Source organism: Oncorhynchus clarkii, chromosome 16 (genome assembly GCF_045791955.1).
Source record: "Oncorhynchus clarkii lewisi isolate Uvic-CL-2024 chromosome 16, UVic_Ocla_1.0, whole genome shotgun sequence".
In the NCBI taxonomy this organism is placed as follows: Eukaryota; Metazoa; Chordata; class Actinopteri; order Salmoniformes; family Salmonidae; genus Oncorhynchus; species Oncorhynchus clarkii.
The window spans coordinates 2,658,108-2,801,672 of NC_092162.1; the positions used below are offsets into that span (position 1 = coordinate 2,658,108).

Consider the following 143,565-nt stretch of genomic DNA (forward strand, 5'->3'; position numbering starts at 1 on the left):
GCTGAAGATCAGTCTCCTGTAAAACTGCCAGGCAGGTCTAATGTAGGGAGGGAGTGGCTGAAGATCAGTCTCCTGAAGTGTCTCAAATTGCACACTATTTCCTATTTAGTGCACTATATTTTTGCAATGGCCAATAGGACACAATATAGGGAATAGGGTGCTATTCAGTACGCAGGCTTGGTGAGAGTAGCTGGTTGTGCTGGTTCAAATCAAATCAAATTTTATTTGTCACATACACATGGTTAGCAGATGTTAATGCGAGTGTAGCGAAATGCTTGTGCTTCTAGTTCCGACAATGCAGTAATAACCAACAAGTAATCTAACTAACAATTCCAAAACTACTGTCTTGTACACAGTGTAAGGGGATAAAGAATATGTACATAAGGATATATGAATGAGTGATGGTACAGAGCAGCATAGGCAAGATACAGTAGATGGTATCGAGTACAGTATGTACAAATGAGATGAGTATGTAAACAAAGTGGCATAGTTTAAAGTGGCTAGTGATACATGTATTACATAAGGATACAGTCGATGATATAGAGTACAGTATATACGTATGCATATGAGATGAATAATGTAGGGTAAGTAACATTATATAAGGTAGCATTGTTTAAAGTGGCTAGTGATATATTTACATCATTTCCCATCAATTCCCATTATTAAAGTGGCTGGAGTTGAGTCAGTGTCAGTGTGTTGGCAGCAGCCACTCAATGTTAGTGGTGGCTGTTTAACAGTCTGATGGCCTTGAGATAGAAGCTGGTCCATCCTGGGACTAGTACTGCCTGGACAAAAGGCTCTGTCTTGGTACCCGGATGGGAGTGTGAAGGATCATGCAGAGCTGGTGGACAACTGGTGCTCTGGAGTGAAGGGAAACAATCTGTGCCATGGTGAGACATTCCACCACCTAAAGGCTGTGCTTGGAAACCAGATGATGTGTTCTGTTTCTCTCCCTCTCAACTATTTGTTCATTTTGCATGCAGTGTTACAGAGTAGTGAACTACACCGTAGTTCAACTAGTAATTTATTAGCTACTGTAGCTTGGTGGTAGTTCAACTGAACTCAAATCTTCGTCGTGTTTTCAGTAGTTCATTCCCGTTTTCGTCTAATAGGCTACATTGCACATTCTTTTTAACATCTGACTCCAAAGTGAAGAGAGTCTGACATTTCAGATTCATAACGAAGTAGTTTGAGGTTAACTGCTTTTTTTTCAAAGTAACTTCAGTTAGATAAACTATATTCTGAAGGACGGCTTTACTATAGCTTGACTTCCCCCAGTGTAAAGTCATTGGTAGCTTTGGTCAACTAATATATTCAGAGGATCTTCCCTCAACACTGCTTGTATATGTGTTTTTGTTTCCATCTGAACTGCCACATCTGCTCCTGCCACACCCTCTAGTGCTCATCCGGTGTCTCCTTGACCTGCCCCCTCTCCCCCAGTGCTCTCTCTCTCCTTTCTCTCTAGCTCCCCCCTCTCTCTCTATCCTCTCTCTCTCTCTCTCTCTAGCTCCCCCCTCTCTCTCTATCCTCTCTCTCTCTCTCTCTCTCTCTAGCTCTCTAGCTCCCCCCTCTCTCTCTCATCTCTCTCTAGCTCCCCCCTCTCTCTCTCTCATCTCTCTCTCTCTAGCTCCCCCCTCTCTCTCTCTAGCTCCCCCTCTCTCTCTCTCTCTCTCTAGCTCCCCCCTCTCTCTCTATCCTCTCTCTCTCTAGCTCCCCCCTCTCTCTCTATCCTCTCTCTCTCTCTAGCTCCCCCCTCTCTCTCTATCCCCTCTCTCCACTCTCTCTAGCTCCCCCTCTCTCTCTCTCTCTCTAGCTCCCCCCTCTCTCTCTCTCTAGCTCCCCCCCTCTCTCTCTCTAGCTCCCCCTGTCTCTCTCTCTCTCTAGCTCCCCCCTCTCTCTCTATCCTCTCTCTCTCTAGCTCCCCCCTCTCTCTCTATCCCCTCTCTCCACTCTCTCTAGCTCCCCTCTCTCTCTCTCTCTCTCTAGCTCCCCCCTCTCTCTCTCTCTAGCTCCCCCCTCTCTCTCTCTAGCTCCCCCTGTCTCTCTCTCTCTCTCTAGCTCCCCTCTCTCTCTAGCTCCCCCTCTCTCTCTCTAACTCTCTCTCTCTCCCTCTCTCTCTAGCTCTCTCTCCCTCTCTCTCTCCCTCTCTCTCTAGCTCTCTCTCGCGTGTGTGGGTGGAGATAGTTGTGCTGGAGTCAGAGCAGATCCCTACCAGCTGCAACCTGTTCCATAATCAAGACCTCTGCAGATACTCAGTCTTGACACTTCCACACTGCCAGATCATAATCTCTGCCCAGTCAGTCCATTGATCTAGCCGTTTGTTCCTGTTGTGCCTGTGGTCTTTTACCTGATGCTGTTTTCCTCTCTGCTACAGTTCTACCCGCTCTGACTCTGGTCCCTGTCTCCAGTCCGACTTCTAATCAGTCCTGCTACTCTGTCCTGGATTCCCCACTCTACCCTTACCCTGCGCCCACATACCTCTCGCTCCAGCCTCAGTCTCAGCACCTGGTTTCCAGCAACCCGCCTGAGCTTCTCCTGGCCTGTACTCAACCCCCTCCCCCGTGTTAAAATAAATACCTTGGTTATCTCATCCCAGTGTCCTCGTCTGAGTCTGCTCATTTCCCATGTTCTGCTCCGCGTGACATGAGCATTCCCTGGCCCTCCTCTCTTCTTTTAAGGGTGCATTCCAAACAGCACTATATAACCTATATAGTGCACTATTGACCAGGGCTCATAAGTAGTGCACTATATAGGGAACAGGGCACCATTTGGAACGCAGGCTAAATTATATTGCCTACGTATGGTTAGCGAGGTAACTTTGGTCAACTCTGAGTTCAAATCAGGATAACCGGTCATACGAAAGTGTCTCACCTTTCAGCCAGGTACGTTTCTATGGCAACGAATCGTTCAGAACTAACCTGCTCCGGGACAGGCTAACTCGGGCCTAACTCCACTTACCCTGACTGAAATGGCTGAGCTGCGAGTTGAGGACCAATTAAATCAGATTCCCTCCATCTCGCAATGATTGCATCATCGTCCCTTTCATTTGAGGAAGTGGACTAATAACATTTTATTAATCAAATGTTTTTAAAATAGTCATATTAAAATACCCATCATATTATTCATTAAGTAATAACAGGATGCATTTGAAAGTTCACACACAGTAAAACTTTCAAATTCTTTATACAATTATTTTATTGATAGGTGGGGAAAAATATGTTTGTGCATTGATAAGCACATCAAAGTCAACAAGAGCAGCTACTTCCTGTGGGCCAAACATTGGTAAGAAAGAGCAGCTACTTCCTGTGGGCCAAACATCGGTAAGTCAGGAAGTTCTGTCCCAGTTCTACTCATGTTTATTTCTCAAAGTCAGGATTTTTGCCACAAAAACAAAAGTGAAAACCCTGGATACCTCCCAAATAGTCCTATCCACATCGACGGGACCGCAGTGGAGAAGGTGGGAAGCTTCAAGTTCCTCGTCGTACATATCTTCGACAAACTAAGATGGTCCACCCACACCGACCGACACTGTGGTGGAGAAGGCACAACAGCGCCTCTTCAACCTCAGGAGGCTGAAGTTGTCACACCCTGACCTTAGAGAGCTTTTTATGTCTCTAGTTTGGTTTGGTCAGGGTGTGATTTGGGTGGGTATTCTATGTTCTTTTTTCTATGTTTTGTATTTCTTTGTTTTGGCCCGGTATGGTTCTCAATCAGGGACAGCTGACTATCGTTGTCTCTGATTGGGAACCATACTTAGGTAGCTTTTCCCACCTATGTTTTGTGGGTAGTTGTTTTCTGTTTAGTGTTCTGCAACTGACAGGACTGTTTCGGTTTTGTTTTGCACTTTGCTATTTTTGTACTAGTGTTCAGTTGTTAATAAAAATCATTAACACTTACCACGCTGCTCTTTGGTCAGATCCTTCATCAGACGACACCCGTTACAGAAGTAATTTGGCTTGGCACCTAAAACCCTGACAAACTTTTATAGATGCACAATTGAGAGCATCCTGTTGGGCTGTATCAACGCCTGGTACAGCAACTGCACCGCCCTCAACCGCAGGGCTCTCCAGAGGGTGGTGCGGTCTGCTCAACGCATCACCGGGGGAAAACTACCTGCCCTCCAGAACACCTACAGCACCCGATATCACAGGAAGATCAACAAGATAATCAAGGACAACAACCACCCGAGCCATTGCCTGTTCACCCCACTATCATCCAGAAGGCAAGGTCAGTACAGGTTCTTCAACGCTGGGACCGAGAGATTGAAAAACAGCTTCTATCTCAAGGCCATCAGACTGTAAAATTCTGTTAAATAGCCATCACTAGCACATTAAAGGCAGCTGCCCTATATACTGTACATACACTTGGAATGACTGGCCACTTTAATAATGGAACACTAGTCACTTTAATAATGTTTACATATTTTGCATTACTCATCTCATATGTATATACTGTATTCTATCCTATTCTACTGGTTCTTAGTATCTGCCACTCTAACATTGCTCGCCCAGATATTCTTAATTCCATTACTTTAGATTTGTGTGTATTGTTAGATATTACTGTACTGTTACAGCTAGAAAAATAAGCATTTCACTACACCCACAATAACATCTGATAAACACATGTATGTGATAAATAAAATTGGATTTCATTTGATGTAGTATAATGAAAGAGAGTGAGGACTGTGGAGGATCGAACACATGTTAGGAAAGTCAGGCTGGACTTGGAATAGAATAGAATGTAACTTTATTGTTGATCCCTTGAAGACAACTCATTTGAGGTTTGGAACCAAGGGGACCAGACTAGTGCACTCCTCTGTAATGTAATGTTTTAATCGTAGCAGCTTGACAGTGTGGACTGCAGAGGGCAGGTTAGGTCAGTAAGGCTGGTTGGTTTCTGGGTTACTTTCCCTGAATGGGATTCTATGAAGGGGATTATGGGGACCAATCCAGGGCAACCTAGGGGTGGGAAACTAAAGGATTGATTCAAAACGCTGGACCTGGACTCCATCAGAACAGCACAGCTGCCCAGGAATAAAGTGAGTTATAACGGAGAGACAGGATGGTTGTCGTTTAGAGGATAACACATCTGCTTGCCTGCCTGTCTGTCTGCCTTTTTTGTCTACCTGCCCGTTTGTCTCTCTGCCTGCCCCGTTTGTCTCTCTGCCTGCCCCGTTTGTCTCTCTGCCTGCCCCGTTTGTCTCTCTGCCTGCCCCGTTTGTCTCTCTGCCTGCCCCGTTTGTCTCTCTGCCTGCCCCGTTTGTCTCTCTGCCTGCCCCGTTTGTCTCTCTGCCTGCCCCGTTTGCCTCTCTGCCTGCCTGTTTGCCTCTCTGCTTTTCTGTCTGCTGCTACTCACTTGCCTGGAGAATATGAATTAGATGTATTATGTCCCAGCTAAAACACTGTTATTTTCCCACTGTACCATGCTATGCGACGTTAACATGGTATGACAGTGGTATATGGACGGGAGAGATGGTAACATGCTATAACAGTGGTATACAGTGAATTGTTCAGGTAATCAATAAGGGGAAAATGTTTAAAGTTCATTTAATCAACATCCTCACAGCGCTAAGTATTCTGGATTGTAATGGGTCAGTGATATTGGCTAGCCTTTGAGCTAGTCTGGAATGTAATGGGTGAGTGCTTTTGGCTAGCCTTTGGGCTAGTCTGGATAGTAATGGGTCAATGGTATTGGCTAGCCTTTGGGCTAGTCTGGATAGTAATGGGTCAATGGTATTGGCTAGCCTTTGGGCTAGTCTGGATAGTAATGGGTCAATGGTATTGGCTAGCCTTTGACCCATTTCTATCCAGACTAGCTCAATGGTATTGGCTAGCCATTGAGCAAGTCTGGATTGCAATGGGTCAATGGTATTGGCTAGCCTTTGAGCTAGTCTCTCTTGTCAGACTCATAGAGAGACTGATCCCATTTAGAGAAGCTGGAAGAATTAGAGAGAGACTGGCCCCATTTAGAGAAGCTAGTATATTTGGAGAGAGTCTGACCCCGTTTAGAGAAGCTGGTAGAGGCAGAGAGAGACTGACCCCATTTAGAGAAGCTGGTATAGGTAGAGAGAGACTGACCACTGTTAGAGAAGCTGGTAGAGGTAGAGAGAGACTGACCACTGTTAGAGAAGCTGGTAGAGGTAGAGAGAGACTGACCACTGTTAGAGAAGCTGGTAGAGGTAAAGAGAGACTGACCACTGTTAGAGAAGCTGGTAGAGGTAGAGAGAGACTGACCCCATTTTGAGAAGCTGGTAGAGGTAGAGAGAGACTGACCTCTGTTAGAGAAGCTGGTAGAGAGAGACTGACCACTGTTAGAGAAGCTGGTAGAGAGAGACTGACCACTGTTAGAGAAGCTGGTAGAGAGAGACTGACCACATTTTGAGAAGCTGGTAGAGGTAGAGAGAGTCTGACCTCTGTTAGAGAAGCTGGTAGAGAGAGACTGACCACTGTTAGAGAAGCTGGTAGAGATAGACGACGGTTCCTGTCATTTTGTCCTGTGAATGCATCCCAAATGGCACCCTATATAGTGCACTCCACTATGCCTATATTTTACCTCTATGGGGAATAGCGTGACATTTGGGATGCAAATTTTGTTTGGCAGACTGTTGAAATTCTTACAAATTCCATCCATTCTACTTATCCAGACAGAGAATGATGTTAATATAGCAGAAGGGACTTTGTGAAACTTACTCCTCAGCCTGAAATGTCTCCACTTAGGCTGTCGAGTCCAATCCTTTTCAGTACCGCAACTGGCTAGAATGTTTTAGCAGGGCGGTCTCCTGTGTTTGTGAGGCAGAGGTCCCGGGATCTAGTCTTACTGTGAGCTGGAGAGGGAGGAAGTGGAATGACTAAGCAAGCACTGTGTTGTCAGCTACATTAGCACTGTGTTGTCGGCTACATTAGCACTGTGTTGTCGGCTACATTAGCACTGTGTTGTCGGCTACATTAGCACTGTGTTGTCGGCTACATTAGCACTGTGTTGTCGGCTACATTAGCACTGTGTTGTCGGCTACATTAGCACTGTGTTGTCGGCTACATTAGCACTTTGTTGTCGGCTACATTAGCACTGTGTTGTCGGCTACATTAGCACTGTGTTGTCGGCTACATTAGCACTGTGTTGTCGGCTACATTAGCACTGTGTTGTCGGCTACATTAGCACTGTGTTGTCGGCTACATTAGCACTGTGTTGTCGGCTACATTAGCACTTTGTTGTCGGCTACATTAGCACTGTGTTGTCGGCTACATTAGCACTGTGTTGTCGGCTACATTAGCACTGTGTTGTCGGCTACATTAGCACTGTGTTGTCGGCTACATTAGCACTGTGTTGTCGGCTACATTAGCACTGTGTTGTCAGCTACATTAGCACTGTGTTGTCAGCTTCATTAGCACTGTGTTGTCAGCTACATTAGCACAGTGTTGTCAGCTACATTAGCACTGTGTTGTCAGCTACATTAGCACTGTGTTGTCGGCTACATTAGCACTGTGTTGTCGGCTACATTAGCACTGTGTTGTCAGCTACATTAGCACTGTGTTGTCAGCTTCATTAGCACTGTGTTGTCGGCTACATTAGCACAGTGTTGTCGGCTACATTAGCACTGTGTTGTCGGCTACATTAGCACTGTGTTGTCGGCTACATTAGCACTGTGTTGTCAGCTACATTAGCACTGTTTTCACAACACGCATAAAGCTTTCTGGATAGAAAGTGACACCCGCCATTAAGGGCTCTTGTACTCCAGTCACTGTGTGAGTCCCCAAATGGCACCGTATTCCCAAAAATGAATGTAGAAAGTGCAGACTGGCCCTTTAATAAAGCTACACTTCCACAGTGATTTATATCACTCCAAACTTATCTATACACTACCAATAGTTTGGACACACCTACTCATTCATGGTTATTCTTTATTTTGTTACTATGTTCTACATTGTAGAATAATAGTGAAGACATCAAAACTTTGAAATAGCGCATATGGAATCATGTAGTAACCAAAACAGTGTTAAACAAATCAAAATGTATTTTATATTTGAGGTTCTTCAAATAGCCACTTTTTGCCTTGTTGACAGCTTTGCACACTCTTGGCATTCTCTCAACCAGCTTCACCTGGAATGCTTTTCCAACTGTCTTGAAGGAGTTCCCTTATATATGCTGAGCACTTGTTGGCTGCTGTTCTTTCACTCTGCGATCCTACTCATCCCAAACCATCTCAATTTGTTTGAGGTCGGGGGATTGTGGAGGCCAGGTCATCTGATGCAGCACTCCATCACTCTCCTTCTTGGTCATATAGCCCTTACACAGCCTGGAGGTGTTTTGAGTTATTGTCCTATTGATAAACAAATTATAGTCCCACTACGCCAAAACCAGATGTGATGGCGTATCGCTGCAGTATGCTGTGGTAACCATGCTGGTTAAGTGTGCCTTGAATTCTAAATAAATCAGACACAGTGTCACTAGTAAAGTTCCCCCACACCATAACACCACCTCCTCCATGCTTTACGGTGGGAAATACACATGAGGAGATCATCCGTTCACCCACACTGCATCTCACAAAGACACAAAAAATCTCAAATTTGGACTCCAGATCAAAGGATAAATTTACACCTAATGTCCATTGCTCGTGTTTCCTGGCCAAAGCAAGTCTCTTGTTATTGGTATCCTTTAGTTGTGGTTTCTTTGCAGCAATTCGACCACGAAGGCCCCATTCACACAGTCTCCTCTGAACAGATGATGTTCAGATGCGTCTGTTACTTGACCTCTGTGAAGCATTTATTTGGGCTGCAATTTCTGAGGTGCAGTTAACTCTAATGAACTTATCCTCTGCAGCAGAGGTAACTCTGGGTCTTCCTTTCCTGTGGCGGTCCTCATGAGAGCCAGTTTCATCATAGCGCTTGATGGTTTTTGCGACTGCACTCGAAGAAACTTTCAGTTCTTAAAATTTTACGGATTGCCTGACCTTCATGTCTTAAAGTAATGATGGACTGTCATTTCTCTTTGCTTATTTGAGCTGTTCTTGCCATAATATGGTCTTGGTCTTTTAGTAAATAGGGCTGTCTTCTGTATACCCCCTTACCTTGTCACAACACAACTGATTGACTCAAACGCATTAAGAAGGAAAGAAATTCCACAAATTAACTTTTAAGAATGCACACCTGTTAATTGAAATGCATTCCACGTGACTACCTCATGAAGCTGGTTGAGAGAATGCCAAGAGTGTGCAAAGCTGTCATCAAGGCAAAGGGTGGCTATTTGATGAATCTTAAGTATAAAATATATTTTTATTTGTTTAACACTTTTTTAGGTTACTACATGATTCCACATGTGTCATTTCATAGTTTTGATGTCTTCACAATTATTCTACAATGTAGAAAATAGTAAAAATAAAGAAAAACCCTTGAATGAGTAGGTGTGTCCAATATTGTGACTGATACTGTATGACATCACTCTCGCCCCCCCCCCCCCCCCCCCCCCCCCCAATGAACACATTCACAGTGTCCTGCATACACCGTCTTCATTCTGATTCGTCCCAGTTACAGACAAGAACTCAACATGACATGAGTCAACAGACACACACAGAGGAAGGATCTGGAGATATTGTGGTGTTTCAGTTCAGCAGAAAGAGGACTGGGGTGGTGCTGCTCCTCTGGGAAGGAGTTGGGCAGGCTGGTTAACCCTGAGATAGGGAGATAGATCTGCCTCACTGCCTGTGACCCTCGTTAACCCTGACACACTGAAGGAGGTGACAAACACATCTGTGTTATTTTCCTGCTGTAAAAAGGAAGAAATTCTTAATTTTTAGGACCTTGTCGGCACTGAGACGAAGGCAGAGCTCTGACCCAGAATGCAGTGTTGGGACAACCTGATCAACACCCTGAGCTGTGTGATATTCCTGATGGGAGTGAGCCACCTGGTGCGTCTGCCCCAGGCCCCCTACGGACGCTACCTGGACTTGGGGCTGTCCTCCTCCTCCTCCATGCCCAGGATGATGCCTGCTAGGCTGGCCTGGTTCCTCCAGGAGTTCCCCTCTCTCCTGGTACCCCTGATGATGATGATGACTACCACACCCAACCACACGGGGTCCAGCCTGGGGACCAGCCTGCTACTGGGGACCTTTTGTCTGCACTACTTCCAGAGGTACCATAGTGCAAGCCCTGTACTGTACTAACCCTGTACTGTACTGTACTAACCCTGTACTGTACTGTACTAACCCTGTACTGTACTAACCCTGTACTGTACTAACCCTGTACTGCACTAACCCTAACCCTGTACTGTACTGTACTAACCCTAACCCTGTACTGTACTGTACTAACCCTAACCCTGTACTGTACTAACCCTAACCCTGTACTGTACTAACCCTAACCCTGTACTGTACTAACCCTAACCCTGTACTGTACTAACCCTGTACTGTACTAACCCTAACCCTGTACTGTACTAACCCTGTACTGTACTTGTACTAACCCTGTACTGTACTGTACTAACACTAACCCTGTACTGTACTAACCCTGTACTGTACTGTACTAACCCTAACCCTGTACTGTACTAACCCTAACCCTGTACTGTACTAACCCTAACCCTGTACTGTACTAACCCTAACCCTGTACTGTACTAACCCTGTACTGTACTAACCCTAACCCTGTACTGTACTAACCCGGTACAGTACTGTACTAACCCTAACCCTGTACTGTACTAACCCTGTACTGTACTAACCCTGTACTGTACTGTACTAACCCTAACCCTGTACTGTACTAACCCTGTACTGTACTAACCCTAACCCTGTACTGTCCTGTACTAACCCTAACCCTGTACTGTACTAACCCTGTACTGTACTAACCCTAACACTGTACTGTACTTACCCTATACCTAACCCCTAACCCTAATGCCTAACCCTTAACCCCTAACCCTAATGCCTAAACCTAACCCTAATGCCTAACCTCTAACCCCTACCCCCTAACCCTAATGCCTAACCCCTAACCCCTAACTTTAAATTAAGACATCTGCTGACCCAGATGTCTTATTAGACCTGGCTTCAGAAATCTGTTCTAAATCAGTCTATAGACTTGGATGGTTATAATGTTTATCGATGTGACCAACAAAGTAAGGGGGGGAAGTATAACCATCTATATTAAAGACAGATATGTGGTTACTGAGGTCTTTATCTAAACCAAAACAGTTTGATTTTTTAGCATTGAAGCTGCAATTATCGAAAGCTGTGAACTCAGATTTCCATCTGCAAAAGTAGAATCCCTGGATTCTCTGGCTGAACTGATGCGTTGTTGGGAGAAAAATGAAATGGTCCTTATGGGCGATTTAAACTGGGATTGGTTATCTCCAAACTCCGAGGACATAAGAGGACTGTGCAATATACTACATTTTATTCAAATTATAAATGCAAGTCACGAGACTCAATCCAAAAGACATCTCTAAGTCAACACTTAGAGATGTGTAGGTAGGTAAGTAAAGAAATAAAACAACAGTAGAAAGCCTTGCTACTCTTTTTTTCAAATGTGGCTGGAGTCTTTGACAATTTTTAGGGCCTTCCTCTGACACCGCCTGGTGTAGAGGTCCTGGATGGCAGGCAGCTTTGCCCCAGTGATGTACTGGGCCGTACGCACTACCCTCTGAAGTGCCTTGCGGTCGGAGGCCGAGCAATTGCCGTACCAGGCAGTGATGCAACCGGTCAGGATGCTCTCGATGTTGCAGCTGTAGAACCTTTTGATGATCTCAGGACCCATGCCAAATCTTTTTAGTTTCCTGAGAGGGAATAGGCTTTGTTGTGCCCTCTTCACGACTGTCTTGGTGTGTTTGGATCAATCTAGTTTGTTGGTGATGTGGACACCAAGGAATTTGTAGCTCTCAACCTGCTCCACTACAGCCCCGTCGATGAGAATGGGGACGTGCTCGGTGCTCCTTTTCCTGTAGTCCACAATCATCTCCTTAGTCTTGGTTACATTGAGGGATAGGTTGTAATTCTGGCACCACCCGGCCAGGTCTCTAACCTCCTCCCTATAGGCTGTCTCGTCATTGTCGGTGATCAGGCCTACCACTGTTGTGTCGTCCGCAAACTTAATAATGGTGTTGGAGTTGTGCCTGGCCATGCAGTCGTGGGTGAACAGGGAGTACAGGAGGGGACTGAGTACGCACCCCTGGGGAGCTCCAGTGTTGAGTATCAGTGTGGCAGATGTGTTGCTACCTACCCTCACCACCTGGGGGTGGCCTGTCAGGAAGTCCAGGATCCAGTTGCAGAGGGAGGTGTTTAGTCCCAGGTTCCTTAGCTTAGTGATGAGCTTCGTGGGCACTATGGTGTTGAATGCTGAGCTGTAGTCAATGAACAGCATTTTCACATAGGTGTTCCTTTTGTCCAGGTGAGAAAGGGCAGTGTGGAGTGCAATAGAGATTTCATCAACTGTGGATCTGTTTGGGCGGTATGCAAATTGGAGTAGGTCTAGGGTTTCTGGGATACTGGTGTTGATGTGAGCCATTACCAGCCTTTCAAAGCACTTCATGGCTACAGACGTGAGTGCTACGGGTCTGTAGTCATTTAGGCAGGTTGCCTTTGTGTTCTTGGTCTGCTTGAAGCATGTTGGTATTACAGACTCAATCAGGGACATGTTGAAAATGTCAGTGAAGACACCTGCCAGTTGGTCGCACATGCCCGGAGCACACGTCCTGGTAATCCGTCTGGCCCAGCGGCCTTGAGAATGTTGACCTATTTAAAGGTCTTACGTCGGCTACGGAGAGAGCGTGATCACACAGTCGTCCGGAACAGCTGATGCTCTCATGCATGCCTCAGTGTTGCTTGCCTCGAAGCGAGCATAGAAGTGATTTAGCTCGTCTGGTAGGCTCGTGTCATTGGGCAGCTTGCGGCTGTGCTTCCCTTTGCAGTCTGTAATAGTTTGCAAGCCCTGACACATCCGACGAGCGTCGGTGCCGGTGTAGTATGATTCAATCTTTGCCTGTTTGATGGTTCGTCGCAGGGCATAGCGGGATTTCTTGTAAGTTTCCGGGTTAGAGTCCCGCACATTGAAAGCGGCAGCTCTACCCTTTAGCTCAGTGCGAATGTTGCCTGTAATCCATGGCTTCTGGTTGGGGTATGTACGTACAGTCACTGTACGGATGACGTCCTCAATGCACTTATTGATAAAGCCAGTGACTGATGTGGTGTGTTCCTCAATGTCATCGGAAGAATCCCGGTTCCAGTCTGTGATAGCAAAACAGTCCTGTAGTTTAGCATCTGCTTCATCTGACAATTTCTTTATAGACCGAGTCACAATGTTGATTTTAGACTGGTCTCTAATCTATTCATCATGTTGATGATAGACTGGTCTCTAATCTATTCATCATGCTGAGATGATAGACAGGTCTCTTATCTATTCATGACAAATCAAGATGGCGGCAGGGCAGTTTCGCTGAGCATGTTGTGTCACACTGTTTGTTTAAATGTTCCAAGTTTTTATTACTTAGCAAAACCGTTATAGGTTGCGAAAGTTGTCATTAAATATCAGGTCAAATCTAAAATCCTACAGGATCAAAGCGTTAAATTCGCTAGTAAACCAAGCAGTGACATCTGCTGGTTTCTACACAAGGAGATAGAGCAGGTGTGGTGCCCTGCATGAAAGCCGAGAGATGATACATTTGCGCTGTGTCTAACGGTCTAGACACGTTGGGCCGACTAGCTTTGGATACTCCTCAACGGTCAGGTTTTTCAAACTGTGTTTCGCCATTCTACCGGAGACTTCTGACTCCTCTCCCGCCTTCTTGTGCTGTGTGATGGAAGCCGGAGGTCGGTATCTGCTCTGTGACATAACGTCTAGCCCAGGATACCACTGCTGTGTGGACCTGCTACCTGTTGATTGGCCGGTCTACTGGCCCCGCTGCAGCCTACTGCGAGGCGACTGGGTGCATTGGCCAGAACCACACACTGGGCGACATCCCTGTCAGTACATTCCTGCAGCGGCTGTTGAACGCGCTGAACGTTGTCACTACAATGCTTGGCCACACACTTGGTTTCTAACTCTACTAGACCTGTAGGCTACATGGGCACTCTACAACACTCAGACAAAAGTTGACATTGTGTTTAGTGAGTCCGCCAGATCAGAGGCTCAAGGGATGGCCATGTGTTGTCTTGATAAGTGTGTGACTGCTAAATTTTTATGGAGTTTAACGTTTCAAAAGACTGACTCGGTACATTTTAATTTTGTTTTATTTTTATTTTTGTGAATTGTTGAATTCAGTGGTTAAAATTGGTATTTTTGTACAAATGGTTTTAATTGCTGTCTACATGGGTTATGGCTCATTGCGTAGTCTAAACAATAAAAAAACAATCTCATCTCCTAACTCAGATACCGCTAAACCCTACTTGGACTGACCGTATAGATATTATCATCTTTCAGAGGGATCTGATTGTGTAACCATTTGACTCCTACTGTGACAGGCTCATAAAACCTTCTCATATTCAGGGTTTGGTCCGGCTAAAAACTGTGTTGTATCAGATGACTGTAGTTTTGGATTATTTTAAATCATCTAAGTGCAGAAAGATTTTTTAGGAAGAAACAAATCAAGGTCTTTTATTATTCTGCTGCTTTTGATGTCAGGAAACATTCACCCAAACCCAGGCCCATTGGCTATGGATCAGGAAACGTTCACCCAGGCCCAGGCCCATTGGCTATGGATCAGGAAACATTCACCCAAATCCAGGCCCATTGGCTATGGATCAGCAAACATTCACCCAGGCCAAGGCCCATTGGCTATGTATCAGGAAACATTCACCCAAACCCAGGCCCATTGGCTATGGATCTGCAAACATTCACCCAGGCCAAGGCCCATTGGCTATGTATCAGGAAACATTCACCCAAACCCAGGCCCATTGGCTATGGATCAGGAAACATTCACCCAAACCCAGGCCCATTGGCTATGGATCAGGAAACGTTCACCCAGGCCCAGGCCCATTGGCTATGGATCAGGAAACATTCACCCAAACCCAGGCCCATTGGCTATGGATCAGGAAACATTCACCCAGGCCAAGGCCCATTGGCTATGGATCAGGAAACGTTCACCCAAACCTCAGGAAACATTCACCCAGGCCCAGGCCCATTGGCTATGGATCAGGAAACATTCACCCAAACCCAGGCCCATTGGCTATGGATCAGGAAACATTCACCCAAATTCAGGCCCATTGGCTATGGATCAGGAAACATTCACCCAGGCCCATTGGCTATGGATCAGGAAACGTTCACCCAGGCCCAGGCCCATTGGCTATGGATCAGGAAACATTCACCCAAATTCAGGCCCATTGGCTATGGATCAGGAAACATTCACCCAGGCCCATTGGCTATGGATCAGGAAACGTTCACCCAGGCCCATTGGCTATGGATCAGGAAACGTTCACCCAGGCCCAGGCCCATTGGCTATGGATCAGGAAACATTCACCCAAACCCAGGCCCATTGGCTATGGATCAGGAAACATTCACCCAAACCCAGGCCCATTGGCTATGGATCAGGAAACATTCACCCAAACCCAGGCCCATTGGCTATGGATCAGGAAACATTCACCCAGGCCAAGGCCCATTGGCTATGGATCAGGAAACATTCACCCAAACCTCAGGAAACGTTCACCCAGGCCCAGGCCCATTGGCTATGGATCAGGAAACATTCACCCAAACCTCAGGAAACATTCACCTAAACCCAGGCCCATTGGCTATGGATCAGGAAACATTCACCCAGGCCCATTGGCTATAGATCAGGAAACATTCACCCAGGCCCATTGGCTATGGATCAGGAAACGTTCACCCAGGCCCAGGCCCATTGGCTATGGATCAGGAAACATTCACCCAAATCCAGGCCCATTGGCTATGGATCAGGAAACATTCACCCAAACCCAGGCCCATTGGCTATGGATCAGGAAACATTCACCCAAATCCAGGCCCATTGGCTATGGATCAGCAAACATTCACCCAGGCCAAGGCCCATTGGCTATGTATCAGGAAACATTCACCCAGGCCCAGGCCCATTGGCTATGGATCAGGAAACATTCACCCAAACCCAGGCCCATTGGCTATGGATCAGGAAACATTCACCCAAACCCAGGCCCATTGGCTATGGATCAGGAAACATTCACCCAAACCTCAGGAAACGTTCACCCAGGCCCAGGCCCATTGGCTATGGATCAGGAAACATTCACCCAAACCTCAGGAAACATTCACCTAAACCCAGGCCTATTGGCTATGGATCAGGAAACATTCACCCAAACCCAGGCCCATTGGCTATAGATCAGGAAACGTTCACCCAAACCCAGGCCCATTGGCTATGGATCAGGAAACATTCACCCAGGCCCAGGCCCATTGGCTATAGATCAGGAAACATTCATTCAAACCCAGGCCCATTGGCTATGTATCAGGAAACATTCACCCAGGCCCAGGCCCATTGGCTATAGATCAGGAAACATTAATTCAAACCCAGGCCCATTGGCTATGGATCAGGAAACATTCACCCAAACCCAGGCCCATTGGCTATGGATCAGGAAACATTCACCCAGGCCCATTGGCTATGGATCAGGAAACATTAATTCAAACCCAGTCCCATTGGCTATGGATGAACTTCCCACTCCAAGTGATTTTAAAACTAGATCAGGGTTGGGACTGATGCATATTAATGTGAGGAGTTTGGTGCTGAAATTGGACATGATAAAAGTCTGGGTTCACACTGCTGACCCAGATGTCTTATTACTGTCCGAGACCTGGCTTAAGAAATCTGTTCTAAATCAGTCTATAGACTTGGATGGTTATAATGTTTATCGATGTGACCAACAAAGTAAGGGGGGGAAGTATAACCATCTATATTAAAGACAGATATGTGGTTACTGAGGTCTTTATCTAAACCAAAACAGTTTGATTTTTTAGCATTGAAGCTGCAATTATCGAAAGCTGTGAACTCAGATTTCCATCTGCAAAAGTAGAATCCCTGGATTCTCTGGCTGAACTGATGCGTTGTTGGGAGAAAAATGAAATGGTCCTTATGGGCGATTTAAACTGGGATTGGTTATCTCCAAACTCCGAGGACATAAGAGGACTGTGCAATATACTACATTTTATTCAAATTAAACACTTATTGGTGTTATTCTAACAAACAGTCAAACAATCAAATCAATCTGCATACAAAGTCGGCCGTTGGTATTTTCCCTAATGAGCATTGTGCAGTTGCTTCTATTAGAGACATCAACATTCACAAAGTGCCCTCTTGGTTCATAGACAAATCACATTTTTAGGCAGTTCTGTGAGCAGGCATTCCTGCATGAACTTTATGCATCTAACTGGGATAGGATTCCACTTATTCCATATATCGAAGACACTCCCATTTTCATTCTATGTTTTCTACCCTCTGTGATAAACACGCCCCTCTCAAAAAGTACCGGGTAAGGAGGTAGAGACACTTCCTGGTTGACAGAGAAAATGATCTGATTGGCTCCAGAAATACACAGTGGGCCAAAGTCAGAAAGGGATAACTCAGACTGAACGGGAGTTATTCAGGGCACTGAGAAATAAAGTGCACTTTGTTAATACGGAAATGTAAATCTAGCTTCTATTACGACTCTGCCAAGGCAAACCTCAATAACAATAACACAAAGTCCTCTGGTCTTCCGCTGAAATTGCCCTCAAATTCAATGGATGTGACTGACAAGAATCAAATCAAATGTATTTATATAGCCCTTCGTACATCAGCTGATATCTCAAAGTGCTGTACAGAAACCCAGCCTAAAACCCCAAACAGCAAGCAATGCAGGTGTAGAAGCACGGTGGCTAGGAAAAACTCCCTAGAAAGGCCAAAACCTAGGAAGAAACCTAGAGAGGAACCAGGCTATGTGGGGTGGCCAGTCCTCTTCTGGCTGTGCCGGGTGGAGATTATAACAGAACATGGCCAAGATGTTCAAATGTTCATAAATGCTTGACATTGTTAATGAGGATTTTGCCCTCAAATTCAATGGATGTGACTGACAAGAATAAACTGCTTGACATTGTTATTGAGGATTTTGCTAAAGCTGGGCATTTGTTTGACAATCATGTTGATCCAGTTAAAAACAACAGAATCACTACTAAAGAGACTGTAGTGTAGCAGGTTGAGAGCTTTAAGTTCCTTGGCGTCCACATCACCAACAAACTAGAATGGTCCAAGCACATCAAGACAGTCGTGAAGAGGGCACGACAAAACCTATTCCCCCTCAGGAGACTGAAAAGATTTGGCATGGGTCCTGAGATCCTCAAAAGGTTTTACAGCTGCACCATCGAGAGCATCCTGCCTGACTGGTTGCATCACCGCCTGGTATGGCAATTGCTGGCCTCCGACTGCAAGGCACTACACAGGGTAGTGCGAACTGCCCAGTACATCACCGGGCCCAAGCTTCCTGCCATCCAAGACCTCTATACCAGGTGGTGTCAGAGGAAGGCCCTAAAAGTTGTCGAGGACTCCAGCCACCCTGGGCATAGACTGTTCTTTCTGCTACCGCACGGCAAGCGATACCTGAGCGCCAAGTCCAGGTCCAAGAGGCTTCTAAACAGCTTCTACCCCCAAGCCATAAGGCTCCTGAACAGCTAACCAAATGGCTACCCAGACTATTGCCCCCCCCCAACCCCAGAACACTGCTGCTACTCTCTGTTATTATCTGTGCATAGTCACTTTAATAACTCTACCTACATGTACATATTACCTCAATTACCTCGACACCGGTGCCCCTGTATATAGCCTCCACATTGACTCTGTACCGTAGCACCCTGTATATAGCCACCATGTTGACTCTGTAACGGAACCCCCTGTATATAGTCTCCACATTGACTCTGTACCGGTACCCCCTGTATATAGTCTCCACATTGACTCTGTACCGGTACCCCCTGTATAAAGCCTCCAAATTGACTCTGTACCGGTACCCCCTGTATAGTCTCCACATTGACTCTGTGCCGGTACCCCCTGTTTATAGCCTCCACATTGACTCTGTACCGTAATACCCTGTATATAGCCTCCACATTGACTCTGTACCGTAATACCCTGTATATAGCCTCCACATTGACTCTGTACCGTAACACCCTGTATATAGCCTCCACATTGACTCTGTACCGGTACCCCCTGTATATAGCCTCCACATTGACTCTGTACCGTAACACCCTGTATATAGTCTCCACATTGACTCTGTACCGGTACCCCCTGTATATAGCCTCCACATTGACTCTGTACCGGTACCCCCTGTATATAGCCTCCACATTGACTCTGTACCGTAATACCCAGTATATAGCCCCGGTATTGTTATTTACTGCTGCTCGTTATTTATCTGTTATTATATAGGGCTTGTAAGTAAGCATTTCACTGTACGGTCTACTACACCTGTTGTATTCAGCATTTCACTGTAAGGTCTACTACACCTGTTGTATTCAGCATTTCACTGTAAGGTCTACTACACCTGTTGTATTCAGCATTTCACTGTGAGGTCTACTGCACCTGTTGTATTCAGCATTTCACTGTAAGGTCTACTACACCTGTTGTATTCAGCATTTCACTGTGAGGTCTACTACACCTGTTGTATTCAGCATTTCACTGTAAGGTCTACTACACCTGTTGTATTCAGCATTTCACTGTGAGGTCTACTACACCTGTTGTATTCAGCATTCAGTTATCTCTACTCCCTCTGTACTGGGTTCTCTACTCCTCCCTCTGTACTGGGTTCTCTACTACTCCCTCTGTACTGGGTTCTCTACTCCTCCCTCTGTACTGGGTTCTCTACTACTCTCACCACTCCTCCCTCTGTACTGGGTTCTCTACTCCTCCCTCTGTACTGGGTTCTCTACTACTCTCACTACTCCTCCCTCTGTACTGGGTTCTCTACTACTCTCACGACTCCTCCCTCTGTACTGGGTTCTCTACTCCTCCCTCTATACTGGGTTCTCTACTCCTCTCACCACTCCTCCCTCTGTACTGGGTTCTCTACTCCTCCCTCTGTACTGGGTTCTCTACTACTCTCACCACTCCTCCCTCTGTACTGGGTTCTCTACTCCTCCCTCTGTACTGGGTTCTCTACTCCTCCCTCTGTACTGGGTTCTCTACTACTCCCTCTGTACTGGGTTCTCTACTACTCTCACTACTCCTCCCTCTGTACTGGGTTCTCTACTCCTCCCTCTGTACTGGGTTCTCTACTCCTCCCTCTGTACTGGGTTCTCTACTACTCCCTCTGTACTGGGTTCTCTACTACTCCCTCTGTACTGGGTTCTCTACTCCTCCCTCTGTACTGGGTTCTCTACTCCTCCCTCTGTACTGGGTTCTCTACTCCTCCGTCTGTACTGGGTTCTCTACTACTCTCACCACTCCTCCATCTGTACTGGGTTCTCTACTCCTCCCTCTGTACTGGGTTCTCTACTCCTCCCTCTGTACTGGGTTCTCTACTCCTCCCTCTGTACTGGGTTCTCTACTCCTCCCTCTGTACTGGGTTCTCTACTACTCCCTCTGTACTGGGTTCTCTACTCCTCCCTCTGTACTGGGTTCTCTACTCCTCCCTCTGTACTGGGTTCTCTACTACTCTCACTACTACTCCCTCTGTACTGGGTTCTCTACTCCTCCCTCTGTACTGGGTTCTCTACTACTCCATCTGTACTGGGTTCTCTACTACTCTCACTACTCCTCCCTCTGTACTGGGTTCTCTACTACTCTCACCACTACTCCCTCTGTATTGGGTTCTCTACTACTCTCACTACTCCTCCCTCTGTACTGGGTTCTCTACTCCTCCCTCTGTACTGGGTTCTCTACTGCTCTCACTACTCCTCCCTCTGTACTGGGTTCTCTACTACTCTCACTACTCCTCCCTCTGTACTGGGTTCTCTACTACTCCATCTGTACTGGGTTCTCTACTACTCTCACTACTCCTCCCTCTGTACTGGGTTCTCTACTACTCTCACCACTACTCCCTCTGTATTGGGTTCTCTACTACTCTCACTACTCCTCCCTCTGTACTGGGTTCTCTACTCCTCCCTCTGTACTGGGTTCTCTACTGCTCTCACTACTCCTCCCTCTGTACTGGGTTCTCTACTACTCTCACTACTCCTCCCTCTGTACTGGGTTCTCTACTACTCTCACTACTCCTCCCTCTGTACTGGGTTCTCTACTACTCTCACTACTCCTCCCTCTGTACTGGGTTCTCTACTACTCTCACTACTCCTCCCTCTGTACTGGGTTCTCTACTACTCTCACTACTCCTCCCTCTGTACTGGGTTCTCTACTCCTCCCTCTGTACTGGGTTCTCTACTCCTCCCTCTGTACTGGGTTCTCTACTCCTCCCTCTGTACTGGGTTCTCTACTACTCCATCTGTACTGGGTTCTCTACTACTCTCACTACTCCTCCCTCTGTACTGGGTTCTCTACTACTCTCACTACTCCTCCCTCTGTACTGGGTTCTCTACTACTCTCACTACTCCTCCCTCTGTACTGGGTTCTCTACTACTCTCACCACTCCTCCCTCTGTACTGGGTTCTCTACTACTCTCACTACTACTCCCTCTGTACTGGGTTCTCTACTACTCTCACTACTGCTCCCTCTGTACTGGGTTCTCTACTACTCTCACCACTCCTCCCTCTGTACTGGGTTCTCTACTACTCTCACTACTGCTCCCTCTGTACTGGGTTCTCTACTACTCTCACCACTCCTCCCTCTGTACTGGGTTCTCTACTACTCTCACTACTCCTCCCTCTGTACTGGGTTCTCTACTACTCTCACTACTCCTCCCTCTGTACTGGGTTCTCTACTACTCTCACTACTCCTCCCTCTGTACTGGGTTCTCTACTACTCTCACTACTCCTCCCTCTGTACTGGGTTCTCTACTACTCCCTCTGTACTGGGTTCTCTACTACTCTCACTACTCCTCCCTCTGTACTGGGTTCTCTACTACTCTCACTACTCCTCCCTCTGTACTGGGTTCTCTACTACTCTCACTACTCCTCCCTCTGTACTGGGTTCTCTACTCCTCCCTCTGTACTGGGTTCTCTACTCCTCCCTCTGTACTGGGTTCTCTACTCCTCCCTCTGTACTGGGTTCTCTACTCCTCCCTCTGTACTGGGTTCTCTACTCCTCCCTCTGTACTGGGTTCTCTACTCCTCCCTCTGTACTGGGTTCTCTACTCCTCCCTCTGTACTGGGTTCTCTACTCCTCCCTCTGTACTGGGTTCTCTACTCCTCTCACTACTGCTCCCTCTGTACTGGGTTCTCTACTACTCTCACTACTCCTCTCTCTGTACTGGGTTCTCTACTACTCTCACCACTACTCCCTCTGTACTGGGTTCTCTACTCCTCCCTCTGTACTGGGTTCTCTACTCCTCCCTCTGTACTGGGTTCTCTACTACTCTCACCACTCCTCCCTCTGTACTGGGTTCTCTACTCCTCCCTCTGTACTGGGTTCTCTACTCCTCCCTCTGTACTGGGTTCTCTACTCCTCCCTCTGTACTGGGTTCTCTACTACTCCCTCTGTACTGGGTTCTCTACTACTCCCTCTGTACTGGGTTCTCTACTCCTCCCTCTGTACTGGGTTCTCTACTACTCCCTCTGTACTGGGTTCTCTACTCCTCCCTCTGTACTGGGTTCTCTACTGCTCCCTCTGTACTGGGTTCTCTACTCCTCCCTCTGTACTGGGTTCTCTACTACTCTCACTACTCCTCCCTCTGTACTGGGTTCTCTACTACTCTCACTACTACTCCCTCTGTACTGGGTTCTCTACTCCTCTCACCACTCCTCCCTCTGTACTGGGTTCTCTACTCCTCCCTCTGTACTGGGTTCTCTACTCCTCCCTCTGTACTGGGTTCTCTACTACTCCCTCTGTACTGGGTTCTCTACTACTCTCACTACTCCTCCCTCTGTACTGGGTTCTCTACTACTCTCACCACTCCTCCCTCTGTACTGGGTTCTCTACTACTCCCTCTGTACTGGGTTCTCTACTACTCTCTCTACTACTCCCTCTGTACTGGGTTCTCTACTACTCTCACTACTACTCCCTCTGTACTGGGTTCTCTACTCCTCCCTCTGTACTGGGTTCTCTACTACTCTCACTACTCCTCCCTCTGTACTGGGTTCTCTACTACTCTCACTACTCCTCCCTCTGTACTGGGTTCTCTACTACTCTCACTACTGCTCCCTCTGTACTGGGTTCTCTACTCCTCCCTCTGTACTGGGTTCTCTACTGCTCCCTCTGTACTGGGTTCTCTACTACTCCCTTTGTACTGGGTTCTCTACTCCTCCCTCTGTACTGGGTTCTCTACTACTCTCACCACTCCTCCCTCTGTACTGGGTTCTCTACTACTGCATTGATAATAGACAGCGAGTAGCTTGGGAGGGGTGGGGTGGGTGTCAATGTAAATAGTCCGGGTGGTCATTTGATGAAATGTTCAGCAGTCTTATAGCTTTGGGGTAGAAGGTTGTTAAGGAGCCTCTAGCATAGCAACCAGAACAAGCTTAATCATGCTGCCGGTTCAAATATTTGGTGTGATGTAATTTGAAACTTGAATGTTGTTGTGTATGACTGGATAAATTCCTGCAAGTGATGGATTAAAGAAAACGTTAGTGTTGCTACATCAATAGCATGTACTGTGGAGTTTTAAATTACTGCACCACTGAGTAGCCTGTTTCCAGATCGGTTAGACAGCACAAATAGACCTGGTACCTCTAGGAGACGTGGTTCACAAATGGTCTGATATCAAACTCTTGGTTCAGACCTCTAGGAGACGTGGTTCACAAACGGTCTGATATCAAACTCTTGGTTCAGACCTCTAGGAGACGTGGTTCACAAACGGTCTGATATCAAACTCTTGGTTCAGACCTCTAGGAGACGTGGTTCACAAATGGTCTGATATCAAACTCTTGGTTAAGACCTCTAGGAGACGTGGTTCACAAATGGTCTGATATCAAACTCCTGGTTCAGACCTCTAGGAGACGTGGTTCACAAATGGTCTGATATCAAACTCTTGGTTCAGACCTCTAGGAGACGTGGTTCACAAATGGTCTGATATCAAACTCTTGGTTCAGACCTCTAGGAGACGTGGTTCACAAATGGTCTGATATCAAACTCTTGGTTCAGACCTCTAGGAGACGTGGTTCACAAACGGGGAATCCAATACAATTCTCTTCTCAATAATAGATTAGCAGTATATTCTCCTCTCCCCTATGAGTCTTAACATGTTCGATACCAATGTGTCTCAGAGAGCTGATGCTGTGACGAGCCTCCATGAAATGCTCAGCCACAGGGTCCTGATCCTGGGTCCTCACTACCTGGGATTCGATCTTATGTAGCAAAATGTGAATCTCTGTTATTTACATCGGATAAAAGTAGACTTAATATTGTTACTCCAGTGTTCTGCGCTATCCTTGTTTTCAGAGGGCGTTTTGTTTTTCCTACACAGCATAGATCACAAATACATTTGATCAGGTAAACTCAGCAACAAAAAAAAGGAACGTCCTCTCACTGTCAACTGCGTTTATTTTCAGCAAACTTAAGATGTGTAAATATTTGTATGAACACAACAAGATTCAACAACTGAGACATAAACTGAACTGAAGTGAACTGAACAAGTTCCACAGACATGTGACTAACAGAAATGGAATAATGAGTCCCTGAACAAAGGGGTTGGTCAAAATCAAAAGTAACAGTCAGTATCTGGTGTGGCCACCAGCTGCATTAAGTACTGCAGTGCATCTCCTCCTCATGGACTGCACCAGGTTTGCCAGTTCTTGATGTGAGATGTTACCCCACTCTTCCACCAAGGCACCTGCATGTTCCCTGACATTTCTGGGGGGAATGGACCTAGCCCTCACCCTCCGATCCAACAGGTCCCAGACGTGCTCAATGGGATTGAGATCCGGGCTCTTGTGTGATGTTCCGATGTACCGATCCTGTGCAGGTGCTGTTACACGTGGTCTGCCACTGCGAGGACGATCTGCTGCACTTCCTGGCTCCCTGTAGCGCTGTCTTAGATATCTCAAAGTATGTACATTGCAATTTATTGCCCCAGCCAACATCTGCAGTCCTCATGCCTCCTTGCAGCATGCCTAAGGCACATTCATGCAGATGAGCAGGGACCCTGGACATCTTTCTTTTGGTGTTTTTCAGAGTCAGTAGAAAGTCCTCTTTAGTGTCCTAAGTTTTCATAACTGTGACCTTAATTGCCTACCGTCTGTAAGCTGTTAGTGTCTTAACGTCCGTTCCACAGGTGCATGTTCATTAAATGTTTATGGTTCATTGAACAAGCATGGGAAACAGTGTTTAAACCCTTTTACAATGAAGATCTGTGAAGTTATTTGGATTTTTACTAATTATCTTTGAAAGACAGGGTACTGAAAAAGGCACGTTTCTTTTTTCACTGAGTTTAAATCTATTTTTTTGTGGAACATGTATTGATGCCCTTGATCTTAATGGCCTTGCCCGTAATCGGGTGATTGAACATTGTGCATTTGTTGGTGAAGTTACACTGGGTACATTGGCCACATCTATAGTTACCGTCCGGCACGTTGTCTAGGAAGGTGCTACGTGGCACTGTTGGAAGATCAGACCTCCCCACCATGTGACTGATGTTGGGGGCGTGTCTAAGGACTACCCTCTGGGATTCTTTAAACGTCTTCTCCAATTGTGAATCAGTTATCAAGATGTTCCAGTGTTTTTAATGATGTGGTCAAACTGTTTACCAAGTGGGGAGGACTGAAGGAAGCGTTGAACGTGGCGGTCAGGAGGGCGGGGAGGTTTGGGTGAGGCTGTTATCCTGGGTCATATTTTTATAACATGCTGACCAAACCGGATACGCGCGAGCGCACGCCATCGAGCGCACGCCATCGAGCGCACGCCATCGAGCACACGCCATCTAGCACACGCCATCGAGCGCACGTTGATTTTGTTCACCCACACCATAACCGATCAGGACACGCAGGTTGAAATATCGAGGGTTGGGGCAGAGAGACAAGGAGAGGGAGGAGGGCATACGTCTTATCATAAAATGGAGTCCTGAGAGAAAGCAAGAACAAGATGGTTGTCAGTGGTGCAGTATTATCATAAGGAGACGAATACTTGGAAAATGGAGGAGTGGAGGGAAAAGAGAGGGAGGTCTAAGAGAGAGAGCGAGAGAGAGAAGAAGAGGATGAGCTTGAGTCGGATAAAGATGGACAAAAGGGAGATGGTTTGTTAAAGGAGAACGGTAGAAAGTGTAAGCAGAGGGAGCTGAAGACAGGAGGGTGAAGTCTCGGAGGTGGTAGGTGTGGTGAAGTTATCGGAGACCGAGGTATGAACAGAGGATCAGGAAAAAGATGAGTCTGTGACAGTAGGAGTGAAGTTTATGGAAAAAGTGGACTCTTGCCTTTTGGCTGATCTATTTGTGGTTTCAGGGTGGGTGAATAAAATAGTTGAGTCATGTGGAATCGGTAACAAGAAGTGGTCTAGTGATAATTGTTTGTTTTTCTGTTGGTTAGGGGGAGAATGCGCTCAGAGTAAAACGAATGGGGGCAAGAAAAGTGAATTGTTACCCTCTCTAGAAAAGGGCAGTAAATTTTAAAAGTTGACCATCTGAGGGGAACGATTCCCGATGTGTGTGATGCTCGTCGTTTGATGCGACGAGGGTGGGGGGAAACGGAATAGTCGTTGTCTGTCCTTTTGAGTTTTGAAGTTGAGTCTTTACCCGACAAAGTTTAAGTTAGGCTACATAAGTTATCCTGTATGAGTTTATGTTCCCGAATAAAGTTAACATATTACAGGTGCCAAGCTTATGGACATGTGGCCACGGTGTGTAGGAGAGATGGTCCGAGGTGTGAGAAAAGTACAGAAGGGCATTTAGACAAAGGAATGTGTAGTATTGGGGAACGTACTGGTATGTATTAATTGTAGGGGTGCCCATGGAGCTGGGGATCAGAAATGTCCCGTGCGAGAGAGCTCCAGGGTTACAGTAGGAGTAGGAGTTGTCACATGCCAAGGCAGTGAAGAAAGTAGAGGGAGATGGGTTAAGGGTTAAGGGCTTGTAAGTAAGCATTTCACGGTAAAGTCAACACCTGTTGTATTCCGCGCATGAGATAAATACAATATGATTTGGTACTCAGGTCTAGCACTACCCCCCAACACATACAAGAAACAGATGAAATGTTTCCCTTCCATTCTATCCATGTGGTGACTCAACAGTATCAACAACTGCACATTGATCATTAAAGTACAAGTGACTTTAACTATTATTACATGCCATTTTAATATACGATTTTATCCAAAGCAAACACGGTCACTCGTGCATTCATTTCACATATGACGGGTCCCAGGAATCAAACTCACTATCCTGCCGTTTCAAGCGTCATGCTCCACCAACGGAGCCAGGACCTTAACACATGACGTCACTGTGACAACAAAAACGTGTAAACTTGTGGAATGCATTATGTACTGCTTATGAATGCATTATGTACTGCTTATGAATGCATTATGTATGGGTTATGAATGCATTATGTACTGCTTATGAATGCATTATGTATGGGTTATGAATGCATTATGTACTGCTTATGAATGCATTATGTACTGCTTATGAATGCATTATGTACTGCTTATGAATGCATTATGTACTGCTTATGAATGCATTATGTATGGGTTATGAATGCATTATGTACTGCTTATGAATGCATTATGTATGGGTTATGAATGCATTATGTACTGCTTATGAATGCATTATGTACTGCTTATGGATGCATTATGTACTGCTTATGAATGCATTATGTACTGCTTATGGATGCATTATGTACTGCTTATGGATGCATTATGTACTGCTTATGAATGCATTATGTACTGCTTATGAATGCATTATGTACTGCTTATGAATGCATTATGTATGGGTTATGAATGCATTATGTACTGCTTATGAATGCATTATGTATGGGTTATGAATGCATTATGTATGGGTTATGAATGCATTATGTACTGCTTATGAATGCATTATGTACTGCTTATGAATGCATTATGTACTGCTTATGAATGCATTATGTACTGCTTATGAATGCATTATGTATGGGTTATGAATGCATTATGTATGGGTTATGAATGCATTATGTATGGGTTGTGAATGCATTATGTACTGCTTATGAATGCATTATGTATGGGTTATGAATGCATTATGTACTGCTTATGAATGCATTATGTATGGGTTATGAATGCATTATGTACTGCTTATGAATGAATTGTGTATGGGTTATGAATGCATTATGTACTGCTTATGAATGCATTATGTATGGGTTATGAATGCATTATGTACTGCTTATGAATGCATTATGTATGGGTTATGAATGCATTATGTACTGCTTATGAATGCATTATGTATGGGTTATGAATGCATTATGTATGGGTTATGAATGCATTATGTACTGCTTATGAATGCATTATGTACTGCTTATGAATGCATTATGTACTGCTTATGAATGCATTATGTACTGCTTATGAATGCATTATGTACTGCTTATGAATGCATTATGTATGGGTTATGAATGCATTATGTACTGCTTATGAATGCATTATGTATGGGTTATGAATGCATTATGTACTGCTTATGAATGCATTATGTATGGGTTATGAATGTTTCACGTAGCCCTTACGTAGGTATTCTCTTCTGTTCCTCTATCATGGACAGGACATTTGTGTACTCCTAACCATGCACTGTACACTGAGTGTCCAAAACATTAGGAACACCTTCCTGATATTGAGTTACACCCCCGTTTGCCCTCAAAACAGACTCAATTTGTCAGCGTATGGACACCACAGGGATGCTGGCCCATGTTTAGTCCAATGCTTCCCACAGTTGTGTCAAGTTGGCTGAATGTCCTTTGGGTGGTGTCCCATTCTTGATACACACAGGCTAAAAAACATCAGAGTTGCAGTTCTTGACACACTCTAACCGTTATGCCTGGCACCTACTAACGTTCAAAGGCACTATTGTCTTGCCCATTTACCCACGGAATGACACAAATACACAATCCATGTCTCAGTCGTCTCAAGACCTAAAAATCCTTCTTTAACACGTCTCCTCCCCTTCATCTACATCTGATTGAAGTGGATTTAACAGGTGACATCAATAAGGGATCATAGCTTTCACCTGGATTCACCTGGTCAGTCTATGATTTGGAAAGAGCATGTGTTCCTAATGGTTTGTACACTCAGTGTAGTTCCTAACCTGTCATTCAGTGTACTTTCTACCCTGTCATTCAGTGTACTTTCTACCCTGTCATTCAGTGTACTTTCTACCCTGTCATTCAGTGTACTTTCTACCCTGTCATTCAGTGTACTTTCTACCCTGTCATTCAGTGTACTTTCTACCCTGTCATTCAGTGTACTTTCTACCCTGTCATTCAGTGTACTTTCTACCCTGTCACTCAGTGTACTTTCTACCCTGTCACTCAGTGTACTTTCTACCCTGTCACTCAGTGTACTTTCTACCCTGTCATTCAGTGTACTTTCTAACCTGTCGTGTAACTCTTTTCACTCCTTCTTTTCCCCTCCCATGCTGCCAGGACGTTTGTGTACTCGGTGCTGATGCGAGGACGACCGTTCCCCCTCCGTGTGATGATAGAGGCGGGGGTGTTCTGCAGTCTGAACGGGTTCACACAGAGTCACTACCTGGTCCACTGTGCCCACTACCACCCCACATGGACCTCTGACACACGCTTCCTCATTGGTACAAACATTTATGAGAGCAAGAGATAAACCTGAGTTTACTAATCGATCAAGATGTTGTTGTTGTTTTTATCAACACTTAAAAGTCTTGTTTTTTGTAGTTGTTTGTTATAGAGAACAATGTTTTCACACTACAATGATTCTCCTTAAAAAAAGGGATGAGAACTTAAATAGATAGTTCACCCAAATTACATGCTTTGGTTTATTTTGCCTGGCGCTGTTTCCACATGCTAATGTTTTACCAGTCGTGACACAAATCCCATTCAAGTCATGGGGGGGGGGGGGGGGGGGGGGCAGCATCATGTCCAAATCATCCAAAAGTATCTCAAATTGATTGAGAAGTTTAACAAAGTCCCTTATAGATGATTTGAATATGATGCATGAAAAATGCTAATATCGTTCCCATGGCATGAATGGGATTTGTGTCACGAACGGTAAAACGTTAGCATGTGGAATCAGCGGCAGGCAAACTAAACCAAAGCATGGATATGCAGCCATACCTTGGCCATAGACCGCTGACAGGGTAAGGAAATCATTGGGTCATTTTGGTGAGCCCATCCCTTAAATTGATGGACTTGGTCCAAACTTGCAGATATTTGACAAATTCCTCACTGCATCTTTCTACCATTTGATTCAAAAACCAAGTGTTTTTTTTCCCAGGTTCAACCCTGTTTCTCCTGGGAATGGCTATCAACGTCCACAGTGACTATCTTCTACGAAACCTGAGACAGCCAGGAGAAGTCGTCTACAAGATCCCTAAAGGTATACAGTGGCTTGCGAAAGTATTCATCCCCCTTGACATTTTTTCCTGTTTTGTTGCCTTACAACTTGGAATTAAAATAGATTTTTTTAGGGGGGGTTTGTGTCGTTTGATTTAGACAACATGCCTACCACTTTGAAGATGCAAACAAGAAATAAAACTAAAAAACGTAACTATTCACCCCCCAAGGTCAATACTTTGTAGAGCCCCCTTTGCTGCAATTACAGCTGCAAGCCTCTTGGGGTATATCTCTATAAGCTTGGCACATCTAGTCACTTTGATTTTTGCCCATTCTTCAAGGCAAAACTGATCCAGCTCCTTCAAGTTGGATGGGTTCCGCTGGTGTACAGCAATCTATAAGTCATACCACAGATTCTCAATTGGATTGAGGTCTGGGCTTTGACTAGGCCATTCCAAGACATTTAAATGTTTCCCCTTAAACCACACGAGTGTTGCTTTAGCAGTATGCCTAGGGTCATTGTCCTGCTGGAAGGTGAACCTCCGTCCCAGTATCAAATCTCTGGAAGACTGAAACAGGTTTCCCTCAAGAATGTCCCTGTATTTAGCACCATCCATCATTCTTTCAATTCTGACCAGTTTGCCAGTCCCTGCCAATGAAAAACATCCCCACAGCTGGGGTTCTCGGGATTATGAGAGGTGTTGGGTTTGTGCCAGACAGTGTTTTCCTTGATGGCCAAAAAGCTACATTTTAGTCTCATCTGACCAGAGTACCTTCTTCCATATGTTTGGGGAGTCTCCCACATGCCTTTTGGCGAATACCAAACATGTTTGCTAATTTATTTCTTTAAGCAATGTCAATGCTCTGTGGAGTGTACGGCTTAATGTGGTCCCATGGACAGATACTCCAATCTCCTCTGTGGTGCTTTGCAGCTACTTCAGGGTTATCTTTGGTCTCTTTGTTGCCTCTCTGATTAATGCCCTCCTTGCCTGGTCCGTGAGTTTTGTTGGGCAGCCCTCTCCTGGTAGGTTTGTTGTGGTGCCATATTCTTTCCATTTTCTTTATAATGGATGTAATGGTGCTCTGTGGGATGTTCAAAGTTTCTGATATTTTTTTATAACTCAACCCTTATCTGTACTTCTCCACAACTTTGTCCCTGACCTGTTTGGAGAGCTCCTTGGTCTTCATGGTGCCACTTGCTTGGTGGTGCTTTTTGCTTAGTGGTGTTGCAGACTCTGGGGCCTTTCAGAACAGATGTATATATAATGAGATCATGTGTCAGATCATGTGACACTTAGATTGCACACAGGCGGACTTTATTTAACTAATTATGTGACTTCTGGAGGTAATTGGTGTCACCAGATCTTATTTATGGGCTTCATAGCAAAGGGGGTGAATACACATGCACAACTTTCCGTTTTAAATTTTCTATAATTTTTTTAAAACTTCACTTCACCAATTTGGACTATTTTGTGTCTGTCCATTACATGACCCCCCCCCCCCCCCCCCCCCCCCAAATCCATTTAAATCACAGTTTGTAATGCAACAAAATAGGAAAAACGCAGAGGGGGATGAATACTTTCGCACGGCACTGAGATCAAGTGTGATGATGCACGCAGAATTTCTTAAGCCTGGCGTCGGATCTTTTTGTACTGTCTTGCCAACTCCTCTGGTTATTCTCACTCAGAAAGAATTCAAGAACTATAAACGCCAATGGTCCAATGATCTAGAATGTGGCCGTGTGGACATTTAGATCTTTTTGTACTGTCTTGCCAACTCCTCTGGTTATTCTCACTCAGAAAGAATTCTCAGAAAGAATTCAAGAACTATAAACGCCAATGGTTCAGTGATCTAGAATGTGGCCGTGTGGACATTTAGATTCTGATAATTGCCTTATACAGTACAAAAGGGTATGGGTCCAGACTACTAGCTTTAGTACCTCTAGTGACTTTGAACCCTATTGTAATATCTAAAAACCCAAACTACTACTTGGTTACACTATAATGACAAAGTGTCATGTCTTCCCACTAAAGTTATTCAGTGTATACTGAACAAAAATATAAACGCAACATGTCCCAGTGTGTAATGAGCTGAAATAAAAGATCCCAGAAATGTTCCATAGGCACAAAAAGCTTATCACTCTCAAATATTGTGCGCAAATTTGTTTCCATCCCTGTTAGTGAGCATTTCTCCTTTGCCAAGATAATTAATCCATCCACCTGACAGATGTGGCATATCAAGAATCTGATTAAATTTAAAATGGTTAAAAATAGTTTTTTTTATAATGAGGTTTTCCAGCTTCTGAATCTTGCGGGTAAATGCTGCTAATAGATAGTTTCAAATAGACCTGGCTGGTGCATCGCTATCCCCAGCTATCCCCCAGCTATCCCTAGCTATCCATAGCTATCCCCAGCTATTCCTATCTATCCCCAGCTATTCCTATCTATCCCCAGCTATTCCTATCTATCCCCAGCTATTCCTAGCTATCCCCAGCTATCCCCAGCTATTCCTAGCTATCCCCAGCTATCCCCAGCTATTCCTAGCTATCCCCAGCTATTCCTAGCTATCCCCAGCTATCCCCAGCTATCCCCAGCTATTCCTAGCTATCCCCAGCTATTCCTAGCTATCCCCAGCTATCCCCAGCTATCCCTAGCTAACAGGGAAGACATCAGCACGGACCATAGGAGTTTAAAAAAAACACCACAAAAGGCAAAACCCAATTTGGGATTATTTTTGAGGACATTGCTGGACAAAAAGCAAATGTATTTTGGTGTCAGAAGATGGCAGCATGTGTGGAACAGAGATAACAGGGGAAAACCCCTACCAACCTCAAAGTTAATCTGAACAGAACCCACAAACAATTTCAGAATAACGTGATGGTGAGACGGACGTTATTTAATTGTTGTCAGGATTTGACTCCTGGTATCATAGGGTAGCCTAGTGGTTAGAGCGTTGGACTAGTAACCGGAAGGTTGCAAGTTCAAACCCCCGAGCTGACAAGGTACAAATCTGTCGTTCTGCCCCTGAACAATGCAGTTAACCCACTGTTCCTAGGCCATCATTGAAAATAAGAATTTGTTCTTAACTGACTTGCCTAGTTAAATAAAGGTAAAATAAAAAATATAAAAAAATATATGAACACACGTAAGATGTGGAAAATGTTTAGAATTACAGGAAATGAGCTTTAAAACCTGCAAACAAGAAGGGTGTGAACAGGTTGGGGTTTGTTACTACGGCAATACATGACAACATCCATCCAGACCTTTGCCAACTTGGACATGTATGTGACCACACCATCTCAAATAGTACTGCAGTACCCCTGCTATAGGTCTACAACACATTAATAAATAGTACTGAAATACCCCTGCTATAGGTCTACAACACATTAATAAATAGTACTGAAATACCCCTGCTATAGGTCTACAACACATTAATAAATAGTACTGAAATACCCCTGCTATAGGTCTACAACACATTAATAAATAGTACTGAAATACCCCTGCTATAGGTCTACAACACATTAATAAATAGTACTGAAATACCCCTGCTATAGGTCTACAACACATTAATAAATAGTACTGAAATACCCCTGCTATAGGTCTACAACACATTAATAAATAGTACTGCAGTACCCCTGCTATAGGTCTACAACACATTAATAAATAGTACTGAAATACCCCTGCTATAGGTCTACAACACATTAATAAATAGTACTGAAATACCCCTGCTATAGGTCTACAACACATTAATAAATAGTACTGAAATACCCCTGCTATAGGTCTACAACACATTAATAAATAGTACTGAAATACCCCTGCTATAGGTCTACAACACATTAATAAATAGTACTGAAATACCCCTGCTATAGGTCTACAACACATTAATAAATAGTACTGAAATACCCCTGCTATAGGTCTACACCACATTAATAAATAGTACTGAAATACCCCTGCTATAGGTCTACAACACATTAATAAATAGTACTGCAGTACCCCTGCTATAGGTCTACAACACATTAATAAATAGTACTGAAATACCCCTGCTATAGGTATACAACACATTAATAAATAGTACTGAAATACCCCTGCTATAGGTCTACAACACATTAATAAATAGTACTGGAGTACCCCTGCTATAGGTCTACAACACATTAATAAATAGTACTGAAATACCCCTGCTATAGGTCTACAACACATTAATAAATAGTACTGAAATACATCAGACCACTTGACCGTTTCCTCATTTTGTTACGTTACAGCCTGATGAAATTACATTTTTCCCTCTAATTAATCTACACACAATACCTGTCACGTGTCATCATATGGATGGGACCAAGGCGCAGCGTGATAAGCATACATTCTTCTTTTAATGAAGGAAAAACCACGAAACAAAACGAACGTGCCACTATCTAACACGAGTGAAGACAGGCAACTGCACATAGACAGTAACCCACAAAACCAACATGGAAAAATGGCAATCAAAATAGGATCCCCAATCAGAGACAACGATAAACAGCTGTCTCTGATTGGGAACCAATTCAGGACACCATTGGACATGATTTGGAAAGGCACACACCTGTTTATATAAGATCCCACAGTTGACAGTGCATGTCTGAGCAAAAACCAAAACCATGAGGTCGAAGGAATTTTCCGTAGAGCTCAGAGACAGGATTGTGTCGAGGCACAGATCTGGGGAAGGGAACCAAAGAATATCTGCAACATTGAAGGTCCCCGAGGACACAGTGGCCTCCGTCATTCTTAGATGGAAGAAGTTTGGAACCACCAAGACTCTTCCTAGAGCTGGCCGCCCGGCCAAACTGAGCAATTGGAGGAGAAGGGCCTTGGTCAGGGAGGTGACCAAGAACCCAATGGCCATTCTGACAGAGTTCCAGAGTTCCTCTGTGGAGATTGGAGAACCTTCCAGAAGAACAACCATCTCTGCAGCACTCTACCAATCAGGCCTTTATGGTAGAGTTGCCAGATGGAACCATCTCCTCAGTAAAAGGCACATGACAGCCCACTTGGAGTTTATCAAAAGGCACCTAAGGAACTCTCAGACCATGAGAAACAAGATTCCCACTCTGATGAAACCAAGATAGCACCATTTGGCCTGAATGCCATAAGTCACGTCTGGAGGAAACCTTGCACCATCCCTACGGTGAAGCATGGTGTTGGCAGCATCATGCTGTGGGGAGGTTTCTCAGTGGCAGGGATTGGGAGACTAGTCAGGATCGAGGGAAAGATGAATGGAGCGAAGTACAGAGAGATCCTTGATAAAAACCTGCTCCAGAGTGCTCAGGACCTGACTGGGGCGAATGTTCACCTTCCAACAGGACAACGATCCTAAGCACACAGCCAAGACAACGCAGGAGTGGCTTCGGGACAAGTCTCTGAATGTTCTTGATTGACCCAGCCAGAGCCCAGACTTGAACACGATCGAACATCTCTGGAGAGACCTGAAAATAGCTGTGTAGCGACGCTCCCCATCCAATCTGACAGAGCTTGAGAGGATCTGCAGAGAAGAATGGGAGAAACTCCCCAAATACAGGTGTTTCAAACTTGTAGCGTCATACCCAAGAAGACTCCAGGCTATAATCGCTGCCAAAGGTGCTTCAACAATGGACTGAGTAAATGGTCTGAATACAGTATGATATCTGTTTTTTATTTGTAGATTGATGAGAGGAAAAAAGCTGTAACATAACAAAATGTGGAAAAAGGGGTCTGAATACCATCCTAATGAACTGCAGCTGTCTCCAACCCATGCATGAGGCTACTTATTGTACCAAACACTAAAACGATTAAATTAAGTCTGAAAACTAACTGAAACTAAATAAAACAAGAAAATCCAGTCTGAAAACTAACTACAGGAGTATGTTTCAGTGTGTCTTCTCTGCCAGGTGGTCTGTTTAGTATGTGTCCTCTCCTCCAGGTGGTCTGTTTCAGTGTGTGTCCTCTCCTCCAGGTGTTCTGTTTCTTCATGTGTCCTCTCCCCCAGGTGGTCTGTTTCAGTATGTGTCTTCTCTCCCAGGAGGTCTGTTTCAGTGTGTCCTCTCCTCCAGGAGGTCTGTTTCAGTATGTGTCCTCTCTCCCAGGTGGTCTGTTTCAGTATGTGTCCTCTCCCCCAGGTGGTCTGTTTCAGTATGTGTCCTCTCCTCCAGGTGGTCTGTTTCAGTATGTGTCCTCTCCCAGGTGGTCTGTTTCAGTATGTGTCCTCTCCTCCAGGTGGTCTGTTTCAGTATGTGTCCACTCCCAGGTGGTCTGTTTCAGTATGTGTCCTCTCCCAGGTGGTCTGTTTCAGTATGTGTCCTCTCCCCCAGGTGGTCTGTTTCAGTATGTGTCCTCTCCCATTTGTTCTGTTTCAGTATGTGTCCTCTCCCCCAGTTGGTCTGTTTCAGTATGTGTCCTCTCCCCCAGGTGGTCTGTTTCAGTATGTGTCCTCTCCCCCAGGTGGTCTGTTTCAGTATGTGTCCTCTCCCCCAGGTGGTCTGTTTCAGTATGTGTCCTCTCTCCCAGGTGGTCTGTTTCAGTATGTGTCCTCTCTCCCAGGTGGTCTGTTTCAGTATGTGTCCTCTCCCCCAGGTGGTCTGTTTCAGTATGTGTCATCTCCCACACCCCAGGTGGTCTGTTTCCGTATGTATCCTCTCTCCCAGGTGGTCTGTTTCAGTATGTGTCCTCTCCCCCAGGTGGTCTGTTTCAGTATGTGTCCTCTCTCCCAGGAGGTCTGTTTCAGTATGTGTCCTCTCCCAGGAGGTCTGTTTCAGTATGTGTCCTCTCTCCCAGGAGGTCTGTTTCAGTATGTGTCCTCTCCTCCAGGTGGTCTGTTTCAGCATGTGTCCTCTCTCCCAGGAGGTCTGTTTCAGTATGTGTCCTCTCTCCCAGGTGGTCTGTTTCAGTATGTGTCCTCTCCCCCAGGTGGTCTGTTTCAGTATGTGTCCTCTCCCCGAGGTGGTCTGTTTCAGTATGTGTCCTCTCCCCCAGGTGGTATGTTTCAGTATGTGTCCTCTCCCCCAGGTGGTCTGTTTCAGTATGTGTCCTCTCCCCCAGGTGGTCTGTTTCAGTATGTGTCCTCTCTCCCAGGTGGTCTGTTTCAGAATGTGTCCTCTCCCCCAGGTGGTCTGTTTCAGTATGTGTCCTCTCCCCCAGGTGGTCTGTTTCAGTATGTGTCATCTCCCACACCACAGGTGGTCTGTTTCAGTATGTGTCCTAACCCCCAGGTGGTCTGTTTCAGTATGTGTCATCTCCCACACAACAGGTGGTCTGTTTCAGTATGTGTCCTAACCCCCAGGTGGTCTGTTTCAGTATGTGTTCTCTGCCAACCCACAGGTGGTCTGTTTCAGTATGTGTCCTCTCCCAGGTGGTCTGTTTCAGTATGTGTCCTCTCCCCCAGGTGGTCTGTTTCAGTATGTGTCCTCTCCCCCAGGTGGTCTGTTTCAGTATGTGTCCTCTCCCAGGTGGTCTGTTTCAGTATGTGTCCTCTCCCCCAGGTGGTCTGTTTCAGTATGTGTCCTCTCCCCCAGGTGGTCTGTTTCAGTATGTGTCCTCTCCCCCAGGTGGTCTGTTTCAGTATGTGTCCTCTCCCAGGTGGTCTGTTTCAGTATGTGTCCTCTCCCCCAGGTGGTCTGTTTCAGTATGTGTCCTCTCCCCCAGGGGGTCTGTTTCAGTATGTGTCCTCTCCTTCAGGTGGTCTGTTTCAGTTTGTCCTCTCCAACAGGTGGTCTGTTTCAGTATGTGTCCTCTCCCCCAGGTGGCATGTTTCAGTATGTGTCCTCTCCCCCAGGTGGTATGTTTCAGTATGTGTTCTCTGCCAACCCACAGGTGGTCTGTTTCAGTATGTGTCCTCTCCCAGGTGGTCTGTTTCAGTATGTGTCCTCTCCCCCATGTGGTCTGTTTCAGTATGTGTCCTCTCTCCCAGGTGGTCTGTTTCAGTATGTGTCCTCTCTCCCAGGTGGTCTGTTTCAGTATGTGTCCTCTCTCCCAGGTGGTCTGTTTCAGTATGTATCCTCTCTCCCAGGTGGTCTGTTTCAGTATGTGTCCTCTCTCCCAGGTGGTCTGTTTCAGTATGTGTCCTCTCCCCCAGGTGGTCTGTTTCAGTATGTGTCCTCTCCTCCAGGTGGTCTGTTTCAGTATGTATCCTCTCTCCCAGGTGGTCTGTTTCAGTATATGTCCTCTCCCCCAGGTGGTCTGTTTCAGTATGTGTCCTTTCTCCCAGGAGGTCTGTTTCAGTATGTTTCCTCTCCCCCAGGAGGTCTGTTTCAGTATGTGTCCTCTCCCCCAGGGGGTCTGTTTCAGTATGTGTCCTCTCCCAGGTGGTCTGTTTCAGTATGTGTCCTAACCCCCAGGTGGTCTGTTTCAGTATGTGTCCACTCCCAGGTGGTCTGTTTCAGTGTGTCCTCTCCTTCAGGTGGTCTGTTTCAGTATGTATCCTCTCTACCAGGTGGTCTGTTTCAGTATATGTCCTCTCCCCCAGGTGGTCTGTTTCAGCATGTGTCCTCTCTCCCAGGAGGTCTGTTTCAGTATGTTTCCTCTCCCCCAGGAGATCTGTTTCAGTATGTGTCCTCTCCCCCAGGGGGTCTGTTTCAGTATGTGTCCTCCCCCCCACCACAGGTGGTCTGTTTCAGTATGTGTCCTCTCCCACACCACAGGTGGTCTGTTTCAGTATGTGTCCTCTCCCACACCACAGGTGGTCTGTTTCAGTATGTGTCCTCTCTCCCAGGAGGTCTGTTTCAGTATGTGTTCTCTCCCCCAGGGGGTCTGTTTCAGTATGTGTCCTCTCCTTCAGGTGGTCTGTTTCAGTGTGTCCTCTCCCCGAGGTGGTCTGTTTCAGTATGTGTCCTCTCCCCCAGGTGGTATGTTTCAGTATGTGTCCTCTCCCCCAGGTGGTCTGTTTCAGTATGTGTCCTAACCCCCAGGTGGTCTGTTTCAGTATGTGTCCTCTCTCCCAGGTGGTCTGTTTCAGTATGTGTCCTCTCCCCCAGGTGGTCTGTTTCAGTATGTGTCATCTCCCACACCACAGGTGGTCTGTTTCAGTATGTGTCCTCTCCCACACCACAGGTGGTCTGTTTCAGTATGTGTCATCTCCCACACCACAGGTGGTCTGTTTCAGTATGTGTCCTCTCCCCCAGGTGGTCTGTTTCAGTATGTTTCCTCTCTCCCAGGTGGTCTGTTTCAGTATGTGTTCTCTGCCAACCCACAGGTGGTCTGTTTCAGTATGTGTCCTCTCCCACACCACAGGTGGTCTGTTTCAGTATGTGTCATCTCCCACACCACAGGTGGTCTGTTTCAGTATGTGTCCTCTCCCCCAGGTGGTCTGTTTCAGTATGTTTCCTCTCTCCCAGGTGGTCTGTTTCAGTATGTGTTCTCTGCCAACCCACAGGTGGTCTGTTTCAGTATGTGTCCTCTCCCAGGTGGTCTGTTTCAGTATGTGTCCTCTCCCCCAGGTGGTCTGTTTCAGTATGTGTCCTCTCCCGCAGGTGGTCTGTTTCAGTATGTGTCCTCTCCCAGGTGGTCTGTTTCAGTATGTGTCCTCTCCCCCAGGTCGTATGTGTCCTCTCCTTCAGGTGGTCTGTTTCAGTTTGTCCTCTCCAACAGGTGGTCTGTTTCAGTATGTGTCCTCTCCCCCAGGTGGTCTGTTTCAGTATGTTTCTCTCTCCCAGGTGGTCTGTTTCAGTATGTGTTCTCTGGTCTGTTTCAGTATGTGTCCTCTCCCAGGTGGTCTGTTTCAGTATGTGTAGGTGGTCTGTTTCAGTATGTGTCCTCTCCAGGTGGTCTGTTTCAGTATGTGTCCTCTCCCAGGTGGTCTGTTTCAGTATGTGTCCTCTCCCCCAGGTCGTCTGTTTCAGTATGTGTCCTCTCCCCCAGGTGGTCTGTTTCAGTATGTGTCCTCTCCCCCAGGTGGTCTGTTTCAGTATGTGTCCTCTCCCAGGTGGTCTGTTTCAGTATGTTTCCTCTCCCCCAGGTGGTCTGTTTCAGTATGTTTCCTCTCCCCCAGGAGGTCTGTTTCAGTATGTGTCCTCTCCCCCAGGGGGTCTGTTTCAGTATGTGTCCTCTCCCCCAGGTGGTCTGTTTCAGTATGTGTCCTCTCCCCCAGGTGGTCTGTTTCAGTATGTGTCCTCTCCCAGGTGGTCTGTTTCAGTATGTTTCCTCTCCCCCAGGTGGTCTGTTTCAGTATGTTTCCTCTCCCCCAGGAGGTCTGTTTCAGTATGTGTCCTCTCCCCCAGGGGGTCTGTTTCAGTATGTGTCCTCTCCTTCAGGTGGTCTGTTTCAGTTTGTCCTCTCCAACAGGTGGTCTGTTTCAGTATGTGTCCTCTCCCCCAGGTGGCATGTTTCAGTATGTGTCCTCTCCCCCAGGTGGTCTGTTTCAGTATGTGTCCTCTCCCCCAGGTGGTCTGTTTCAGTATGTGTCCTCTCCCCCAGGTGGTCTGTTTCAGTATGTGTCCTCTCTCCCAGGAGGTCTGTTTCAGTATGTGTCCTCTCCCAGGTGGTCTGTTTCAGTATATGTCCTCTCCCCCAGGTGGTCTGTTTCCGTATGTATCCTCTCTCCCAGGTGGTCTGTTTCAGTATGTGTCCTCTCCCCACAGGTGGTCTGTTTCAGTATGTATCCTCTCTCCCAGGTGGTCTGTTTCCGTATGTATCCTCTCTCCCAGGTGGTCTGTTTCAGTATGTGTCCTCTCCTCCAGGTGGTCTGTTTCAGTATGTATCCTCTCTCCCAGGTGGTCTGTTTCAGTATATGTCCTCTCCCCCAGGTGGTCTGTTTCAGCATGTGTCCTCTCTCCCAGGAGGTCTGTTTCAGTATGTTTCCTCTCCCCCAGGAGATCTGTTTCAGTATGTGTCCTCTCCCCAAGGGGGTCTGTTTCAGTATGTGTCCTCCCCCCCACCACAGGTGGTCTGTTTCAGTATGTGTCCTCTCCCACACCATAGGTGGTCTGTTTCAGTATGTGTCCTCTCCCCCAGGTGGTCTGTTTCAGTGTGTGTTCTCTTCTCCAGGTGGTCTGTTACAGTGTGTGTCCTCTCCCAGCCCACAGGTGGTCTGTTTCAGTATGTGTCTTCTCTCCCAGGTGGTCTGTTTCAGTATGTGTCCTCTCCCCCAGGTGGTCTGTTTCAGTATGTGTCCTCTCCCCCAGGTGGTCTGTTTCACTATGTGTCCTCTCCCCCAGGTGGTCTGTTTCAGTATGTGTCCTCTCCCAGGTGGTCTGTTTCAGTATATGTCCTCTCCCCCAGGTGGTCTGTTTCAGTATGTGTCCTCTCCCCAAGGGGGTCTGTTTCAGTATGTGTCCTCCCCCCCCACCACAGGTGGTCTGTGTCAGTATGTGTCCTCTCCCACACCACAGGTGGTCTGTTTCAGTATGTGTCCTATGTGTCCTCCCCCCCCACCACAGGTGGTCTGTGTCAGTATGTGTCCTCTCCCACACCACAGGTGGTCTGTTTCAGTATGTGTCCTCTCCCACACCACAGGTGGTCTGTTTCAGTATGTGTCATCTCCCACACCACAGGTGGTCTGTTTCAGTATGTGTCCTCTCCCCCAGGTGGTCTGTTTCAGTATGTTTCCTCTCTCCCAGGTGGTCTGTTTCAGTATGTGTTCTCTGCCAACCCACAGGTGGTCTGTTTCAGTATGTGTCCTCTCCCAGGTGGTCTGTTTCAGTATGTGTCCTCTCCCCCAGGTGGTCTGTTTCAGTATGTGTCCTCTCCCCCAGGTGGTCTGTTTCAGTATGTGTCCTCTCCCAGGTGGTCTGTTTCAGTATGTGTCCTCTCCCCCAGGTCGTCTGTTTCAGTATGTGTCCTCTCCCCCAGGTGGTCTGTTTCAGTATGTGTCCTCTCCCCCAGGTGGTCTGTTTCAGTATGTGTCCTCTCCCAGGTGGTCTGTTTCAGTATGTATCCTCTCCCCCAGGAGGTCTGTTTCAGTATGTGTCCTCTCCCCCAGGGGGTCTGTTTCAGTATGTGTCCTCTCCTTCAGGTGGTCTGTTTCAGTTTGTCCTCTCCAACAGGTGGTCTGTTTCAGTATGTGTCCTCTCCCCCAGGTGGCATGTTTCAGTATGTGTCCTCTCCCCCAGGTGGTCTGTTTCAGTATGTGTCCTCTCCCCCAGGTGGTCTGTTTCAGTATGTGTCCTCTCCCCCAGGTGGTCTGTTTCAGTATGTGTCCTCTCTCCCAGGAGGTCTGTTTCAGTATGTGTCCTCTCCCAGGTGGTCTGTTTCAGTATATGTCCTCTCCCCCAGGTGGTCTGTTTCCGTATGTATCCTCTCTCCCAGGTGGTCTGTTTCAGTATGTGTCCTCTCCCCCAGGTGGTCTGTTTCAGTATGTATCCTCTCTCCCAGGTGGTCTGTTTCCGTATGTATCCTCTCTCCCAGGTGGTCTGTTTCAGTATGTGTCCTCTCCTCCAGGTGGTCTGTTTCAGTATGTATCCTCTCTCCCAGGTGGTCTGTTTCAGTATATGTCCTCTCCCCCAGGTGGTCTGTTTCAGCATGTGTCCTCTCTCCCAGGAGGTCTGTTTCAGTATGTTTCCTCTCCCCCAGGAGATCTGTTTCAGTATGTGTCCTCTCCCCAAGGGGGTCTGTTTCAGTATGTGTCCTCCCCCCCACCACAGGTGGTCTGTTTCAGTATGTGTCCTCTCCCACACCATAGGTGGTCTGTTTCAGTATGTGTCCTCTCCCCCAGGTGGTCTGTTTCAGTGTGTGTTCTCTTCTCCAGGTGGTCTGTTACAGTGTGTGTCCTCTCCCAGCCCACAGGTGGTCTGTTTCAGTATGTGTCTTCTCTCCCAGGTGGTCTGTTTCAGTATGTGTCCTCTCCCCCAGGTGGTCTGTTTCAGTATGTGTCCTCTCCCCCAGGTGGTCTGTTTCACTATGTGTCCTCTCCCCCAGGTGGTCTGTTTCAGTATGTGTCCTCTCCCAGGTGGTCTGTTTCAGTATATGTCCTCTCCCCCAGGTGGTCTGTTTCAGTATGTGTCCTCTCCCCAAGGGGGTCTGTTTCAGTATGTGTCCCCCCCCCCCCACCACAGGTGGTCTGTGTCAGTATGTGTCCTCTCCCACACCACAGGTGGTCTGTTTCAGTATGTGTCCTCTCCCACACCACAGGTGGTCTGTTTCAGTATGTGTCCTCTCCCCCAGGGGGTCTGTTTCAGTATGTGTCCTCTCCTTCAGGTGGTCTGTTTCAGTGTGTCCTCTCCCCGAGGTGGTCTGTTTCAGTATGTGTCCTCTCCCCCAGGTGGTATGTTTCAGTATGTGTCCTCTCCCCCAGGTGGTCTGTTTCAGTATGTGTCCTCTCCCTCAGGTGGTCTGTTTCAGTGTGTCCTCTCCCCCAGGCGGTCTGTTTCAGTGTGTCCTCTCCCCCAGGCGGTCTGTTTCAGTATGTGTCCTCTCCTTCAGGTGGTCTGTTTCAGTTTGTCCTCTCCAACAGGTGGTCTGTTTCAGTATGTGTCCTCTCCCCCAGGTGGCATGTTTCAGTATGTGTCCTCTCCCCCAGGTGGTCTGTTTCAGTATGTGTCCTCTCCCCCAGGTGGTCTGTTTCAGTATGTGTCCTCTCCCCCAGGTGGTCTGTTTCAGTATGTGTCCTCTCTCCCAGGAGGTCTGTTTCAGTATGTGTCCTCTCCCAGGTGGTCTGTTTCAGTATATGTCCTCTCCCCCAGGTGGTCTGTTTCCGTATGTATCCTCTCTCCCAGGTGGTCTGTTTCAGTATGTGTCCTCTCCCCCAGGTGGTCTGTTTCAGTATGTATCCTCTCTCCCAGGTGGTCTGTTTCCGTATGTATCCTCTCTCCCAGGTGGTCTGTTTCAGTATGTGTCCTCTCTCCCAGGAGGTCTGTTTCAGTATGTGTCCTCTCCTCCAGGTGGTCTGTTTCAGTATGTATCCTCTCTCCCAGGTGGTCTGTTTCAGTATATGTCCTCTCCCCCAGGTGGTCTGTTTTAGCATGTGTCCTCTCTCCCAGGAGGTCTGTTTCAGTATGTTTCCTCTCCCCCAGGAGATCTGTTTCAGTATGTGTCCTCCCCCCCACCACAGGTGGTCTGTTTCAGTATGTGTCCTCTCCCACACCATAGGTGGTCTGTTTCAGTATGTGTCCTCTCCCCCAGGTGGTCTGTTTCAGTGTGTGTTCTCTTCTCCAGGTGGTCTGTTACAGTGTGTGTCCTCTCCCAGCCCACAGGTGGTCTGTTTCAGTATGTGTCTTCTCTCCCAGGTGGTCTGTTTCAGTATGTGTCCTCTCCCCAAGGGGGTCTGTTTCAGTATGTGTCCTCCCCCCCACCACAGGTGGTCTGTTTCAGTATGTGTCCTCTCCCACACCATAGGTGGTCTGTTTCAGTATGTGTCCTCTCCCCCAGGTGGTCTGTTTCAGTATGTATCCTCTCCCCCAGGTGGTCTGTTTCAGTATGTTTCCTCTCCCCCAGGAGGTCTGTTTCAGTATGTGTCCTCTCCCCCAGGGGGTCTGTTTCAGTATGTGTCCTCTCCTTCAGGTGGTCTGTTTCAGTTTGTCCTCTCCAACAGGTGGTCTGTTTCAGTATGTGTCCTCTCCCCCAGGTGGCATGTTTCAGTATGTGTCCTCTCCCCCAGGTGGTCTGTTTCAGTATGTGTCCTCTCCCCCAGGTGGTCTGTTTCAGTATGTGTCCTCTCCCCCAGGTGGTCTGTTTCAGTATGTGTCCTCTCTCCCAGGAGGTCTGTTTCAGTATGTGTCCTCTCCCAGGTGGTCTGTTTCAGTATATGTCCTCTCCCCCAGGTGGTCTGTTTCCGTATGTATCCTCTCTCCCAGGTGGTCTGTTTCAGTATGTGTCCTCTCCCCCAGGTGGTCTGTTTCAGTATGTATCCTCTCTCCCAGGTGGTCTGTTTCCGTATGTATCCTCTCTCCCAGGTGGTCTGTTTCAGTATGTGTCCTCTCCTCCAGGTGGTCTGTTTCAGTATGTATCCTCTCTCCCAGGTGGTCTGTTTCAGTATATGTCCTCTCCCCCAGGTGGTCTGTTTCAGCATGTGTCCTCTCTCCCAGGAGGTCTGTTTCAGTATGTTTCCTCTCCCCCAGGAGATCTGTTTCAGTATGTGTCCTCTCCCCAAGGGGGTCTGTTTCAGTATGTGTCCTCCCCCCCACCACAGGTGGTCTGTTTCAGTATGTGTCCTCTCCCACACCATAGGTGGTCTGTTTCAGTATGTGTCCTCTCCCCCAGGTGGTCTGTTTCAGTGTGTGTTCTCTTCTCCAGGTGGTCTGTTACAGTGTGTGTCCTCTCCCAGCCCACAGGTGGTCTGTTTCAGTATGTGTCTTCTCTCCCAGGTGGTCTGTTTCAGTATGTGTCCTCTCCCCCAGGTGGTCTGTTTCAGTATGTGTCCTCTCCCCCAGGTGGTCTGTTTCACTATGTGTCCTCTCCCCCAGGTGGTCTGTTTCAGTATGTGTCCTCTCCCAGGTGGTCTGTTTCAGTATATGTCCTCTCCCCCAGGTGGTCTGTTTCAGTATGTGTCCTCTCCCCAAGGGGGTCTGTTTCAGTATGTGTCCCCCCCCCCCACCACAGGTGGTCTGTGTCAGTATGTGTCCTCTCCCACACCACAGGTGGTCTGTTTCAGTATGTGTCCTCTCCCACACCACAGGTGGTCTGTTTCAGTATGTGTCCTCTCCCCCAGGGGGTCTGTTTCAGTATGTGTCCTCTCCTTCAGGTGGTCTGTTTCAGTGTGTCCTCTCCCCGAGGTGGTCTGTTTCAGTATGTGTCCTCTCCCCCAGGTGGTATGTTTCAGTATGTGTCCTCTCCCCCAGGTGGTCTGTTTCAGTATGTGTCCTCTCCCTCAGGTGGTCTGTTTCAGTGTGTCCTCTCACCCAGGCGGTCTGTTTCAGTGTGTCCTCTCCCCCAGGCGGTCTGTTTCAGTATGTGTCCTCTCCTTCAGGTGGTCTGTTTCAGTTTGTCCTCTCCAACAGGTGGTCTGTTTCAGTATGTGTCCTCTCCCCCAGGTGGCATGTTTCAGTATGTGTCCTCTCCCCCAGGTGGTCTGTTTCAGTATGTGTCCTCTCCCCCAGGTGGTCTGTTTCAGTATGTGTCCTCTCCCCCAGGTGGTCTGTTTCAGTATGTGTCCTCTCTCCCAGGAGGTCTGTTTCAGTATGTGTCCTCTCCCAGGTGGTCTGTTTCAGTATATGTCCTCTCCCCCAGGTGGTCTGTTTCCGTATGTATCCTCTCTCCCAGGTGGTCTGTTTCAGTATGTGTCCTCTCCCCCAGGTGGTCTGTTTCAGTATGTATCCTCTCTCCCAGGTGGTCTGTTTCCGTATGTATCCTCTCTCCCAGGTGGTCTGTTTCAGTATGTGTCCTCTCTCCCAGGAGGTCTGTTTCAGTATGTGTCCTCTCCTCCAGGTGGTCTGTTTCAGTATGTATCCTCTCTCCCAGGTGGTCTGTTTCAGTATATGTCCTCTCCCCCAGGTGGTCTGTTTTAGCATGTGTCCTCTCTCCCAGGAGGTCTGTTTCAGTATGTTTCCTCTCCCCCAGGAGATCTGTTTCAGTATGTGTCCTCCCCCCCACCACAGGTGGTCTGTTTCAGTATGTGTCCTCTCCCACACCATAGGTGGTCTGTTTCAGTATGTGTCCTCTCCCCCAGGTGGTCTGTTTCAGTGTGTGTTCTCTTCTCCAGGTGGTCTGTTACAGTGTGTGTCCTCTCCCAGCCCACAGGTGGTCTGTTTCAGTATGTGTCTTCTCTCCCAGGTGGTCTGTTTCAGTATGTGTCCTCTCCACCAGGTGGTCTGTTTCAGTATGTGTCCTCTCCCCCAGGTGGTCTGTTTCACTATGTGTCCTCTCCCCCAGGTGGTCTGTTTCAGTATGTGTCCTCTCCCAGGTGGTCTGTTTCAGTATATGTCCTCTCCCCCAGGTGGTCTGTTTCAGTATGTGTCCTCTCCCTAAGGGGGTCTGTTTCAGTATGTGTCCTCCCCCCCCACCACAGGTGGTCTGTGTCAGTATGTGTCCTCTCCCACACCACAGGTGGTCTGTTTCAGTATGTGTCCTCTCCTTCAGGTGGTCTGTTTCAGTGTGTCCTCTCCCCGAGGTGGTCTGTTTCAGTATGTGTCCTCTCCCCCAGGTGGTCTGTTTCAGTATGTGTCCTCTCCCTCAGGTGGTCTGTTTCAGTGTGTCCTCTCCCCCAGGCGGTCTGTTTGTGTGTCCTCTCCCCCAGGCGGTCTGTTTCAGTGTGTCCTCTCCCCCAGGTGGTCTGTTTCAGTATGTGTCCTCTCCTCCAGGTGGTCTGTTTCAGTGTGTCCTCTCCCCGAGGTGGTCTGTTTCAGTATGTGTCCTCTCCCCCAGGTGGTATGTTTCAGTATGTGTCCTCTCCCCCAGGTGGTCTGTTTCAGTATGTGTCCTCTCCCTCAGGTGGTCTGTTTCAGTGTGTCCTCTCCCCCAGGCGGTCTGTTTCAGTGTGTCCTCTCCCCCAGGCGGTCTGTTTCAGTATGTGTCCTCTCCTTCAGGTGGTCTGTTTCAGTTTGTCCTCTCCAACAGGTGGTCTGTTTCAGTATGTGTCCTCTCCCCCAGGTGGCATGTTTCAGTATGTGTCCTCTCCCCCAGGTGGTCTGTTTCAGTATGTGTCCTCTCCCCCAGGTGGTCTGTTTCAGTGTGTGTTCTCTCCCCCAGGTGGTCTGTTTCAGTGTGTGTCCTCTCCCAGCCCACAGATGGTCTGTTTCAGTATGTGTCCTCTCTCCCAGGTGGTCTGTTTCAGTATGTGTCCTCTCCCCCAGGTGGTCTGTTTCAGTATGTGTCCTCTCCCCCAGGTGGTCTGTTTCAGTATGTGTCCTCTCCCCCAGGTGGTCTGTTTCACTATGTGTCCTCTCCCCCAGGTGGTCTGTTTCAGTATGTGTCCTCTCCCCCAGGTGGTCTGTTTCAGTGTGTGTCCTCTCCCCCAGGTGGTCTGTTTCAGTGTGTGTCCTCTCCCCCAGGTGGTCTGTTTCAGTATGTGTCCTCTCCCCCAGGTGGTCTGTTTCAGTATGTGTCCTCTCCCCCAGGTGGTCTGTTTCAGTATGTGTCCTCTCTCCGAGGTGGTCTGTTTCAGTATGTGTCCTCTCTCCCAGGTGGTCTGTTTCAGTATGTGTCCTCTCTCCCAGGAGGTCTGTTTCAGTATGTGTCCTCTCCTCCAGGTGGTCTGTTTCAGTATGTATCCTCTCTCCCAGGTGGTCTGTTTCAGTATATGTCCTCTCCCCCAGGTGGTCTGTTTCAGTATGTGTCCTCTCTCCCAGGAGGTCTGTTTCAGTATGTTTCCTCTCCCCCAGGAGGTCTGTTTCAGTATGTGTCCTCTCCCCCAGGGGGTCTGTTTCAGTATGTGTCCTCCCCCCCACCACAGGTGGTCTGTTTCAGTATGTGTCCTCTCCCACACCACAGGTGGTCTGTTTCAGTATGTGTCCTCTCCCACACAACAGGTGGTCTGTTTCAGTATGTGTCCTCTCCCCCAGGTGGTCTGTTTCAGTATGTGTCCTCTCTCCCAGGTGGTCTGTTTCAGTATGTGTCCTCTCCCCCAGGTGGTCTGTTTCAGTATGTGTCATCTCCCACACCACAGGTGGTCTGTTTCAGTATGTGTCCTCTCCCCCAGGTGGTCTGTTTCAGTATATGTCCTCTGCCCCAGGTGGTCTGTTTCAGTGTGTGTTCTCTCCCCCAGGTGGTCTGTTTCAGTATGTGTCCTCTCCCCCAGGTGGTCTGTTTCAGTGTGTGTTCTCTCCCCCAGGTGGTCTGTTTCAGTGTGTGTCCTCTCCCAGCCCACAGATGGTCTGTTTCAGTATGTGTCCTCTCTCCCAGGTGGTCTGTTTCAGTATGTGTCCTCTCCCCCAGGTGGTCTGTTTCAGTATGTGTCCTCTCCCCCAGGTGGTCTGTTTCAGTATGTGTCCTCTCCCCCAGGTGGTCTGTTTCAGTATGTGTCCTCTCCCCCAGGTGGTCTGTTTCAGTATGTGTCCTCTCCCCCAGGTGGTCTGTTTCAGTGTGTGTCCTCTCCCCCAGGTGGTCTGTTTCAGTGTGTGTCCTCTCCCCCAGGTGGTCTGTTTCAGTATGTGTCCTCTCCCCCAGGTGGTCTGTTTCAGTATGTGTCCTCTCCCCCAGGTGGTCTGTTTCAGTATGTGTCCTCTCTCCGAGGTGGTCTGTTTCAGTATGTGTCCTCTCTCCCAGGTGGTCTGTTTCAGTATGTGTCCTCTCTCCCAGGAGGTCTGTTTCAGTATGTGTCCTCTCCTCCAGGTGGTCTGTTTCAGTATGTATCCTCTCTCCCAGGTGGTCTGTTTCAGTATATGTCCTCTCCCCCAGGTGGTCTGTTTCAGTATGTGTCCTCTCTCCCAGGAGGTCTGTTTCAGTATGTTTCCTCTCCCCCAGGAGGTCTGTTTCAGTATGTGTCCTCTCCCCCAGGGGGTCTGTTTCAGTATGTGTCCTCCCCCCCACCACAGGTGGTCTGTTTCAGTATGTGTCCTCTCCCCCAGGTGGTCTGTTTCAGTATGTGTCCTCTCCCTAAGGGGGTCTGTTTCAGTATGTGTCCTCCCCCCCCACCACAGGTGGTCTGTGTCAGTATGTGTCCTCTCCCACACCACAGGTGGTCTGTTTCAGTATGTGGCCTCTCTCCCAGGTGGTCTGTTTCAGTATGTGTCCTCTCCCAACCCACAGGTGGTCTGTTTCAGTATGTGTTCTCTCCCCCAGGTGGTCTGTTTCAGTATGTGTTCTCTCTCCCAGGTGGTCTGTTTCACAATGTGTCCTCTCCCCCAGGTGGTCTGTTTCAGTGTGTGTTCTTTCCCGCAGGTGGTCTGTTTCAGTATGTGGTCTGTTTCCGTGTGTGTTCTCTCCCCCAGGTGGTCTGTTTCAGTGTGTGTCCTCTCCCCCAGGTGGTCTGTTTCAGTGTGTGTTCTCTCCCCCAGGTGGTCTGTTTCAGTATGTTTCATCTCCCCCAGGTGGTCTGTTTCAGTATGTGTCCTCTCCCAACCCACAGGTGGTCTGTTTCAGTATGTGTCCTCTCCCCCAGGTGGTCTGTTTCAGTATGTGTCCTCTCCCAGGAGGTCTGTTTCAGTATGTGTCCTCTCTCCCAGGTGGTCTGTTTCAGTATGTGTCCTCTCCGAGGTGGTCTGTTTTAGTATGTTTCCTCTCCCCCAGGTGGTCTGTTTCAGTATGTGTCCTCTCCCCCAGGTGGTCTGTTTCAGTATATGTCCTCTGCCCCAGGTGGTCTGTTTCAGTGTGTGTTCTCTCCCCCAGGTGGTCTGTTTCAGTATGTGTCCTCTCCCCCAGGTGGTCTGTTTCAGTGTGTGTTCTCTCCCCCAGGTGGTCTGTTTCAGTGTGTGTCCTCTCCCAGCCCACAGATGGTCTGTTTCAGTATGTGTCCTCTCTCCCAGGTGGTCTGTTTCAGTATGTGTCCTCTCCCCCAGGTGGTCTGTTTCAGTATGTGTCCTCTCCCCCAGGTGGTCTGTTTCAGTATGTGTCCTCTCCCCCAGGTGGTCTGTTTCACTATGTGTCCTCTCCCCCAGGTGGTCTGTTTCAGTATGTGTCCTCTCCCCCAGGTGGTCTGTTTCAGTTTGTGTCCTCTCCCCCAGGTGGTCTGTTTCAGTGTGTGTCCTCTCCCCCAGGTGGTCTGTTTCAGTATGTGTCCTCTCTCCGAGGTGGTCTGTTTCAGTATGTGTAGGTGGTCTGTTTCAGTATGTGTCCTCTCTCCCAGGAGGTCTGTTTCAGTATGTGTCCTCTCCTCCAGGTGGTCTGTTTCAGTATGTATCCTCTCTCCCAGGTGGTCTGTTTCAGTATATGTCCTCTCCCCCAGGTGGTCTGTTTCAGTATGTGTCCTCTCTCCCAGGAGGTCTGTTTCAGTATGTTTCCTCTCCCCCAGGAGGTCTGTTTCAGTATGTGTCCTCTCCCCCAGGGGGTCTGTTTCAGTATGTGTCCTCCCCCCCACCACAGGTGGTCTGTTTCAGTATGTGTCCTCTCCCACACCACAGGTGGTCTGTTTCAGTATGTGTCCTCTCCCACACAACAGGTGGTCTGTTTCAGTATTTTTTATTTTTATTTTTTTTATTTCACCTTTATTTAACCAGGTAGGCTAGTTGAGAACAAGTTCTCATTTGCAACTGCGACCTGGCCAAGATAAGGCATAGCAGTGTGAACAGACAACACAGAGTTACACATGGAGTAAACAATTAACAAGTCAATAACACAGTAGAAAAAAGGGGAGTCTATATATACATTGTGTGCAAAAGGCATGAGAAGGTAGGCAAATAATTACAATTATGCAGATTAACACTGGAGTGATAAATGATCAGATGGTTATGTAAAGGTAGAGATATTGGTGTGCAAAAGAGCAGAAAAATAAATAAATAAAAACAGTATGGGGATGAGGTAGGTGAAAATGGGTGGGCTATTTACCAATAGACTATGTACAGCTGCAGCGATCGGTTAGCTGCTCAGATAGCAGATGTTTGAAGTTGGTGAGGGAGATAAAAGTCTCCAACTTCAGTGATTTTTGCAATTCGTTCCAATCACAGGCAGCAGAGAACTGGAACGAAAGGCGGCCAAATGAGGTGTTGGCTTTAGGGATGATCAGTGAGATACACCTGCTGGAGCGCGTGCTACGGATGGGTGTTGCCATCGTAACCAGTGAACTGAGATAAGGCGGAGCTTTACCTAGCATGGACTTGTAGATGAGCTGGAGCCAGTGGGTCTGGCGACGAATATGTAGCGAGGGCCAGCCGATTAGAGCATACAAGTCGCAGTGGTGGGTGGTATAAGGTGCTTTAGTGGCAAAACGGATGGCACTGTGATAAACTGCATCCAGTTTGCTGAGTAGAGTGTTGGAAGCAATTTTGTAGATGACATCGCCGAAGTCGAGGATCGGTAGGATAGTCAGTTTTACTAGGGTAAGTTTGGCGGCGTGAGTGAAGGAGGCTTTGTTGCGGAATAGAAAGCCGACTCTTGATTTGATTTTCGATTGGAGATGTTTGATATGGGTCTGGAAGGAGAGTTTAGAGTCTAGCCAGACACCTAGGTACTTATAGATGTCCACATATTCAAGGTCGGAACCATCCAGGGTGGTGATGCTGGTCAGGCGTGCGGGTGCAGGCAGCGAACGGTTGAAAAGCATGCATTTGGTTTTACTAGCGTTTAAGAGCAGTTGGAGGCCACGGAAGGAGTGCTGTATGGCATTGAAGCTCGTTTGGAGGTTAGATAGCACAGTGTCCAAGGACGGGCCGGAAGTATATAGAATGGTGTCGTCTGCGTAGAGGTGGATCAGGGAATCGCCCGCAGCATGAGAAACATCATTGATATATACAGAGAAAAGAGTCGGCCCGAGAATTGAACCCTGTGGCACCCCCACAGAGACTGCCAGAGGACCGGACAGCATGCCCTCCGATTTGACAAGTTGGCTTTAGCTTTCCTGACTGACTGTGTGTAATGGTTCCTGACTTCCCTGAACAGTTGCATATCGCGGGGACTGTTCGATGTTAGTGCAGTCCGCCACAGGATGTTTTTGTGCTGGTCGAGGGCAGTCAGGTCTGGAGTGAACCAGGGGCTATATCTGTTCTTAGTTCTGCATTTTTTGAACGGAGCATGCTTATCTAAAATGGTGAGGAAGTTACTTTTAAAGAAAGACCAGGCATCCTCAACTGACGGGATGAGGTCAATGTCCTTCCAGGATACCCGGGCCAGGTCGATTAGAAAGGCCTGCTCACAGAAGTGTTTTAGGGAGCGTTTGACAGTGATGAGGGGTGGTCGTTTGACTGCGGCTCCGTAGCGGATACAGGCAATGAGGCAGTGATCGCTGAGATCCTGGTTGAAGACAGCGGAGGTGTATTTGGAGGGCCAGTTGGTCAGGATGACGTCAATGAGGGTGCCCTTGTTTACAGAGTTAGGGTTGTACCTGGTGGGTTCCTTGATGATTTGAGTGAGATTGAGGGCATGTAGCTTAGATTGTAGGACTGCCGGGGTGTTAAGCATATCCCAGTTTAGGTCACCTAACAGAACAAACTCTGAAGCTAGATGGGGGGCGATCAATTCACAAATGGTGTCCAGGGCACAGCTGGGAGCTGAGGGGGGTCGGTAGCAGGCGGCAACAGTGAGAGACTTATTTCTGGAGAGAGTAATTTTCAAAATTAGTAGTTCGAACTGTTTGGGTATGGACCTGGAAAGTATGACATTACTTTGCAGGCTCTCTCTGCAGTAGACTGCAACTCCTCCTCCTTTGGCAGTTCTATCTTGACGGAAGATGTTATAGTTGGGTATGGAAATCTCAGAATTTTTGGTGGCCTTCCTGAGCCAGGATTCAGACACGGCAAGGACATCAGGGTTAGCAGAGTGTGCTAGAGCAGTGAGTAAGACAAACTTAGGGAGGAGGCTTCTGATGTTGACATGCATGAAACCAAGGCTTTTTCGATCACAGAAGTCAACAAATGAGGGTGCCTGGGGACATGCAGGGCCTGGGTTTACCTCCACATCACCCGCGGAACAGAGAAGGAGTAGTATGAGGGTGCGGCTGAAGGCTATCAAAACTGGTCGCCTAGGGCGTTGGGGACAGAGAATAAGAGGAGCAGGTTTCTGGGCATGGTAGAATATATTCAGGGCATAATGCGCAAACAGGGGTATGGTGGGGTGCGGGTACAGCGGAGGTAAGCCCAGGCACTGGGTGATGATGAGAGAGGTTGTATCTCTGGACATGCTGGTTGTAATGGGTGAGGTCACCGCATGTGTGGGGGGTGGGACAAAGGAGGTAACAGGGGTATAAAGAGTGGAACTAGGGGCTCCATTGTAAACTAAAACAATGATAACTAACCTGCACAACAGTATACAAGGCATATTGACATATGAGAGAGACATACAGCGAGGCATACAGTAATCACAGGTGTTGAATTGGGAGAGCTAGCTAAAACAGTAGGTGAGACAACAGCTAATCAGCTAGCACAACAACAGCAGGTAGAATGGCGATTGATTAGGCAGAGAGGGTCGGATTAACTAAACACAGAGCCTAAGTGCGGCTGGGGCCGACAGATAAAACATAAACAAGCAGAATGGATTACCGTGATTAATGGACAGTCCAGCATGCATCAGCTATGTAGCCAAGTGATCAGTGTCCAAGGGGCAGCGGTGGATGGGGCAGGGAAGCTGGACTGGCGAGTGTTAGAAAACTAACAATGACCAAATAGCTTGTAGCCAGTTAGCTGGTTAGCTTCTGGAGGTTCTTGAGTGTGTTCTAAAAATGTAAAGATAATAGCGGTTCCGTATCACATTGGGTGAGGCAGGTTACCGGAAGGTATAAACAAATTAAAAATCGAAAAGGGATAGAAAGTAAATATGGGTTCAGTGAGTGTTTGGGACGCGGCGATTCAGACGGTTAGCAGGCCTGTGCTAACAAGCTAACAGTTAGTAGACGGTGCTAAACACGGTAGCAGTTAGCGGACCGGGCTAAACAAGCTAGCAGTTAGCAGGCCGAATTTGCAAGCAAGGAGATAGCAAGGGCTAGAGAGTTAGCCTTTGGGGACGTCGCGATGGGGGTATCTGTTTATTCCTCTTCATGCAGTGACATCGATGGACCGGTCGTGGGTCTGGATATTGTAGCCCAGGAGCTCAAAATGTTCCGTTTGCGATGGGAATCCGGGGATGAAAAATAAAATAAAATAATAAATAGGTCCGTTATGCTCTGGTTAGAGTCGCGTTGTTCGAACTGGCGAGAGCTTTCCGAGCTAAAGGTTAGCTGATGACCGGTTAGCTGAAGACCGCTAGCAATGTTTTGCTGAAGCTGGTAGTTCGTTGGCTAGCTTCAGTTGAGGGGTTCCAGGTCCGAAGTAAATATAAATACTTTAGGAAAAATAGCTACGTTGGGTGAGGCGGGTTGCAGGAGAGTATTTAGAAGAAGTTGAGGTTCAGCAAAAAGTTTTAAAGATATGTGAAGAAAAAAACGAAAACAAACGATATATACAAGGGACACTACACGACAATACGTCCTACTGCTACGCCATCTTGGAAAACGTATGTGTCCTCTCCCCCAGGTGGTCTGTTTCAGTATGTGTCCTCTCTCCCAGGTGGTCTGTTTCAGTATGTGTCCTCTCCCCCAGGTGGTCTGTTTCAGTATGTGTCATCTCCCACACCACAGGTGGTCTGTTTCAGTATGTGTCCTAACCCCCAGGTGGTCTGTTTCAGTATGTGTCCTAACCCCCAGGTGGTCTGTTTCAGTATGTGTCCTCTCTCCCAGGTGGTCTGTTTCAGTATGTGTCATCTCCCACACCACAGGTGGTCTGTTTCAGTATGTGTCCTAACCCCCAGGTGGTCTGTTTCAGTATGTGTTCTCTGCCAACCCACAGGTGGTCTGTTTCAGTATGTGTCCTCTCCCAGGTGGTCTGTTTCAGTATGTGTCCTCTCCCAGCCCACAGGTGGTCTGTTTCAGTATGTGTCTTCTCTCCCAGGTGGTCTGTTTCAGTATGTGTCCTCTCCACCAGGTGGTCTGTTTCAGTATGTGTCCTCTCCCCCAGGTGGTCTGTTTCACTATGTGTCCTCTCCCCCAGGTGGTCTGTTTCAGTATGTGTCCTCTCCCAGGTGGTCTGTATCAGTATATGTCCTCTCCCCCAGGTGGTCTGTTTCAGTATGTGTCCTCTCCCTAAGGGGGTCTGTTTCAGTATGTGTCCTCCCCCCCCACCACAGGTGGTCTGTGTCAGTATGTGTCCTCTCCCACACCACAGGTGGTCTGTTTCAGTATGTGTCCTCTCCCACACCACAGGTGGTCTGTTTCAGTATGTGTCCTCTCCCCCAGGGGGTCTGTTTCAGTATGTGTCCTCTCCTTCAGGTGGTCTGTTTCAGTGTGTCCTCTCCCCGAGGTGGTCTGTTTCAGTATGTGTCCTCTCCCCCAGGTGGTCTGTTTCAGTATGTGTCCTCTCCCTCAGGTGGTCTGTTTCAGTGTGTCCTCTCCCCCAGGCGGTCTGTTTCAGTGTGTCCTCTCCCCCAGGCGGTCTGTTTCAGTGTGTCCTCTCCCCCAGGTGGTCTGTTTCAGTATGTGTCCTCTCCTCCAGGTGGTCTGTTTCAGTATGTGTCCTCTCCCAGGTGGTCTGTTTCAGTATGTGTCCTCTCCCCCAGGTGGTCTGTTTCAGTATGTGGCCTCTCTCCCAGGTGGTCTGTTTCAGTATGTGTCCTCTCCCAACCCACAGGTGGTCTGTTTCAGTATGTGTTCTCTCCCCCAGGTGGTCTGTTTCACTATGTGTTCTCTCTCCCAGGTGGTCTGTTTCACTATGTGTCCTCTCCCCCAGGTGGTCTGTTTAAGTGTGTGTTCTTTCCCGCAGGTGGTCTGTTTCAGTATGTGGTCTGTTTCCGTGTGCGTTCTCTCCCCCAGATGGTCTGTTTCAGTGTGTGTCCTCTCCCCCAGGTGGTCTGTTTCAGTGTGTGTTCTCTCCCCCAGGTGGTCTGTTTCAGTATGTTTCATCTCCCCCAGGTGGTCTGTTTCAGTATGTGTCCTCTCCGAGGTGGTCTGTTTTAGTATGTGTCCTCTCCCCCAGGTGGTCTGTTTCAGTATGTGTCCTCTCCCAGGAGGTCTGTTTCAGTATGTGTCCTCTCTCCCAGGTGGTCTGTTTCAGTATGTGTCCTCTCCCCCAGGTGGTCTGTTTCAGTATGTGTCCTCTCCCAGGAGGTCTGTTTCAGTATGTGTCCTCTCTCCCAGGTGGTCTGTTTCAGTATGTGTCCTCTCCGAGGTGGTCTGTTTCAGTATGTGTCCTCTCCCCCAGGTGGTCTGTTTCAGTATGTGTCCTCTCCCCCAGGTGGTCTGTTTCAGTATGTATCTTCTCCCAGGTGGTCTGTTTTAGTATGTGTCCTCTCTCCCAGGTGGTCTGTTTCAGTATGTGTCCTCTCCCCCAGGTGGTCTGTTTCAGTATATGTCCTCTGCCCCAGGTGGTCTGTTTCAGTGTGTGTTCTCTCCCCCAGGTGGTCTGTTTCAGTATGTGTCCTCTCCCCCAGGTGGTCTGTTTCAGAGTGTGTTCTCTCCCCCAGGTGGTCTGTTTCAGTGTGTGTCCTCTCCCAGCCCACAGATGGTCTGTTTCAGTATGTGTCCTCTCCCCCAGGTGGTCTGTTTCAGTATGTGTCCTCTCCCCCAGGTGGTCTGTTTCAGTATGTGTCCTCTCCCCCAGGTGGTCTGTTTCACTATGTGTCCTCTCCCCCAGGTGGTCTGTTTCAGTATGTGTCCTCTCCCCCAGGTGGTCTGTTTCAGTGTGTGTCCTCTCCCCCAGGTGGTCTGTTTCAGTGTGTGTCCTCTCCCCCAGGTGGTCTGTTTCAGTGTGTGTCCTCTCCCCCAGGTGGTCTGTTTCAGTATGTGTCCCCTCCCCCAGGTGGTCTGTTTCAGTATGTGTACTCTCTCCCAGGTGGTCTGTTTCAGTATGTGTACTCTCTCCCAGGTGGTCTGTTTCAGTATGTGTCCTCTCTCCCAGGAGGTCTGTTTCAGTATGTGTCCTCTCCTCCAGGTGGTCTGTTTCAGTATGTATCCTCTCTCCCAGGTGGTCTGTTTCAGTATATGTCCTCTCCCCCAGGTGGTCTGTTTCAGTATGTGTCCTCTCTCCCAGGAGGTCTGTTTCAGTATGTTTCCTCTCCCCCAGGAGGTCTGTTTCAGTATGTGTCCTCTCCCCCAGGTGGTCTGTTTCAGTATGTGTCCTCTCCCAGGTGGTCTGTTTCAGTATATGTCCTCTCCCCCAGGTGGTCTGTTTCAGTATATGTCCTCTCCCCTAGGTGGTCTGTTTCAGTATGTGTCCTCTCTCCCAGGAGGTCTGTTTCAGTATGTTTCCTCTCCCCCAGGAGGTCTGTTTCAGTATGTGTCCTCTCCCCCAGGGGGTCTGTTTCAGTATGTGTCCTCCCCCCCACCACAGGTGGTCTGTTTCAGTATGTGTCCTCTCCCACACCACAGGTGGTCTGTTTCAGTATGTGACCACTCCCACACAACAGGTGGTCTTTTTCAGTATGTGTCCTCTCCCCCAGGTGGTCTGTTTCAGTATGTGTCCTCTCTCCCAGGTGGTCTGTTTCAGTATGTGTCCTCTCCCCCAGGTGGTCTGTTTCAGTATGTGTCATCTCCCACACCACAGGTGGTCTGTTTCAGTATGTGTCCTAACCCCCAGGTGGTCTGTTTCAGTATGTGTCCTCTCTCCCAGGTGGTCTGTTTCAGTATGTGTCATCTCCCACACCACAGGTGGTCTGTTTCAGTATGTGTCCTAACCCCCAGGTGGTCTGTTTCAGTATGTGTTCTCTGCCAACCCACAGGTGGTCTGTTTCAGTATGTGTCCTCTCCCAGGTGGTCTGTTTCAGTATGTGTCCTCTCCCCCAGGTGGTCTGTTTCAGTATGTGTCCTCTCTCCCAGGTGGTCTGTTTCAGTATGTGTCCTCTCCCAGGTGGTCTGTTTCAGTATATGTCCTCTCCCCCAGGTGGTCTGTTTCAGTATGTGTCCTCTCCCTAAGGGGGTCTGTTTCAGTATGTGTCCTCCCCCCCCACCACAGGTGGTCTGTGTCAGTATGTGTCCTCTCCCACACCACAGGTGGTCTGTTTCAGTATGTGTCCTCTCCCACACCACAGGTGGTCTGTTTCAGTATGTGTCCTCTCCCCCAGGGGGTCTGTTTCAGTATGTGTCCTCTCCTTCAGGTGGTCTGTTTCAGTGTGTCCTCTCCCCGAGGTGGTCTGTTTCAGTATGTGTCCTCTCCCCCAGGTGGTCTGTTTCAGTATGTGTCCTCTCCCTCAGGTGGTCTGTTTCAGTGTGTCCTCTCCCCCAGGCGGTCTGTTTGTGTGTCCTCTCCCCCAGGCGGTCTGTTTCAGTGTGTCCTCTCCCCCAGGTGGTCTGTTTCAGTATGTGTCCTCTCCTCCAGGTGGTCTGTTTCAGTATGTGTCCTCTCCCAGGTGGTCTGTTTCAGTATGTGTCCTCTCCCCCAGGTGGTCTGTTTCAGTATGTGGCCTCTCTCCCAGGTGGTCTGTTTCAGTATGTGTCCTCTCCCAACCCACAGGTGGTCTGTTTCAGTATGTGTTCTCTCCCCCAGGTGGTCTGTTTCAGTATGTGTTCTCTCTCCCAGGTGGTCTGTTTCACTATGTGTCCTCTCCCCCAGGTGGTCTGTTTCAGTGTGTGTTCTTTCCCGCAGGTGGTCTGTTTCAGTATGTGGTCTGTTTCCGTGTGTGTTCTCTCCCCCAGGTGGTCTGTTTCAGTGTGTGTCCTCTCCCCCAGGTGGTCTGTTTCAGTGTGTGTTCTCTCCCCCAGGTGGTCTGTTTCAGTATGTTTCATCTCCCCCAGGTGGTCTGTTTCAGTATGTGTCCTCTCCCAACCCACAGGTGGTCTGTTTCAGTATGTGTCCTCTCCCCCAGGTGGTCTGTTTCAGTATGTGTCCTCTCCCAGGAGGTCTGTTTCAGTATGTGTCCTCTCTCCCAGGTGGTCTGTTTCAGTATGTGTCCTCTCCGAGGTGGTCTGTTTTAGTATGTGTCCTCTCTCCCAGGTGGTCTGTTTCAGTATGTGTCCTCTCCCCCAGGTGGTCTGTTTCAGTATATGTCCTCTGCCCCAGGTGGTCTGTTTCAGTGTGTGTTCTCTCCCCCAGGTGGTCTGTTTCAGTATGTGTCCTCTCCCCCAGGTGGTCTGTTTCAGTGTGTGTTCTCTCCCCCAGGTGGTCTGTTTCAGTGTGTGTCCTCTCCCAGCCCACAGATGGTCTGTTTCAGTATGTGTCCTCTCTCCCAGGTGGTCTGTTTCAGTATGTGTCCTCTCCCCCAGGTGGTCTGTTTCAGTATGTGTCCTCTCCCCCAGGTGGTCTGTTTCAGTATGTGTCCTCTCCCCCAGGTGGTCTGTTTCACTATGTGTCCTCTCCCCCAGGTGGTCTGTTTCAGTATGTGTTCTCTCCCCCAGGTGGTCTGTTTCAGTGTGTGTCCTCTCCCCCAGGTGGTCTGTTTCAGTGTGTGTCCTCTCCCCCAGGTGGTCTGTTTCAGTATGTGTCCTCTCCCCCAGGTGGTCTGTTTCAGTATGTGTCCTCTCCCCCAGGTGGTCTGTTTCAGTATGTGTCCTCTCTCCGAGGTGGTCTGTTTCAGTATGTGTCCTCTCTCCCAGGTGGTCTGTTTCAGTATGTGTCCTCTCTCCCAGGAGGTCTGTTTCAGTATGTGTCCTCTCCTCCAGGTGGTCTGTTTCAGTATGTATCCTCTCTCCCAGGTGGTCTGTTTCAGTATATGTCCTCTCCCCCAGGTGGTCTGTTTCAGTATGTGTCCTCTCTCCCAGGAGGTCTGTTTCAGTATGTTTCCTCTCCCCCAGGAGGTCTGTTTCAGTATGTGTCCTCTCCCCCAGGGGGTCTGTTTCAGTATGTGTCCTCCCCCCCACCACAGGTGGTCTGTTTCAGTATGTGTCCTCTCCCACACCACAGGTGGTCTGTTTCAGTATGTGTCCTCTCCCACACAACAGGTGGTCTGTTTCAGTATGTGTCCTCTCCCCCAGGTGGTCTGTTTCAGTATGTGTCCTCTCTCCCAGGTGGTCTGTTTCAGTATGTGTCCTCTCCCCCAGGTGGTCTGTTTCAGTATGTGTCATCTCCCACACCACAGGTGGTCTGTTTCAGTATGTGTCCTAACCCCCAGGTGGTCTGTTTCAGTATGTGTCCTCTCTCCCAGGTGGTCTGTTTCAGTATGTGTCATCTCCCACACCACAGGTGGTCTGTTTCAGTATGTGTCCTAACCCCCAGGTGGTCTGTTTCAGTATGTGTTCTCTGCCAACCCACAGGTGGTCTGTTTCAGTATGTGTCCTCTCCCAGGTGGTCTGTTTCAGTATGTGTCCTCTCCCAGCCCACAGGTGGTCTGTTTCAGTATGTGTCTTCTCTCCCAGGTGGTCTGTTTCAGTATGTGTCCTCTCCTCCAGGTGGTCTGTTTCAGTATGTGTCCTCTCCCAGGTGGTCTGTTTCAGTATGTGTCCTCTCCCCCAGGTGGTCTGTTTCAGTATGTGGCCTCTCTCCCAGGTGGTCTGTTTCAGTATGTGTCCTCTCCCAACCCACAGGTGGTCTGTTTCAGTATGTGTTCTCTCCCCCAGGTGGTCTGTTTCAGTATGTGTTCTCTCTCCCAGGTGGTCTGTTTCACTATGTGTCCTCTCCCCCAGGTGGTCTGTTTCAGTGTGTGTTCTTTCCCGCAGGTGGTCTGTTTCAGTATGTGGTCTGTTTCCGTGTGTGTTCTCTCCCCCAGGTGGTCTGTTTCAGTGTGTGTCCTCTCCCCCAGGTGGTCTGTTTCAGTGTGTGTTCTCTCCCCCAGGTGGTCTGTTTCAGTATGTTTCATCTCCCCCAGGTGGTCTGTTTCAGTATGTGTCCTCTCCCAACCCACAGGTGGTCTGTTTCAGTATGTGTCCTCTCCCCCAGGTGGTCTGTTTCAGTATGTGTCCTCTCCCAGGAGGTCTGTTTCAGTATGTGTCCTCTCTCCCAGGTGGTCTGTTTCAGTATGTGTCCTCTCCGAGGTGGTCTGTTTTAGTATGTGTCCTCTCTCCCAGGTGGTCTGTTTCAGTATGTGTCCTCTCCCCCAGGTGGTCTGTTTCAGTATATGTCCTCTGCCCCAGGTGGTCTGTTTCAGTGTGTGTTCTCTCCCCCAGGTGGTCTGTTTCAGTATGTGTCCTCTCCCCCAGGTGGTCTGTTTCAGTGTGTGTTCTCTCCCCCAGGTGGTCTGTTTCAGTGTGTGTCCTCTCCCAGCCCACAGATGGTCTGTTTCAGTATGTGTCCTCTCTCCCAGGTGGTCTGTTTCAGTATGTGTCCTCTCCCCCAGGTGGTCTGTTTCAGTATGTGTCCTCTCCCCCAGGTGGTCTGTTTCAGTATGTGTCCTCTCCCCCAGGTGGTCTGTTTCACTATGTGTCCTCTCCCCCAGGTGGTCTGTTTCAGTATGTGTCCTCTCCCCCAGGTGGTCTGTTTCAGTGTGTGTCCTCTCCCCCAGGTGGTCTGTTTCAGTGTGTGTCCTCTCCCCCAGGTGGTCTGTTTCAGTATGTGTCCTCTCCCCCAGGTGGTCTGTTTCAGTATGTGTCCTCTCCCCCAGGTGGTCTGTTTCAGTATGTGTCCTCTCTCCGAGGTGGTCTGTTTCAGTATGTGTCCTCTCTCCCAGGTGGTCTGTTTCAGTATGTGTCCTCTCTCCCAGGAGGTCTGTTTCAGTATGTGTCCTCTCCTCCAGGTGGTCTGTTTCAGTATGTATCCTCTCTCCCAGGTGGTCTGTTTCAGTATATGTCCTCTCCCCCAGGTGGTCTGTTTCAGTATGTGTCCTCTCTCCCAGGAGGTCTGTTTCAGTATGTTTCCTCTCCCCCAGGAGGTCTGTTTCAGTATGTGTCCTCTCCCCCAGGGGGTCTGTTTCAGTATGTGTCCTCCCCCCCACCACAGGTGGTCTGTTTCAGTATGTGTCCTCTCCCACACCACAGGTGGTCTGTTTCAGTATGTGTCCTCTCCCACACAACAGGTGGTCTGTTTCAGTATGTGTCCTCTCCCCCAGGTGGTCTGTTTCAGTATGTGTCCTCTCTCCCAGGTGGTCTGTTTCAGTATGTGTCCTCTCCCCCAGGTGGTCTGTTTCAGTATGTGTCCTCTCCCCCAGGTGGTCTGTTTCAGTATGTGTCATCTCCCACACCACAGGTGGTCTGTTTCAGTATGTGTCCTAACCCCCAGGTGGTCTGTTTCAGTATGTGTCCTCTCTCCCAGGTGGTCTGTTTCAGTATGTGTCATCTCCCACACCACAGGTGGTCTGTTTCAGTATGTGTCCTAACCCCCAGGTGGTCTGTTTCAGTATGTGTTCTCTGCCAACCCACAGGTGGTCTGTTTCAGTATGTGTCCTCTCCCAGGTGGTCTGTTTCAGTATGTGTCCTCTCCCAGCCCACAGGTGGTCTGTTTCAGTATGTGTCTTCTCTCCCAGGTGGTCTGTTTCAGTATGTGTCCTCTCCCCCAGGTGGTCTGTTTCACTATGTGTCCTCTCCCCCAGGTGGTCTGTTTCAGTATGTGTCCTCTCCCAGGTGGTCTGTTTCAGTATATGTCCTCTCCCCCAGGTGGTCTGTTTCAGTATGTGTCCTCTCCCTAAGGGGGTCTGTTTCAGTATGTGTCCTCCCCCCCCACCACAGGTGGTCTGTGTCAGTATGTGTCCTCTCCCACACCACAGGTGGTCTGTTTCAGTATGTGTCCTCTCCCACACCACAGGTGGTCTGTTTCAGTATGTGTCCTCTCCCCCAGGGGGTCTGTTTCAGTATGTGTCCTCTCCTTCAGGTGGTCTGTTTCAGTGTGTCCTCTCCCCGAGGTGGTCTATTTCAGTATGTGTCCTCTCCCCCAGGTGGTCTGTTTCAGTATGTGTCCTCTCCCTCAGGTGGTCTGTTTCAGTGTGTCCTCTCCCCCAGGCGGTCTGTTTCAGTGTGTCCTCTCCCCCAGGCGGTCTGTTTCAGTGTGTCCTCTCCCCCAGGTGGTCTGTTTCAGTATGTGTCCTCTCCTCCAGGTGGTCTGTTTCAGTATGTGTCCTCTCCCAGGTGGTCTGTTTCAGTATGTGTCCTCTCCCCCAGGTGGTCTGTTTCAGTATGTGGCCTCTCTCCCAGGTGGTCTGTTTCAGTATGTGTCCTCTCCCAACCCACAGGTGGTCTGTTTCAGTATGTGTCCTCTCCCCCAGGTGGTCTGTTTCAGTGTGTGTTCTCTCCCCCAGGTGGTCTGTTTCAGTGTGTGTCCTCTCCCAGCCCACAGATGGTCTGTTTCAGTATGTGTCCTCTCCCCCAGGTGGTCTGTTTCAGTATGTGTCCTCTCCCCCAGGTGGTCTGTTTCAGTATGTGTCCTCTCCCCCAGGTGGTCTGTTTCACTATGTGTCCTCTCCCCCAGGTGGTCTGTTTCAGTATGTGTCCTCTCCCCCAGGTGGTCTGTTTCAGTGTGTGTCCTCTCCCCCAGGTGGTCTGTTTCAGTATGTGGCCTCTCTCCCAGGTGGTCTGTTTCAGTATGTGTCCTCTCCCAACCCACAGGTGGTCTGTTTCAGTATGTGTTATCTCCCCCAGGTGGTCTGTTTCAGTATGTGTCCTCTCCCCCAGGTGGTCTGTTTCAGTATATGTCCTCTCCCCCAGGTGGTCTGTTTCAGTATATGTCCTCTCCCCCAGGTGGTCTGTTTCAGTATATGTCCTCTCCCCCAGGTGGTCTGTTTCAGTATGTGTCCTCTCTCCCAGGAGGTCTGTTTCAGTATGTTTCCTCTCCCCCAGGAGGTCTGTTTCAGTATGTGTCCTCTCCCCCAGGGGGTCTGTTTCAGTATGTGTCCTCCCCCCCACCACAGGTGGTCTGTTTCAGTATGTGTCCTCTCCCACACCACAGGTGGTCTGTTTCAGTATGTGACCACTCCCACACAACAGGTGGTCTGTTTCAGTATGTGTCCTCTCCCCCAGGTGGTCTGTTTCAGTATGTGTCCTCTCTCCCAGGTGGTCTGTTTCAGTATGTGTCCTCTCCCCCAGGTGGTCTGTTTCAGTATGTGTCATCTCCCACACCACAGGTGGTCTGTTTCAGTATGTGTCCTAACCCCCAGGTGGTCTGTTTCAGTATGTGTCCTCTCTCCCAGGTGGTCTGTTTCAGTATGTGTCATCTCCCACACCACAGGTGGTCTGTTTCAGTATGTGTCCTAACCCCCAGGTGGTCTGTTTCAGTATGTGTTCTCTGCCAACCCACAGGTGGTCTGTTTCAGTATGTGTCCTCTCCCAGGTGGTCTGTTTCAGTATGTGTCCTCTCCCCCAGGTGGTCTGTTTCAGTATGTGTCCTCTCTCCCAGGTGGTCTGTTTCAGTATGTGTCCTCTCTCCAAGGTGGTCTGTTTCAGTATGTGTCCTCTCTCCCAGGTGGTCTGTTTCAGTATGTCTCCTCTCTCCCAGGTGGTCTGTTTCAGTATGTGTCCTCTCCCAGGAGGTCTGTTTCAGTATGTGTCCTCTCTCCCAGGTGGTCTGTTTCAGTATGTGTCCTCTCCGAGGTGGTCTGTTTCAGTATGTGTCCTCTCCCCCAGGTGGTCTGTTTCAGTATGTGTCCTCTCCCCCAGGTGGTCTGTTTCAGTATGTATCTTCTCCCAGGTGGTCTGTTTTAGTATGTATCCTCTCTCCCAGGTGGTCTGTTTCAGTATGTGTCCTCTCCCAGGTGGTCTGTTTCAGTATGTGTCCTCTCCCCCAGGTGGTCTGTTTCAGTATGTGTCCTCTCTCCCAGGAGGTCTGTTTCAGTATATGTCCTCTCCCCCAGGTGGTCTGTTTCAGTATGTGTCCTCTCTCCCAGGAGGTCTGTTTCAGTATGTGTCCTCTCCCAGGTGGTCTGTTTCAGTATATGTCCTCTCCCCCAGGTGGTCTGTTTCCGTATGTGTCCTCTCTCCCAGGTGGTCTGTTTCAGTATGTATCCTCTCTCCCAGGTGGTCTGTTTCAGTATGTGTCCTCTCCCCAAGGGGGTCTGTTTCAGTATGTGTCCTCCCCCCCACCACAGGTGGTCTGTTTCAGTATGTGTCCTCTCCCACACCACAGGTGGTCTGTTTCAGTATGTGTCCTCTCCCCCAGGTGGTCTGTTTCAGTGTGTGTTCTCTCCCCCAGGTGGTCTGTTTCAGTGTGTGTCCTCTCCCAGCCCACAGGTGGTCTGTTTCAGTATGTGTCCTCTCTCCCAGGTGGTCTGTTTCAGTATGTGTCCTCTCCCCCAGGTGGTCTGTTTCAGTATGTGTCCTCTCCCCCAGGTGGTCTGTTTCACTATGTGTCCTCTCCCCCAGGTGGTCTGTTTCAGTATGTGTCCTCTCCCCCAGGTGGTATGTTTCAGTATGTGTCCTCTCCCCCAGGTGGTCTGTTTCAGTATGTGTCCTCTCCCAGGTGGTCTGTTTCAGTATATGCCCTCTCCCCCAGGTGGTCTGTTTCAGTATGTGTCCTCTCTCCCAGGAGGTCTGTTTCAGTATGTGTCCTCTCCCCCAGGTGGTCTGTTTCAGTATGTATCCTCTCTCCCAGGTGGTCTGTTTCCGTATGTATCCTCTCCCCCAGGTGGTCTGTTTCAGTATGTGGCCTCTCTCCCAGGTGGTCTGTTTCAGTATGTGTCCTCTCCCAACCCACAGGTGGTCTGTTTCAGTATGTGTTATCTCCCCCAGGTGGTCTGTTTCAGTATGTGTCCTCTCCCCCAGGTGGTCTGTTTCAGTGTGTGTTCTCTCCCCCAGGTGGTCTGTTTCAGTGTGTGTCCTCTCCCCCAGGTGGTCTGTTTCAGTGTGTGTTTTCTCCCCCAGGTGGTCTGTTTCAGTATGTTTCATCTCCCCCAGGTGGTCTGTTTCAGTATGTGTCCTCTCCCAACCCACAGGTGGTCTGTTTCAGTATGTGTCCTCTCCCCCAGGTGGTCTGTTTCAGTATGTGTCCTCTCCCAGGTGGTCTGTTTCAGTATGTGTCCTCTCCCCCAGGTGGTCTGTTTCAGTATGTGTCATCTCCCACACCACAGGTGGTCTGTTTCAGTATGTGTCCTAACCCCCAGGTGGTCTGTTTCAGTATGTGTCCTCTCTCCCAGGTGGTCTGTTTCAGTATGTGTCATCTCCCACACCACAGGTGGTCTGTTTCAGTATGTGTCCTAACCCCCAGGTGGTCTGTTTCAGTATGTGTTCTCTGCCAACCCACAGGTGGTCTGTTTCAGTATGTGTCCTCTCCCAGGTGGTCTGTTTCAGTATGTGTCGTCTCCCCCAGGTGGTCTGTTTCAGTATGTGTCCTCTCTCCCAGGTGGTCTGTTTCAGTATGTGTCCTCTCTCCAAGGTGGTCTGTTTCAGTATGTGTCCTCTCTCCCAGGTGGTCTGTTTCAGTATGTATCCTCTCTCCCAGGTGGTCTGTTTCCGTATGTATCCTCTCTCCCAGGTGGTCTGTTTCAGTATGTGTCCTCTCTCCCAGGAGGTCTGTTTCAGTATGTGTCCTCTCCTCCAGGTGGTCTGTTTCAGTATGTATCCCCTCTCCCAGGTGGTCTGTTTCCGTATGTATCCTCTCTCCCAGGTGGTCTGTTTCAGTATGTGTCCTCTCCCAGGTGGTCTGTTTCAGTATGTGTCCTCTCCCCAGGTGGTCTGTTTCAGTATGTGTCCTCTCTCCCAGGAGGTCTGTTTCAGTATATGTCCTCTCCCCCAGGTGGTCTGTTTCAGTATGTGTCCTCTGCCCCAGGTGGTCTGTTTCAGTGTGTGTTCTCTCCCCCAGGTGGTCTGTTTCAGTATGTGTCCTCTCCCCCAGGTGGTCTGTTTCAGTGTGTGTTCTCTCCCCCAGGTGGTCTGTTTCAGTGTGTGTCCTCTCCCAGCCCACAGATGGTCTGTTTCAGTATGTGTCCTCTCCCCCAGGTGGTCTGTTTCAGTATGTGTCCTCTCCCCCAGGTGGTCTGTTACAGTGTGTGTCCTCTCCCCCAGGTGGTCTGTTTCAGTGTGTGTCCTCTCCCCCAGGTGGTCTGTTTCAGTATGTGTCCTCTCCTCCAGGTGGTCTTTTTCAGTATGTGTCCTCTCCCCCAGGTGGTCTGTTTCAGTATGTGTCCTCTCTCCCAGGTGGTCTGTTTCAGTATGTGTCCTCTCTTCCAGGTGGTCTGTTTCAGTGTGTGTCCTCTCTCCCAGGTGGTCTGTTTCAGTATGTGTCCTCTCTTCCAGGTGGTCTGTTTCAGTGTGTGTCCTCTCTTCCAGGTGGTCTGTTTCAGTGTGTGTCCTCTCTCCCAGGTGGTCTGTTTCAGTATGTGTCCTCTCTTCCAGGTGGTCTGTTTCAGTGTGTGTCCTCTCCCCCAGGTGGTCTGTTTCAGTATGTGTCCTCTCCCCCAGGTGGTATGTTTCAGTATGTGTCCTCTCCCCCAGGTGGTCTGTTTCAGTATGTGTCCTCTCCCAGGTGGTCTGTTTCAGTATATGTCCTCTCCCCCAGATGGTCTGTTTCAGTATGTGTCCTCTCTCCCAGGAGGTCTGTTTCAGTATGTGTCCTCTCCCCCAGGTGGTCTGTTTCAGTATATGTCCTCTCCCCCAGGAGGTCTGTTTCAGCATGTGTCCTCTCTCCCAGGAGGTCTGTTTCAGTATGTTTCCTCTCCCCCAGGAGGTCTGTTTCAGTATGTGTCCTCTCCCCCAGGTGGTCTGTTTCAGTATGTGTCCTCCCCCCCATCACAGGTGGTCTGTTTCAGTATGTGTCCTCTCCCACACCACAGGTGGTCTGTTTCAGTATGTGTCCTCTCCCACACAACAGGTGGTCTGTTTCAGTATGTGTCCTCTCCCCCAGGTGGTCTGTTTCAGTATGTGTCCTCTCCCCCAGGTGGTCTGTTTCAGTATGTGTCATCTCCCACACCACAGGTGGTCTGTTTCAGTATGTGTCCTAACCCCCAGGTGGTCTGTTTCAGTATGTGTCCTCTCTCCCAGGTGGTCTGTTTCAGTATGTGTCATCTCCCACACCACAGGTGGTCTGTTTCAGTATGTGTCCTAACCCCCAGGTGGTCTGTTTCAGTATGTTTCCTCTCTCCCAGGTGGTCTGTTTCAGTATGTGTTCTCTGCCAACCCACAGGTGGTCTGTTTCAGTATGTGTCCTCTCCCAGGTGGTCTGTTTCAGTATGTGTCCTCTCCCCCAGGTGGTCTGTTTCAGTATGTGTCCTCTCTCCCAGGTGGTCTGTTTCAGTATGTGTCCTCTCTCCAAGGTGGTCTGTTTCAGTATGTGTCCTCTCTCCCAGGTGGTCTGTTTCAGTATGTATCCTCTCTTCCAGGTGGTCTGTTTCAGTGTGTGTCCTCTCTCCCAGGTGGTCTGTTTCAGTATGTGTCCTCTCTTCCAGGTGGTCTGTTTCAGTGTGTGTCCTCTCTTCCAGGTGGTCTGTTTCAGTGTGTGTCCTCTCTCCCAGGTGGTCTGTTTCAGTATGTGTCCTCTCTTCCAGGTGGTCTGTTTCAGTATGTGTCCTCTCTTCCAGGTGGTCTGTTTCAGTGTGTGTCCTCTCTCCCAGGTGGTCTGTTTCAGTATGTGTCCTCTCTTCCAGGTGGTCTGTTTCAGTGTGTGTCCTCTCTTCCAGGTGGTCTGTTTCAGTGTGTGTCCTCTCTCCCAGGTGGTCTGTTTCAGTATGTGTCCTCTCTTCCAGGTGGTCTGTTTCAGTGTGTGTCCTCTCCCCCAGGTGGTCTGTTTCAGTATGTGTCCTCTCCCCCAGGTGGTATGTTTCAGTATGTGTCCTCTCCCCCAGGTTGTCTGTTTCAGTATGTGTCCTCTCCCAGGTGGTCTGTTTCAGTATATGTCCTCTCCCCCAGATGGTCTGTTTCAGTATGTGTCCTCTCTCCCAGGAGGTCTGTTTCAGTATGTGTCCTCTCCCCCAGGTGGTCTGTTTCAGTATATGTCCTCTCCCCCAGGAGGTCTGTTTCAGCATGTGTCCTCTCTCCCAGGAGGTCTGTTTCAGTATGTTTCCTCTCCCCCAGGAGGTCTGTTTCAGTATGTGTCCTCTCCCCCAGGTGGTCTGTTTCAGTATGTGTCCTCCCCCCCATCACAGGTGGTCTGTTTCAGTATGTGTCCTCTCCCACACCACAGGTGGTCTGTTTCAGTATGTGTCCTCTCCCACACAACAGGTGGTCTGTTTCAGTATGTGTCCTCTCCCCCAGGTGGTCTGTTTCAGTATGTGTCCTCTCCCCCAGGTGGTCTGTTTCAGTATGTGTCATCTCCCACACCACAGGTGGTCTGTTTCAGTATGTGTCCTAACCCCCAGGTGGTCTGTTTCAGTATGTGTCCTCTCTCCCAGGTGGTCTGTTTCAGTATGTGTCATCTCCCACACCACAGGTGGTCTGTTTCAGTATGTGTCCTAACCCCCAGGTGGTCTGTTTCAGTATGTTTCCTCTCTCCCAGGTGGTCTGTTTCAGTATGTGTTCTCTGCCAACCCACAGGTGGTCTGTTTCAGTATGTGTCCTCTCCCAGGTGGTCTGTTTCAGTATGTGTCCTCTCCCCCAGGTGGTCTGTTTCAGTATGTGTCCTCTCTCCCAGGTGGTCTGTTTCAGTATGTGTCCTCTCTCCAAGGTGGTCTGTTTCAGTATGTGTCCTCTCTCCCAGGTGGTCTGTTTCAGTATGTATCCTCTCTCCCAGGTGGTCTGTTTCCGTATGTATCCTCTCTCCCAGGTGGTCTGTTTCAGTATGTGTCCTCTCTCCCAGGAGGTCTGTTTCAGTATGTGTCCTCTCCTCCAGGTGGTTTGTTTCAGTATGTATCCCCTCTCCCAGGTGGTCTGTTTCCGTATGTATCCTCTCTCCCAGGTGGTCTGTTTCAGTATGTGTCCTCTCCCAGGTGGTCTGTTTCAGTATGTGTCCTCTCCCCCAGGTGGTCTGCTTCAGTATGTGTCCTCTCTCCCAGGAGGTCTGTTTCAGTATATGTCCTCTCCCCCAGGTGGTCTGTTTCAGTATGTGTCCTCTCTCCCAGGAGGTCTGTTTCAGTATGTGTCCTCTCCCAGGTGGTCTGTTTCAGTATATGTCCTCTCCCCCAGGTGGTCTGTTTCCGTATGTGTCCTCTCTCCCAGGTGGTCTGTTTCAGTATGTATCCTCTCTCCCAGGTGGTCTGTTTCAGTATGTATCCTCTCTCCCAGGTGGTCTGTTTCAGTATGTGTCCTCTCCCCAAGGGGGTCTGTTTCAGTATGTGTCCTCCCCCCCACCACAGGTGGTCTGTTTCAGTATGTGTCCTCTCCCACACCACAGGTGGTCTGTTTCAGTATGTGTCCTCTCCCCCAGGTGGTCTGTTTCAGTGTGTGTTCTCTCCCCCAGGTGGTCTGTTTCAGTGTGTGTCCTCTCCCAGCCCACAGGTGGTCTGTTTCAGTGTGTGTCCTCTCCCAGCCCACAGGTGGTCTGTTTCAGTATGTGTCCTCTCTCCCAGGTGGTCTGTTTCAGTATGTGTCCTCTCCCCCAGGTGGTCTGTTTCAGTATGTGTCCTCTCCCCAAGGGGGTCTGTTTCAGTATGTGTCCTCCCCCCCACCACAGGTGGTCTGTTTCAGTATGTGTCCTCTCCCACACCACAGGTGGTCTGTTTCAGTATGTGTCCTCTCCCCCAGGTGGTCTGTTTCAGTGTGTGTTCTCTCCCCCAGGTGGTCTGTTTCAGTGTGTGTCCTCTCCCAGCCCACAGGTGGTCTGTTTCAGTATGTGTCCTCTCTCCCAGGTGGTCTGTTTCAGTATGTGTCCTCTCCCCCAGGTGGTCTGTTTCAGTAAGTGTCCTCTCCCCCAGGTGGTCTGTTTCAGTATGTGTCCTCTCCCAGGTGGTCTGTTTCAGTATATGTCCTCTCCCCCAGGTGGTCTGTTTCAGTATGTGTCCTCTCTCCCAGGAGGTCTGTTTCAGTATGTGTCCTCTCCCCCAGGTGGTCTGTTTCAGTATGTATCCTCTCTCCCAGGTGGTCTGTTTCCGTATGTATCCTCTCCCCCAGGTGGTCTGTTTCAGTATGTGGCCTCTCTCCCAGGTGGTCTGTTTCAGTATGTGTCCTCTCCCAACCCACAGGTGGTCTGTTTCAGTATGTGTTATCTCCCCCAGGTGGTCTGTTTCAGTATGTGTCCTCTCCCCCAGGTGGTCTGTTTCAGTGTGTGTTCTCTCCCCCAGGTGGTCTGTTTCAGTATGTGGTCTGTTTCAGTGTGTGTTCTCTCCCCCAGGTGGTCTGTTTCAGTGTGTGTCCTCTCCCCCAGGTGGTCTGTTTCAGTGTGTGTTTTCTCCCCCAGGTGGTCTGTTTCAGTATGTTTCATCTCACCCAGGTGGTCTGTTTCAGTATGTGTCCTCTCCCAACCCACAGGTGGTCTGTTTCAGTATGTGTCCTCTCCCCCAGGTGGTCTGTTTCAGTATGTGTCCTCTCCCAGGTGGTCTGTTTCAGTATGTGTCCTCTCCCCCAGGTGGTCTGTTTCAGTATGTGTCCTCTCCCCCAGGAGGTCTGTTTCAGTATGTGTCCTCTCCCCCAGGGGGTCTGTTTCAGTATGTGTCCTCTCCGAGGTGGTCTGTTTCAGTATGTGTCCTCTCCCCCAGGTGGTCTGTTTCAGTGTGTGTTCTCTCCCCCAGGTGGTCTGTTTCAGTGTGTGTTCTCTCCCCCAGGTGGTCTGTTTCAGTGTGTGTCCTCTCCCAGCCCACAGATGGTCTGTTTCAGTATGTGTCCTCTCCCCCAGGTGGTCTGTTTCAGTATGTGTCCACTCCCCCAGGTGGTCTGTTACAGTGTGTGTCCTCTCCCCCAGGTGGTCTGTTTCAGTGTGTGTCCTCTCCCCCAGGTGGTCTGTTTCAGTATGTGTCCTCTCCTCCAGGTGGTCTTTTTCAGTATGTGTCCTCTCCCCCAGGTGGTCTGTTTCAGTATGTGTCCTCTCCCAGGTGGTCTGTTTCAGTATGTGTCCTCTCCCCCAGGTGGTCTGTTTCAGTATGTGTCCTCTCCCCCAGGAGGTCTGTTTCAGTATGTGTCCTCTCCCCCAGGGGGTCTGTTTCAGTATGTGTCCTCTCCGAGGTGGTCTGTTTCAGTATGTGTCCTCTCCCCCAGGTGGTCTGTTTCAGTGTGTGTTCTCTCCCCCAGGTGGTCTGTTTCAGTGTGTGTTCTCTCCCCCAGGTGGTCTGTTTCAGTGTGTGTCCTCTCCCAGCCCACAGATGGTCTGTTTCAGTATGTGTCCTCTCCCCCAGGTGGTCTGTTTCAGTATGTGTCCTCTCCCCCAGGTGGTCTGTTACAGTGTGTGTCCTCTCCCCCAGGTGGTCTGTTTCAGTGTGTGTCCTCTCCCCCAGGTGGTCTGTTTCAGTATGTGTCCTCTCCTCCAGGTGGTCTTTTTCAGTATGTGTCCTCTCCCCCAGGTGGTCTGTTTCAGTATGTGTCCTCTCTCCCAGGTGGTCTGTTTCAGTATGTGTCCTCTCTTCCAGGTGGTCTGTTTCAGTGTGTGTCCTCTCTCCCAGGTGGTCTGTTTCAGTATGTGTCCTCTCTTCCAGGTGGTCTGTTTCAGTGTGTGTCCTCTCTTCCAGGTGGTCTGTTTCAGTGTGTGTCCTCTCTCCCAGGTGGTCTGTTTCAGTATGTGTCCTCTCTTCCAGGTGGTCTGTTTCAGTGTGTGTCCTCTCCCCCAGGTGGTCTGTTTCAGTATGTGTCCTCTCCTCCAGGTGGTCTGTTTCAGTATGTGTCCTCTCCCCCAGGTGGTCTGTTTCAGTATGTGTCCTCTCCCCCAGGTGGTCTGTTTCAGTATGTGTCCTCTCCCCAAGGTGGTCTGTTTCAGTATGTGTCCTCTCTCCCAGGAGGTCTGTTTCAGTATGTTTCCTCTCCCCCAGGAGGTCTGTTTCAGTATGTGTCCTCTCCCCCAGGGGGTCTGTTTCAGTATGTGTCCTCTCCTTCAGGTGGTCTGTTTCAGTTTGTCCTCTCCAACAGGTGGTCTGTTTCAGTATGTGTCCTCTCCCCCAGGTGGTATGTTTCAGTATGTGTCCTCTCCCCCAGGTGGTCTGTTTCAGTATGTGTCCTCTCCCAGGTGGTCTGTTTCAGTATATGTCCTCTCCCCCAGGTGGTCTGTTTCAGTATGTGTCCTCTCTCCTAGGAGGTCTGTTTCAGTATGTGTCCTCTCCCCCAGGTGGTCTGTTTCAGTATATGTCCTCTCCCCCAGGAGGTCTGTTTCAGCATGTGTCCTCTCTCCCAGGAGGTCTGTTTCAGTATGTTTCCTCTCCCCCAGGAGGTCTGTTTCAGTATGTGTCCTCTCCCCCAGGAGGTCTGTTTCAGTATGTGTCCTCTCTCCTAGGAGGTCTGTTTCAATATGTGTCCCCCCCCCCCACCACAGGTGGTCTGTTTCAGTATGTGTCCTCTCCCACACCACAGGTGGTCTGTTTCAGTATGTGTCCTCTCCCACACAACAGGTGGTCTGTTTCAGTATGTGTCCTCTCCCACACCACAGGTGGTCTGTTTCAGTATGTGTCCTCTCCCACACAACAGGTGGTCTGTTTCAGTATGTGTCCTCTCCCCCAGGTGGTCTGTTTCAGTATGTGTCCTCTCTCCCAGGTGGTCTGTTTCAGTATGTGTCCTCTCCCCCAGGTGGTCTGTTTCAGTATGTGTCATCTCCCACACCACAGGTGGTCTGTTTCAGTATGTGTCCTCTCTCCCAGGTGGTCTGTTTCAGTATGTGTCCTAACCCCCAGGTGGTCTGTTTCAGTATGTGTCCTCTCTCCTAGGTGGTCTGTTTCAGTATGTGTCATCTCCCACACCACAGGTGGTCTGTTTCAGTATGTGTCCTAACCCCCAGGTGGTCTGTTTCAGTATGTGTCCTCTCCCCCAGGTCGTCTGTTTCAGTATGTGTCCTCTCTCCCAGGTGGTCTGTTTCAGTATGTGTCCTCTCTCCAAGGTGGTCTGTTTCAGTATGTATCCTCTCTCCCAGGTGGTCTGTTTCCGTATGTATCCTCTCTCCCAGGAGGTCTGTTTCAGTATGTGTCCTCTCCCCCAGGTGGTCTGTTTCAGTATGTATCCTCTCTCCCAGGTGGTCTGTTTCAGTATGTGTCCTCTCCCAGGTGGTCTGTTTCAGTATGTGTCCTCTCCCCCAGGTGGTCTGTTTCAGTATGTGTCCTCTCTCCCAGGAGGTCTGTTTCAGTATATGTCCTCTCCCCCAGGTGGTCTGTTTCAGTATGTGTCCTCTCTCCCAGGAGGTCTGTTTCAGTATGTGTCCTCTCCCAGGTGGTCTGTTTCAGTATATGTCCTCTCCCCCAGGTGGTCTGTTTCCGTATGTGTCCTCTCTCCCAGGTGGTCTGTTTCAGTATGTATCCTCTCTCCCAGGTGGTCTGTTTCAGTATGTGTCCTCTCCCCAAGGGGGTCTGTTTCAGTATGTGTCCTCCCCCCCACCACAGGTGGTCTGTTTCAGTATGTGTCCTCTCCCACACCACAGGTGGTCTGTTTCAGTATGTGTCCTTTCCCCCAGGTGGTCTGTTTCAGTGTGTGTTCTCTCCCCCAGGTGGTCTGTTTCAGTGTGTGTCCTCTCCCAGCCCACAGGTGGTCTGTTTCAGTATGTGTCCTCTCTCCCAGGTGGTCTGTTTCAGTATGTGTCCTCTCCCCCAGGTGGTCTGTTTCAGTAAGTGTCCTCTCCCCCAGGTGGTCTGTTTCACTATGTGTCCTCTCCCCCAGGTGGTCTGTTTCAGTATGTGTCCTCTCCCCCAGGTGGTATGTTTCAGTATGTGTCCTCTCCCCCAGGTGGTCTGTTTCAGTATGTGTCCTCTCCCAGGTGGTCTGTTTCAGTATATGTCCTCTCCCCCAGGTGGTCTGTTTCAGTATGTGTCCTCTCTCCCAGGAGGTCTGTTTCAGTATGTGTCCTCTCCCCCAGGTGGTCTGTTTCAGTATGTATCCTCTCTCCCAGGTGGTCTGTTTCCGTATGTATCCTCTCCCCCAGGTGGTCTGTTTCAGTATGTGGCCTCTCTCCCAGGTGGTCTGTTTCAGTATGTGTCCTCTCCCAACCCACAGGTGGTCTGTTTCAGTATGTGTTATCTCCCCCAGGTGGTCTGTTTCAGTATGTGTCCTCTCCCCCAGGTGGTCTGTTTCAGTGTGTGTTCTCTCCCCCAGGTGGTCTGTTTCAGTATGTGGTCTGTTTCAGTGTGTGTTCTCTCCCCCAGGTGGTCTGTTTCAGTGTGTGTCCTCTCCCCCAGGTGGTCTGTTTCAGTGTGTGTTTTCTCCCCCAGGTGGTCTGTTTCAGTATGTTTCATCTCACCCAGGTGGTCTGTTTCAGTATGTGTCCTCTCCCAACCCACAGGTGGTCTGTTTCAGTATGTGTCCTCTCCCCCAGGTTGTCTGTTTCAGTATGTGTCCTCTCCCAGGTGGTCTGTTTCAGTATGTGTCCTCTCCCCCAGGTGGTCTGTTTCAGTATGTGTCCTCTCCCCCAGGAGGTCTGTTTCAGTATGTGTCCTCTCCCCCAGGGGGTCTGTTTCAGTATGTGTCCTCTCCCAGGTGGTCTGTTTCAGTATGTGTCCTCTCCGAGGTGGTCTGTTTCAGTATGTGTCCTCTCCCCCAGGTGGTCTGTTTCAGTATGTGTCCTCTCCCCCAGGTGGTCTGTTTCAGTATGTATCTTCTCCCAGGTGGTCTGTTTTAGTATGTGTCCTCTCTCCCAGGTGGTCTGTTTCAGTATGTGTCCTCTCCCCCAGGTGGTCTGTTTCAGTATGTGTCCTCTGCCCCAGGTGGTCTGTTTCAGTGTGTGTTCTCTCCCCCAGGTGGTCTGTTTCAGTGTGTGTTCTCTCCCCCAGGTGGTCTGTTTCAGTATGTGTCCTCTCCCCCAGGTGGTCTGTTTCAGTGTGTGTTCTCTCCCCCAGGTGGTCTGTTTCAGTGTGTCCTCTCCCAGCCCACAGATGGTCTGTTTCAGTATGTGTCCTCTCCCCCAGGTGGTCTGTTTCAGTATGTGTCCTCTCCCCCAGGTGGTCTGTTACAGTGTGTGTCCTCTCCCCCAGGTGGTCTGTTTCAGTGTGTGTCCTCTCCCCCAGGTGGTCTGTTTCAGTATGTGTCCTCTCCTCCAGGTGGTCTGTTTCAGTGTGTGTCCTCTCTTCCAGGTGGTCTGTTTCAGTGTGTGTCCTCTCTCCCAGGTGGTCTGTTTCAGTATGTGTCCTCTCTTCCAGGTGGTCTGTTTCAGTGTGTGTCCTCTCCCCCAGGTGGTCTGTTTCAGTATGTGTCCTCTCCTCCAGGTGGTCTGTTTCAGTATGTGTCCTCTCCCCCAGGTGGTCTGTTTCAGTATGTGTCCTCTCCCCCAGGTGGTCTGTTTCAGTATGTGTCCTCTCTCCCAGGTGGTCTGTTTCAGTATGTGTCCTCTCCCCCAGGTGGTCTGATTCAGTATGTGTCCTCTCCCCGAGGTGGTCTGTTTCAGTATGTGTCCTCTCTCCCAGGTGGTCTGTTTCAGTATGTGTCCTCTCCCCCAGGTGGTCTGTTTCAGTAAGTGTCCTCTCCCCCAGGTGGTCTGTTTCACTATGTGTCCTCTCCCCCAGGTGGTCTGTTTCAGTATGTGTCCTCTCCCCCAGGTGGTATGTTTCAGTATGTGTCCTCTCCCCCAGGCTGTCTGTTTCAGTATGTGTCCTCTCCCAGGTGGTCTGTTTCAGTATAAGTCCTCTCCCCCAGGTGGTCTGTTTCAGTATGTGTCCTCTCTCCCAGGAGGTCTGTTTCAGTATGTGTCCTCTCCCCCAGGTGGTCTGTTTCAGTATGTATCCTCTCTCCCAGGTGGTCTGTTTCCGTATGTATCCTCTCCCCCAGGTGGTCTGTTTCAGTATGTGGCCTCTCTCCCAGGTGGTCTGTTTCAGTATGTGTCCTCTCCCAACCCACAGGTGGTCTGTTTCAGTATGTGTTATCTCCCCCAGGTGGTCTGTTTCAGTATGTGTCCTCTCCCCCAGGTGGTCTGTTTCAGTGTGTGTTCTCTCCCCCAGGTGGTCTGTTTCAGTATGTGGTCTGTTTCAGTGTGTGTTCTCTCCCCCAGGTGGTCTGTTTCAGTGTGTGTCCTCTCCCCCAGGTGGTCTGTTTCAGTGTGTGTTTTCTCCCCCAGGTGGTCTGTTTCAGTATGTTTCATCTCACCCAGGTGGTCTGTTTCAGTATGTGTCCTCTCCCAACCCCCAGGTGGTCTGTTTCAGTATGTATCCTCTCTCCCAGGTGGTCTGTTTCAGTATGTGTCCTCTCCCCAAGGGGGTCTGTTTCAGTATGTATCCCCCCCCCCACCACAGGTGGTCTGTTTCAGTATGTGTCCTCTCCCACACCACAGGTGGTCTGTTTCAGTATGTGTCCTTTCCCCCAGGTGGTCTGTTTCAGTGTGTGTTCTCTCCCCCAGGTGGTCTGTTTCAGTGTGTGTCCTCTCCCAGCCCACAGGTGGTCTGTTTCAGTATGTGTCCTCTCTCCCAGGTGGTCTGTTTCAGTATGTGTCCTCTCCCCCAGGTGGTCTGTTTCAGTAAGTGTCCTCTCCCCCAGGTGGTCTGTTTCACTATGTGTCCTCTCCCCCAGGTGGTCTGTTTCAGTATGTGTCCTCTCCCCCAGGTGGTATGTTTCAGTATGTGTCCTCTCCCCCAGGTGGTCTGTTTCAGTATGTGTCCTCTCCCAGGTGGTCTGTTTCAGTATATGTCCTCTCCCCCAGGTGGTCTGTTTCAGTATGTGTCCTCTCTCCCAGGAGGTCTGTTTCAGTATGTGTCCTCTCCCCCAGGTGGTCTGTTTCAGTATGTATCCTCTCTCCCAGGTGGTCTGTTTACGTATGTATCCTCTCCCCCAGGTGGTCTGTTTCAGTATGTGGCCTCTCTCCCAGGTGGTCTGTTTCAGTATGTGTCCTCTCCCAACCCACAGGTGGTCTGTTTCAGTATGTGTTATCTCCCCCAGGTGGTCTGTTTCAGTATGTGTCCTCTCCCCCAGGTGGTCTGTTTCAGTGTGTGTTCTCTCCCCCAGGTGGTCTGTTTCAGTATGTGGTCTGTTTCAGTGTGTGTTCTCTCCCCCAGGTGGTCTGTTTCAGTGTGTGTCCTCTCCCCCAGGTGGTCTGTTTCAGTGTGTGTTTTCTCCCCCAGGTGGTCTGTTTCAGTATGTTTCATCTCACCCAGGTGGTCTGTTTCAGTATGTGTCCTCTCCCAACCCACAGGTGGTCTGTTTCAGTATGTGTCCTCTCCCCCAGGTGGTCTGTTTCAGTATGTGTCCTCTCCCCCAGGAGGTCTGTTTCAGTATGTGTCCTCTCCCCCAGGGGGTCTGTTTCAGTATGTGTCCTCTCCCAGGTGGTCTGTTTCAGTATGTGTCCTCTCCGAGGTGGTCTGTTTCAGTATGTGTCCTCTCCCCCAGGTGGTCTGTTTCAGTATGTGTCCTCTCCCCGAGGTGGTCTGTTTCAGTATGTATCTTCTCCCAGGTGGTCTGTTTTAGTATGTGTCCTCTCTCCCAGGTGGTCTGTTTCAGTATGTGTCCTCTCCCCCAGGTGGTCTGTTTCAGTATGTGTCCTCTGCCCCAGGTGGTCTGTTTCAGTGTGTGTTCTCTCCCCCAGGTGGTCTGTTTCAGTGTGTGTTCTCTCCCCCAGGTGGTCTGTTTCAGTATGTGTCCTCTCCCCCAGGTGGTCTGTTTCAGTGTGTGTTCTCTCCCCCAGGTGGTCTGTTTCAGTGTGTCCTCTCCCAGCCCACAGATGGTCTGTTTCAGTATGTGTCCTCTCCCCCAGGTGGTCTGTTTCAGTATGTGTCCTCTCCCCCAGGTGGTCTGTTACAGTGTGTGTCCTCTCCCCCAGGTGGTCTGTTTCAGTGTGTGTCCTCTCCCCCAGGTGGTCTGTTTCAGTATGTGTCCTCTCCTCCAGGTGGTCTTTTTCAGTATGTGTCCTCTCCCCCAGGTGGTCTGTTTCAGTATGTGTCCTCTCTCCCAGGTGGTCTGTTTCAGTATGTGTCCTCTCTCCCAGGTGGTCTGTTTCAGTATGTGTCCTCTCTTCCAGGTGGTCTGTTTCAGTGTGTGTCCTCTCTCCAAGGTGGTCTGTTTCAGTATGTGTCCTCTCTTCCAGGTGGTCTGTTTCAGTGTGTGTCCTCTCTTCCAGGTGGTCTGTTTCAGTGTGTGTCCTCTCTCCCAGGTGGTCTGTTTCAGTATGTGTCCTCTCTTCCAGGTGGTCTGTTTCAGTGTGTGTCCTCTCCCCCAGGTGGTCTGTTTCAGTGTGTGTCCTCTCCTCCAGGTGGTCTGTTTCAGTATGTGTCCTCTCCCCCAGGTGGTCTGTTTCAGTATGTGTCCTCTCTCCCAGGTGGTCTGTTTCAGTATGTGTCCTCTCCCCCAGGTGGTCTGATTCAGTATGTGTCCTCTCCCCGAGGTGGTCTGTTTCAGTATGTGTCCTCTCTCCCAGGTGGTCTGTTTCAGTATGTGTCCTCTCCCCCAGGTGGTCTGTTTCAGTAAGTGTCCTCTCCCCCAGGTGGTCTGTTTCACTATGTGTCCTCTCCCCCAGGTGGTCTGTTTCAGTATGTGTCCTCTCCCCCAGGTGGTATGTTTCAGTATGTGTCCTCTCCCCCAGGCTGTCTGTTTCAGTATGTGTCCTCTCCCAGGTGGTCTGTTTCAGTATAAGTCCTCTCCCCCAGGTGGTCTGTTTCAGTATGTGTCCTCTCTCCCAGGAGGTCTGTTTCAGTATGTGTCCTCTCCCCCAGGTGGTCTGTTTCAGTATGTATCCTCTCTCCCAGGTGGTCTGTTTCCGTATGTATCCTCTCCCCCAGGTGGTCTGTTTCAGTATGTGGCCTCTCTCCCAGGTGGTCTGTTTCAGTATGTGTCCTCTCCCCCAGGTGGTCTGTTACAGTGTGTGTCCTCTCCCCCAGGTGGTCTGTTTCAGTGTGTGTCCTCTCCCCCAGGTGGTCTGTTTCAGTATGTGTCCTCTCCTCCAGGTGGTCTGTTTCAGTGTGTGTCCTCTCTTCCAGGTGGTCTGTTTCAGTGTGTGTCCTCTCTCCCAGGTGGTCTGTTTCAGTATGTGTCCTCTCTTCCAGGTGGTCTGTTTCAGTGTGTGTCCTCTCCCCCAGGTGGTCTGTTTCAGTATGTGTCCTCTCCTCCAGGTGGTCTGTTTCAGTATGTGTCCTCTCCCCCAGGTGGTCTGTTTCAGTATGTGTCCTCTCCCCCAGGTGGTCTGTTTCAGTATGTGTCCTCTCTCCCAGGTGGTCTGTTTCAGTATGTGTCCTCTCCCCCAGGTGGTCTGATTCAGTATGTGTCCTCTCCCCGAGGTGGTCTGTTTCAGTATGTGTCCTCTCTCCCAGGTGGTCTGTTTCAGTATGTGTCCTCTCTCCCAGGTGGTCTGTTTCAGTATGTGTCCTCTCCCCCAGGTGGTCTGTTTCAGTAAGTGTCCTCTCCCCCAGGTGGTCTGTTTCACTATGTGTCCTCTCCCCCAGGTGGTCTGTTTCAGTATGTGTCCTCTCCCCCAGGTGGTATGTTTCAGTATGTGTCCTCTCCCCCAGGCTGTCTGTTTCAGTATGTGTCCTCTCCCAGGTGGTCTGTTTCAGTATAAGTCCTCTCCCCCAGGTGGTCTGTTTCAGTATGTGTCCTCTCTCCCAGGAGGTCTGTTTCAGTATGTGTCCTCTCCCCCAGGTGGTCTGTTTCAGTATGTATCCTCTCTCCCAGGTGGTCTGTTTCCGTATGTATCCTCTCCCCCAGGTGGTCTGTTTCAGTATGTGGCCTCTCTCCCAGGTGGTCTGTTTCAGTATGTGTCCTCTCCCAACCCACAGGTGGTCTGTTTCAGTATGTGTTATCTCCGCCAGGTGGTCTGTTTCAGTATGTGTCCTCTCCCCCAGGTGGTCTGTTTCAGTGTGTGTTCTCTCCCCCAGGTGGTCTGTTTCAGTATGTGGTCTGTTTCAGTGTGTGTTCTCTCCCCCAGGTGGTCTGTTTCAGTGTGTGTCCTCTCCCCCAGGTGGTCTGTTTCAGTGTGTGTTTTCTCCCCCAGGTGGTCTGTTTCAGTATGTTTCATCTCACCCAGGTGGTCTGTTTCAGTATGTGTCCTCTCCCAACCCACAGGTGGTCTGTTTCAGTATGTATCCTCTCTCCCAGGTGGTCTGTTTCAGTATGTGTCCTCTCCCCAAGGGGGTCTGTTTCAGTATGTATCCTCCCCCCCACCACAGGTGGTCTGTTTCAGTATGTGTCCTCTCCCACACCACAGGTGGTCTGTTTCAGTATGTGTCCTTTCCCCCAGGTGGTTTCTCTCCCCCAGGTGGTCTGTTTCAGTGTGTGTCCTCTCCCAGCCCACAGGTGGTCTGTTTCAGTATGTGTCCTCTCTCCCAGGTGGTCTGTTTCAGTATGTGTCCTCTCCCCCAGGTGGTCTGTTTCAGTAAGTGTCCTCTCCCCCAGGTGGTCTGTTTCACTATGTGTCCTCTCCCCCAGGTGGTCTGTTTCAGTATGTGTCCTCTCCCCCAGGTGGTATGTTTCAGTATGTGTCCTCTCCCCCAGGTGGTCTGTTTCAGTATGTGTCCTCTCCCAGGTGGTCTGTTTCAGTATATGTCCTCTCCCCCAGGTGGTCTGTTTCAGTATGTGTCCTCTCTCCCAGGAGGTCTGTTTCAGTATGTGTCCTCTCCCCCAGGTGGTCTGTTTCAGTATGTATCCTCTCTCCCAGGTGGTCTGTTTCCGTATGTATCCTCTCCCCCAGGTGGTCTGTTTCAGTATGTGGCCTCTCTCCCAGGTGGTCTGTTTCAGTATGTGTCCTCTCCCAACCCACAGGTGGTCTGTTTCAGTATGTGTTATCTCCCCCAGGTGGTCTGTTTCAGTATGTGTCCTCTCCCCCAGGTGGTCTGTTTCAGTGTGTGTTCTCTCCCCCAGGTGGTCTGTTTCAGTATGTGGTCTGTTTCAGTGTGTGTTCTCTCCCCCAGGTGGTCTGTTTCAGTGTGTGTCCTCTCCCCCAGGTGGTCTGTTTCAGTGTGTGTTTTCTCCCCCAGGTGGTCTGTTTCAGTATGTTTCATCTCACCCAGGTGGTCTGTTTCAGTATGTGTCCTCTCCCAACCCACAGGTGGTCTGTTTCAGTATGTGTCCTCTCCCCCAGGTTGTCTGTTTCAGTATGTGCCCTCTCCCAGGTGGTCTGTTTCAGTATGTGTCCTCTCCCCCAGGTGGTCTGTTTCAGTATGTGTCCTCTCCCCCAGGAGGTCTGTTTCAGTATGTGTCCTCTCCCCCAGGGGGTCTGTTTCAGTATGTGTCCTCTCCCAGGTGGTCTGTTTCAGTATGTGTCCTCTCCGAGGTGGTCTGTTTCAGTATGTGTCCTCTCCCCCAGGTGGTCTGTTTCAGTATGTGTCCTCTCCCCGAGGTGGTCTGTTTCAGTATGTATCTTCTCCCAGGTGGTCTGTTTTAGTATGTGTCCTCTCTCCCAGGTGGTCTGTTTCAGTATGTGTCCTCTCCCCCAGGTGGTCTGTTTCAGTATGTGTCCTCTGCCCCAGGTGGTCTGTTTCAGTGTGTGTTCTCTCCCCCAGGTGGTCTGTTTCAGTGTGTGTTCTCTCCCCCAGGTGGTCTGTTTCAGTATGTGTCCTCTCCCCCAGGTGGTCTGTTTCAGTGTGTGTTCTCTCCCCCAGGTGGTCTGTTTCAGTGTGTCCTCTCCCAGCCCACAGATGGTCTGTTTCAGTATGTGTCCTCTCCCCCAGGTGGTCTGTTTCAGTATGTGTCCTCTCCCCCAGGTGGTCTGTTACAGTGTGTGTCCTCTCCCCCAGGTGGTCTGTTTCAGTGTGTGTCCTCTCCCCCAGGTGGTCTGTTTCAGTATGTGTCCTCTCCTCCAGGTGGTCTTTTTCAGTATGTGTCCTCTCCCCCAGGTGGTCTGTTTCAGTATGTGTCCTCTCTCCCAGGTGGTCTGTTTCAGTATGTGTCCTCTCTCCCAGGTGGTCTGTTTCAGTATGTGTCCTCTCTTCCAGGTGGTCTGTTTCAGTGTGTGTCCTCTCTCCAAGGTGGTCTGTTTCAGTATGTGTCCTCTCTTCCAGGTGGTCTGTTTCAGTGTGTGTCCTCTCTTCCAGGTGGTCTGTTTCAGTGTGTGTCCTCTCTCCCAGGTGGTCTGTTTCAGTATGTGTCCTCTCTTCCAGGTGGTCTGTTTCAGTATGTGTCCTCTCCCCCAGGTGGTCTGTTTCAGTATGTGTCCTCTCCCCCAGGTGGTCTGTTTCAGTATGTGTCCTCTCTCCCAGGTGGTCTGTTTCAGTATGTGTCCTCTCCCCCAGGTGGTCTGATTCAGTATGTGTCCTCTCCCCGAGGTGGTCTGTTTCAGTATGTGTCCTCTCTCCCAGGTGGTCTGTTTCAGTATGTGTCCTCTCCCCCAGGTGGTCTGTTTCAGTATGTATCCTCTCTCCCAGGTGGTCTGTTTCCGTATGTATCCTCTCCCCCAGGTGGTCTGTTTCAGTATGTGGCCTCTCTCCCAGGTGGTCTGTTTCAGTATGTGTCCTCTCCCAACCCACAGGTGGTCTGTTTCAGTATGTGTTATCTCCCCCAGGTGGTCTGTTTCAGTATGTGTCCTCTCCCCCAGGTGGTCTGTTTCAGTGTGTGTTCTCTCCCCCAGGTGGTCTGTTTCAGTATGTGGTCTGTTTCAGTGTGTGTTCTCTCCCCCAGGTGGTCTGTTTCAGTGTGTGTCCTCTCCCCCAGGTGGTCTGTTTCAGTGTGTGTTTTCTCCCCCAGGTGGTCTGTTTCAGTATGTTTCATCTCACCCAGGTGGTCTGTTTCAGTATGTGTCCTCTCCCAACCACAGGTGGTCTGTTTCAGTATGTGTCCTCTCCCCCAGGTTGTCTGTTTCAGTATGTGTCCTCTCCCAGGTGGTCTGTTTCAGTATGTGTCCTCTCCCCCAGGTGGTCTGTTTCAGTATGTGTCCTCTCCCCCAGGAGGTCTGTTTCAGTATGTGTCCTCTCCCCCAGGGGGTCTGTTTCAGTATGTGTCCTCTCCCAGGTGGTCTGTTTCAGTATGTGTCCTCTCCGAGGTGGTCTGTTTCAGTATGTGTCCTCTCCCCCAGGTGGTCTGTTTCAGTATGTGTCCTCTCCCCCAGGTGGTCTGTTTCAGTATGTGTCCTCTCCCCCAGGTGGTCTGTTTCAGTATGTATCTTCTCCCAGGTGGTCTGTTTTAGTATGTGTCCTCTCTCCCAGGTGGTCTGTTTCAGTATGTGTCCTCTCCCCCAGGTGGTCTGTTTCAGTATGTGTCCTCTGCCCCAGGTGGTCTGTTTCAGTGTGTGTTCTCTCCCCCAGGTGGTCTGTTTCAGTGTGTGTTCTCTCCCCCAGGTGGTCTGTTTCAGTATGTGTCCTCTCCCCCAGGTGGTCTGTTTCAGTGTGTGTTCTCTCCCCCAGGTGGTCTGTTTCAGTGTGTCCTCTCCCAGCCCACAGATGGTCTGTTTCAGTATGTGTCCTCTCCCCCAGGTGGTCTGTTTCAGTATGTGTCCTCTCCCCCAGGTGGTCTGTTACAGTGTGTGTCCTCTCCCCCAGGTGGTCTGTTTCAGTGTGTGTCCTCTCCCCCAGGTGGTCTGTTTCAGTATGTGTCCTCTCCTCCAGGTGGTCTTTTTCAGTATGTGTCCTCTCCCCCAGGTGGTCTGTTTCAGTATGTGTCCTCTCTCCCAGGTGGTCTGTTTCAGTATGTGTCCTCTCTCCCAGGTGGTCTGTTTCAGTATGTGTCCTCTCTTCCAGGTGGTCTGTTTCAGTGTGTGTCCTCTCTCCCAGGTGGTCTGTTTCAGTATGTGTCCTCTCTTCCAGGTGGTCTGTTTCAGTGTGTGTCCTCTCTCCCAGGTGGTCTGTTTCAGTATGTGTCCTCTCTTCCAGGTGGTCTGTTTCAGTGTGTGTCCTCTCCCCCAGGTGGTCTGTTTCAGTATGTGTCCTCTCCTCCAGGTGGTCTGTTTCAGTATGTGTCCTCTCCCCCAGGTGGTCTGTTTCAGTATGTGTCCTCTCCCCAAGGTGGTCTGTTTCAGTATGTGTCCTCTCCTCCAGGTGGTCTTTTTCAGTATGTGTCCTCTCCCCCAGGTGGTCTGTTTCAGTATGTGTCCTCTCTCCCAGGTGGTCTGTTTCAGTATGTGTCCTCTCTTCCAGGTGGTCTGTTTCAGTGTGTGTCCTCTCCCCCAGGTGGTCTGTTTCAGTATGTGTCCTCTCCTCCAGGTGGTCTTTTTCAGTATGTGTCCTCTCCCCCAGGTGGTCTGTTTCAGTATGTGTCCTCTCTCCCAGGTGGTCTGTTTCAGTATGTGTCCTCTCTCCCAGGTGGTCTGTTTCAGTATGTGTCCTCTCTTCCAGGTGGTCTGTTTCAGTGTGTGTCCTCTCTCCCAGGTGGTCTGTTTCAGTGTGTGTCCTCTCCCCCAGGTGGTCTGTTTCAGTATGTGTCCTCTCCCCCAGGTGGTCTGTTTCAGTATGTGTCCTCTCCCCCAGGTGGTCTGTTTCAGTATGTGTCCTCTCCCCCAGGTGGTCTGTTTCAGTATGTGTCCTCTCCCCCAGGGGGTCTGTTTCAGTATGTGTCCTCTCCCCCAGGTGGTCTGTTTCAGTATGTGTCCTCTCCCCCAGGTGGTCTGTTTCAGTATGTGTCCTCTCCTCCAGGTGGTCTTTTTCAGTATGTGTCCTCTCGCACAGGTGGTCTGTTTCAGTATGTGTTCTCTCCCCCAGGGGGTCTGTTTCGATACGTGTCGGGGGCCAACTACTTTGGTGAAATTGTGGAGTGGTTTGGCTACGCCATGGCAACCTGGTCGCTGACTACCTTCTCCTTTGCCTTCTGCAGCATGTGCTTTATTGGACGACGGGCAGTCCACCATCACAGGTACACGAGGCAGACGTAATCTACACAGGCTACAGCACCATAATCTACACAGGCTACAGCACCATAATCTATACAGGCTACAGCACCATAATCTATACAGGCTACAGCACCATAATCTATACAGGCTACAGCACCATAATCTATACAGGTACACGAGGCAGACGTAATCTACACAGGCTACAGCACCATAATCTATACAGGCTACAGCACCATAATCTATACAGGCTACAGCACCATAATCTATACAGGCTACAGCACCATAATCTATACAGGCTACAGCACCATAATCTATACAGGCTACAGCACCATAATCTATACAGGTACACGAGGCAGACGTAATCTATACAGGCTACAGCACCATAATCTATACAGGTACACGAGGCAGACGTAATCTATACAGGATACAGCACCATAATCTATACAGGTCACATCACCATGATCTACAAAGGCTACAACAACGTAATCTACACAGGCTACAGCACCATAATCTATACAGACTACAGCAACATAATCTTTACAGGTCACATCACCATGATCTACAAAGGCTACAGCAACGTAATCTATACAGGCTCTAACACTAGATCACCATAATCTATACAGGCAACAGCACCATAATCTATACAGACTACAGCACCCTAATCTATACAGGCTACAGCACCATAATCTATACAGGCTCTAACACTCGATCACCATAATCTATACAGGCTACAGCACCATAATCTATACAGGCTACAGCACCATAATCTATACAGGCTACAGCACCATAATCTATACAGGCTACAGCACCATAATCTATACAGGTTACAGCACCATAATCTATACAGGTTACAGCACCATAATCTATACAGGCTCTAACACTAGAGCACCATAATCTATACAGGCTCTAACACTAGAGCACCATAATCTATACAGGCTACAGCACCATAATCTATACAGGCTCTAACACTAGAGCACCATAATCTATACAGGCTACAGCACCATAATCTATACAGGCTACAGCACCATAATCTATACAGGCTACAGCACCATAATCTATACAGGCTACAGCAAAATAATCTATACAGGTTATGGCACCATAATCTATACAGGCTACAGCACCATAATCTATACAGGCTACAGCACCATAATCTACACAGGTTATAGCATTACAAATAGCACCCTATTCAATATGTGGTCCTCTGGTCAAACGTAGTGCAGTACTTTATGTAAGGAATAGTGTGCCATTTGGGACGAAGTCCAGATATGATCAAATTAGCTGTAGATAGACGGTAGAGATCTACCTAGATATCTACACATAGACGGTAGAGATCTACCTAGATATCTACATATAGACAGTAGAGATCTACCTAGATATCTACATATAGACGGTAGAGATCTACCTAGATATCTACATATAGACAGTAGAGATCTACCTAGATATCTACATATAGACAATATAGATCTACCTAGATATCTACATATAGACAGTAGAGATCTACCTAGATATCTACATATAGACAGTAGAGACCTACCTAGATATCTACATATAGACAGTAGAGATCTACCTAGATATCTACATATAGACAGTAGAGATCTACCTAGATATCTACATATAGACAGTAGAGATCTACCTAGATATCTACATATAGACAGTAGAGACCTACCTAGATATCTACATATAGACAGTAGAGATCTACCTAGATATCTACATATAGACAGTAGAGACCTACCTAGATATCTACATATAGACAGTAGAGACCTACCTAGATATCTACATATAGACAGTAGAGATCTACCTAGATATCTACATATAGACAGTAGAGATCTACCTAGATATCTACATATAGACAGAGATCTACCTAGATATCTACATATAGACAGTAGAGATCTACCTAGATATCTACAGATAGACGGTAGAGATCTACATATAGACAGTAGAGACCTACCTAGATATCTACATATAGACAGTAGAGATCTACCTAGATATCTACATATAGACAGTAGAGATCTACCTAGATATCTACATATAGACAGTAGAGAGCTACCTAGATATCTACATATAGACAGTAGAGATCTACCTAGATATCTACATATAGACAGAGATCTACCTAGATATCTACATATAGACAGTAGAGATCTACCTAGATATCTACATATAGACAGAGAGACCTACCTAGATATCTACAGATAGACGGTAGAGATCTACATATAGACAGTAGAGACCTACCTAGATATCTACATATAGACAGAGATCTACCTAGATATCTACATATAGACAGTAGAGATCTACCTAGATATCTACATATAGACAGTAGAGACCTACCTAGATATCTACATATAGACAGAGATCTACCTAGATATCTACATATAGACAGTAGAGATCTACCTAGATATCTACATATAGACAGTAGAGACCTACCTAGATATCTACATATAGACAGTAGAGATCTACCTAGATATCTACATATAGACAGTAGAGACCTACCTAGATATCTACATATAGACAGTAGAGACCTACCTAGATATCTACATATAGACAGTAGAGATCTACCTAGATATCTACATATAGACAGTAGAGACCTACCTAGATATCTACATATAGACAGTAGAGATCTACCTAGATATCTACATATAGACAGTAGAGATCTACCTAGATATCTACATATAGACAGTAGAGACCTACCTAGATATCTACATATAGACAGTAGAGACCTACCTAGATATCTACATATAGACAGTAGGGATCTACCTAGATATCTACATATAGACAGAGATCTACCTAGATATCTACATATAGACAGTAGAGACCTACCTAGATATCTACATATAGACAGTAGGGATCTACCTAGATATCTACATATAGACAGTAGAGACAGTAGGGATCTACCTAGATATCTACATATAGACAGTAGAGACCTACCTAGATATCTACATATAAACAGTAGAGATCTACCTAGATATCTACATATAGACAGTAGGGATCTACCTAGATATCTACATATAGACAGTAGAGACCTACCTAGATATCTACATATAGACAGTAGAGATCTACCTAGATATCTACATATAGACAGTAGATCTACCTAGATATCTACATATAGACATCTACCTAGATATCTACATATAGACATAGAGACCTACCTAGATATCTACATATAGACAGTAGATCTACCTAGATATCTACATATAGACTACCTAGATATCTACATATAGACAGTAGAGACCTACCTAGATATCTACATATAGACAGTAGAGACCTACCTAGATATCTACAGTAGAGATCTATATAGATCTACCTAGTACATATAGACAGTAGAGACCTACCTAGAGATCTACCTAGATATCTACATATAGACGGTAGAGATCTACCTAGATATCTACATATAGACAGTAGAGACCTACCTAGATATCTACATATAGACGGTAGAGATCTACCTAGATATCTACATATAGACAGTAGAGACCTACCTAGATATCTACATATAGACAGTAGAGACCTACCTAGATATCTACATATAGACAGTAGAGATCTACCTAGATATCTACATATAGACAGTAGAGACCTACCTAGATATCTACATATAGACGGTAGAGATCTACCTAGATATCTACATATAGACAGTAGAGATCTACCTAGATATCTACATATAGACAGTAGAGATCTACCTAGATATCTACATATAGACAGTAGAGACCTACCTAGATATCTACATATAGACAATATAGATCTACCTAGATATCTACATATAGACAGTAGGGATCTACCTAGATATCTACATATAGACAGTAGAGATCTACCTAGATATCTACATATAGACAGTAGGGATCTACCTAGATATCTACATATAGACAGTAGAGATCTACCTAGATATCTACATATAGACAGTAGAGACCTACCTAGATATCTACATATAGACAGTAGAGACCTACCTAGATATCTACATATAGACGAGTAGAGATCTACCTAGATATCTACATATAGACAGTAGAGATCTACCTAGATATCTACATATAGACAGTAGAGACCTACCTAGATATCTACATATAGACAGTAGAGACCTACCTAGATATCTACATATAGACGGTAGAGATCTACCTAGATATCTACATATAGACAGTAGAGACCTACCTAGATATCTACATATAGACAGTAGAGACCTACCTAGATATCTACATATAGACAGTAGAGATCTACCTAGATATCTACATGTAGACAGTAGAGACCTACCTAGATATCTACATATAGACAGTAGATATCTACATATAGATCTACCTAGATATCTACATATAGACAGTAGAGATCTACCTAGATATCTACATATAGATATCTACATATAGACAGTAGAGACCTACCTAGATATCTACATATAGACAGTAGATATCTACATATAGATCTACCTAGATATCTACATATAGACAGTAGAGATCTACCTAGATATCTACATATAGACAGTAGAGACCTACCTAGATATCTACATATAGACGGTAGAGATCTACCTAGATATCTACATATAGACAGTAGAGACCTACCTAGATATCTACATATAGACAGTAGAGACCTACCTAGAGATCTACCTAGATATCTACATGTAGACAGTAGAGACCTACCTAGATATCTACATATAGACAGTAGAGATCTACCTAGATATCTACATATAGACAGTAGAGATCTACCTAGATATCTACATATAGACAGTAGAGATCTACCTAGATATCTACATATAGACAGTAGAGACCTACCTAGATATCTACATATAGACAGTAGAGATCTACCTAGATATCTACATATAGACAGTAGAGACCTACCTAGATATCTACATATAGACAGTAGAGATCTACCTAGATATCTACATATAGACAGTAGAGACCTACCTAGATATCTACATATAGACAGTAGAGATCTACCTAGATATCTACATATAGACAGTAGAGATCTACCTAGATATCTACATATAGACAGTAGAGATCTACCTAGATATCTACATATAGACAGTAGAGATCTACCTAGATATCTACATATAGACAGTAGAGATCTACCTAGATATCTACATATAGACAGTAGAGATCTACCTAGATATCTACATATAGACAGTAGAGACCTACCTAGATATCTACATATAGACAGTAGAGACCTACCTAGATATCTACATATAGACAGTAGAGATCTACCTAGATATCTACATATAGACAGTAGAGATCTACCTAGATATCTACATATAGACAGTAGAGATCTACCTAGATATCTACATATAGACGGTAGAGATCTACCTAGATATCTACATATAGACAGTAGAGATCTACATATAGACAGAGAGACCTACCTAGATATCTACAGATAGAGACCTACCTAGATATCTACATATAGACAGTAGAGACCTACCTAGATATCTACATATAGACAGTAGAGATCTACCTAGATATCTACATATAGACAGTAGAGATCTACCTAGATATCTACATATAGACAGTAGAGACCTACCTAGATATCTACATATAGACAGAGATCTACCTAGATATCTACATATAGACAGTAGAGATCTACCTAGATATCTACATATAGACAGTAGAGACCTACCTAGATATCTACATATAGACAGTAGAGATCTACCTAGATATCTACATATAGACAGTAGAGACCTACCTAGATATCTACATATAGACAGTAGAGACCTACCTAGATATCTACATATAGACAGTAGAGATCTACCTAGATATCTACATATAGACAGTAGAGACCTACCTAGATATCTACATATAGACAGTAGAGACCTACCTAGATATCTACATATAGACAGTAGAGATCTACCTAGATATCTACATATAGACAGTAGAGACCTACCTAGATATCTACATATAGACAGTAGAGACCTACCTAGATATCTACATATAGACAGTAGGGATCTACCTAGATATCTACATATAGACAGAGATCTACCTAGATATCTACATATAGACAGTAGGGATCTACCTAGATATCTACATATAGACAGTAGAGACCTACCTAGATATCTACATATAGACAGTAGAGACCTACCTAGATATCTACATATAGACAGTAGGGATCTACCTAGATATCTACATATAGACAGTAGAGACCTACCTAGATATCTACATATAGACAGTAGAGACCTACCTAGATATCTACATATAGACAGTAGAGATCTACCTAGATATCTACATATAGACAGTAGGGATCTACCTAGATATCTACATATAGACAGTAGAGACCTACCTAGATATCTACATATAGACAGTAGAGATCTACCTAGATATCTACATATAGACAGTAGAGATCTACCTAGATATCTACATATAGACAGTAGAGACCTACCTAGATATCTACATATAGACAGTAGAGACCTACCTAGATATCTACATATAGACGGTAGAGATCTACCTAGATATCTACATATAGACGGTAGAGATCTACCTAGATATCTACATATAGACGGTAGAGATCTACCTAGATATCTACATATAGACAGTAGAGACCTACCTAGATATCTACATATAGACGGTAGAGATCTACCTAGATATCTACATATAGACAGTAGAGACCTACCTAGATATCTACATATAGACAGTAGAGACCTACCTAGATATCTACATATAGACAGTAGAGATCTACCTAGATATCTACATATAGACAGTAGAGACCTACCTAGATATCTACATATAGACAGTAGAGATCTACCTAGATATCTACATATAGACAGTAGAGATCTACCTAGATATCTACATATAGACAGTAGAGATCTACCTAGATATCTACATATAGACAGTAGAGACCTACCTAGATATCTACATATAGACAATATAGATCTACCTAGATATCTACATATAGACAGTAGGGATCTACCTAGATATCTACATATAGACAGTAGAGATCTACCTAGATATCTACATATAGACAGTAGGGATCTACCTAGATATCTACATATAGACAGTAGAGATCTACCTAGATATCTACATATAGACAGTAGAGATCTACCTAGATATCTACATATAGACAATAGAGACCTACCTAGATATCTACATATAGACAGTAGAGATCTACCTAGATATCTACATATAGACAGTAGAGATCTACCTAGATATCTACATATAGACAGTAGAGATCTACCTAGATATCTACATATAGACAATAGAGACCTACCTAGATATCTACATATAGACAATATAGATCTACCTAGATATCTACATATAGACAGTAGGGATCTACCTAGATATCTACATTTGGCCCGTAGAGATCTACCTAGATATCTACATATAGACAGTAGGGATCTACCTAGATATCTACATATAGACAGTAGAGATCTACCTAGATATCTACATATAGACAGTAGAGATCTACCTAGATATCTACATATAGACAATAGAGACCTACCTAGATATCTACATATAGACGGTAGAGATCTACCTAGATATCTACATATAGACAATAGAGATCTAACTAGATATCTACATATAGACATCTACATATAGACAGTAGGGATCTACCTAGATATCTACATATAGACAGTAGAGATCTACCTAGATATCTACATATAGACAATAGAGACCTACCTAGATATCTACATATAGACAGTAGAGATCTGGCTGCGATCTTATCGGCTCTTAACCAACCACACTATTTTGTACATCATGTTGCTGCTATCGTCTCTTATGACCGAAAAGAGCTTCTGGACATCAGAACTGCGATTACTCACCTCAGATTAGACTAAGAGACGGGTGGGAGGTACTACAGACATCCGACCAGGCCCAGATCCCCAGCATTTCCTGGAGAAGGAAACTGAGATTTTGCGGGAAAAGATCAGGGTGCCTTGTGAGGTTCAGGAGACGAGTGGCTAATCCGCCTTTGCCTTCCGTCCTGCTCGGTAACGTTCAATCGCTGGAAAATAAATGGGATGAACTGAAAGCACGTATGTCCTACCAGCAGGACATTAAAAACTGTAATATCTTATGTTTCACTGATTCGTGGCTGAACGACGACATTAAGAACATACAGCTGGCGGGTTATACACTCTATCGGCAGGACAGAACAGCAGACTCTGGGCGTGGGCCTTTGCATATACAGTATATCACAAAAGTGAGTACACCCCTCACATTTTTGTAAATATTTGAGAGTATCTTTTCATGTGACAACACTGAAGAAATGACACTTTGCTACAAGTAGTGAGTGTACAGCTTGTATAACAGTGTAAATTTGCTGTTCCCTCAAAATAACTCAACACAGTCATTAATGTCTAAACTGCTGGCAACAAAAGTGAGTACACCCCTAAGTGAAAATGTCCAAATTGGGCCCAATTAGCCATTTTCCCTCCCCGGTGTAAGTCTAGGTCCAAGAGGCTTCTGAACAGCTTCTACTCCCAGTCATAAGACTCCAGAACACCTAATCAAATGGCTACCCAGCAATGCCCTACCCTCTTCTACGCTGCTGCTACTCTCTCTCTCTCTATATATATATATATATATATATATAGATAATAACAGTCACTTTAATAACTCTACCTACATGTACAGTTGAAGTGGGAAGTTTACATACACCTTTACCAAATATATTTAAACTCAGTTTTTCACAATTCCTGACATATAATCAGAGTAAACATTCCCTGTTTTAGGTCAGTTAGGATCACCACTTTATTTTAAGAATGTGAAATGTCAGAATAATAGTAGAGAGAAAATTATTTATTTCAGCTTTTATTTCTTTCATCACATTCCCAGTGGGTCAGAAGTTTACATATACTCAATTAGTATTCGGCAGCATTGCCTTTAAATTGTTTAACTTGGGTCAAACGTTTCGGGTAGCCTTCCACAAGCTTCCCACAATAAGTTGGGTGAATTATGGCCCATTCTTCCTGACAGAGCTGGTGTAACTGAGTCAGGTTTGTAGGCCTCCTTGATCGCACACGCTTTTTCAGTTCTGCCCACAAATTTTCTATAGGATTGAGGTCAGGGCTTTGTGATGGCACAGTCAACTTAGTGTATGTAAACTTCTGACCCACTGAAATTGTGTACTGTAACACCCTGTATATAGCCTCTACATTGACTCTGTACCGTAACACCCTGTATATAGCCTCCACATTGACTCTGTACCGTAACACCCTGTATATAGCCTCCACATTGAATCTGTACCGGTACCTCCTGTATATAGCCTCCACATTGACTCTGTACCGTAACACCCTGTATTTAGCCTCCACATTGACTCTGTACCGGTACCCCCTGTATATAGCCTCCACATTGACTCTATACCGGTACCCCCTGTATATAGCCTCCACATTGACTCTGTACCGTAATACCCTGTATATAGTCTCCACATTGACTCTGTACCGTAAAGCCCTGTATATAGCCTCCACATTGACCCTGTACCGTAACACCCTGTATATAGTCTCCACATTGACTCTGTACCGGTACCCCCTGTATAAAGCCTCCACATTGACTCTGTACCGGTACCCCCTGTGTATAGCCTCCACATTGACTCTGTACCGGTACCCCCTGTATATAGCCTCCACATTGACTCTGTACCGTAACACCCTGTATATAGCCTCCACATTGACTCTGTACCGGTACCCCCTGTATATAACCTCCACATTGACTCTGTACCGTAACACCCTGTATATAGCCTCCACATTGACTCTGTACCATAATACCCTGTATATAACCTCCACATTGACTCTGTACCGGTACCCCCTGTATATAGCCTCCACATTGACTCTGTACCGGTACCCCCTGTATATAGCCTCCACATTGACTCTGTACCGGTACCCCCTGTATATAGCCTCCACATTGACTCTGTACCGGTACCCCCTGTATATAACCTCCACATTGACTCTGTACCGTAATACCCTGTATATAGTCTCCACATTGACTCTGTACCGGTACCCCCCTGTATATAACCTCCACATTGACTCTGTACTGGTACCCCTTGTATATAGCCTCCACATTGACTCTGTACTGGTACCCCCTGTATATAACCTCCACATTGACTCTGTACCGGTATCCCCTGTATATAGCCTCCACATTGACTCTGTACCGGTACCCCCTGTATATAACCTCCACATTGACTCTGTACCGGTACCCCCTGTATATAGCCTCCACATTGACTCTGTACCGGTACCCCCTGTATATAGCCTCCACATTGACTCTGTACCGGTACCCCCTGTATATAGCCTCCACATTGACTCTGTACCGGTACCCCCTGTATATAGCCTCCACATTGACTCTGTACCGGTACCCCCTGTATATAGCCTCCACATTGACTCTGTACCGTAACACCCTGTATATAGCCTCCACATTGACTCTGTACTGGTACCCCCTGTATATAGCCTCCACATTGACTCTGTACCGGTACCCCCTGTATATAGCCTCCACATTGACTCTGTACCGGTATCCCCTGTATATAGCCTCCACATTGACTCTGTACCGGTATCCCCTGTATATAGCCTCCACATTGACTCTGTACCGGTATCCCCTGTATATAGCCCTGCTATTGTTATTTACTGCTACTCTTTAATTATTTGTTTTTCTTATCTCTTACTTTTACATTTTTTTTTGGGGGGGGGGGATATTTTCTTAACTGCATTGTTGGTTAAGGGCTTATAAGTAAGGATTTCATTTTAAGGTGTACACCTGTTGTATTCGTGACAAATGAACTTTAATTTGATTTCGATGACATAACCTAGATATCTACATTTGGACTGTAGAGATCTACCTAGTTGTTGATGCTTGACCAACCTATGGGGGCCTTGTACGCCCATCCTGGTCTCGCAAGCTTACATTGGGTTTCGCTACACAATGACGTGAAAAGACGAGGTCAGAATGGAGGACCAGGCTAAACTTATAGTAGACATTAGACAAAATCTGGGAGTGTACATTTATTCATGATCCTTGTCCTCTCCCCCTCTGTCACAGGTACTACCATGAGACATTCCATGACTACCCCAGGTCACGGAAAGCTCTGATTCCATTCATCTTCTAAAGAACAGATGAAGCTCCTGCATTCCAACCATAGGACTGGGAGACCCCAAACAAGCTCTTTAGATCGGGCTTGCATTCCAAACAGCATCCTATTCCCCATATGGTCCTCTGTTCAAACGTAGTGCATTACTTTATGTTGGGAATAGTGTGCCATTTGGGACAAAGTCCAGATATGATCAGATGACCTGCATATAGACAGTAGAGATCTACATATAGACAGTATTTATCTAGCTAGATATCTACATATAGACAGAGAGATCTAGCTGATATCTTCATATAGACAGTATTTATCTACCTAGATATCTACATATAGACAGTATAGATCTAGCTAGATATCTACATATAGACAGTAGAGATCTACCTAGATATCTACATATAGACAGTAGAGATCTACCTAGATATCTACATATAGACAGAGATCTACCTAGATATCTACATATAGACAGTAGAGATTTACCTAGATATCTACATATAGACAGTAGAGATCTACCTAGATATCTACATATAGACAGTAGAGATCATAGCCTAGATATCTACATATAGACAGTAGCACAAAGCCCTCACCTGCAAGGAGATTAACCTAGAGAACGGCTGGTCCTGGGGCTCTGTTCACAAACAGACCCCACAGAGCCCCAGGACAGCAACACAATTAGACCCAATCAAATCATGAGAAAAACAAAAAAATAATTACTTGACACATTGGAAAGAATTAACAAAAAACCAGAGCAAACTAGAATGCTATTTGGCCCTACACAGAGAGTACTCAGTGGCAGAATACCTGACCACTGTGACTGAACTAAAATTAAAATCTTTGACTATGTACAGACTCAGTGAGCCTTACTATTTAGAAAGGCCACCGAAGGCAGACCTGGCTTTCAAGAGAAGACAAGCTATGTGCTCACCGCCCACAAAATGAGGTGGAAACTGAGCTGCACTTCCTAACCTCCTGCCAAATGTACGACCATATTAGAGACACATATTTCCCTCAAAATTACACAAACCCGCAAAGAATTTGAACACATATAATTTGACAAACTCCTGTATCTGTTAGGCAAAAATATCGCAGTCACGCCATCACAGTAGATGTGTGACCTGCTGCCACAAGAAAAGGTCGGCCAGTGGGTCAGAAACAACAATCTAATAAAACCTACATCTATCTGCCTATTCATTCCCACCCCTGTCATTCGTACAGTCTACTATTTGCACATTGTCACGACACCTAGCTTATGTAACATTTTAAATGTTATACTAGATTTTTTTTTACAACCGCTAGTAATATCATGTTTTAAACGTTGTTATTCTCTTGAAAGTGTTGTGTGTAATGTTTACTGTTAAAAGCTGATTGTCATTGTTTTGTTTACAGTTTATTTCAATGTAAACACATTCCATGCCAATAAAGCCCCTTTGAATTGAGATGTTGGTGTCAGTTGACATCTTGGATGACGTATCTAATGTCCAGTACCAGATTAGCCATTTCCACGGCAACCTGCAGAGCATTGAGTTTGGCTGTGAAGGAGTCCAGCACCCTGAGCTGAGGGGGAGTGGCCTTACCCACAACCAGGGGGGCAGGACGTGAAGGGTACCTGGTGAACGTAAAGCTTGTTTATTCAGAGGACATACACACATCCTCTTCTACATACAATAACATACATCACATACAACACACATCCTCTTCTACATACAATAAAATACAACACAAATCCTCTTCTACATACAATAACATTCATCACATACAATAACATACAACAACAACACACATCCTCTTCTACATACAACAACATACAATAACATACATCACATACAACGCCCAACAACGTATTCATGGATCTATGGTGGGTACCTGGTGTTGAGGGGGGTCCACTCCAGCCCAGGCCTGGCGCTCCTCTCCACCAGGCCACAGCCACAGGTGGCTGGAACCTCATCTCCATCACCCCGCTGGAGTGCCTCTCCCTGGGGCACAGTACCCGAATGAACAGCCTCTCCCTGGGGCACAGTACCCGAATGAACAGCCTCTCCCTGGAGCACAGTACCCGAATGAACAGCCTCTCCCTGGGGCACAGTACCCGAATGAACAGCCTCTCCCTGGAGCACAGTACCCGAATGAACAGCCTCTCCCTGGGGCACAGTACCCGAATGAACAGCCTCTCCCTGGGGCACAGTACCCGAATGAACAGCCTCTCCCTGGGGCACAGTACCCGAATGAACAGCCTCTCCCTGGGGCACAGTACCCGAATGAATAGCCTCTCCCTGGAGCACAGTACCCGAATGAACAGCCTCTCCCTGGAGCACAGTACCCGAATGAACAGCCTCTCCCTGGGGCACAGACCAGTGGTGGGCGTAGCTGAGGTCTACGAGGCCGGTTTCTCCATCGTGCACCAGGGCCAAGGCTACAGCCTCCAGGGAGGAGCAGAACCCGTTCAGTCCCAGTAGGTACTGAGACTGGGAGACTCCCAGGGATAACGCTGCCTCCATTGCTTCAGTAGTGCCCTGTGACGGGATTAGATAACATTAGATTTCAATCATTTAAAAATCAGCAAATACAATATAACAATATAACTATATACGCCATTTACCAGACCCTTTGATCCAAAGCAACTTAAATGGTTCGTGAATGTATTTTTCAGTGGGTAGCCACAGCAGGAATCGAACCCTTGACGTTGTAAGCTCCATGCTCTACAAATTGAGCCACATATGAGTATATCTGAACGTAAAGCTTGTTTATTCAGAGGACATACAACAACAACACTGAGTATATCTGGACCACATGAAATCAGTCATAAATATGAGTATATCTGGATCAGTGTCATTGAGCAGTATGGGGGGGGGGGGGGTGTACTAAGCTATATGGAATTGTTTTAAGAAGGTCATGGATCAATTAGCCAGTTGATTTTGAATTTTAAAAACCCCTTGAAGTATCCCAGCATTTATTATTATTATTTTTTTTAACAATTATTTGATGAAAAATTGTGTATTTGGCCTTACTGCTATTAGCCCATATAAACACATTGAATAACAGATAGTCCACCCCCCCACACAAAAAAAATGTAAAGGAAGTTTGTTCTTTAGTGTCTATCCTGAGAAATATAAGAAAGATTAGGAAACATTTATTTTCTAAAAACCTATTTTTTCTTTGTCATTAAGAGTCATTATGGGGTATTGAGTCATTACGGGGTATGGTGTCATTATGGGGTATGGAGTCATTATGGGGTATTGAGTCATTATGGGGTATTGAGTCATTATGGGGTATTGAGTCATTATGGGGTACTGAGTCATTATGGGGTATTGAGTCATTATGGGGTATTGAGTCATTATGGGGTATGGAGTCATTATGGGGTATTGAGTCATTATGGGGTATTGAGTCATTATGGGGTACTGAGTCATTATGGGGTACTGTGTCATTATGGGGTATGGAGTCATTATGGGGTATGGAGTCATTATGGGGTATGGAGTCATTATGGGGTATTGAGTCATTATGGGGTATGGAGTCATTATGGGGTATTGAGTCATTATGGGGTATTGAGTCATTATGGGGTATGGTGTCATTATGGGGTATGGTGTCATTATGGGGTATTGAGTCATTATGGGGTATTGAGTCATTATGGGGTATGGAGTCATTATGGGGTATGGAGTCATTATGGGGTATTGAGTCATTATGGGGTATTGAGTCATTATGGGGTATTGAGTCATTATGGGGGTATTGAGTCATTATGGGGTACTGTGTCATTATGGGGTATTGAGTCATTATGGGGTATTGAGTCATTATGGGGTATTGTGTCATTATGGGGGTATTGAGTCATTATGGGGTATTGAGTCATTATGGGGTATCGAGTCATTATGGGGTATTGAGTCATTATGGGGTATTGAGTCATTATGGGGTATTCCTCTTGTCCAATTAGCTGCCAATAATTACATTTAGATGATTGGAGGATTCTAAATGAATATCTAAGGGCCATTTTCCGTTAGGATCTGTGAGAATATCTAAGAGGATTTTATATAATTCTAAATTAATTAATAATAATCGCATTGTTAAGAAGTAACTATATTCTGGAGATTTCGTTTTCAGTTAACCTAGAGTAAGTGAGAGAAAGGAGATTCTTGAACATGGGGTGAGACATTCTTTCTAATTTGTAAATGAAACCAGTTTGTTATTTAGAATAATTTATTTCTGGAAGAACTTAACTTCAAAATCAAATCAATGTATTTGTCACATACACATAGTTAGCAGATGTTATTGGTCATATACACATAGTTAGCAGATGTTAATGGTCACATACACATAGTTAGCAGATGTTAATGGTCACATACACATAGTTAGCAGATGTTATTGGTCACATACACATAGTTAGAAGATGTTATTAGTCACATACACATAGTTAGCAGATGTTAATGGTCACATACACATAGTTAGCAGATGTTAATGGTCATATACACATAGTTAGCAGATGTTATTGGTCATGTACACATGGTTAGCAGATGTTAATGGTCACATACACATAGTTAGCAGATGTTAATGGTTAGCAGATGTTATTGGTCACATACACATAGTTAGCAGATGTTAATGGTCATATACACATAGTTAGCAGATGTTAACACATAGTTAGCAGATGTTAATGGTCACATACACATAGTTAGCAGATGTTAATGGTCACATACACATGGTTAGCAGATGTTAATGGTCACATACACATAGTTAGCAGATGTTAATGGTCATGTACACATGGTTAGCAGATGTTAATGGTCACATACACATGGTTAGCAGATGTTATTGGTCACATACACATAGTTAGCAGATGTTAATGGTCATATACACATAGTTAGCAGATGTTAATGGTCACATACACATAGTTAGCAGATGTTATTGGTCATGTACACATGGTTAGCAGATGTTAATGGTCACATACACATGGTTAGCAGATGTTATTGGTCATATACACATGGTTAGCAGATGTTATTGGTCACATACACATAGTTAGCAGATGTTATTGGTCATATACACATAGTTAGCAGATGTTATTGGTCACATACACATAGTTAGCAGATGTTATTGGTCACATACACATGGTTAGCAGATGTTAATGCGAGTGTAGCGAAATGCTTGTGCTTCTAGTTCCGACAATGCAGTAATAACCCACGAGTAATCTAACCTAACAATTCCACAACAACTACTTTATACACACAAGTGTAAAGGGATAAAGAGTATGTACATAAAGATATATGAATGAGTGATGGTACAGAGCGGCATAGGCAAGATGCAGTAGATGGTATAGAGTACAGTATATACATATGAGATGAGTAATGTAGGGTATGAAAACATTATATAAAGTGGCATTGTTTAAAGTGGCTAGTGATACATTACATCAAGATGGCAAGATGCAGTAGATGGTATCGAGTACAGTATATACACTCCAATTTGCTTACCGCCCCAACAGGTCATTGAATTTTTAAAAATGATATATACCGTAGGCCTACCATAGATTAAATGAGTATTGGTTACACTACAATTTAGGGTGTGGAAATGTTATGACCCTTAGATATTAATTTGGAATCCTCCAATCCTCTTATAGTGTAGCCTACTCCCAAACGTCATGTTGAACAGCACAATATTTTATATTCTATCTATTACATTTTTATTTTTAACCTTTATTCAACTAGGATATTGTATTTATTTTACCTTTATTTAACTAGGCAAGTCAGTTAAGAACAAATTCTTATTTTCAATGACGGCCAAGGAACAGTGGGGTTAACTGCCTTGTTGAGGGGCAGAATGACAGATTTGTACCTTGTCAGCTCGGGGGGTTTGAACTTGCAACCTTCCGGTTACTAGTCCAACGCTCTGACCAATAATAGAAACACCATGATATTAATCTAATTCATTAAGACACATTTCTTAAAATCAATCCCATATACTATGTTAATGCAAAAAAAAGGTTTTACATTTTTTAATACTGCCAATATGGAAAACTATCAAATGCTCCTCAGAGATGCCCTCTGGTGGTCAGAACTAGCACTAACTTGCATTAACGTAAAACATGGCTGACAATTAGATAACGTGCCACAGAATGCTGCAGCAGCCCGCGCCGTCTGCCGCAGCATGACTCAACTTTTAAAGGAGCCACCACTGTACCGACCTTGTTACTGATGTAGGCTGCCATGTGTGTCTCAGTGCATCCTCCTCCCAGCAGAGCTACTGGGTCTCTCAGGGTCAGCCTCAACACATGCTCTGCCCTCTGACACGCAGCCTGGAACATCACAACCACGGAGACGCAGAATAACAACAGATCAAAACAAAAAATCATTGCCTCCCGAGAAAAACATTTAGCAACGTCCTAACATTAACTAAACAATGAGAGGAACTAGATTACACTTCTAAGACAGGCTTGGATTACATTCAGAGTATAGGTAGACTGTTATTATTTGACTAATTGAGCATATGTAAAGGGTGTCAGTGTGTCTACCTACAGTTCATTGAGCATATGTAAAGGGTGTCAGTGTGTCTAACTGCAGTTCATTGAGCATATGTAAAGGGTGTCAGTGTGTCTAACTGCAGTTCATTGAGCATATGTAAAGGGTGTCAGTGTGTCTAACTGCAGTTCATTGAGCATATGTAAAGGGTGTCAGTGTGTCTAACTGCAGTTCATTGAGCATATGTAAAGGGTGTCAGTGTTCCTACCTACAGTTCATTGAGCATATGTAAAGGGTGTCAGTGTGTCTACCTACAGTTCATTGAGCATATGTAAAGGGTGTCAGTGTGTCTACCTACAGTTCATTGAGCATATGTAAAGGGTGTCAGTGTGTCTACCTACAGTTCATTGAGCATATGTAAAGGGTGTCAGTGTGTCTACCTACAGTTCATTGAGCATATGTAAAGGGTGTCAGTGTGTCTACCTAAAGTTCATTGAGCATATGTAAAGGGTGTCAGTGTGTCTACCTACAGTTCATTGAGCATATGTAAAGGGTGTCAGTGTGTCTAACTGCAGTTCATTGAGCATATGTAAAGGGTGTCAGTGTGTCTAACTGCAGTTCATTGAGCATATGTAAAGGGTGTCAGTGTGTCTAACTGCAGTTCATTGAGCATATGTAAAGGGTGTCAGTGTGTCTACCTACAGTTCATTGAGCATATGTAAAGGGTGTCAGTGTGTCTACCTACAGTTCATTGAGCATATGTAAAGGGTGTCAGTGTGTCTAACTGCAGTTCATTGAGCATATGTAAAGGGTGTCAGTGTGTCTACCTACAGTTCATTGAGCATATGTAAAGGGTGTCAGTGTGTCTACCTACAGTTCATTGAGCATATGTAAAGGGTGTCAGTGTGTCTACCTACAGTTCATTGAGCATATGTAAAGGGTGTCAGTGTGTCTAACTGCAGTTCATTGAGCATATGTAAAGGGTGTCAGTGTGTCTACCTACAGTTCATTGAGCATATGTAAAGGGTGTCAGTGTGTCTAACTGCAGTTCATTGAGCATATGTAAAGGGTGTCAGTGTGTCTACCTACAGTTCATTGAGCATATGTAAAGGGTGTCAGTGTGTCTAACTGCAGTTCATTGAGCATATGTAAAGGGTGTCAGTGTGTCTACCTACAGTTCATTGAGCATATGTAAAGGGTGTCAGTGTGTCTAACTGCAGTTCATTGAGCATATGTAAAGGGTGTCAGTGTGTCTACCTACAGTTCATTGAGCATATGTAAAGGGTGTCAGTGTGTCTAACTGCAGTTCATTGAGCATATGTAAAGGGTGTCAGTGTGTCTAACTGCAGTTCATTGAGCATATGTAAAGGGTGTCAGTGTGTCTACCTACAGTTCATTGAGCATATGTAAAGGGTGTCAGTGTGTCTAACTGCAGTTCATTGAGCATATGTAAAGGGTGTCAGTGTGTCTACCTACAGTTCATTGAGCATATGTAAAGGGTGTCAGTGTGTCTACCTACAGTTCATTGAGCATATGTAAAGGGTGTCAGTGTGTCTAACTGCAGTTCATTGAGCATATGTAAAGGGTGTCAGTGTGTCTAACTGCAGTTCATTGAGCATATGTAAAGGGTGTCAGTGTGTCTACCTACAGTTCATTGAGCATATGTAAAGGGTGTCAGTGTGTCTACCTACAGTTCATTGAGCATATGTAAAGGGTGTCAGTGTGTCTAACTGCAGTTCATTGAGCATATGTAAAGGGTGTCAGTGTGTCTAACTGCAGTTCATTGAGCATATGTAAAGGGTGTCAGTGTGTCTAACTGCAGTTCATTGAGCATATGTAAAGGGTGTCAGTGTGTCTACCTACAGTTCATTGAGCATATGTAAAGGGTGTCAGTGTGTCTACCTACAGTTCATTGAGCATATGTAAAGGGTGTCAGTGTGTCTAACTGCAGTTCATTGAGCATATGTAAAGGGTGTCAGTGTGTCTACCTACAGTTCATTGAGCATATGTAAAGGGTGTCAGTGTGTCTACCTACAGTTCATTGAGCATATGTAAAGGGTGTCAGTGTGTCTACCTACAGTTCATTGAGCATATGTAAAGGGTGTCAGTGTGTCTAACTGCAGTTCATTGAGCATATGTAAAGGGTGTCAGTGTGTCTACCTACAGTTCATTGAGCATATGTAAAGGGTGTCAGTGTGTCTAACTGCAGTTCATTGAGCATATGTAAAGGGTGTCAGTGTGTCTACCTACAGTTCATTGAGCATATGTAAAGGGTGTCAGTGTGTCTAACTGCAGTTCATTGAGCATATGTAAAGGGTGTCAGTGTGTCTACCTACAGTTCATTGAGCATATGTAAAGGGTGTCAGTGTGTCTAACTGCAGTTCATTGAGCATATGTAAAGGGTGTCAGTGTGTCTACCTACAGTTCATTGAGCATATGTAAAGGGTGTCAGTGTGTCTAACTGCAGTTCATTGAGCATATGTAAAGGGTGTCAGTGTGTCTAACTGCAGTTCATTGAGCATATGTAAAGGGTGTCAGTGTGTCTACCTACAGTTCATTGAGCATATGTAAAGGGTGTCAGTGTGTCTAACTGCAGTTCATTGAGCATATGTAAAGGGTGTCAGTGTGTCTACCTACAGTTCATTGAGCATATGTAAAGGGTGTCAGTGTGTCTACCTACAGTTCATTGAGCATATGTAAAGGGTGTCAGTGTGTCTAACTGCAGTTCATTGAGCATATGTAAAGGGTGTCAGTGTGTCTAACTGCAGTTCATTGAGCATATGTAAAGGGTGTCAGTGTGTCTACCTACAGTTCATTGAGCATATGTAAAGGGTGTCAGTGTGTCTACCTACAGTTCATTGAGCATATGTAAAGGGTGTCAGTGTGTCTAACTGCAGTTCATTGAGCATATGTAAAGGGTGTCAGTGTGTCTACCTACAGTTCATTGAGCATATGTAAAGGGTGTCAGTGTGTCTAACTGCAGTTCATTGAGCATATGTAAAGGGTGTCAGTGTGTCTACCTACAGTTCATTGAGCATATGTAAAGGGTGTCAGTGTGTCTACCTACAGTTCATTGAGCATATGTAAAGGGTGTCAGTGTGTCTACCTACAGTTCATTGAGCATATGTAAAGGGTGTCAGTGTGTCTACCTACAGTTCATTGAGCATATGTAAAGGGTGTCAGTGTGTCTACCTACAGTTCATTGAGCATATGTAAAGGGTGTCAGTGTGTCTAACTGCAGTTCATTGAGCATATGTAAAGGGTGTCAGTGTTCCTACCTACAGTTCATTGAGCATATGTAAAGGGTGTCAGTGTGTCTACCTACAGTTCATTGAGCATATGTAAAGGGTGTCAGTGTGTCTACCTACAGTTCATTGAGCATATGTAAAGGGTGTCAGTGTGTCTACCTACAGTTCATTGAGCATATGTAAAGGGTGTCAGTGTGTCTACCTACAGTTCATTGAGCATATGTAAAGGGTGTCAGTGTGTCTACCTACAGTTCATTGAGCATATGTAAAGGGTGTCAGTGTGTCTACCTACAGTTCATTGAGCATATGTAAAGGGTGTCAGTGTGTCTACCTACAGTTCATTGAGCATATGTAAAGGGTGTCAGTGTGTCTAACTGCAGTTCATTGAGCATATGTAAAGGGTGTCAGTGTGTCTACCTACAGTTCATTGAGCATATGTAAAGGGTGTCAGTGTGTCTACCTACAGTTCATTGAGCATATGTAAAGGGTGTCAGTGTGTCTAACTGCAGTTCATTGAGCATATGTAAAGGGTGTCAGTGTGTCTACCTACAGTTCATTGAGCATATGTAAAGGGTGTCAGTGTGTCTACCTACAGTTCATTGAGCATATGTAAAGGGTGTCAGTGTGTCTACCTACAGTTCATTGAGCATATGTAAAGGGTGTCAGTGTGTCTAACTGCAGTTCATTGAGCATATGTAAAGGGTGTCAGTGTGTCTAACTGCAGTTCATTGAGCATATGTAAAGGGTGTCAGTGTGTCTACCTACAGTTCATTGAGCATATGTAAAGGGTGTCAGTGTGTCTAACTGCAGTTCATTGAGCATATGTAAAGGGTGTCAGTGTGTCTACCTACAGTTCATTGAGCATATGTAAAGGGTGTCAGTGTGTCTACCTACAGTTCATTGAGCATATGTAAAGGGTGTCAGTGTGTCTAACTGCAGTTCATTGAGCATATGTAACGGGTGTCAGTGTGTCTAACTGCAGTTCATTGAGCATATGTAAAGGGTGTCAGTGTGTCTACCTACAGTTCATTGAGCATATGTAAAGGGTGTCAGTGTGTCTACCTACAGTTCATTGAGCATATGTAAAGGGTGTCAGTGTGTCTAACTGCAGTTCATTGAGCATATGTAAAGGGTGTCAGTGTGTCTACCTACAGTTCATTGAGCATATGTAAAGGGTGTCAGTGTGTCTAACTGCAGTTCATTGAGCATATGTAAAGGGTGTCAGTGTGTCTACCTACAGTTCATTGAGCATATGTAAAGGGTGTCAGTGTGTCTACCTACAGTTCATTGAGCATATGTAAAGGGTGTCAGTGTGTCTAACTGCAGTTCATTGAGCATATGTAAAGGGTGTCAGTGTGTCTAACTGCAGTTCATTGAGCATATGTAAAGGGTGTCAGTGTGTCTACCTACAGTTCATTGAGCATATGTAAAGGGTGTCAGTGTGTCTAACTGCAGTTCATTGAGCATATGTAAAGGGTGTCAGTGTGTCTACCTACAGTTCATTGAGCATATGTAAAGGGTGTCAGTGTGTCTACCTACAGTTCATTGAGCATATGTAAAGGGTGTCAGTGTGTCTAACTGCAGTTCATTGAGCATATGTAAAGGGTGCTACCTTAGCGTTGCCTTCCTGAACAAGCCTCTGAATGGGCTTAAACCAGGGTCAGCACGCCTCCAATTCTATCACACCGACATTGGCAACATTTCAAGCTAGCGGTGGAGTGAGCTTACTTCCCGTTCTTATCTCTGTTACACAATAGGCTCAGTCTCGTTTACCTTCAGTTCGTTGAGCATGGTGTCGTTCCTGTGGCAGAGGACCATAGTGCAGACAGCTGGTGCTGGTTCCCGAGGTGGAAGGAGATGCAGCATCTCTCTGGATCCAACGGTCCTGACACAGCAGCCTTTCACCTGGCCATAGGCCTCAGGAGGGATAGGGGTCTGGTACAATGCCACTGCCTGAGCACCTGGAACAGTGGGACAGGTGAAAACCAGTGCTTTCTCGAATCTAGTAGGATTTATATTTATATATAAAAACCCATGTATTATAACAAAATAGAAACTAGGCCCCTAAATGTATTTTATTCTCCGCACTAACCTACCTACTACAAAATACTAATATATCTATGCTGGGTAAAGCATTACTGATAAGTACACTATATTACATTACCTGTCATTTGAACAATGGGCTGGATGAGTGCAATGCCGAGTCTCTCTACGACCAAGACCCCGTGCCTCCGGAGGTAATGCTGCAGTACAGGGTGTATTACTCTCTGACACATAAACACCTCCACCTGGTCTGTAACTGCCTGCTCTCCCAGCTTCAGTAACTCATCCAGGATTAGGTCTTCTGGGTCAGGGGCTCCACTGTGCACCTTTGAAGAGTTTAATAACAACACCCACATGGCAGTTATAGACTTTGCAATACATGGATATTACATTGACAGACAAAGAAAACATTCATGTTTAAAATGCGTTATTGAATAAAAACCTTGACGATATTGTATTTATTGTACCTTTATTTAACTAGGCAAGTCCGTTAAGAACAAATTCTTATTTACAATGACGGCCTAGGAACAGTGGGTTAACTGCCTGCTGCTCCTACGCTCTAACCACTAGGCTACCCTGCCGCCCCTACACTCTAACCACTAGGCTACCTGCCGCCCCTACACTCTAACCACTAGGCTACCTGCCGCCCCTACACTCTAACCACTAGGCTACCTGCCGCCCCTACACTCTAACCACTAGGCTACCTGCCGCCCCTACACTCTAACCACTAGGCTACCTGCCGTCCCTACACTCTAACCACTAGGCTACCTGCCTCCCCTACACTCTAACCACTAGGCTACCTGCCGCCCCTACACTCTAACCACTAGGCTACCTGCCGCCCCTACACTCTAACCACTAGGCTACCTGCCGCCCCTACACTCTAACCACTAGGCTACCTGCCGCCCCTACACTCTAACCACTAGGCTACCTGCCGCCCCTACACTCTAACCACTAGGCTACCTGCCGCCCCTACACTCTAACCACTAGGCTACCTGCCGCCCCCACGCTCTAACCACTAGGCTACCCTGCCGCCCCTACACTCTAACCACTAGGCTACCCTGCCGCCCTTACACTCTAACCACTAGGCTACCTGCCGCCCCTACACTCTAACCACTAGGCTACCTGTCGTCCCTAAGCTCTAACCACTAGGCTACCTGCCGCCCCTACGCTCTAACCACTAGGCTACCTGCCGCCCCTACGCTCTAACCACTAGGCTACCTGCCGCCCCTACACTCTAACCACTAGGCTACCCTGCCGCCCTTACACTCTAACCACTAGGCTACCTGCCGCCCCTACACTCTAACCACTAGGCTACCCTGCCGCCCCTACGCTCTAACCACTAGGCTAACTGCCGCTCCTACGCTCTAACCACTAGACTACCTGCCGTTCCTACACTCTAACCACTAGGCTACCTGCCTCCCCCCTCTAACCACTAGGCTACCTGCCGCCCCTACACTCTAACCACTAGACTACCTGCCGCCCCTACACTCTAACCACTAGGCTACCTGCCTCCCCCCTCTAACCACTAGGCTACCTGCCGCCCCTACACTCTAACCACTAGGCTACCTGCGGCCTTTATGCTCTAACCACTAGGCTACCCTGCTGTTGCTGTACATTTATCTTTGAGGTTACTAAAATATTGCATTTAGTGGCAAAAGTAAGGTATACCATTACCTCCAGGGACCCCTCCCCGAACTCAGATAGATCCCCTGAGAGAGACACCGTGAACAGGGCTAGTCGGAAGGGACCGGGCCCCCGTCTGGTTCTCTCCGAGTCTGTGGGGTGAAGCTGCATGTCTGGGACATTCACCAGCAGACCTGGAAACACTGCAGAATCTAGCACAAACTGTCCCTCGATGGAGACAGTCACAGTCCTACCAAGACGGACTCTGTCTGGGGAGCTCGGGGTGTCACCACAGGGGACAGTCAGTAGAAAGGCATGGACAGCCAACGTGCTGATATGTTGTTGTTCACCCTCAGTCAACACACAGGCAGGTTTGCTAGAGATGACACTCCTGGCTAGTGTCACCAAGCTCTGGCAGCTGTTGAAATCGACATTCACTTTACAGCCACAGTCCTCCTGGTTGAGGAAACTGGTGCAAACCTCCAATAGATGTTTGTTGATTTTGATCGCAACACTTGGTCTCAAGCCTGACTTCTGAACATGGTCAATGAGGGAAAAACAGAGGATGCCAGTGTACAGACCACAGTCACTGAACCGAGACAGGTGGTTTAGGATGGAGGCAGTTATAAGTTTGAGTAACGGCTCCGATGAGGAAACAGCTTGAAGTAGGGATGTAGAGGTGGAGGTGGTCAGGACGTGTCCACCAACGTTGTTATGGACTTGCTTCAGTCTGCCATTGGGTCCGAAACAAGAGGTGAGGATCTGCCTCATCAGTGTCATCTTCCGACAGACTTCACTTATACTCAGTGGGCTGTCTGTACAGACAGATGACGCTTTCTTGGTAACTCGAGACATAGTTACTTATTCTTTCATGCACAAATCATTGGAGCTGAAGACACAAGACGAGAAGCCCTCCAAATTCATTTTCATTTGGCTAGCCAGTGTTAGCTACATTCTATCATATCACACATTCCCTGATAAATTCGGGTGTGATTTTTACTCGATTACAAATGTTTAGTACACCCTTTGATATTGCTAAATATACCCATAGACTTGTTCTGTCTTTAAACACATTTAACTCACATTTTAGAGTTGCGAAACAGCAACAGTACGCTCCTGTATTTGATTGTTCTGCAGTCGAAAATCTGACAGCTGTTAGTTTTAGGCATATTGAAAAATACCTGATTACAATATATTATATTACGTTGATTAAATCCGATTACCCCAGAAATGATTGTACCTATGCACGGTGAAATGTGTTTTATAATAGTATATTCATGATTATATTCGTTGTCTATGGTGAAATGTGTATTTTTTCCTGGAGGTTATTGGATGAGAAACAAAGGCTTCTGTTGGCCAGCTAAACCGTTTCTATGACGACCCCGCCCTTAAGTCACGTGATACATTTTCAAAAACAGTCGGCGGAAAATCGTCGTCCCTAGTTACCACAGCCACAAAGTCATAATTAGGTCTAAAACCCCGTCTATTTCTACAATTAATAATTTTTTTTATCTGATTTTAAAACTAACCCTAACCTGAAACTTAACTACAATGCTAACCATAACCTTTGTTTTAGTGTATTTTTTTAACGATTAAAGCCCATTTTTACTTTGTGGCTGTGGTAACTAGTGGAAAATAAGTTGTTATGCAGCTACGTAGCTAGTTAACGTTACAGCTCGTCCTGAAGTCAGATGATTTAATAACAGTCGGTTTCTTGCTTGTTAGCTACGGTAAATACAACAAACACGGCTTGCAAGCTATCTAGTTTAGCTGCTTAGCGTGCACATCGTTTTCTTGTTCAACAATAAAAGTTTTGTACCTAACGTGTAGCTACAATACTCACTGCCCCCGAAACGCAACAGTAACATCTACAGTAATCTGGTAAAATAACAATTGCAATTACTATCAGTTTTTCCATAGCTGGATATCTAATGTATGCTAGCTATTGTGACTCAAGCAAAAAGCCGCAGTTAGGTTACTTCGTGGTTCTCCATCAGGTCACATTGTCATGTTTATGAAAGGATATGGTGTGGGCAAATGTAAAGAATATTAACGTTACATGTTTGTTTCCTGGTCGTAGTTACTACTAGACTCAACAAGAATGGCTCCTCACAAGGTTGTTGTCAAGGTAAGTGGAAAGACACCTTTAAAACAAGTGGACTAACGTTGTTTTTTATTCATCTGACTGTTATTGCTCTGTCTTCGGGTAACTGATAAGCAAGTTTATTCTGTAATGTTTCGATGATCGGATATGATGGTCCTTGTCATCCGGGATCCTTGGGACATCCCTACTCCTTTGAAGTTGACATTTTAAAATGGTTAAAGACATGCTCCAGAACTGTGTCAACTACTAAGCAAAAGCAATGGCGGTTTGTGCCGTTAAAGATTAGGGAGGACCATTAATTATTTAATGAGCATGGTCTTATTTCTATTACAGAATGTTGGATGACTGTCATTCATATTCCATTCACCCAGTTCAATGTAACATCTATAGGTTTAGGTTACTGTCATTCATATTTCATTCACCCAGTTCAATGTAACATCGATAGGTTTAGGTTACTGTCATTCATATTCCATTCACCCAGTTCAATGTAACATCGATAGGTTTAGGCTACTACGTGATACTTGAATTTGCCTTATACACATCATGAGGTTCATACAAACTAGCCTATGAATGAAAGTCTATAATGTAGGTGTAGAGGTCGAGAGACAAACAGTTGCAAAAACATTACTTTTTGCAACCAAAACGAGAGTTTCTATTGCACAAATTCAGCTAGGTCCTGCCCCATTTCATTGCACTGGCTTCCGTTTAGGAAACGTTTTTCAACAGAATTGGCGGAATGAATACACCCCTGATCACCTGAATACACACTTCACTTTTAATAGCAGCCACATACAGCCTCATCACTTGCTCAATGTGTAATTCCTACTCACATCTACGCGCTCTCCTCCTCTCACCTTTCCCTTCGCTTGTGGACTAAGGTGAACAACAAATCAAGTCAAATTGTATTTGTCACATGTTTCATAAACAGCCGATGTAGACTAACAGTGAAAAATATTTTCTAACAATGCAGAGTTAAAGATAAGATAAAAAAAAAAAAAATATAGAAATACTAAACACAAGGTGAATAACGAATAGAATGGTTATGGTTATATACAGGGAGTACTGAGTGGATGTGAAGGGGTATGAGGTAGATATTTACAACAGGATAGATAATAGACTAGTACTGAGTCGATGTGAAGGGGTATGAGGTAGATATTTACCTATAGGTTAAGGTAACCTGACTAGACAACAGGATAGATAATAGACTGTAGTACTGAGTCGATGTGAAGGGGTATGAGGTAGATATTTACATATAGGTCAAGGTAGATAGAGGATAGATAATAGACTGTAGTACTGAGTCGATGTGAAGGGGTATGAGGTAGATATTTACAACAGGATAGATAATAGACTGTAGTACTGAGTCGATGTGAAGGGGTATGAGGTAGATATTTACATATAGGTCAAGGTAACGTGACTAGACAACAGGATAGATAATAGACTGTAGTCCTGAGTCGATGTGAAGGGGTATGAGGTAGATATTTATTTATAGGTCAAGGTAGATAGAGGATAGATAATAGACTGTAGTCCTGAGTCGATGTGAAGGGGTATGAGGTAGATATTTATTTATAGGTCAAGGTAGATAGAGGATAGATAATAGACTGTAGTCCTGAGTCGATGTGAAGGGGTATGAGGTAGATATTTACCTATAGGTCAAGGTAGATAGAGGATAGATAATAGACTGTAGTCCTGAGTCGATGTGAAGGGGTATGAGGTAGATATTTATTTATAGGTCAAGGTAGATAGAGGATAGATAATAGACTGTAGTCCTGAGTCGATGTGAAGGGGTATGAGGTAGATATTTACCTATAGGTCAAGGTAACGTGACTAGACAACAGGATAGATAATAGACTGTAGTCCTGAGTCAATGTGAAGGGGTATGAGGTAGATATTTATTTATAGGTCAAGGTAGATAGAGGATAGATAATAGACTGTAGTCCTGAGTCGATGTGAAGGGGTATGAGGTAGATATTTACCTATAGGTCAAGGTAACGTGACTAGACAACAGGATAGATAATAGACTGTAGTACTGAGTCGATGTGAAGGGGTATGAGGTAGATATTTACATATAGGTTAAGGTAGATAGAGGATAGATAATAGACTGTAGTACTGAGTCGATGTGAAGGGGTATGAGGTAGATATTTACATATAGGTCAAGGTAGATAGAGGATAGATAATAGACTGTAGTCCTGAGTCGATGTGAAGGGGTATGAGGTAGATATTTACATATAGGTCAAGGTAGATAGAGGATAGATAATAGACTGTAGTCCTGAGTCGATGTGAAGGGGTATGAGGTAGATATTTACATATAGGTCAAGGTAACGTGACTAGACAACAGGATAGATAATAGACTGTAGTCCTGAGTCGATGTGAAGGGGTATGAGGTAGATATTTACATATAGGTTAAGGTAACCTGACTAGACAACAGGATAGATAATAGACTGTAGTCCTGAGTCGATGTGAAGGGGTATGAGGTAGATATTTATTTATAGGTCAAGGTAACGTGACTAGACAACAGGATAGATAATAGACTGTAGTCCTGAGTCGATGTGAAGGGGTATGAGGTAGATATTTACATATAGGTCAAGGTAGATAGAGGATAGATAATAGACTGTAGTACTGAGTCGATGTGAAGGGGTATGAGGTAGATATTTACATATAGGTCAAGGTAGATAGAGGATAAATAATAGACTGTAGCAGCGTCTGATTAAAGAACTTTGTGAGTTTGTGCAAAAAAAAAGTGTCAATGGAGATCGTCCTGGTAGCTATTTGTTTAACTATTTAGCCGGCTTATGGCTTGGGGGTAGAAGCTATTCAGGGTCCTGTTGGTTCCAGACTTGGTGCATTGGTACCGCTTGCCGTGCGGTTGCAGAGAGAACAGTCTGTGGTGGGAGTCTTTAAACACATTTTTTGGCACTTCCTTTGACACCGCCTGGTATAGAGGTCCTGAATGGTTGAGAGCTCACCCCCGGTGATGTACTGGGCCGTACACACGACCCTCTGTAGCGCCTTACGGTCGGATGTCAAGCAGTTGCCTTACCAAGCAGTGGTGCAGCCAGTCAAGATGCTCTCGATGGTGCAGCTGTAGAACTTTTTGAGGATCTTGAGGGCCCATGCCAAATCTTCTCAGCTTCCTGAGGGGGAAAGAGGCATGGTATTGCCTTCTTTACGACTGTTGGTGTTTGGACCATGATACATTCTTCGTGATGTGGACAGCGAGGAACTTAAAGCTCCCACGGGCGGGCCCCGGTGGGAATAAATGAATAAAGCCAAAAGCTTACCTTGACTTGGAAGAGTTGCAGTGTTGGATAGCCTTAGCCAGCTAGCTAACATACATAGCCTTAGCCAGCTAGCTAACATACATAGCCTTAGCCAGGTAGCTAACATACATAGCCTTAGCCAGCTAGCTAGAGTAAATAGCATTCCTCTCTGTCAGGTTGTTGAGTAGGCTAAATTAGCTGCATTAGCTAAGTATGTGAACGGTAAGCTATTTATTATGGCCATTGAAATGCTAGCTATTAAAATTAGATCCAACAAGAACATCAAGGAGTTATGAAATCCAGGCGATTAAAAACTAACGTGTCAATGTGTGTTGATGACCCTAGTCTCAGTGAACATCTTGGTCACTTTTCTAGCCTCTCTGGATTAAAACCTTATTATGACAAGTGTACCCTATTACGTATTGGATCGTTAAAAGAATACAGTGTCTACACTACCTTGTAGTTTACCAATAAAATGGGTGGTTGGTGAAATAGACATACTCGGTATTCACATGTCAAAAAATATACATGAACTTACCACAATTTCAATTAGAAAGTTAGCAAAAATAGATACGATTCTGCAACCACGGAGAGGAAACATCACATTGATTAACTATTATTATACTATTATTTGTATTTCTACTTTGCACATTCTTCCACTGCAAATCTACCATTCCAGTGTTTTATTTGCTATATTGTATTTACTTTGCCACCATGGCCTTTTTTTTGCCTTAACTCTCTTCTCACCTCATTTGCTCACATCGTATATAGACTTGTTTCTACTGTATTATTGACTGTATGTTTGTTTTACTCCATGTGTAACTCTGTGTCGTTGTATGTGTCGAAGTGCTTTGCTTTATCTTGGCCAGGTCGCAATTGTAAATGAGAACTTGTTCTCAACTAGCCTACCTGGTTAAATAAAGGTGTTCTCAACTAGCCTACCTGGTTAAATACAGGTGTTCTCAACTAGCCTACCTGGTTAAATAAAGGTGTTCTCAACTAGCCTACCTGGTTAAATAAAGGTACAATAAAAACTCTTGGGTCCGATCACAGTTGACTTAATAATGGTGCTGCCTACTCCAGACGACTTGTTTTTGAAATCATATGAGCAAAAAAACATTTTGTTTTTTTTGGGAATGCTAAACCAGACAATGAAAGGTGCCTATTGATATAGTGATTATTTGGGCGGCTACAATGATGAAATATTAAAGCTTTAAACCTCTCACTAAAAGCTTCACTCGTATATAAATTATACTGAAACCCTAAATGGTTCTCCAGTAGATTATTAAAAGGCTCATGCTTTGTTCAAAGCCTTTTTACCTTCATACAGATGACAACTTCTCATTTCTGACTAATTGAAAATGGAATTTTGTTTAAAGTATCGCCCTTTCTTAAACAAGCCGTACAAAACTGGTTACAGTTTCAGTTTGATCCTCCAGAAAAGAGAGAACAAATGTTGTTGTTGTTAAAGCTCAAATATACTAGTTATCTGACCCTTTGATTGGTTGGACTAGATGTTCTGTTCATGCTGCAAGAGCTCTGATAGGACGTCGTTGGGAAGTCATGGTAATTGCTGTTTAAATCTGTGGAAGGGGGTGAGAACCAGGAGCCTCCTTGGTTTTGTGTTGGAAGAGGACAGAGACAGGCTGGTGTCCGGCTACACCATGGTGCTACCCTAGAGGGTGCTGTTGAGGCGACTGTAGACCTTCATTACAAAATCGTGTTTTTAATCAGTTATTTGGTTCTCTCTCTGTGTGTGTGTGTGTGTGTGTGTATTTATATTACGCAACATGCACCAATTTCAACAATTTTACTGAGTTACAGTTCATTTAAAGGAAATCAGTCCATTTTAATACATTCATTAGGCTCTAATCTATTGATTTCACATGACTTGGCAGGGGCACAGCCATGGGTGGGCCTGTTTTTCCCCACAAAGGGGCTTTATTCTAGAAATACTCCTCTGTTTCTTCAGCTGTCCTGGTGGCTGGTCTCAGACCATCCCGCAGGTGAAGAAACCGGATGTGGAGGTCCTGGGCTGGTGTTGCACGTGGTCTGCGGTTGTGAAGCCACTTGTGGACATACTGCCAAATTCTCTAAAATGACATTGGAGGCGGCTTATGGTAGAGAGATTAACATTAAATTATCTGGAAACGGCTCTGGTGGAAAATCCTGCAGTCTAGATGCCAACTGCATGCTTCCTCAATACTTGAGACATTTGTGGCATTGTGGTGTGTGACAAAACTGCCCATTTTAGAGTGGCCTTTTATTGTCCCCAGCACAAGGTGCACCTGCGTAATGATCATGCTGTTTATTCATCTTGATATGCCACACCTGTCAGGTGAATGGATTGTTTTGGCAAAGGAGAAATGCTCACTAACAGGGATGTAAACAAATTTGTGCGCAACATTTTGTCCGTATAGAAAATTAAATGTTAATTTCTCTACCATAAACCGCGGCCAACATCGTTTTTATAGAACTTGGCAGTATGTCCAACTGGCCTCACAACCTCAGACTGCGCAGTTTTTAGTCAACAGCTTTCGACACCTTCGAGAGTCCATGTGCCAACTCAATATTAGGAAGGTGTAATTAATGTTTTGTTCACTGTGTTCTTAAAGATAGTACTCGTCATTTAGACTACCACTAGAGGGAGCTGTTGTTGTACATTTGAGAAGTCTTGCCTCACGTCCACAGGGTCGTCCCTGCAGCCATAAATGAGTTGATTTCATAAGTCAAGTGTGTAAGCAATGTGTTCTTGTTCAATTAAATTCTAGGGTCTCGTCTCTCAATTTACATAATTTGAGATACCAACTGCGATTCCAATAACTCAAGTGAACACAATAGCAAACCCTTGGCTGGTGGTCTAGTGCTGTTCAGTGCCTCGTTTTTTAAGTGTCTGTCCACTTGAAGCTTTCCCCCCGGCTTTGCCAAATGTCTGCTGGGTTTCTGTACAGCACTTTGAGATATCAGCTGATGTACGAAGGGCTATATAAATAAATTTGATTTGATTTGGTTCCTTGTCCATAGTCGAGGCTGGGTTTTTACCCAGCTAAAAATGGAATTGTTTTAAGAAGGTCATACCAATGATCATTTAGCTAGTTGAGTTAGAATTTTAGGACCCCTGTGGGTATATAAAATAAAATACTTTTTAATTTTTTTTTTAAATGAACCATTGAATTTGGCCTTACTGCTATTAGCCCATAGCTAATGCATTTAATAATATATTAATTCATGGCAAAACTTATAGTCAAAAAATAAATCAAAATGAAGTTTGTTGTGAAGTTTCTGTCCTATATCTGGGAGAAAGATCAGTATATTTCAAGTTTTTTTTCACCACTTTTGTTTTGGCCTCAAATACATCTGTTCACTTTTTTCCAAACTCATTACGCCGATTTCGTAAAACATTTCTGCAATGGAAGCAAGCCAAACAAAACAGGGAGGGACCTACCTGAATGAGTCAAATAGAAATTCTAATTTCTGATTGGATTAATGATTACACTCTTGGTACTGGGGTTATCTTCAGATGAGTCTTGTGGGGATGGCAATCCCAAAACAACCAACATGTTCGTGAGAGTCTCATCTTTCCATGTTTCTGGTCATGTGACTCTGTAAACCAAACCTTTCGGACTTTACAGAAGTTCTCGTGACAACTGATTTTCTAGATGCCTCCTGGTCTGACAAATACTGCTGTAGCTCTGCCACCTCCTAGATACGGAAGGCTGACGTAGGTGGATACAGTGTATTGAGGAGCAGATATCTCTAGTTTAAACTGACTCTCTAGGGGGTTTTACAGCATTACCTGTATATTCTATAGATACAGTGTATTGAGGAGCAGATATCTCTAGTTTAAACTGACTCTCTAGGGGGTTTTACAGCATTACCTGTATATTCTATAGATACAGTGTATTGAGAAGCAGATATCTCTAGTTTAAACTGCCTCTCTAGGGGGTTTTCCAGCATTACCTGAATATTCTATAGATACAGTGTATTGAGGAGCATATATCTCTATTTTAAACTGACTCTCTAGGGGGTTTTCCAGCATTACCTGTATATTGTATGGCTTTATATTTCTGAGGGTATTCATGCTGGTTTAACCAGTGCAAGGCTGAGCCTGAGGAATCTCCTGAACTAGCCCTGGCCATCCTCTCATCATGATTTCCAGGAGTAATGCACACCCGATGCGTGTGTTTTAAGTGCAGAGCAGGAAAAGCCCACTGGTCTCCTTCTTTTTGTTAGTGTTTCATTTATTAAAAGTTTTAGGTTCAGGAACAAATGGACGTCTGCGCGGGACTCTCACGTCCTCCCTAATGCCCTGTTGCCCAATTGACTAGACGTGGCATTCACCCTCTTTCTGTTTCACATGCACGCCTTCATACGCACAGTTCAGAAAGGCCTCATCACTCTCTCACCAGTTCATATAGAATACTCTCTCTCTGGGAGGTTGTAACTACTGTTACTCTGTCAGGGGGTAGAGACTGTAACATAATAATACTGTTACTCTTCCAGGGGGTAGAGACTGTAACACCAGAATAATACTGTTACTCTACCAGGGGGTAGAGACTGTAACATAATAATACTGTTACTCTACCAGGGGGTAGAGACTGTAACACCATAATAATACTGTTACTCTACCAGGGGGTAGAGACTGTAACATAATAATACTGTTACTCAGTCAGGGGGTAGAGACTGTAACAGAATAATACTGTTACTCAGTCAGGGGGTAGAGACTGTAACACCATAATAATACTGTTACTCTACCAGGGGGTAGAGACTGTAACATAATAATAATACTGTTACTCTACCAGGGGGTAGAGACTGTAACACCATAATAATACTGTTACTCTACCAGGGGGTAGAGACTGTAACATAATAATACTGTTACTCTACCAGGGGGTAGAGACTGTAACACCATAATAATACTGTTACTCTACCAGGGGGTAGAGACTGTAACAGAATAATACTGTTACTCAGTCAGGGGGTAGAGACTGTAACACCATAATAATACTGTTACTCTACCAGGGGGTAGAGACTGTAACACCATAATAATACTGTTACTCTACCAGGGGGTAGAGACTGTAACACCATAATAATACTGTTACTCTACCAGGGGGTAGAGACTGTAACACCATAATAATACTGTTACTCTACCAGGGGGTAGAGACTGTAACACCATAATAATACTGTTACTCTACCAGGGGGTAGAGACTGTAACACCATAATAATACTGTTACTCTGCCAGGGGGTAGAGACTGTAACACCATAATAATACTGTTACTCTACCAGGGGGTAGAGACTGTAACACCATAATACTACTGTTACTCTACCAGGGGTAGAGACTGTAACATAATAATACTGTTACTCTATCAGGGGGTAGAGACTGTAACACCATAATAATACTGTTACTCTACCAGGAGGTAGAGACTGTAACACCATAATAATACTGTTACTCTGCCAGGGGGTAGAGACTGTAACACCATAATAATACTGTTACTCTACCAGGGGGTAGAGACTGTAACACCATAATAATACTGTTACTCTGCCAGGGGGTAGAGACTGTAACATAATAATACTGTTACTCTACCAGGGGGTAGAGACTGTAACATAATAATACTGTTACTCTACCAGGGGGTAGAGACTGTAACACCATAATAATACTGTTACTCTACCAGGGGGTAGAGACTGTAACACCAGAATAATACTGTTACTCTTCCAGGAGGTAGAGACTGTAACATAATACTACTGTTACTCTACCAGGGGGTAGAGACTGTAACACCATAATAATACTGTTACTCTGTCAGGGGGTAGAGACTGTAACAGAATAATACTGTTACTCAGTCAGGGGGTAGAGACTGTAACACCATAATACTGTTACTCTACCAGGGGGTAGAGACTGTAACACCAGAATAATACTGTTACTCTACCAGGGGGTAGAGACTGTAACACCATAGTAATAATGTTACTCTATCAGGGGGTAGAGACTGTAACACCATAATAATACTGTTACTCTACCAGGGGGTAGAGACTGTAACACCATAATACTGTTACTCTACCAGGGGGTAGAGACTGTAACACCATAATAATACTGTTACTCTACCAGGGGGTAGAGACTGTAACATAATAATACTGTTACTCTGCCAGGGGGTAGAGACTGTAACACCATAATACTGTTACTCTACCAGGGGGTAGAGACTGTAACACCATAATAATACTGTTACTCTACCAGGGGGTAGAGACTGTAACACCATAATAATACTGTTACTCTACCAGGGGGTAGAGACTGTAACACCATAATAATACTGTTACTCTGCCAGGGGGTAGAGACTGTAACAGAATAATACTGTTACTCTACCAGGGGGTAGAGACTGTAACATAATAATACTGTTACTCTGCCAGGGGGTGGAGACTGTAACACCAGAATAATACTGTTACTCTACCAGGGGGTAGAGACTGTAACACCATAATAATACTGTTACTCTACCAGGGGGTAGAGACTGTAACACCATAATAATACTGTTACTCTACCAGGGGGTAGAGACTGTAACATAATAATACTGTTACTCTGCCAGGGGGTAGAGACTGTAACAGAATAATACTGTTACTCTACCAGGGGGTAGAGACTGTAACATAATAATACTGTTACTCTGCCAGGGGGTAGAGACTGTAACACCAGAATAATACTGTTACTCTGCCAGGGGGTAGAGACTGTAACACCAGAATAATACTGTTACTCTGCCAGTGGGTAGAGACTGTAACACCATAATAATACTGTTACTCTACCAGTGGGTAGAGACTGTAACACCAGAATAATACTGTTACTCTGCCAGAGGGTAGTGACTGTAACACCATAATAATACTGTTACTCTACCAGGGGGTAGAGACTGTAACACCATAATAATACTGTTACTCTACCAGGGGGTAGAGACTGTAACACCAGAATAATACTGTTACTCTTCCAGGAGGTAGAGACTGTAACACCAGAATAATACTGTTACTCTTCCAGGAGGTAGAGACTGTAACATAATAATACTGCTACTCTACCAGGGGGTAGAGACTGTGCACCAGAATAATACTGTTACTCTACCAGGAGGTAGAGACTGTAACATAATAATACTGTTACTCTGCCAGTGGGTAGAGACTGTAACACCAGAATAATACTGTTACTCTACCAGGGGGTAGAGACTGTAACAGAATAATACTGTTACTCTTCCATTGGGTAGAGACTGTAACACCAGAATAATACTGTTACTCTGCCAGGGGGTAGAGACTGTAACATAATAATACTGTTACTCTACCAGGAGGTAGAGACTGTAACACCATAATAATACTGTTACTCTACCAGGGGGTAGAGACTGTAACATAATAATACTGTTACTCTACCAGGGGGTAGAGACTGTAACAGAATAATACTGTTACTCTTCCATTGGGTAGAGACTGTAACACCAGAATAATACTGTTACTCTTCCATTGGGTAGAGACTGTAACACCATAATAATACTGTTACTCTACCAGGGGGTAGAGACTGTAACACCATAATAATACTGTTACTCTGCCAGGGGGTAGAGACTGTAACATAATAATACTGTTACTCTACCAGGGGGTAGAGACTGTAACACCATAATAATACTGTTACTCTACCAGGGGGTAGAGACTGTAACACCAGAATAATACTGTTACTCTTCCAGGAGGTAGAGACTGTAACATAATAATACTGTTACTCTACCAGGGGGTAGAGACTGTAACACCAGAATAATACTGTTACTCTACCAGGGGGTAGAGACTGTAACACCATAGTAATAATGTTACTCTATCAGGGGGTAGAGACTGTAACACCATAATAATACTGTTACTCTACCAGGGGGTAGAGACTGTAACACCATAATACTGTTACTCTACCAGGGGGTAGAGACTGTAACACCATAATAATACTGTTACTCTACCAGGGGGTAGAGACTGTAACATAATAATACTGTTACTCTGCCAGGGGGTAGAGACTGTAACACCATAATACTGTTACTCTACCAGGGGGTAGAGACTGTAACACCATAATAATACTGTTACTCTACCAGGGGGTAGAGACTGTAACACCATAATAATACTGTTACTCTACCAGGGGGTAGAGACTGTAACACCATAATAATACTGTTACTCTGCCAGGGGGTAGAGACTGTAACAGAATAATACTGTTACTCTACCAGGGGGTAGAGACTGTAACATAATAATACTGTTACTCTGCCAGGGGGTGGAGACTGTAACACCAGAATAATACTGTTACTCTACCAGGGGGTAGAGACTGTAACACCATAATAATACTGTTACTCTACCAGGGGGTAGAGACTGTAACACCATAATAATACTGTTACTCTACCAGGGGGTAGAGACTGTAACATAATAATACTGTTACTCTGCCAGGGGGTAGAGACTGTAACAGAATAATACTGTTACTCTACCAGGGGGTAGAGACTGTAACATAATAATACTGTTACTCTGCCAGGGGGTAGAGACTGTAACACCAGAATAATACTGTTACTCTGCCAGGGGGTAGAGACTGTAACACCAGAATAATACTGTTACTCTGCCAGTGGGTAGAGACTGTAACACCATAATAATACTGTTACTCTACCAGTGGGTAGAGACTGTAACACCAGAATAATACTGTTACTCTGCCAGAGGGTAGTGACTGTAACACCATAATAATACTGTTACTCTACCAGGGGGTAGAGACTGTAACACCATAATAATACTGTTACTCTACCAGGGGGTAGAGACTGTAACACCAGAATAATACTGTTACTCTTCCAGGAGGTAGAGACTGTAACACCAGAATAATACTGTTACTCTTCCAGGAGGTAGAGACTGTAACATAATAATACTGCTACTCTACCAGGGGGTAGAGACTGTGCACCAGAATAATACTGTTACTCTACCAGGAGGTAGAGACTGTAACATAATAATACTGTTACTCTGCCAGTGGGTAGAGACTGTAACACCAGAATAATACTGTTACTCTACCAGGGGGTAGAGACTGTAACAGAATAATACTGTTACTCTTCCATTGGGTAGAGACTGTAACACCAGAATAATACTGTTACTCTGCCAGGGGGTAGAGACTGTAACATAATAATACTGTTACTCTACCAGGAGGTAGAGACTGTAACACCATAATAATACTGTTACTCTACCAGGGGGTAGAGACTGTAACATAATAATACTGTTACTCTACCAGGGGGTAGAGACTGTAACAGAATAATACTGTTACTCTTCCATTGGGTAGAGACTGTAACACCAGAATAATACTGTTACTCTTCCATTGGGTAGAGACTGTAACACCATAATAATACTGTTACTCTACCAGGGGGTAGAGACTGTAACACCATAATAATACTGTTACTCTGCCAGGGGGTAGAGACTGTAACATAATAATACTGTTACTCTACCAGGGGGTAGAGACTGTAACACCATAATAATACTGTTACTCTACCAGGGGGTAGAGACTGTAACACCAGAATAATACTGTTACTCTTCCAGGAGGTAGAGACTGTAACACCAGAATAATAATGTTACTCTTCCAGGAGGTAGAGACTGTAACATAATAATACTGTTACTCTACCAGGTGGTAGAGACTGTAACACCAGAATAATACTGTTACTCTGTCAGGGGGTAGAGACTGTAACACCAGAATAATACTGTTACTCTACCAGGGGGTAGAGACTGTAACATAATAATACTGTTACTCTGTCAGGGGGTAGAGACTGTAACAGAATAATAATACTGTTACTCTATCAGGGGGTAGAGACTGTAACAGAATAATAATACTGTTACTCTGCCAGGGGGTAGAGACTGTAACATAATAATACTGTTACTCTGTCAGGGGGTAGAGACTGTAACAGAATAATAATACTGTTACTCTATCAGGGGGTAGAGACTGTAACAGAATAATAATACTGTTACTCTGCCAGGGGGTAGAGACTGTAACATAATAATACTGTTACTCTACCAGGGGGTAGAGACTGTAACACCATAATAATACTGTTACTCTACCAGGGGGTAGAGACTGTAACACCATAATAATACTGTTACTCTACCAGGGGGTAGAGACTGTAACACCATAATAATACTGTTACTCTACCAGGGGGTAGAGACTGTAACACCATAATAATACTGTTACTCTACCAGGGGGTAGAGACTGTAACACCATAATAATACTGTTACTCTACCAGGGGGTAGAGACTGTAACACCATAATAATACTGTTACTCTACCAGGGGGTAGAGACTGTAACACCATAATAATACTGTTACTCTGCCAGGGGGTAGAGACTGTAACACCATAATAATACTGTTACTCTACCAGGGGGTAGAGACTGTAACACCATAATAATACTGTTACTCTACCAGGGGGTAGAGACTGTAACACCATAATAATACTGTTACTCTACCAGGGGGTAGAGACTGTAACACCATAATAATACTGTTACTCTGCCAGGGGGTAGAGACTGTAACATAATAATACTGTTACTCTACCAGGGGGTAGAGACTGTAACACCAGAATAATACTGTTACTCTACCAGGGGGTAGAGACTGTAACATAATAATACTGTTACTCTACCAGGGGGTAGAGACTGTAACATAATAATACTGTTACTCTACCAGGGGGTAGAGACTGTAACATAATAATACTGTTACTCTGCCAGGGGGTAGAGACTGTAACACCATAATAATACTGTTACTCTACCAGGGGGTAGAGACTGTAACACCATAATAATACTGTTACTCTACCAGGGGGTAGAGACTGTAACACCATAATAATACTGTTACTCTACCAGGGGGTAGAGACTGTAACACCATAATAATACTGTTACTCTACCAGGGGGTAGAGACTGTAACACCATAATAATACTGTTACTCTACCAGTGGGTAGAGACTGTAACACCAGAATAATACTGTTACTCTGCCAGAGGGTAGTGACTGTAACACCATAATAATACTGTTACTCTACCAGGGGGTAGAGACTGTAACACCATAATAATACTGTTACTCTACCAGGGGGTAGAGACTGTAACACCAGAATAATACTGTTACTCTTCCAGGAGGTAGAGACTGTAACACCAGAATAATACTGTTACTCTTCCAGGAGGTAGAGACTGTAACATAATAATACTGCTACTCTACCAGGGGGTAGAGACTGTAACACCAGAATAATACTGTTACTCTTCCAGGAGGTAGAGACTGTAACATAATAATACTGTTACTCTGCCAGTGGGTAGAGACTGTAACACCAGAATAATACTGTTACTCTACCAGGGGGTAGAGACTGTAACAGAATAATACTGTTACTCTTCCATTGGGTAGAGACTGTAACACCAGAATAATACTGTTACTCTGCCAGGGGGTAGAGACTGTAACATAATAATACTGTTACTCTACCAGGAGGTAGAGACTGTAACACCATAATAATACTGTTACTCTACCAGGGGGTAGAGACTGTAACATAATAATACTGTTACTCTACCAGGGGGTAGAGACTGTAACAGAATAATACTGTTACTCTTCCATTGGGTAGAGACTGTAACACCAGAATAATACTGTTACTCTTCCATTGGGTAGAGACTGTAACACCATAATAATACTGTTACTCTACCCGGGGGTAGAGACTGTAACACCATAATAATACTGTTACTCTGCCAGGGGGTAGAGACTGTAACATAATAATACTGTTACTCTACCAGGGGGTAGAGACTGTAACACCATAATAATACTGTTACTCTACCAGGGGGTAGAGACTGTAACACCAGAATAATACTGTTACTCTTCCAGGAGGTAGAGACTGTAACACCAGAATAATAATGTTACTCTTCCAGGAGGTAGAGACTGTAACATAATAATACTGTTACTCTACCAGGTGGTAGAGACTGTAACACCAGAATAATACTGTTACTCTGTCAGGGGGTAGAGACTGTAACACCAGAATAATACTGTTACTCTACCAGGGGGTAGAGACTGTAACATAATAATACTGTTACTCTATCAGGGGGTAGAGACTGTAACAGAATAATAATACTGTTACTCTATCAGGGGGTAGAGACTGTAACAGAATAATAATACTGTTACTCTGCCAGGGGGTAGAGACTGTAACACCATAATAATACTGTTACTCTACCAGGTGGTAGAGACTGTAACACCATAATAATACTGTTACTCTACCAGGGGGTAGAGACTGTAACACCATAATAATACTGTTACTCTACCAGGGGGTAGAGACTGTAACACCATAATAATACTGTTACTCTACCAGGGGGTAGAGACTGTAACACCATAATAATACTGTTACTCTACCAGGGGGTAGAGACTGTAACACCATAATAATACTGTTACTCTACCAGGGGATAGAGACTGTAACACCATAATAATACTGTTACTCTACCAGGGGGTAGAGACTGTAACACCATAATAATACTGTTACTCTGCCAGGGGGTAGAGACTGTAACACCATAATAATACTGTTACTCTACCAGGGGGTAGAGACTGTAACACCATAATAATACTGTTACTCTACCAGGGGGTAGAGACTGTAACACCATAATAATACTGTTACTCTACCAGGGGGTAGAGACTGTAACATAATAATACTGTTACTCTACCAGGGGGTAGAGACTGTAACATAATAATACTGTTACTCTACCAGGGGGTAGAGACTGTAACATAATAATACTGTTACTCTGCCAGGGGGTAGAGACTGTAACACCATAATAATACTGTTACTCTACCAGGGGATAGAGACTGTAACACCATAATAATACTGTTACTCTACCAGGGGGTAGAGACTGTAACACCATAATAATACTGTTACTCTACCAGGGGGTAGAGACTGTAACACCATAATAATACTGTTACTCTTCCAGGAGGTAGAGACTGTAACATAATAATACTGTTACTCTACCAGGGGGTAGAGACTGTAACACCATAATAATACTGTTACTCTACCAGGGGGTAGAGACTGTAACACCATAATAATACTGTTACTCTACCAGGGGGTAGAGACTGTAACACCATAATAATACTGTTACTCTTCCAGGAGGTAGAGACTGTAACATAATAATACTGTTACTCTACCAGGGGGTAGAGACTGTAACACCATAATAATACTGTTACTCTACCAGGGGGTAGAGACTGTAACAGAATAATAATACTGTTACTCTACCAGGGGGTAGAGACTGTAACACCATAATAATACTGTTACTCTACCAGGGGGTAGAGACTGTAACACCATAATAATACTGTTACTCTGTCAGGGGGTAGAGACTGTAACACCATAATAATACTGTTACTCTACCAGGGGGTAGAGACTGTAACAGAATAATAATACTGTTACTCTACCAGGGGGTAGAGACTGTAACATAATAATACTGTTACTCTACCAGGGGGTAGAGACTGTAACACCATAATAATACTGTTACTCTATCAGGGGGTAGAGACTGTAACACCATAATAATACTGTTACTCTACCAGGGGGTAGAGACTGTAACACCATAATAATACTGTTACTCTACCAGGGGGTAGAGACTGTAACACCATAATAATACTGTTACTCTACCAGGGGGTAGAGACTGTAACATAATAATACTGTTGTTCCCACTGTGAATATTAAAACATAGCCAAACCAAAAACTGTGGATAGATGGCAGCATTCGTGCAAAACTGAAAGTCGTGAACCACCGCATTTTACCAGGGCAAGGTGATTGGGAATATGGTTGTATACAAAAAGTCCTGTTATGACCTCCGTAAGACCATCAAACAGGCAAAACATCAGTACAGAGACAAAGTGGAGTCACAATTCAACGGCTCAGACACAAGATGTATGTTGCAGGGACTCCAGACAGTCACGGATTATTGAGGGAAAACCAGCCACGTCGCGGACACCGATGTCTTGCTCCCGGACAAACGAAACACATTCTTCGCCCGCTTCGTGAACTGTGAGCTCTCGTTTATCGTGGCCGATGTGAGTAAGACGTTTAAATGTGTTAACCCTCGCAAGGCTGCCGGCCCAGACGGCATCCCTGACTGCATCCTCAGAGCATGACCAGCCGCGTCCTCAGAGCTCAGACCAGCCGCGTCCTCAGAGCTCAGACCAGCCGCGTCCTCAGACCAGCCGCGTCCTCAGAGCTCAGACCAGCCGCGTCCTAAGAGCTCAGACCAGCCGCGTCCTCAGAGCATGTCCAGCCGCGTCCTCAGAGCTCAGACCAGCCGCGTCCTCAGAGCTCAGACCAGCCGCGTCCTCAGAGCTCAGACCAGCAGCGCCCTCAGAGCTCAGACCAGCCGCGTCCTCAGAGCATGAGCAGCCACGTCCTCAGGGCATGACCAGCCGCGTCCTCAGAGCATGACCAGCCGCGTCCTCAGAGCATGACCAGCCGCGTCCTCAGAGCATGACCAGCCGCGTCCTCAGAGCTCAGACCAGCCGCGTCCTCAGAGCTCAGACCAGCCGCGTCCTCAGAGCTCAGACCAGCCGCGCCCTCAGAGCTCAGACCAGCCGCGTCCTCAGAGCATGAGCAGCCACGTCCTCAGGGCATGACCAGCCGCGTCCTCAGAGCATGACCAGCCGCGTCCTCAGAGCATGACCAGCCGCGTCCTCAGAGCTCAGACCAGCCGCGTCCTCAGAGCATGACCAGCCGCGTCCTCAGAGCATGACCAGCCGCGTCCTCAGAGCTCAGACCAGCCGCGTCCTCAGACCAGCCGCGTCCTCAGACCAGCCGCGTCCTCAGACCAGCCGCGTCCTCACACCAGCCGCGTCCTCAGAGCATGACCAGCCGCGTCCTCAGAGCTCAGACCAGCCGCGTCCTCAGAGCTCAGACCAGCCGCGTCCTCAGAGCTCAGACCAGCCGCGTCCTCAGAGCTCAGACCAGCCGCGTCCTCAGAGCTCAGACCAGCCGCGTCCTCAGAGCTCAGACCAGCCGCGTCCTCAGAGCATGACCAGCCGCGTCCTCAGAGCATGACCAGCCGCGTCCTCAGACCAGCCGCGTCCTCAGACCAGCCGCGTCCTCAGACCAGCCGCGTCCTCAGAGCATGACCAGTCGCGTCCTCAGAGCTCAGACCAGCCGCGTCCTCAGAGCATGACCAGCCGCGTCCTCAGAGCATGACCAGCCGCGTCCTCAGACCAGCCGCGTCCTCAGAGCATGACCAGCCGCGTCCTCAGAGCTCAGACCAGCCGCATCCTCAGAGCTCAGACCAGCCGCGTCCTCAGACCAGCCGCGTCCTCAGACCAGCCGCGTCCTCAGACCAGCCGCGTCCTCAGAGCATGAGCAGCCGCGTCCTCAGAGCATGACCAGCCGCGTCCTCAGGGCATGACCAGCCGCGTCCTCAGGGCATGACCAGCCGCGTCCTCAGGGGATGACCAGCCGCATCCTCAGGGCATGACCAGCCGCGTCCTCAGAGCTCAGACCAGCCGCGTCCTCAGAGCATGACCAGCCACGTCCTCAGAGCATGACCAGCCGCGTCCTCAGAGCATGACCAGCCGCGTCCTCAGAGCATGAGCAGCCGCGTCCTCAGAGCATGAGCAGCCGCGTCCTCAGAGCATGACCAGCCGCGTCCTCAGAGCATGACCAGCCGCGTCCTCAGGGCATGACCAGCCGCGTCCTCAGGGGATGACCAGCCGCATCCTCAGGGCATGACCAGCAGCTGGCTGGTGTGTTGTACGGACATATTCAATCTCTCCCTGTCCCAGTCTGCTGTCCCCACTTGCTTCAAGATTTCCATTTATTGTTTCTATATCCAAGAAAGCGAAGGTAACTGAACTAAATAAATATGGCCCTGTAGCGCACTCTCTTTTGTGTTTTGTCTTCTGTCAGGTCACGGCTCATCAGAGTCTTGGCAGAGAAGAGAGTTTAGGATAGAGATGTTAAGTCCGGACATACAGAAGGACTCCTGTGTATTCACGCTACTGTGACAGAATACAATACAGGACCTTGGTATTAAGTAGCACTCTGTGCTGTTGTATTGTTGGGTCCTCACGCCCTCTATACAACTAGACAAAGTCTGTGTTGAGGAGAGAAAAAAACGGTGTTGGCCCGGTTTTAGGACACCGTATGAAAAGGCGACTCCTTCTGGAGTCGGCCCTTAATCGTTTGTCTCTCTTCCCAGTAACAGCAGCACTTGCATGTAATGTCTTGTTTGAATGTCCTCGAGCAAACACACCTACAGTATTGAAGTATTTCTGTAGTAGTAACATGAAAGTCTCAAACAAGAAGAAGAGTAGGGTAGCCTAGTGGTTAGAGTGTAGGGACGGCAGGTGGCCTAGTGGTTAGAGTGTAGGGACGGCAGGTAGTCTAGTGGTTAGAGTGTAGAGGAGGCAGGTAGCCTAGTGGTTAGAGTGTAGAGGAGGCAGGTAGCCTAGTGGTTAGAGTGTAGGGACGGCAGATAGCCTAGTGGTTAGAGTGTAGGGACGGCAGGTAGTCTAGTGGTTAGAGTGTAGAGGTGGCAGGTAGCCTAGTGGTTAGAGTGTAGGGACGGCAGGTAGCCTAGTGGTTAGAGTGTAGGGACGGCAGGTAGTCTAGTGGTTAGAGTGTAGGGACGGCAGGTAGCCTAGTGGTTAGAGTGTAGGGACGGCAGGTAGTCTAGTGGTTAGAGTGTAGGGACGGCAGGTAGCCTAGTGGTTAGAGTGTAGGGACGGCAGGTAGCCTAGTGGTTAGAGTGTAGGGACGGCAGGTAGCCTAGTGGTTAGAGTGTAGGAACGGCAGGTAGCCTAGTGGTTAGAGTGTAGGGACGGCAGGTAGCCTAGTGGTTAGAGTGTAGGGACGGCAGGTAGCCTAGTGGTTAGAGTGTAGGGACGGCAGGTAGCCTAGTGGTTAGAGTGTAGGGACGGCAGGTAGTCTAGTGGTTAGAGTGTAGGGACGGCAGGTAGTCTAGTGGTTAGAGTGTAGGGACGGCAGGTAGCCTAGTGGTTAGAGTGTAGGGACGGCAGGTAGCCTAGTGGTTAGAGTGTAGGGACGGCAGGTAGCCTAGTGGTTAGAGTGTAGGGACGGCAGGTAGCCGAGTGGTTAGAGTGTAGGGATGGCAGGTAGCCTAGTGGTTAGAGTGTAGGGACGGCAGGTAGCCTAGTGGTTAGAGTGTAGGGACGGCAGGTAGTCTAGTGGTTAGAGTGTAGAGGTGGCAGGTAGCCTAGTGGTTAGAGTGTAGAGGAGGCAGGTAGCCTAGTGGTTAGAGTGTAGGGACGGCAGGTAGTCTAGTGGTTAGAGTGTAGGGACGGCAGGTAGCCTAGTGGTTAGAGTGTAGGGACGGCAGGTAGCCTAGTGGTTAGAGTGTAGGGACGGCAGGTAGCCTAGTGGTTAGAGCGTTGGACTAGTAACCGGAAGGTTGCAAGTTCAAACCCCCAAGCTGATAAGGTACAAAAATGTCGTTCTGCCCCTGAACAGGCAGTTAACCCACTGTTCCTAGGCCGTCATTGAAAATAAGAATTTGTTCTTAACTGACTTGCCTAGTTAAATAAAGGTAAAAAATAAAATAAAATAAAGAGTAACATTTAGATACAGAATCTAGTATTGGCAGCAGCTCTGTGTGTCAGTAGCTAGCTCCTTCCATCTAGGATGGACATTCAGGCTTTTATGGTTTCTATTACTGTTGTCTGGATCACCCCCCCCCCCCACCACAAAGGGATTATTCCATCCTCTGTAAGAGGCCTGATCACGTGGGGGTCATAAGTCAAACCCGAGGTCAGCTCAGAGGTCACCTCAGGATCAGGCGGGTCACCCTTTGTGGTTGGCTGACGATGTGGTCACATGTTCACGTCCGATGCAGCCGTTGGTTGGGCTGCCCAGTGAAACTGATTGATAACCTTGAAGCTGATCACATGATTTGATAATTGAGTAATCAATAGACCCTAATCATTTGGAATGTAGACTAAGTGTGTTAAGTTTGTCCAATGACTTCCTGCTAAAGGCCCCCCCCCACTTCTGAGAATCCCCATATAGTCGCATGGTGCTGCTGCTGGTGTGTGACTGAGTAGAGGACTAGACGAGACCAAATGTCAATTGTGTTAGACATGGTTAGGGTAGTATGCCAACGCAATTGTGTATACCCTACTCCTGACGCTGATCAGCTGATTTGATTATTGAATAATCAATACTCGTCTGGAATGTAGACCAACTGTGTTTAGAACGGGAAAACATTTCTTCCCAAGATCCCCCAGTTCCAAGAAGCCCCAAATATTTTTAGGGTTGTTGCGGCGACCATATTACCGCCACACCGGCGGTCACGAGTATGGTTGCAAAGGGTCGGAAACGTTCCGGAGATCCTCCGTGGGAAGTTAAGCCCTGGAATTTTTGGGGGAATTTTGCTTAAATTAAATTTAGCTTATAACAGTGAAACCTTTTTTTGTGTGGGGGACACATGAGGGAATTCTACGCCTTGTGGCATATTTTGGTTAAACTAACCCCGATTCAATGGAATTGCAACCCTCTGCATGCACAGTGCATTCTGCCGTCACATGCACAGTGCATTCTGCCGTCACATGCACAGTGCATTCTGCCGTCACATGCACAGTGCATTCTGCCGTCACATGCACAGTGCATTCTGCCGTCACATGCACAGTGCATTCTGCCGTCACATGCACAGTGCATTCTGCCGTCACATGCACAGTGCATTCTGCCGTCACATGCACAGTGCATTCTGCCGTCACATGCACAGTGCATTCTGCCGTCACATGCACAGTGCATTCTGCCGTCACATGCACAGTGCATTCTGCCGTCACATGCACAGTGCATTCTGCCGTCACATGCACAGTGCATTCTGCCGTCACATGCACAGTGCATTCTGCCGTCACATGCACAGTGCATTCTGCCGTCACATGCACATTGCATTCTGCCGTCACATGCACATTGCATTCTGCCGTCACATGCACAGTGCATTCTGCCGTCACATGCACAGTGCATTCTGCCGTCACATGCACAGTGCATTCTGCCGTCACATGCACAGTGCATTCTGCCGTCACATGCACAGTGCATTCTGCCGTCACATGCACAGTGCATTCTGCCGTCACATGCACATTGCATTCTGCCGTCACATGCACAGTGCATTCTGCCGTCACATGCACAGTGCATTCTGCCGTCACATGCACATTGCATTCTGCCGTCACATGCACATTGCATTCTGCCGTCACATGCACAGTGCATTCTGCCGTCACATGCACAGTGCATTCTGCCGTCACATGCACAGTGCATTCTGCCGTCACATGCACAGTGCATTCTGCCGTCACATGCACAGTGCATTCTGCCGTCACATGCACAGTGCATTCTGCCGTCACATGCACAGTGCATTCTGCCGTCACATGCACAGTGCATTCTGCCGTCACATGCACATTGCATTCTGCCGTGACATGCACATTGCATTCTGCCGTCACATGCACATTGCATTCTGCCGTCACATGCACAGTGCATTCTGCCGTCACATGCACAGTGCATTCTGCCGTCACATGCACAGCTGATTCTCAAGATCTTGCACACTAATGAGATGCTGGATGCGGAGTTACACAGAGGTCAAGTGAAGGTCAAGCAAATCATAGAGAAAGCAGACTGTATTGCAATCATCTCTGATAGGTGGTCGAATGTTTGTGGGCAAGGAATAATTAACTACATCATCTCCACCGCTCAACCAGTATTCTACAAGAGCACAGACACACCGGTCTCTACATTGTAGATGAGCTGAAGGCAGTCATCAATGATTTGGACCACAGAAGGTATTTGCACTGGTGACAGACAATGCTGCCTACATTTTTTATTTGTATTGTACCTTTATTTAACCCGACAATTTTCTAGCTTGGAAACTCTACTTTTATCCAATGTAAAAAAAAATATTTTGCTACGTAGGACCGAACGGCTCGATTCGGTCCTAAATATGTTTAGTTACGAAAACCATGTTAGTATTGATGTTCCCGAACAGATTTAATTTGGTTTCACAAATTAAGCACTACGTAGCTGCAGGAACAGGGTTGGAGAGCCCATGGCATAGAGAGTACTGGGTAGCTGCAGGAACAGGGTTGGAGAGCCCATGGCATACAGAGTACTGGGTAGCTGGAAGAACAGGGTAGGAGAGCCCATGGCATACAGAGTACTGGGTAGCTGGAAGAACAGGGTAGGAGAGCCCATGGCATACAGAGTACTGGAACAGGGTTGGAGAGGCAGGTAGCCTAGTGGTTAGAGTGTAGGGACGGCAGGTAGCCTACTGGTTAGAGTGTAGGAACGGCAGGTAGCCTAGTGGTTAGAGTGTAGGGACGGCAGGTAGCCTACTGGTTAGAGTGTAGGGACGGCAGGTAGCCTACTGGTTAGAGTGTAGGGACGGCAGGTAGCCTAGTGGTTAGAGTGTAGGGACGGCAGGTAGCCTAGTGGTTAGAGTGTAGGGACGGCAGGTAGCCTAGTGGTTAGATTGTAGGGGCGGCAGGTAGCCTGGTGGTTAGAGTTTAGGGACGGCAGGTAGCCAGGTGGTTAGAGTGTAGGGACGGCAGGTAGCCTGGTGGTTAGAGTGTAGGGACGGCAGGTAGCCTAGTGGTTAGAGTGTAGGGACGGCAGGTAGCCTAGTGGTTAGAGTGTAGGGACGGCAGGTAGCCTAGTGGTTAGAGTGTAGGGATGGCAGGTAGCCTGGTGGTTAGAGTTTAGGGACGGCAGGTAGCCAGGTGGTTAGAGTGTAGGGACGGCAGGTAGCCAGGTGGTTAGAGTGTAGGGACGGCAGGTAGCCTGGTGGTTAGAGTGTAGGGACGGCAGGTAGCCTAGTGGTTAGAGTGTCGGGACGGCATGTAGCCTAGTGGTTAGAGTGTAGGGACGGCAGGGTAGCCTAGTGGTTAGAGTGTCGGGACGGCAGGTAGCCTAGTGGTTAGAGTGTCGGGACGGCATGTAGCCTAGTGGTTAGAGTGTAGGGACGGCAGGGTAGCCTAGTGGTTAGAGTGTCGGGACGGCAGGTAGCCTAGTGGTTAGAGTGTAGGGACGGCAGGTAGCCTGGTGGTTGGAGCGTTGGACTAGTAACCGAAAGGTTGCAAGATCGAATCCCAGAGCTGACAAGGTACAAATCTGTCGTTCTGCCCCTGAACAGGCAGTTAACCCACTGTTCCTAGGCCGTCATTGAAAATAAGAATTTAATTTTAACTGACTTGTCTAGTTAAATAAAGGTACAATAAAATAGATTGAGGGCTTCATCTGACTCTGGGTTCAGTAGATAAAGGGCATCATCGCCAAAATCCCAAAGTATCCCTTTAACTAGCTTTAATGTCAATGTCAGCTTTAATGAAACCAATTCCTTGGCATCCTGATAGTATGCTTTCTTATGAACCGATCGCCGGAGGGACAGGAGTGTATTACCGGTTGGGGTGATTGCGTCAACACTTACAGGTGATACAGGACATCAGGAAGAACTAAGCCCTCTAGGGGTCTCAGTGTATTACCGGTTGGGGTGATACAGGACAGCAGGAAGAACTAAGCCCTCTAGGGGTCTCAGTGTATCAGTGTATTACCGGTTGGGGTGATACAGGACATGAGGTAGAACTAAGCCCTCTAGGGGTCTCAGTGTATTACCGGTTGGGGTGATACAGGACATGAGGTAGAACTAAGCCCTCTAGGGGTCTCAGTGTATTACCGGTTGGGGTGATACATTACATCAGGTAGAACTAAGCCCTCTAGGGGTCTCAGTGTATTACCGGTTGGGGTGATACAGGACATGAGGTAGAACTAAGCCCTCTAGGGGTCTCAGTGTATTACCGGTTGGGGTGATACAGGACATCAGGTAGAACTAAGCCCTCTAGGGGTCTCAGTGTATTACCGGTTGGGGTGATACAGGACATGAGGTAGAACTAAGCCCTCTAGGGGTCTCAGTGTATTACCGGTTGGGGTGATACAGGACATGAGGTAGAACTAAGCCCTCTAGGGGTCTCAGTGTATTACCGGTTGGGGTGATACAGGACATCAGGTAGAACTAAGCCCTCTAGGGGTCTCAGTGTATTACCGGTTGGGGTGATACAGGACATCAGGTAGAACTAAGCCCTCTAGGGGTCTCAGTGTATTATATAGGGAATAGGTAGCGCCATCTTTTTACCGGAGTGCTATCGTCAAAAGTATTGTACATTGTGTACAAAACATGAACACCTTCTTAATATTGAGTTGCACCCCCCCTTTTGCCCTCAGAACAGCCTCGATTCGTTCAGGGCGTGGACTCTACAAGGTATTCGATGGCGTTCCACAGGGATGCCTGCCCATGTTGACTCTAATGCTGCGTCACCGTTGTGTCAGTTGTGCGTGTCCTTTTGGTGGTGGACCGTTCTTGATACACACGGAAAACGGTTGAGTTTGAAAAACCCAGCAGTGTTGCAGTTCTTGACACAAACCCGGTGCGCCTGGCACCTACCATCATACCCCGTTCAGAGGCACTTAAATATTTTGTCTTGGCCGGTTACCTTCTGAATGGCACACACGCATAATCACATAATCCATGTCTCAAAATCCTTCTTTACCCCGTCTCCTCCCCTTCTTCTACACTGATTGTGACATCAATAAGGGATCATAGGTTTCACCTGGATTCACCTGGTCAGTCTCAATGTTTAGTCCACTCAGTGTATAGGGTGTTGTTTGGGAATCAGCTACCTGGCTCTCTGCCTTGTCCCAGACCCCCAACAAACACAGCCTGGCTCTCTGCCTTGTCCCCGACCCCCAACAAACATAACCTGGTTCTCTGCCTGGCCCCCGACCCCAACAAACACAACCTGGCTCTCTGCCTGGTCCCCGACCCCCAACAAACATAACCTGGCTCTCTGCCTGGTCCCCGACCCCCAACAAACACAACCTGGCTCTCTGCCTGGTCCCCGACCCCAACAAACACAACCTGGCTCTCTGCCTGGCCCCCCACCCAAACAAACACAACCTTAATCAGACCACCATCTTTAAGGGGCTGTCACTGACTCAGGTCTCTCGTCCATACGGACCATCCATTCACACAGAGACCCTATTGATCCCTCTGATCTAGGGCTGTACCATGTGGCTGGCCAGCCGTCACTGACTCAGGTCTCTCGTCCATACGGACCAGCCATTCACACAGAGACCCTATTGATCCCTACTAATTCTACACCACCTACATTGATTTCCTAGTCCTTATGTCAGTCAGGACGTATTGCTGTCCGTTGGCTGCCTGCTGAACCACCAGCCGAACATCAGTCCATCACTGTGAACATTCCCTCAGCTGTAATGGTAGAAAGTGTTTTTTTACATCTCAGAAGGCAGAGAGAGAGACTGATCCCAAGGAGCAGCAGTAGAACTGGTCTGGTCCAGGAAGTCACCGTGGGACTGTGTCTCTTGTGTGGCAGTCACACACACACACACACGCACGTGCACGTGTGATTGACAGGCCCCTGCCTTCTTTAGCCTGGCGTTCCCACGCTGCATTGGGGGTAATTGTCGGAAGCAGTGAGTTGAAACCACCGGTCCATCCATGGATCACTGCTGGACAAAGACCACAGGGGAGGGAGAGGGGGGGAGGGGGGGGGAGGGGGAGAATGACAAATAGAAATCTGTCTAATTATTGGCTAAATTTAATCACAAACTTCAATGTTAACAAATTTCTAAACAGAGATTTCAAATTAAGCACAACTCGTCAAACAAACACAGACATGACCAATGTACGGACTCTGTGACCATAGCCTGGTCATGGAGACAGGAGACCATGGACAAACACAGACATTCAGAGGAGACCTTGTAATCATTGTGGTACAGCACTTCCTACTCCACTGTTCAACGAATATGTTTCAATCAGTGGTATTTATCTTATAAAATCTGAAGAACAAATTGCAGGATTGTTGGCCGGGGCCCAGGAAAATTTCAGTGGCATGTTCTGTTCAGGCCTAAGGCAGTAGCTTGTTCTGTTCAGGCCCAAGGCAGTAGCTTGTTCTGTTCAGGCCCAAGGCAGTAGCTTGTTCTGTTCAGGCCCAAGGCAGTAGCTTGTTCTGTTCAGGCCCGAAGCAGTAGCTTGTTCTGTTCAGGCCCAAGGCAGTAAGTAGCTTGTTCTGTTCAGGCCTAAGGCAGTAAGTAGCTTGTTCTGTTCAGGCCTAAGGCAGTAAGTAGCTTGTTCTGTTCAGGCCTAAGGCAGTAAGTAGCTTGTTCTGTTCAGGCCTAAGGCAGTAAGTAGCTTGTTCTGTTCAGGCCTAAGGCAGTAAGTAGCTTGTTCTGTTCAGGCCTAAGGCAGTAAGTAGCTTGTTCTGTTCAGGCCTAAGACAGTAAGTAGCTTGTTCTGTTCAGGCCTAAGGCAGTAAGTAGCTTGTTCTGTTCAGGCCTAAGGCAGTAAGTAGCTTGTTCTGTTCAGGCCTAAGGCAGTACGTAGCTTGTTCTGTTCAGGTCTAAGGCATTAAGTAGCTTGTTCTGTTCAGGCCTAAGGCAGTAAGTAGCTTGTTCTGTTCAGGCCTAAGGCAGTAAGTAGCTTGTTCTGTTCAGGCCTAAGGCAGTAAGTAGCTTGTTCTGTTCAGGCCTAAGACAGTAAGTAGCTTGTTCTGTTCAGGCCTAAGGCAGTAAGTAGCTTGTTCTGTTCAGGCCTAAGACAGTAAGTAGCTTGTTCTGTTCAGGCCTAAGGCAGTAAGTAGCTTGTTCTGTTCAGGCCTAAGGCAGTAAGTAGCTTGTTCTGTTCAGGCCTAAGGCAGTAAGTAGCTTGTTCTGTTCAGGCCTAAGGCAGTAAGTAGCTTGTTCTGTTCAGGTCTAAGGCAGTAAGTAGCTTGTTCTGTTCAGGCCTAAGGCAGTAAGTAGCTTGTTCTGTTCAGGCCTAAGGCAGTAAGTAGCTTGTTCTGTTCAGGCCTAAGGCAGTAAGTAGCTTGTTCTGTTCAGGCCTAAGGCAGTAAGTAGCTTGTTCTGTTCAGACCTAAGGCAGTAAGTAGCTTGTTCTGTTCAGGCCTAAGGCAGTAAGTAGCTTGTTCTGTTCAGGCCTAAGGCAGTAAGTAGCTTGTTCTGTTCAGGCCTAAGGCAGTAAGTAGCTTGTTCTGTTCAGGCCTAAGGCAGTAAGTAGCTTGTTCTGTTCAGGCCTAAGGCAGTAAGTAGCTTGTTCTGTTCAGGCCTAAGGCAGTAAGTAGCTTGTTCTGTTCAGGCCTAAGGCAGTAAGTAGCTTGTTCTGTTCAGGCCTAAGGCAGTAAGTAGCTTGTTCTGTTCAGGCCTAAGGCAGTAAGTAGCTTGTTCTGTTCAGGCCTAAGGCATTAAGTAGCTTGTTCTGTTCAGGCCTAAGGCAGTAAGTAGCTTGTTCTGTTCAGGCCTAAGGCAGTAAGTAGCTTGTTCTGTTCAGACCTAAGGCAGTAAGTAGCTTGTTCTGTTCAGACCTAAGGCAGTAAGTAGCTTGTTCTGTTCAGGTCTAAGGCAGTAAGTAGCTTGTTCTGTTCAGGTCTAAGGCAGTAAGTAGCTTGTTCTGTTCAGGCCTAAGGCAGTAAGTAGCTTGTTCTGTTCAGGTCTAAGGCAGTAAGTAGCTTGTTCTGTTCAGGCCTAAGGCAGTAAGTAGCTTGTTCTGTTCAGGCCTAAGGCAGTAAGTAGCTTGTTCTGTTCAGGCCTAAGGCAGTAAGTAGCTTGTTCTGTTCAGGCCTAAGGCAGTACGTAGCTTGTTCTGTTCAGGCCTAAGGCAGTAAGTAGCTTGTTCTGTTCAGGCCTAAGGCAGTAAGTAGCTTGTTCTGTTCAGGCCTAAGGCAGTAAGTAGCTTGTTCTGTTCAGGCCTAAGGCAGTAAGTAGCTTGTTCTGTTCAGGCCTAAGGCAGTACGTAGCTTGTTCTGTTCAGGCCTAAGGCAGTAAGTAGCTTGTTCTGTTCAGGCCTAAGGCAGTAAGTAGCTTGTTCTGTTCAGGCCTAAGGCAGTAAGTAGCTTGTTCTGTTCAGGTCTAAGGCAGTAAGTAGCTTGTTCTGTTCAGGTCTAAGGCAGTAAGTAGCTTGTTCTGTTCAGGCCTAAGACAGTAAGTAGCTTGTTCTGTTCAGGCCTAAGGCAGTAAGTAGCTTGTTCTGTTCAGGCCTAAGGCAGTAAGTAGCTTGTTCTGTTCAGGCCTAAGGCAGTAAGTAGCTTGTTCTGTTCAGGCCTAAGGCAGTAAGTATCTTGTTCTGTTCAGGCCTAAGGCAGTAAGTAGCTTGTTCTGTTCAGGCCTAAGACAGTAAGTAGCTTGTTCTGTTCAGGCCTAAGACAGTAAGTAGCTTGTTCTGTTCAGGCCTAAGGCAGTAAGTAGCTTGTTCTGTTCAGGCCTAAGGCAGTAAGTAGCTTGTTCTGTTCAGGCCTAAGGCAGTAAGTAGCTTGTTCTGTTCAGGCCTAAGGCAGTAAGTAGCTTGTTCTGTTCAGGCCTAAGGCAGTAAGTAGCTTGTTCTGTTCAGGCCTAAGGCAGTAAGTAGCTTGTTCTGTTCAGACCTAAGGCAGTAAGTAGCTTGTTCTGTTCAGGCCTAAGGCAGTAAGTAGCTTGTTCTGTTCAGACCTAAGGCAGTAAGTAGCTTGTTCTGTTCAGACCTAAGGCAGTAAGTAGCTTGTTCTGTTCAGGCCTAAGGCAGTAAGTAGCTTGTTCTGTTCAGGCCTAAGGCAGTAAGTAGCTTGTTCTGTTCAGGCCTAAGGCAGTAAAGTAAGTAGCTTGTTCTGTTCAGGCCTAAGGCTTCTGCAGATTCTATTGTGTCATATTTCTGAAAGGTCCCTTTGGGTTTTAGAAAAATGTGGGCTGTGTTTTGTTTTGAGCTGTTCAGTCAATTACAGCTCAGCGTTGGTAACATTTCGTGTAGCCTTATCAGTTTCGAGCCTAATTGTAATGGTGGTTATTTTTAGAGCAGGGCTCTCCAACCCTGTTTCTAGAGAGCTACCGTCCTGTAGGTTTTAACTCCAACCCTGTTTCTAGAGAGCTACCCTCCTGTAGGTTTTAACTCCAACCCTGTTCCTGGAGAGAGACCCTCCTGTAGGTTAACTCCAACCCTGTTCCTGGAGAGAGACCCTCCTGTAGGTTTTTAACTCCAACCCATTTCCTGGAGAGAGACCCTCCTGTAGGTTTTAACTCCAACCCTGTTCCTGGAGAGAGACCCTCCTGTAGGTTTTAACTCCAGCCCTGTTCCTGGAGAGAGACCCTCCTGTAGGTTTTAACTCCAACCCCAGTTTCAACTGACCTGATTCATCTTAAAAATCTGGTGTGCTAGGTTAGGGTACTCTCCAGGAAGAGGGTTGGAGTTAAAACCTACAGGAGGGTATCTCTCCAGGAACAGGGTTAGTGTGTAAACCTACAGGAGGGTGTCTCTCCAGGAACAGGGTTAGTGTGTAAACCTACAGGAGGGTGTCTCTCCAGGAACAGGGTTGGAGTTAAAACCTACAGGAGGGTCTCTCTCCAGGAACAGGGTTGGAGTTAAAACCTACAGGAGGGTGTCTCTCCAGGAACAGGGTTGGATAGTCCTGTTTTACAGCATATGAGGAATTTAGGTCAGTAATCACTCACTTTCAACTGACTATAGATGTCAAAAATCAGTCTCGTGCATGTTGTATTTTGAAGTTCCCATGACTTATATGAGTCAAGTTCTGCAGTGTTTACCAGAAGGACATATCGGTCAGAAAGTGTAGCTTCCTTTTCAACCACATGGGGGCAGTCTTCCCACTCGCTGCTCTCTGTGTAGAACAAGTCACAGCAGCTCCTCTCTCTTACATTCCTGTTTACTCTGTCAATTACAGTGCTTTCATGTGAAAAATAAAA

The 143,565-nt window shown here is 46.8% G+C and overlaps 2 protein-coding genes across 3 annotated transcripts; one reads left to right on the forward strand and one right to left on the reverse strand.

Annotated features, from left to right (window-relative positions):
- The first annotated feature begins 9,832 nt into the window (after nt 1–9,832).
- Nucleotides 9,833–97,221, forward strand: LOC139367872 (3-oxo-5-alpha-steroid 4-dehydrogenase 2-like). The gene is made up of 5 exons (XM_071106220.1): nt 9,833–10,125; nt 29,511–29,674; nt 30,334–30,435; nt 86,114–86,264; nt 97,155–97,221. Exons 1-5 carry the CDS (start codon nt 9,833–9,835, stop codon nt 97,219–97,221), a joined length of 777 nt encoding a protein of 258 aa, XP_070962321.1.
- Nucleotides 96,731–111,681, reverse strand: LOC139367871 (MKKS centrosomal shuttling protein). 2 transcript variants are annotated; one of them, XR_011626891.1, is made up of 8 exons: nt 110,588–111,681; nt 109,035–109,239; nt 108,644–108,831; nt 103,349–103,459; nt 99,495–99,707; nt 99,061–99,197; nt 97,678–98,803; nt 96,731–97,614 (listed from the first exon to the last, which is right to left on the reverse strand). XR_011626891.1 is itself a non-coding variant. In XM_071106219.1 (6 exons), the coding sequence occupies exons 1-6, from the start codon at nt 111,389–111,391 to the stop codon at nt 98,644–98,646; spliced, it is 2,115 nt and encodes a 704-aa protein (XP_070962320.1). In that variant the 5' UTR covers nt 111,392–111,681; the 3' UTR covers nt 97,106–98,643. The 2 variants fall into 2 exon arrangements, 1 of the variants encoding a protein (XP_070962320.1); XM_071106219.1 differs by having other exon boundaries at nt 97,106–98,803; nt 99,061–99,707.
- Between the last annotated feature and the right edge of the window lie 31,884 nt (nt 111,682–143,565).

Excerpts from the sequence above, each read along its gene's own strand:
- LOC139367872 (XM_071106220.1), top strand. The coding sequence starts at position 9,833 with ATGCAGTGTTGGGACAACCTGATCAACACCCTGAGCTGTGTGATATTC. Across the intron at positions 10,126-29,510 it reads TGTCTGCACTACTTCCAGAG|GACGTTTGTGTACTCGGTGC; the intron begins GTACCATAGTGC and ends CCATGCTGCCAG. Across the intron at positions 30,436-86,113 it reads CGTCTACAAGATCCCTAAAG|GGGGTCTGTTTCGATACGTG; the intron begins GTATACAGTGGC and ends TCTCTCCCCCAG.
- LOC139367871 (XM_071106219.1), bottom strand. The coding sequence starts at position 111,391 with ATGTCTCGAGTTACCAAGAAAGCGTCATCTGTCTGTACAGACAGCCCA. Across the intron at positions 99,708-103,348 it reads CAGCCTACATCAGTAACAAG|GGCACTACTGAAGCAATGGA; the intron begins GTCGGTACAGTG and ends ATCCCGTCACAG. Across the intron at positions 98,804-99,060 it reads TGGACCCCCCTCAACACCAG|GTACCCTTCACGTCCTGCCC; the intron begins GTACCCACCATA and ends TACGTTCACCAG.